General features: G+C 44.3%; 1 protein-coding gene and 1 long non-coding RNA gene across 3 annotated transcripts; one reads left to right on the top strand and one right to left on the bottom strand.

Annotated features, from left to right (window-relative positions):
- Positions 1 to 31,893: 31,893 nt before the first annotated feature.
- On the bottom strand, positions 31,894 to 87,702 carry NGF (nerve growth factor). Of its 2 annotated transcripts, none has more exons than XM_061119934.1 (3): positions 87,509 to 87,702; positions 40,635 to 40,758; positions 31,894 to 32,787 (listed from the first exon to the last, which is right to left on the bottom strand). In XM_061119934.1, exon 3 carries the CDS (start codon positions 32,773 to 32,775, stop codon positions 32,050 to 32,052), a length of 726 nt encoding a protein of 241 aa, XP_060975917.1. In that variant the 5' UTR covers positions 32,776 to 32,787; positions 40,635 to 40,758; positions 87,509 to 87,702; the 3' UTR covers positions 31,894 to 32,049. The 2 variants fall into 2 exon arrangements, with proteins under 2 accessions (XP_060975917.1, XP_060975916.1); XM_061119933.1 differs by lacking the exon at positions 87,509 to 87,702 and adding an exon at positions 87,356 to 87,421.
- Positions 87,703 to 88,970: 1,268 nt separating this feature from the next.
- LOC133040182 (uncharacterized) lies at positions 88,971 to 101,874 on the top strand. The gene is made up of 3 exons (XR_009688916.1): positions 88,971 to 89,071; positions 100,104 to 100,282; positions 101,658 to 101,874. It is a non-coding gene; the product is annotated as an uncharacterized LOC133040182 (long non-coding RNA).
- Positions 101,875 to 144,179: the final 42,305 nt, after the last annotated feature.

Below are 144,179 nucleotides of genomic sequence, written 5' to 3'. Positions count from 1 at the left end.
GCACCGTTCAGCTTCAGCTTCTTCAGCATTACTGGTTGGGGCATAGGCTTGGATTACCGTGATGTTGAATGGTTTGCCTTGGAAACGAACAGAGATCATTCTGTTGTTTTTGAGATTGCATCCAAGTACTGCATTTTGGACTCTCTTGTTGACTATGATGGCTACTCCTTTTCTTCTAAGGGATTCCTGCCCACAATAGTAGATATAATGGTCATCTGAGTTAGATTCACCCATTCCAGTCCATTTTAGTTCGCTGATTCCTAGAATGTCAACGTTCACTCTTGCCATCTCCTGTTTGACCACTTCCAATTTGCCTTGATTCATGGAACTGACATTTCAGGTTCCTATGCAATATTGCTCTTTACAGCATCAGACCTTGCTTCTCTCACCAGTCCCATCCACAACTGTTTGTTTTTGCTTTGGCTCCATCCCTTCATTCTTTCTGGAGTTATTTCTCCACTGATCTCCAGTAGCATATTGGGCACCTACCGACCTGGGAAGTTCTTCTTTCAATATCCTATCATTTTGCCTTTTCATACTGTTCATGGGGTTCTCAAGGCAAGAATACTGAAGTTGTTTGCCATTCCCTTCTCCAGTGGACCACATTCTGTCAGACCTCTCCACCATGACCCGACCGTCTTGGCTGGCCCCACACGGCATGGCTTAGTTTCACTGAGTTAGACAAGGCTGTGGTCCTGTGATCAGATTGGCTGGTTTTCTGTGATTATGGTTTTAGTGTGTCTGCCCTCTGATGCCCTCTCGCAACACCTACTGTCTTACTTGGGTTTCTCTTACCTCGGACGTGGGGTGTCTCTTCACGGCTGCTCCAGCAAGGCGCAGCCGCTGCTCCTTACCTTGGACGAGGGGTATCTTCTCACGGCCGCCCCTCCTGACCTTGAACGTGGAGTAGCTCCTCTCCGCCCTCCTGCGCCCGCGCAGCAGCCGCTCTTGGAGGTGGGGTAGCTCCTCTCGGGCGGGGCTCCTGACCTCCAGGGTGGGGTACTTCCTCTCCACCGCCGCCGTGACCTCTGGTGTGTGGTAGCTCTTCTCGGCCGCCGCCCCTGACCTCGGGCGTGGGGAAGCTCCTCTCAGCCGCCGCCCCTGACATCGGACATGGGGAAGCTCCTCTCGGCCGCTGCTCCTGCGCTGTCGCAGCCTGGCGCTCTCGGTCGCTACCCCTGACCTTGGGTGAAGGGTAGCTCCTCACCGCCACGCTTCTGCGTGGTCCGTCGCAGCCGGCGCGCTTCTAAACACCTGTGAATTAATAAAAAAAGGTAAATATCACGTTAGAAAAAATGGATGGAGGACATGAACAAGCATTTCATGTTACAAAAATAACACTAGTCAACTAGCTCAACTTCATAAGAAATGTCACAATTAGGAAGCACTATCACCCAGATTGATAAAATTAATAAATATTCCAGTACTAAGTACTATCAAGGATATGGAAGATTGGAAATATTCAGACACTGCTAGTTCTAGTATAAATTGATGCAACTTCCTTGGAAAACTCTTTGGCATTCCTTGGTATGAAGACATGAATATGTTGTGATGTAAGAATTTCACATCAGTATATATTTCCTCTAGAACTTGCACAAGTGCACCAGAAACCATGAGAAAGATTATAGCCTTATTTGTAACAGTAAAGTAACAATGCAGAGTCCATCAACACTAGAATGGATGAATAAATTGTTATACATTCGTGTACTGAAATACTATACCAAAGTAAAAATGAGTGAACCAAAACTATATGCACTACATAAATTTCATGTTGAGTTAAAATTAAAAGTCATCAGTTCAGTTCAGTTCAATCACTCAGTTGTGTCTGCCTCTTTGCGACCCCATGGCCTGCAGCATGCTAGGCTTCTCTGTCCATTACCAATGCCCTGATCTTGTTCAAACTCCTGTCCACTGAGTCAAGGATGCCATCCAAACGTCTCATCCTCTGTCATCCCGATCTCCTGCCTTCAATATTTCCTAGCATCAGGGTCTTTTCCAGTGAGTCAGTTCTTCTCATCAGGTGGCCAAAGTATTGGAGTTTCAGCTTCAGTGTCAGTCCTTCCAATGAATATTCAGGACCGAAACCAGGATTGACTGGTTTGATCTCCTTGCAGTCCAAGGGACTCTGAAGAGTCATTTTCAACACCAAAGTTCAAAGTATCAATTCTTCAGCACTCACCTGTCTTTATATTCCAACTCTCATATCCATATATGACTACTGGAAAAGTCATAAAAGTCATGAAATAGTACAAATACTTTGATTTAGTCTTCATAAAGATAAAAAGACCCAAGACTCTAGGTTGCCTTTAGTCCTGGTAAAAAAATGCCATGTACCAATTGGATAAGCTGGGGTTCCACATTGGGGTTTGAGGCCAAAGCTTCAGAGAAGAAATGCATATTCCTTCCTTCATTTATTACTGAGTTCCTACTCTGGGTCAGGCACTGGGGGGAAAAGTGACAAAGTAGATTAGATGTTTGTCCTATGGATCAATAGGAAAGACAAAATTAAATGATTATACAAACACATATATAATGACAAAATGTGCTAAGTGCTGTGAAAGGAAAGGAAAACAAGAAATGGGAGTGTAATGAGAGCCCTTCACGGACGTTTCATATAAACTACTTCAGTTGAATGTTACTAACACAGTGCCTGCCACATGGAAAGCACCTAATGTAAGTTTTTCTACTACTTCTGCCTTCTCTGTTCATTCAACAATATGTATCAGGGATATTCTCTGTGCTAGGTATTATTACAGGTCCTGGAGACACAGCAGCATCTCCTGGTAGAGATATGGCCATAAAACAAAGCAAGTAAGTAACTTACATACTACATTGAAAGGCACTGAGGTCTACTGAGAATGGTAATGCAGGAAAGGAGGAGTAGAGAGTATTGGAAGGTGTTGGAATTTAGAACAAGGAATTCAACAAAAGTTTTGTCTCCTTAAGAATGTGACATTTGAGTGAGGTTCAAAGGTGGTATGAAAGTGAAAAGTGAAGTGAAAGTGCAAGTTGCCCAGTCATATCTGACTCTTTGTGACCCCATGAACTGTACAGCCCATGGAATTCTCTAGGCCAGAATACTGGAGTCAGTAGCCTTTCCCTTCTTCGGGGGATCTTCCCAACCCAGGGATCAAACCCAGGTCTCCCACATTTCAGGCAGATTCTTTACAGCTGAGCCATGAGGGAAGCCCAAGAATACTGGAGGGGGTAACCTATCTCTTCTCCAGCAGATCTTCCTGACCCAGGAATTGAACCAGGGTCCCCTGCATTGAGGTGGATTCTTTACCAACTGAGCTATCAGGGAAGCTCAAAGGTGGTATAGGAGCCATTAAAAAAAAAAAAAAAAAAAAGATGTATCAGTCTACAAAGGAAAGTGCAGATACAGTTAAGGGGAAATTGAGCCCAATTTAGTTAAGGAGAAGTAGTTACTTTCAGTTCAAATTTCCAAGCCTAGAGAACATTCATCCTAGAATGTATATAGAATCACTCACACTGAAACAGAAACATATAAATATCTGTCTCTTAAAAAATAGGAAATAGATTCTGGCTTTGACCAACTGTTGAAATTTCTCTGTGTCCTTGGTGGAATTTTAGAATGCATAACAAACAGGTCAATGAGGTGGAAGTATATGTTTTTCTGGAATTCTGTTGCTTTTTCTATGATCCAACAGATATTGGCAATTTGATCTCTGGTTCCTCTGTCTTTTCTAAATCCAGTTTGAACATCTAGAAGTTCTCAGTTCACATACTTTTGAAACCTTGCTTGGAGAAGTTTTAGCATTACTTTGCTAGCGTGTAGGATGAGTGCAAGTGTGCGGTAGTTTGAACATTATTTGCATTAGGCAATTTCTTTGCGATTAGAATGAAAACTGACCTTTTCCAGTCCTGTGGCCACTGCTGAGTTTTCCAAATTTGCTGGCATATTGAGTGTAGCACTTTAATAGCATCATCTTTTAGGATTTGAAATTGCTCAGCTGGAATTCCATCACCTCCATGAGCTTTGTTCATAGTGATGCTTCCTAAGGCCCACTTGACTTCTCATTTCAGTATGTCTGGTTCCAGGTGAGTGATCACACCATCATGGTTATCTGGGTCATGAAGATCCTTTTTGTACAGTTCTTCTGTGTATTCTTGCCACCTCTTCTTAATATCTTCTGCTTCTGTTAGGTCCATACCATTTCTGTCCTTTATTGTGCCCATCTTTGCATGAAATGTTCCCTTGGTATCTCTAATTTTCTTGAAGAGATCTCTAATCTTTCCCATTCTATTGTTCTCCTCTATTTCTTTGCATTGATCACTTAGGAAAAGGTCAGTTTTCATTCCAATCCCAAAGAAAGGCAATGCCATAGAAAGTTCAAACTACCACATAATTGCACTTATTTCACACCCTGCCAAATTAGTGCTCAAAATTCTCCAAGCCAGGCTTCAACAGTACAAGAACTGAGAACTTCCAAATGTTCAAGCTTGATTTAGAAAAGGCAAAGGAACCAGAGATTAAATGACCAATATCCATTGGATCATAGAAAAAGTAACAGAATTGCAGAAAAACATCTGCTTCATTGACTATGCTAAAGCCTTTGACTGTGTGGATCCCAACAAACTGGAAAATTCTTAAAGAGATGGGAGTATCAGACCACCTTACCTGTCTCCTGAGAAATCTGTATGCAGGTCAAGAAGCAACAGTTAAAACCGGACATGGAACAATGAACTGGTTCAAAACTGGGGAAGGAGTTCATCAAGGCTGTATATTGTCACCCTGCTTATTTAACTTATATGCAGAGTACATCATGTGAACTGCCAGGCTAGATGAAGCACAAGCTGGAATCCAGATAGATGGGAAGAATATCAATAATCTCAGATATGCTGATGATGCCATCCTTATGGCAGAAAGCGAAGAGGACCCAAAGAGCCTTTTGATGAAGTGGAAAGAGGAGAGTGAAAAAGCTGGCTTAAAGCTCAACATTTGAAAAATGAAAATCATCACCTCACACCAGTCAGAATGGCCATCATCAAAAAGTCTACAAACTATAAATGCTGGAGAGTTGCTTGTATATTTTTGAGATTAATCCTTTGTCTGTTTCTTCATTTGCTATTATTTTCTCCCAATCTGAGGGCTGTCTTTTCACCTTACTTATAGTTTCCTTTGTAGTGCAAAAGCTTTTAAGTTTCATTAGGTCCCATTTGTTTAGTTTTGCTTTTATTTCCAATATTCTGGGAGGTGGGTCATAGAGGATCTTGCTGTGGTTTATGTCGGAGAGTGTTTTGCCTATGTTCTCCTCTAGGAGTTTTATAGTTTCTGGTCTTACATTTAGATCTTTAATCCATTTTGAGTTTATTTTTGTGTATGGTGTTAGAAAGTGTTCTAGTTTCATTCTTTTACAAGTGGTTGACCAGTAAGCCAGAAAGATAAAGAACATTACAGCATACTATCACATATATATGGAATTTAGAAAGATGGTAACGATAACCCTATATGCAAAACAGAAAAAGAGACACAGAAATACAGAACAGACTTTTGAACTCTGTGGGAGAATGTGAGGGTGGGATATTTCAAAAGAACAGCATGTATACTATCTATGGTGAAACAGATCACCAGCCCAGGTGGGATGCATGAGACAAGTGCTCCAGCCTGGTGCACTGGGAGGACTCGGGGGAATCGGGTGGAGAGGGAGGTGGGAGGGGGGATCGGGATGGGGAATGCGTGTAAATCCATGGCTGATTCATATCAATGTATGACAAAACCCACTGAAATGTTGTGAAGTGATTGGCCTCCAACTAATTAAAAAAAGAAAAAAAAAAAAAAAAAGATAATGCATGTAAAAAAAAAAAAAAATGCTGGAGAGGGTGTGGAGCAAAGGGAACCCTCTTGCACTGTTGATGGGACTGTAAATTGATACAGTTACTATGGAATACAGTATGGAGATTTCTTTAAAAACTAGCAATAAAATCACCATATGAAAAAAAAAAAAATCACCATATGACCCAGCAATCCCACTCCTAGGCATATACCCTGAGGGAACAAAAACTGAAAAAACACACACACACATGAACCCCAATGTTCATTGCAGTACTATTTACAATAGCTAGAACATGGAAGCAACCTAGATGACAGATGAATGGATAAAGAAGTTGCGGTGTATACACACAATGGAATATTACTCAGCCATGGAAAGGAATGCATCTGAGTCAGTTCTAATGAGGTGCATGAACCTAGAGCCATTATACAGAGTGAAGTAAGTCAGAAAGAGAAAGATAAATATCATATACTAATGGATATATATGGAATCTAGAAAGATGGTACTGAAGAATTTATTTGCAGGGCAGCAGTGGAGAAACCGGCATAGAGAAGAGACTCATGGACCTGGGAAGAGGGGAGGAGAGGGTGAGATGTATGGAGATAGTAATGTGGAAATTTACATTACCATATGTAAAATAGATAGCCAATGGGAATTTGCTATCTGCCTCAGGGAACTCAAACAGGGACTCTATATCAACCTAGAAGTGTGGGATGGGGAGGGTTATGGGAGGGAGGCTCAAGAGGGAGGGGACATAATGTATACCTATGGCTGATTCATGTTGAGGTTTGACAGAAAACAACAAAATTCTGTAATGCAATTATTCTTCAATTAAAAAATAAATAAATAAAAAGAAAACAAAGATCGTGGCATCCCTCACTTCATGGCAAATAGTTGGGGAAACAATGGAAGCAGTGGAAACAGAGACAGACTTTATTTTCTTGGGCTCCAAAATCACTACATATGATGACTGCAGCCATGAAACGCTTGCTCCTTGGACGAAAAGCTATGATAAATCTTGACAGAATATTAAAAAGCAGAGACATTACTATGCCAACAAAGGTCCATCTAGTCAAAACTATGGTTTTTCCAGTAATCATGTGTGGATGTGAGAGTTGGACTATAAAGAAAGCTGAGCACCGAAGAATTGATGCTTTTGAATTATGGTGTTGGAGAAGACTCTTGAGAGTCCATTGGACTGCAAGGAGACCAAACCAGTCAATCCTAAAGGAAATCAATCCTGAATATTCATTGGAAGAACTGATGCTGAAGCTGAAACTCCGATACTCTCGCCATCTGATGCAATGAGTCGAATCATTGGAAAAGACCCTGATGCTGGCAAAGATTGAAGACAAAAGAAGGGGGTCAGAGGATGAGTTGGCTGGATAGCACCACCGAACTGAGTGAGTGACTGCTCACTCAGCTGTGTCTGACTCTGTGTGAGCCCATGGACTGTAGTCCACCAGGTTTCTCTGTCTATGGGATTCTTCAGGCAAGCATACTGGAGTGGGTTTCAATGCCCTCCTCCAGGGAATCTTCCTGACCCAGGGATTGAACCTGCTACCTGTCCTCTGCCATTTGTTACCTGAGTGACCTTGGGCAAGTTACTTAACCTCTCTATGCCTCAGTTTTCTCATCAATAAAGTGGGAATGCTAATCCTGCTTATATATTAGATAGATGTGAAGCTTATATATATTAACTCATGGAAAGTGTTTTGAACAGAGCCTGGCACATGCTAAACACTCAATAAACATTGTTAACTGTTGTATATTCTATCCTGGACTGTATGTATATATACATTTTAATCTGGGGCTCTGATTAATATGCAGAAGTCACTTTCCTCATAAAGCCTGGAGAAACAGATGATATGTTAAAGGACAAAGTCAAGATTCAAAAAGATTTCAGTAGGTTAAATGAAGTCTTGAAACTGTGAAGATAAAAATTTCAGAGGTAAATGTCTAGATCAGGTCTATGCTTCAAAGAATCATTAAAGTCCAGGATGAGGTAAAGTGACTTAGAAGCCAATTAGTGTACACACACACACACACACACACACACACACACACACACAGATTATACCATAAAATTCTATGATTGTCTCATTTTTTAAGGAACAAAGGATACAAGAGGTAATGATTCCAGTGTCCTCTGTACTCCACAGATCACATCCAGAGGATTTTATTCCTATCTGAGAACTCCCTGCCTGCCTGCAAGACATATTCAAGCAGAAGCATGTCCACTGGGGCTGCTTGAATGGGGAAGAGCTTCCCAATTCCACTGGGTATGGGCCAGGTTCAGGAAACTGGGACTATTTAGCCCAAAGAAAGGCTTGACAACTGTCTGAACATATTTCATTGTCTGTCGTGGAAAAGAGAGATTTGATTTATCCTTTAAGGCTTCACAGGTCTGATGGTTTAAGTTACAGGGAAGCAGTTTGGGGGTAGTATGTGAGAGAGAATTAATAAGTAAGAGGTGGCAAGTGCTTGTCATTGAAAGACCCCCCACCCCCCCACCCCACCCTCCCACACGCACACATAAAGGAGAGAGAGTTCCTCCCCCTCAACCCCGACCTAGAGGGCCTGGTGATGGAGGAAATTCCTACGCGAGGAGGAATATCTTGCTAGGTGGCCTCTAAGGTCCCTGCTGACTCTGAGAGTTGCCATTCTGGAAATAGGGTCTGGTGGGTTTGGGAGAATTTTCTATGATGAAAAACATCTTATAAGTTTCTGTCTGGAGGGAAAAGCATGGGGACATGGGAAAAGCTTGTCTGTTGGTTCCTGGAAAGATGGCCATAAAAGAGGCCACTGCCTGCCTTTACATCCCAGCCTGCTCACTGGGAGTCCATCTCTTTTCACATAGGGGGGAATGCCTTGGAGACAAAGCCATTTTTGGAAATAATAAAATAAAAAAGAAGTGAGGCTAGTGTGTGTGCTGTAGAAAGGGATCGCTTGTTGGAAAGTTTGTTTTATTCTTCTCCTGTGGTTGTTTTCTGAATAGCCTGCCAGCAGACCTACTGGAGACGGCTTCTATGCTCTCAATTGAAAGTTTCCTAGCGCTATAGGCACAGATGTTTTGGAAATCTAAACAGGCTGTCTGAAGCTGCTTTTTAAAGTGAAGAACTGTTTTTAAGTAATGTGGCAATCCATTTGAATGGAATATTTTAAAACAGTCCATGTTTGTATAAAGAACAGTTTTAGCTCTGTGGCCTGAACATGATGTCTTTGTGAAGATGATCAGAGCTTCTGCACCATTGAAATTTGGGGCCACAGAGAACTGATTTTACAACAAAGCAGGACTGGCTCACAGCAACCCTTTGTTTCCACTCTGGAGGATTTTTCTCCTGCCTTCTCTTGTTTCTGGGTGGATTTAATTAGGCGTCTACATTCCTGATCCTGAGTGATAATATAGTTAAACCAAAAAAAAAATGGGGCCTAGGTCTTCACCAAGCTTAAAATTCAAATTGGGAAATAGTTTTAACCCACCTGAAGTGGCTTGAGAATAATTGTAAAGCAATTAACAGATGAGCAGGGACTTCCCTGGTGGTTCAGTGGTTAAGAATCTCCCTTGCAATGCAGGAGAAACTGGTTTGATCCCTGGTTGGGGAACTAAAATCCCACATGCCACGGGGCAACTAAGCCTGTGTGCAACAAATTAGTGCGGTATGGAAAGATCTGCATGATGCAGCTGAGACCTGAGGCAGTCAAATAAATAAATTTAAAAAAACCAGACAGATGAGCAGTTCTTACTATGGCCAGGATAGAGGCAAGCCATCTGCACATTCCAGTGCAATGCAATTTTTTTTGGTAAGGCAACTAATATTATGGCAGCTTCTTAGGAAACACAGTTACAGAGAGGGGTGGTTCCAAAGTCTGTTACTTAAATCTCGAAATGCCATAGCTAACACAACTGCTCTACTTGGCCTCTGTCCTTCAAGAGGCAAATTAGAAGGGAATATCAAGGAGGAACTTGGTATGAACTTGCTGGCAGGAGATTGTGTGTATCTTCTACTTGGCTTTGAGCAGAGATGGAAAGTAAGAATAATTCAGACAACTACATTCAATAATCCTGGTTTATTCATGCTCTTCAGATGAGTTGATACACAGTCATTCAAGATTTAATTTTTTGAATCTCTATCATTTATAGACCTACCATCTGCTAAGTGTGTTCTACCTGATTGCAAAAGGGATCTTATTCCTGTGGAGGAGACAGATTTTTGAACCAAAATTCCAATATGCTAGATGTACGGAATTAACCAAGGCATCCTATTTTCCAAAGGACAAAAGGAATTCTCCAGGACTGCTTTGCTTGTCAGGTGTTCCAAATGGAATCTTAAAAATGCCTTTATTTTTTCTGGTACATGGTGATTTTTTTTTAAAGGACAAAAAGAGGGAAAAAATGATAGGAAGTGATGGACACTTTTTAGAAAGAAAATATCTCTTCTTTTTCCAGTAATAATTACCCATATGAAGGGACTATGTCATTATTTGCCCAATCGTTAGAAACCTTGCTACTGACAATGCTTTCAACACAGTGAAAATTATGTAATGGTGTGTGTATTGGGGGAAAATTGGATATTAAGACTCACCCCCTTAACTCTATAAAGGCTTCCCTGCTGTGTCCACTGCTTAAAAGACAGGGTTTGCAGAAAGGAGGTTGGGTTTGCATGTGTAACCATTTTATTTTGTTATTAAAGATCGCAACATTGTGCTGCTTGCTGCTATTGTTCCTTCTCTGTCAGGATTTTACCCCCATGACTTTCATTCTTCAGAAGGTGTTGGGACCATAGTCCCTGGTTTCAGGCTGGCCCCACATCCTTCTCTCAGAGCCTGCTGATTTCGAGGCGGCTGAGCTTGCATAATATCAACAACATCCAACATTTACAGATCTTTCATTCTCTGGGTTTGACTCTTGGCTGTGATGTTTACCAACTGGGTGATCTTGGAGAACATGCATAGTTTTTAACCCTCAGGTTTCTCGTCCAGTGTTGTAAGGAATACAGGCAATAACATGCCTGACTGATCCATTTTGTTGGTCTTCTGTAAATGTTGGATGTTGTTGTTATTATGCCAGCTCAGCCACCTCCTGAAATTCCTTCATTATAAACAGCTAATGCAGGAAAAGAGCCAGTGACTCCATCTGTGGCAGACAGGAGGACTGTGTCTGAGAAAGAAGGTGGACTACCCACTGGTGATGTCATGACATAACTGAGAAGAATCTGGTGGGCAATACCAGTTCATTCCTGCATTGGGTCCTATTGTGGCTGGTATGGCTGGGGAAGCACAAATATACTTCAGGGTATGGCCATTCTCTGAATCACCTGAGGATATCGGGCCACCTGTCTCCTTTTCTTCCCTTGCCACCTCCACCTACACTTACAGTGTATTTCCCACCTTTACATTTTGTCCTTCTGTTTCTGCTGTGAAACAGCAGATTCTGCCTGTATTACAGTATAACTTTTACTTTCTAAAATTTTGTTAGGTCCTAGAAGACAGGGAATGTTTAACTAGTATTTATGCCTCCTGCAATATTACAGGAGTAAGTGATCCAAAAGTCTGTCATATATACTTAAACTGAAAGTCAGTGAGTCCCCGTTGATTGTCTTTTCAAATTTAATTCCAAACTCAGCTCATAGTCAAATCCTCCATGAAGATCATCTTTCACTATTCTCCAGGGCTACTTTAGACAATTTTTCTTCCCTTCCCATTTTTCTTTGTTCTTCTCATCTCTTCTGAAGATGCTGTTTTCCTCTCTTTACTGCATACTTACTCACTTACTTCACTTTTAATGCTGTGTTCATGTCCTACTTGTGACACCAAATCTTTTCTTATTATCCAACTCACTTAGATTTTTCATTCATTTGCTCATTAATAGGTCATTTAGCACTTTGCTCATTTAGTCTTTATTGTGATACATACTGTCTTATATTGTTGTCTGGTTGTTGCATGCATTTGTGACATGATGGACATTAGTCCTGCTCAGCAATATTTCTGGTTCTCTTCCTCCTGGGCCCTACAGTAGGACTGCACTTCCCTACCTCTTGTTAGTCACACCATGTGACTTGCTTTAGCCAATCCGGTCAAGCAGAAACGGCATGTGTCATGTACAGACAGAAGCTAAAGAGTCAGTGCATGACTCCCTCTCTTTCCCTTCCTGCTGTTGTAGTGACCCTGACACTCCACACAGTCGACCTTCTGTCAGCCTGGATCCTTGAGGATGATATGGAGCAGAGTCCCACCTCCATGACTTATGAAAGACATGTACCATATAGGAGAAGGTAAGCATTGATCGCTTCAAGTTTCTGGAATTAGTGTAACTAGGTGATCCTAACTGACACCAGCGTCTTGTCTCCTGAGCACAAGGCTAGGCACAAGGACTGGGTTTTCACTTGTTTCTGTATGTCTCATGAGACCTTAAAGAGCATGCCTACCGGCCTCTAAGTGTTAACAGTGAACATGTTTTAATCCCACCACAACACCTTTCACTGGAAAGGGATGATTAATGTCTTCTAATACATTCATTTGTTTGAATCTCTTCTATAACTTTTCTGCCTGGTGTTTAGTCTGTTTAAACAATTCCAGGGACAGTAGACTTACTCCATCCAAGGCCATTTAATTTTTTTGGAAAATTATGCCAGAAAGCTCAGCCTTATAATGATTCAAAATTGATCTCAGCGTAGCATCCTGACCTGGTCTGAACTACCTCTGAAGATGTAAGGAAAACATTGGCCTGAGTCCTGCTCCTCACTGTGTTGGTGCAGATCTTACCTGGGAGAATTCACAGCAGTGAATTCTGTTTCCCAGACTGAATTTTCCTCCCTATTCAAGAAAAGCCTCAAAAGCCCCCAGGTCACTTGCAGAACAGCTTTTAAACATATTCCATCACATGAAGGAAGATCTTTTCTTTGGCTACCCTCAAGTTGCACAACACGTTGGCGGGGGTTGGAGGAAAATTAGGAGCGCTCTGTGATCATGAATTGTGAGGACAAGTAGTCACTATGTGGGATTCCACTGATATTTCCCTCAGACATGATAAAGCAACCCCAACTGTTGACCACAAAACCATTCAGAGACGTTCATCTCACCGACCCTGACCTCAGCTGCGTTGTGTCTGGCCACAGACCCTATGCTTTCTTTCGGGAAAGTTCCATGATTAAAGAGTCATAGAGGGGTCCACTTGCAAGGATGCCGCTGGAAGGATCTGAATATAAACCTGGGGGATAGTGGTTTATTTACCTGAGATGCACATCCAGGCTCTGCAGCCATTGGTGGGCTATGCAGAGGAGCGAGGGGTTACCGGTCCCCTTAGCCCCCAACAAGAGCACTCCCAGCCCTGGAGCTATTCCAGCCTCAGAGGGGTTTAGAAAGTTGAAAGCTCAGCAGAGGAAATAATATCACAAATGAAATGGTTTTGAACCATAACAAAATGAGTTTTCCTTGGAAACGGTTCTGTTTCTTTAAATAAAAAACAAAACCTCTCAGACTGCAGAAAAACATCACCCAGAGACTGAGGCAATTTGGAGAGCTTACGCACGCCTTCCCACCCGGCCCTGGGCCGTTCTCTCTGTGTGTGGACATTTGTGAGAAGCAACTTACTTGACAACCAGACCATTCCCAGAAGAGCCTGTGAATTTCTAAGGCCAAGAGATTGAGTTTTCTTCAAGAGGATAGAAAGAAAGGACTAGAAACATGTGATAAATGCATTCAGTTCTTCCCCCAAACAACTTTTCAGCCAGTCTGCTTTCCAGGCACTGGAGTTGTGAGGAGGAATAAAACTCAGTCCCTATCTTCCAGGTGGGGGAAATACCCATTCAATAAATAATTGTAAAATTTGAAATTGTATATTGCACTGCCCATTCAATAAATATAAAATGTGAGATTGCATATTACACACACATAAAAAATATAAACAACCTAATATGTATAAAACAGCTTTCTAAGGAATAATTAACATTTGTTGAGTGCTGCTGTAAGTGAAGATTTCAGTATTTTTTCACTAAAATCCGATGGAGGTAGAGGTGCCATCACTGTTCTCTCCTTATAGATAGAGGAATCGAGGCATATAGTGTATAAGTAACACGTTCAAGGTCACACAACAAGTAAGAGGTGACGCCATGGTCGGTACCAGATATGTTTCTATCACCTGTGGCTTTATCCTTAGAGTTATGTACACACGCTTTATGTCATTTACCCCTCTCCACAGACCTGGTAGGTATGAATAAACATCCTTGCTTTACTAAATGAAGACATGGAGACAGAGAGATTAAGTAATATCTTGCCTGTGGTTTCACCCTGTGTAATCACAGACATTCTTGTGAGTGGCACAGCCAGGGCTTGACCCTGGGTTTCTTTCCAGCTGTGAGCTCTGGAGGACAGTCTTAGGGAGCTGGTTAAGACAGACTCAGAGCAAGTTGTAGAAAAGGCTTTCCATATCAACTAACACCCAGCATGGTGGATGGCACTTACTGTCTGTAGGGGTGTGTTGAATAAAATTTAACTTAAGCTCTACACCAACACTCTCATAAATGAAGAAACTGAGGCTCAGAGGGGTAAGTGATTTGGTTGAATTTGCATAGTGAGTAAATGCAATGAACAAACCTGGAATATAAGAAGGCTTTTCCAAGAAGACAAGAGCCTGGTTTTATAACTGAAGCATGGCAGTATATCGTATCTATCAAGACAGGCTAAGTTATATTGTGTGTGTGTTTCTATGTATCACCAAATCTCAGTGGCTGAAAGTTTTCATAAAACAAAGGTTTATTTCTTGTTTATCCTTCAACCCTGAAGGTTGATGGGGGACTCACTGAAGCAACTTAGCATGCATGCATGCAACTCTACCTGGCCACTCAGGATCTAGGCAGAGAAGGGTTTTGTCCTCTTACGATTTCACCATCTCAACAGAAAGCTTTGAAGTTCACTGTTGCATGGGAGGAGAGCACGGATAATTGCACACTGGTGCTTAAATGTTTCCACCAGAACATGAGCCCCATCACTTCCACTCACTCTGAAGCAAGTTAGGTGACCTCTCTTAACTTTAAAAGGGGTGAGCAGAAAATTGGGGGGAGCAAAGGACTGGGAATTTTTGTGAGTATTAATGATGTCTTCTTCAGTGGCAAATGGTTAGGTGCTTAGGCTCTGGAGTAGGATGGTTAGATCTTTGAATTCCATCTAAGACACTTACTGGCTATGTGATCTTGACTTAGCCTCCCTCGACTGCGGATATCTCTTCTGTTAAGTGGGGATGGTAATAGTAACGTGGTAAGCACCTAGCCTAGGGTCTGGCACCATGTAAGCCCTCAGTAAGTCTCAGCTACATCTCTGCGGTCACAACCACTTGGGGCGTATTAGAGCAATGTTTGTTTTAAATAGTAGAGGCTGAACCTATTTACAGGGCAACAATGGAGACGCAGACATAGAGAACAGGCTTGTGGACACAGTCGGGAAAGGAGTTCAGTTCAGTTCAGTCAGGGTGGGGCAAATTGAGAGAGTAGCATTGGAACATGTACATTACCATATGTAAAATAGATAGCTGGTGGGATTTGGATATATGATGAGGGGAGCTCAACCTGGTACTCTGTGACAACCTAGAGGGGTGAGGTGGGGTGGGAGGGGGTTTCAAGAGGGCAGGGATATATGTATACCTATGGTTGATTCATGTTGATGTATGGCAGAGACCAATGCAATATGGAAGGCAATTATCCTCCAATTAAAAATAAATTTATTCTAAAAATTAAAAATGAATTCTACAAGAAAAAAATAGTATAGGCTGGGAGGGAGAGGAAAGCAGGTATGAGGGCCACGAGACTGGACACAGATACATGAGTGAGGAATTGACTGCAGTATTCCAGGCAAGAAATGATTATGGTCTACAACAGGGCTGTGGTTTCAGGGAGAAAGAGGACAGATCTGAGAAAACCAGGAGCTAAAACTGGCAGAATGAACAGTGACTCTGAGCTGTATCTTAAGGCTGCTTATATTCTTCCCATGGTCATGAGAAGGAGCAAGCATCATGGCCAAGGCCTAAATGGGGAGAGACTCATAGGAGATGAGCAATGATGGGAGCCTGAGGCCACTCCCTGTCCATTCCCACCTTCACCTGGGATACAGGGGGAATGGGAGAAGGAGAAACCTGGAGAAGGTTGGGGGTGGAGATGGTGCCTCAGGAAGTGTCAGACTTCAGCTTAGGCCAGCAGGGAAGAGTACAAAGGAACGAGTTTTCTGAGGAGGCAAAGGGATAAGAGAAAGGCACCGTGCTGGTAGGAACCCAGGATGAATAAGACAATGGCACTAATATTTGCCAGTGGATTGGCTTGGAGCCTGTGCCCTCTAGGAGAGGCTCTAGACTCCTCCTAGGAGAGCCAGAGCCTGCAGGCCTGAGGGCTGAGTGCTGGCAGTGCTGTGACCACAGGATCTTACCTGATTTCTCCTAGTGCTCCCAGAATCTTACACACACACACACACACACAGAGTCCCTGGTTAGTGTTTGTTAAGTTGGAAGGGAGACCACCTTTAAAGAAGAGAGGGCCTGAAGAGCCCTCTTCCTAGCCAGGCCAGAGATTGTCCTGTCACTAATGTTAGACCAAGGAGTACTTGCAAGTCTATTCTTGCGAAATCCTCTTCAGACATTAAGTACCATTACTTCCGTCACTATCTTTGAGCAGGACAAGGAGTGTCCCTGAGCTGAGGATTCTTTGCACAGTCTCCCTGACACGGAACTGATAGAGTTTCTGTGGATAAAACCTTGCATGTGAGCATATGGAAGGCTCTGCCTGTCACTGGGCTCCAGGACACCTCTATTCAGACCTTGCCCACATGCATGGGTCAGGGGAGGAGAGAGCCAGCAAAAATGAGTGTCAGTCAGCCTTGGAGGCAGTGCAAAGACAGCCCAGGCTTTCCACCCAGTGGTGGCCTGATTCCGGTCCATTGGCTCTGCAGATCACGTGTGGCCAGTGGTTACCCATAGTCCTCTCTGAGTTCTGAGTACTGAGTACTGAGTGCTGAGTACACCCTGTAGCACTCCTTCTCTTGTGTTGAATGGATAAGGTAAACATAAGGTAAACCACAAAACCGTGCATCTCATAAGATGCTCTGAGCTACCCATCTCCGTGCATGGAGAAAGGCCTAGAGCTTTCTGTTTCATTCATTTCTTGATCCCAACTTTCTACACTGTCTCCGTATTTTCTTGGGACCTCATCTCTTCTTGGATCTTCTCTTCAGGCCTAGGCTTGATGTCAGATTCAGATTCTTTATCTTGATACTCAAGCGTTCTTCTGTGGTCATTGTTTCATACTCATATCCTAGATCTCTGCTCATTTTTGACTCTGGTCATGCCTTTTTATGATTTAGGCTGGCTCCTTGAACCTCCTCCTTATCTTGATCAGCCTGGCTGGTACCACTTACCTCACCTGACTCCTTTTCCAGGGGAAGGTTACATAGCATCACAGTCAAGTTCTTGAATTACAAATTAATTTCTCCCTGCTGCCTGGCTGAAACTGCATTCATCCTCCTACTAGCAGCTGAGTGCTCAGAGAGTACCACTGTCAGCCCATTTTAGCACAAGTCCAAAGGAAACATCACAAAAAGAGAAGCAAGTGATTATGTCTGTGTCTGTACCTACCTGTTATTTATTTTCTTTGATGTTTCTTGAAGAAACGCAGAAGCACTTTCTTTGCTTTATCTCATTTGGGTTACCTATAAGGTAACTCTACTCCCTACGAGTAGTATCCTAAATATAATTGGCAGATATTTTCCCCTCTACTTAACACCTACTAACACCCCATTGGACTAGTGTTCTATAGAAAACATTTTGGGAGAAACAGCTCACTCCAGCTGTCTTTCCAGAGATCTTGTGATTGTCAGTAAGGTTTAGATTTTTCTGCCAAAGAAATCAAGATAACATCATCTGTAAATCACCAAATGTATATGGACCAACTAGTCATTGATGTCAGATGTGTTAAAATTTTCTTGGACTCTTCATGATTCCAAATTATCCTTCATGTGACTGTCCCAGTGATCTTTCTGAAAGTGAAAATTGGAGCTTTACAGGCTTACCATTGCCTGTGCAACAACATCTAAATTCTGGAGAACAACGTTCAAAGCTCATCATGAATGACTCCTACCTGCTTTTCCAGTCTTCTCTCTCTCCTGACTCCTATGGACATCATGGACTCTGTCCAAACCACTTTCTTATGGTTACACACTATTCCATTCTTTCCTTTACCACTGTGCCTTTGCAAATGCTGTTTTTCTCTGCTTGGAATTTCCATTTGTCCTTGAATGGTTCTCCAAGCCTCAGCTCAATGCTCCTCCTGCAAAAGTGCTGCCCACCCTGCCTGCAACTTGCCTCTGTAGGTAGAGCTAAGAGCTTTGTCTCACCTCACATTATCATTTATCATATTCATATCTATTCCATTACTTACTCAATAATTGGATCATGCCTGGTTTTTCCACTTGACTGTGAGCAAATACCCTTGTCTTATTCATATTTTTTTGTCTTCAGTGTCTAGCACATAGTAAAAAGTTAGTATGTGTCTATTGAAAGAATGATGATTAGATGAAAGAACAATAAAAGTAAAGGATGTTACCACTTGGTTACAGATTTGTAGCCACTGTTAAATAGTACTGGAATGAAAGGGAAATGGGCTTAAAATTGCATGGTCACCAGTTGATTTCTTACCAGTAAGGAAAAACATTGAACAAATGAAAAGCATTGCTGAATGATGTGATCCTTAGGGAATGGTGAAACTCATGTAGAGAAAGATGTCAGGGAGGTACCTAGTGTTTTCTCACAAAGGACTTTTGTTTTTCATCCACATCGAATCTTCTCTAGCACCCACAGTTTCTTCTTCTTGCTTCCTTATGCTTTTCAGTAGGTTCAAAACCTCCATGTTAAACAAGAAAATCAAACAAAAACCATCTATTAGGCTTGAAGTTCTATCTCGAAGATCCATGATAGACCCAATCAGAGTCATTGCACATGATGCATTTTGATTTCCTCAAGACATTGACAGTGTAGCTCATGAAAGCCTTGCAGACAGGATGGGGAAAGGTGGATTAAGAGTTATCTGACAAGCAAGTTTAAAGAAAACTGGCTGTAGACTGGACTTAATCTGGAGGCAGGTCTTGGTGACAGGCCAAGAGACTCTATCCCATTGCCTCACCTTCCTCCCAGCTCCCTCTCCTGGGTTCTATTCTAGCCACACTGGCCTCTTGTTAACTACCAGGACCTTCTGTGCTCTCCTCCACCAGACCTTTCTCATAAGGCCATTGTCTCTGCCTGGAAGTTTCCTCACTTTTACCCTCACCTGGTTGATCCCACTCATCCCTCACCTCACAGGTGACTTTCTTCTCCCCAGCTAGATCAAATCCCTCTGTGGGGGTGCTCATGGTCCCACAAACTTCTATTTGTAACTGTCATCATGAATGCAGTTTCATTTATATGTGGGCTATCTTGCTTCTTCACTAGACCATAATGTAGTTTTTCTTTTTCCATATCTGATGTTTTTCCCCACTGTATTCACAGCTTCTGTGCAGCTGTTGGCTTAGGTGAACAACTTTATGAATAACAAAGTTAAGGTCCAAGTTAAGCAAATGCAGGTATTTGCATTTGCTTAACTTGCAAATCTGTGGAAGTCTGCCTGGGGTCCAAAGCTAACAGGAGCCAGCAAATAAACCAGGTGAGGGAATCAGTGCTCAGACCAAGAGAGTTTGCAATTACTTCTTTGGACTAAGGTCTCATTTGTTGGTGTTTCTTTAAAAGTTCCAGATTGGCCTTATCTTTCCTCATAGATAAGAGGATCAGTATGTTGCATTATGAAATTAAGATTCATAAAGAACACAAATGATCAGTGATCAGCCGAGTTATTGAGTGTCTCTTATTAGTCTTATGCTCTAACCTCTAGGGGGAGCTCAAGGCTTCCCCCTCCTCTCACAAAATGGAAGGGGTGGGGCTCTTAGTGAGAGGAATAATGCAATTATAAGTGGAACTAGACTGACCAATTGCTGTTTTATTCACCCCTTTCCAGTTTGCGCTCATGTTCTTTTCTTTTTTGTCCCTGCTGTGCTTGTCATCATATGTGCTTGTTTCAATGAGTTCATAAAAGTTCTACAAAGATCACAGGTGCTCCTATTCAGGTTGCTGGAGTGGGAGACATTATACGGATTTGGGAGCCAATGTATAATTGGAAGTAGAGATCAGGCTTATGCCTGGTGCATTCTTGGTGCCTTTATTCCTTGGGCTGTCATCATAGTGGGAAGCAGCTGGCAGAAGGTATAGCTAACACATCCCTGAGCCAGGCACTGTGATAGGCTCTGAAATTCCATCATGAGTTAAGACACAGCTCCTGCCCACAAAGACTTTAAGTCTCACCATTCAGTGAACCACATGTCTGTGTTTAAGCTAAATAATCACTGGCAAAAATGGGAGATGGAGAAGTCCTGGTTTAATAATAGTAAGAAAACAACAAAACAAAACAAAAAAACCCCCAAGCAGTTGTAATTTACCATAAACTCAAAAGGAAAATTTAGAGTGATGTGGCAACTGAAAAAGGTTATGTAATTTTAGACGCCATTAATAGACATATGCCATGTGGATCAAAGGAGTTAATAGTCCCATTGTAATTAGTGCTGGTCAGTCCACATCTGGAGTATTGTGTTTCCTTCTGGACACCACATTTGAAGAGGAACATGGATAAATTAGAGTGTGTCCAGAGAGGGCTGGCCAGGATGGTAAAGGGGCTGAAAACCCTTTCATACAGAGTTTATTGAAGGACCTGGGAATGTTTAGCCTGGGAAATAAAAGACTTAGGTGGGGGACATAATAGCTATTTTCAAAGATTTGTCGTATGGAAAAGAGCATGTGCCAATCCTATGTGTTGTTCCAGAGAACACTTCCTAGGGACAATACTTGGGTGAATGGGTATAAATGTTGGGGAAATATTTTTAGTTCAATATGAGGAGAAACTTTCTAACATCTAGGCTGTCCAACAGTGGAATGAGAATCCTCTTTTCTTAGCACTTGACTTTCTTGTCTCCTTTTCTGCCTCTCCTTCTCAAGGTCAGAACTGATTTACAGGTTCCTGTTTCTTCTCTAAGAGTCTCAAATCTCTGATCCTTTTTGGTCACTCTAATGGAATGAAGTCCTAGAATTCGCTTCTATGTGAGTGAAACTAGCTCTTGACAACTGACAGTATGCTAAGCGCCCTACAGAGGTGATAATGCTTACTGAAAAGGCACGAGGTAGATAAAATTATCAATTATATATAATTGTCTATTTTAAAAGCAGAGAAATAGTTTAAACAACTTGCTCAAAGTCAAATACCTAATGCTACGGATGAATGGTGTGCCCACAGGGCTACCCTGGGGGTTCAATCAGTAAAGAATCTGCCTGCGATGCAGGAAGCCTGGGTTTAATCCCTGGTTGGGAAGATCCCCTGGAGAAGGAAATGGCAACCCACTCCAGTATTCTTGCCTGGGGAATCCCGTGGACAGAAAAGCCTGGTGGGCTACAGTCCATGGGGTCAAAAGAGTAGGACATGACTTAGCAACCAAACCACTGCCAACAACAATCAAAATTTAGATGTTCAAGCCCTAATCCACAATGTGACTGTATTCAGAAATGGGGTCCTCAAGGAAGCAATTAAAATTAAATGAGGTCATAAGGGTGGGGCCCTTACCCAACAGGATTAGTGTCCTTATGAGAGCTCTTCCTCACTGTCTTTCTCTTTCCCACCATGTGAGGACACAGTGAGAAGGCAGTCATATATAAGCCAGTAAGAGAGCCTTTGGCTGGAACTCTGATCTTGGACTTCCTGGCCTACAGAACTGTGAGAAAATACCTTTCTGTTGTTAAAGCGAATCTATGGTTATTTCGTTTAGCAGTCTGAATTGGCTAATACAGCCAGTCAGTGGGAAAGTCAGTATTTGAGCCCTGTAATTCTACTTCCATAGCCTACTCTAACTACCCTGCTATACTTGCCTCTTCCCTACCAAAAAATAAATTCTTAAAAAATACAAATAAAAGAATTTTGGTGGATTGGGAGTTTGGACCAATGTGGACTATTGGAACAGGGTTGTTGTTTTTGTGTGGTTTTTTATGGTGGATAAGGGGCAAAGATAAGCATGTGACTTGAATGGTTGCGACAAGAGCAGAGAAGTTGTGTGTTCCCCTGGACTTATCATTATTTGCTGCTTGAGCTATGCACAGTGTCTTTGTTAAAAGGAAGTAGTGCTTAGATCCACTCCATCACCCAGGTGGTCTGCACATGTCACCAGGCTAAGAGCCCTCTTCATTCAGGATTCTGATTTAAACGTTGCTGTTCTTTTTTTTGACACTCTCCCCTCATTCCACTGAGATCTGGGTATTCCATTTTCATTGCATATTTATTGCTTCACATAAGACAAAGCCTTTTGTAATGAATAAGAAAATTGAAATGCCTTTTTTCCTCCTAAAAGCCTCTGTGACTCACCCAATACACACAAACCACAACCCAATAAAGCCATGATTAAAGTCTGCGTAGAATAAATCTCTGAATGAGTAGAGTTTCGAGTTGTTACCACAAGTCATCCAAACCCTTTGATGTATGTTGGGCCCTCTTGCTCATAGACCTCTGTCCCTATCATCACTTTCCCCAGCCGTGAATCTTAAGCCTGTGTGATTTCTCAGTGGATAAGAGTCTTGTTTAACAGGAGGCACATAGGGAGGGCTTCCTGGAACACATGGCGAAAAGTCAGGAAAATGCCCCAAGTGAAAGGTAAATCCAGAAGAAAAGCATCAGCAGCAAACAGATAGCTTTCCCAGCTGTAATCCTTGCCTGTACTGAATCCAGAGGCTGCCAGAGTAAGTGAGCAAGACTGATTTAGAGGAAATATTGCCCACATTTTCATCTTCTGGCTCTTGTTCTGTGTAGAAAATTTTTGTTTAAAAAAAAACACAACAACACAGCTCAAACAATCTCCGAAACAAAATATTTTCCAGATAAATTTATATTTATCACCTAGAGCTACAAATCTCTGGCACTGAATGATGCCAACCAAAGAACTTCCTTGAGTTATATAAACATATGATTTCTGATATATGAACACAACATTCATTTGGTTTTATTGCTTCCATCAAATATTAATTCAGAGACAACTAGGTGGCCATCTGTTCTGATAAACTTTAAGTAGTTTAAATTCTTCACAATTGCTTCCAGCAAAGAATCTCTTAGGGCAACTGAAAGCCACACTCTTTTGTGTGTGTCCATGATATTTTGCTCAAAATAGCGATATTTTTACTTAATGGATAAAAGAGAGATTATAATGGCAGCAGCAACTGTTGTAGATACAGAAGTGAGCTGACTAAATAGAGAAGAAATTGAACTGGTTGTTATTTTTAAATGACATTCTTCAAATATAATAAACCATAAATAAACTATATATCACCCTTTAAGGATGAGAGCCAGACGTGGAAACTCTACATATGGCCACCAAGGGATCTAGTTTGAGATTTTCAAGTGCTTCAATGACTCCTGATGTGGTTTGGCTATGCAATTCATCTACTTGAAGCTGATGGGTGACAAACTCTGAGATGGAAAAGGGCTACTTGTTTTACACATTTAATTGTGACATTTTTCATTTTTACAGCCATTGCCAATAGTTATATCAAGTGTTATGTAAACTGTCCTGGGTGCAGTAAGAAACAACCCCTCTGGGAAGTTTTAGGACAGTTCACAGTGTCTAAGGCTGATGAAAATGATTTTTCATCCCTCTGTTATCAAGACAAGGAAACTACAGGTCAGAGAGGAAAGGGAGCTATGGTGTTTGCTTGTCACTAACTTTTTTACAACTAGGATGAGCCTGGTGTTGTGTGACTGGTGCCTTTCTTTCTTTCTGTCTCAACAGCAAATATACCTTTGAGGCCTGACACTTGCAACCCTGCCTCTGCCCCGGGTTTCTCTTTGCAATAAGTTTCTGCCTCCTTGAGACTTGGTTGTAGCGCCCATTGCATTCTTCCCAGCATGATGTAAATTGGGTCTGCCCTTTCTGACTTCTCCCTTCTCAAGGGAGGATAGCAGCACTGACCTTGTGGGACAGCAACTCAGGAGCGTAAGACAGAGGTTGAAATCCCAGTGACTGGAGCAGGACCAGCACTGTTGTACCCAAAGCCAATTTGGACTCTGAGAACTAGAGATGAGTCTGGTTAGAGTTCCCAAGGGAGAACTGAGGTCTAGACCAAGGGGAGGCCATATGTAGTCTATGACCTTGCTACTCAAGTGTGTGGTCCCCAGAGTAGCCTCATGGACAACATCTAGGCACTTGTTAGAAATTCAGGATCTCAGCCTCCTACCCACTACATGTTGAATCAGATCCCCAGGTGACTCAGGTGAACATTAAAGTTTGAGAAACACTTCCCTGAAAAACTCAGGTCAGGATCAGGGTCAAGGGCATGAGGTCAAGGGTTTAGAACTCAGTGAGGATGAGATAGGAGTGAGAGGAAGTCAGGAACAAGCAAGTGGAGGCCAAGGTGAGGGGGCGGGGTGATTGCTGCCAATACCAGGGGGTATTTGCTGTGCTATGGGTGTGTGGCTGTAGATATATTTGGACTAAAAGTTGAAAGAAAGATCAAACTTCTGTGTCTAGCCTCCAATTAAGACATAGAGTCCTGGAGGACAGGGAACCCCACTTATCCTCTGTCGGCTTAGGGCCCAGCATGGCTCCTCATGTCCTTGTGCAGTTGGTCTCTGCTCATCCGATTAAGTCCCCTCAGCCTCTCCTGGCAGTTATACAGCTTGGGTGATTAAATGGAGAGTTGCCACAGAGGTTGGAGATACAGAGATTCTGTATCTGGCAGGAGTTTTCTGACAAGATTAAGACATTTTGGTATATTTTGTAGCAAAAATCACCCTGATAAATCAGAAAGGAAGCAGCATCATATCCCTTGAGAATCCAGGCAGTGCCCCCCAGAAGACCCAGGCTCCCACTGGGGTGTTGGCCCATCAATGTGCCATTTCTGCAAAGAGGAGAATGGGGCTGCTGGTTCTTGCTGTTATTGTTGAAAAGTTCCTGCCTAGATGCCAAATCTGGAGCCTCGTTGCATACCTGGGAATTGTTATTGCCAGCCTCTGCAGAGCCTTTGGAATGAGCTCGGCTTGCAGCAGCCTTCTCCTGGCAAGAGTTAACGCTAAGGTGCAGCTGAAAGAATGTGAAGTCTGGAAAGCCAGCTTGGGGGATTGCTATTGCAATCAGAAGACGGCCCAAGTCCGAGTTCCAAAGTCCTTTGAAGGGATGCCAGCTCGGACACATGTTTCCAATTATCATATGCAATCTCGAGACAGTGTGCAAGTTGCACTTTCATTATGTCAAAGTGAAAGGAATGGTGAGGGCGAGATAAAGGGGGAGAGGCCGCCAGGCTGGAGACTGCACTTAGCCGTGGCACCGAGTGTCAGCCAGGGCGTCGAAGCTGGCCTCCCACCCAAGTCCACCCCTGGAGCCAGGGGACCAGGTGCCCATTCTGAGGGCCGCTCTTCTTCCTATTTACTTTGAGCTTCAAGGAAACCAGCTGATAAGGCTGGAGGAAGTCCCATATTCAGAAGCTATTTGACTAGACCTTCGGCATTTGATTGACTACAAAGACTGGGTGGACCACATACAGGGACCTTGCGTTCACCAGTAGGATTTCACACTCTTATTATCTGAGTTTGCTCATGGTCTGTGTTTACAGGTGAAGCTGGTTCCTTTGCCAGTTTGTACCAGGTTGGCCAATAAGTTCGAGTTTTTCCGTAAGATGAGATGGAAAACCCAAATGAATTTATTGGCTGATCCAGTCATTCAGACTGAGGTGAGAGAACAGGGGCATCTGTTCTCTCTCTGTCATCCAGAGCTGGGCAACCTCGTATTTGGGTTTTACCTTGTTTCTGAATCTGGAAGAAGTCCCAGCACAGGCGATAATTTTACTCAACTTTTTCTTTTTTTTGACTTTTTTTTTTTTTTATTATTATTTTTTTTTCCCAGTGTGTTTTGTCATACATTGATATGAATCAGCCATGGATTTACATGTATTCCCAATCCCGATCCCCCCTCCCACCTCCCTCTCCACCCGATTCCTCTGGGTCTTCCCAGTGCACCAGGCCGGAGCACTTGTCTCGTGCATCCCACCTGGGCTGGTGATCTGTTTTACCATAGATAGTATACATGCTGTTCTTTTGAAATATCCCACCCTCACATTCTCCCACAAAGTTCAAAAGTCTGTTCTGTATTTCTGTGTCTCTTTTTCTGTTCTGCATATAGGGTTATCGTTATCACCTTTCTAAATTCCATATACATGTGTCAGTATGCTGTAATGTTCTTTATCTTTCTGGCTTACTTCACTCTGTATAAGGGGCTCCAGCTTCATCCATCTCATTAGGACTGGTTCAAATGAATTCTTTTTAATGGCTGAGTAATATTCCATGGTGTATATGTACCACAGCTTCCTTATCCATTCATCTGCTGATGGGCATCTAGGTTGCTTCCATGTCCTGGCTATTATAAACAGTGCTGCGATGAACATTGGGGTGCACGTGTCTCTTTCAGATCTGGTTTCCTCAGTGTGTATGCCCAGAAGTGGGATTGCTGGGTCATATGTACTCAACTTTTTCTAAACACAGTTCATAAACTGTTTCCTTCAGGAAGCCTTCCTGGGTTTACTATTTCCATCTGATTGCTTCTTATCACTGTGGCCATCATTCAGAATCACTGTGGCATCATTGCAATGATTTGTCTGTTGTTCTGTGATTTTAAGTCAGTGTGTGGGTGTGTATAAGCGTGGAATGTACACTTCCTGGCTGCTTCATAGCTCGCAGGGACTCTCTTTGTGAGTGTATCTGTGTGTGCTCCTTCACGTCTGATGCTTTGCAGCCTCATGGACTGTAGCCCACCAGGCTCCTCTGTCCATGGAATTTTCCAGGCAAGAATATTGGAGCAGGTTGCCATTTCCTACTCTTGGGGATCTTCCCAACCCCGGGATCAAACCTTGGACTCTTACATCTCCTGCACTGGCAGGTGGATTCTTTACCACTAGCACCATCCGGGATGCCCCCAGTGTATCTGTATATTGTGTCTTTAAGTGGGCATCTAGGAATATATAGATGTGTGTATCTTTACCTATGGTTTATACATAATAATTTACTATGTGCCAAGCACTGGACTAAGTGCCTTTCAACTCAACAAAGTAGGTGCTATTGTCATCATCCTTATTTTCCATATAAGAAAACTGATGTGCAGAGAATAAAGGTAACTTGTCTGATATCACTCGGCCCAGCTAGTGGTGAGGCCAGGGTTTAACTGTGGTGGTCTGATGGTGCTCTTCATTAGATACCAACCTCAGAAAGCTGCTTGGATGATTCCCAGGCAGTGGCTTCTGGAATGACCTTCAGTTCAGACCATTAACCCATTTCCTGCTGATACAGTGCAGACACAGAGGGGGTGGAGATGGTGGTGGTGGTGATGGTGTTGGAGAAAAAGATGGGCATTAACGTCTGTCTTAATTACCTTAAGACACTGGTGGAGTGCCTGCCACATGCGAGGTTGGGCCAGGTGCTGAGGGGACACAGATGGAGCACTTCCTTCATTTTAAGAAACAGCCCTGCGTTGGAGGGATTCTCCTCAGGCAGCTGCGGCAGGAGGACCTTCCCAACTTCATCTTGGACCCAAGGTCCCTGAATTATTTCCACAAACCCAGGTGAACTTTGAGAAGGTCAGAGCTTTCCAGTTGCAGACCCAAGTGAATTGGAACAAAACAGAGCCCACGTGCTTGACACGTGGAAACTCTCAAAGCCAGTGGTTTATAAACTTGCCAAGGGATGGGGAAGTAAACACATCCCAGATAGCCAAGGAGCAGTTCTCTGGCAGGGATGCATAAAACAGAAAGCACAGCCTTCTGGTGTTCTCCTTAAGGTGGTCTTGGTTTTACAGCCCATAGACTTGCTCGGAGCTGACTGGAATGAACTACTAAATGCTGTGCACATGTAGAACGAGCTCTTAGTAAATGCTGATGGTCACTATCAGCATTGCTTGTCACAAAAGGGACCTGTGATACATCCTGCAGAGCTGTCTGTTCATGAACCTCCTTTGCCTTCTTGAAAGCGGTCCACTCCATTCTGACAAACTTTTAGAGTTTCTCTACCAATTCTACTTTTCAACACTAAAATTTATTATACACTTCTTAGGCACACACACACACACACACACACACACACACACACACACATACACACACATGCTCAGTTGTGTCCAATTCTTTGCAACCATATGGACAGTAGCCCGACAGGCTCCTCTGTCCATGGGATTTTTCCAGCAAGAATACTGGAGTGGTTTGCCATTTCCTCCTCCATGGGATCTTCCCGACCCAGGGATCTAACCCATGTGTCCTTCATTGCAGGTAGATTCTTTACCACTGAGCCACCAGAGAAGTATTGTTATCCCCATTTCACAGCTGAAAAGTTGAAACTCAGAGAAGTGAAACAACCTGCTTAGGGTCACATAGCCTATGCAAAAGTAACTTGCTTGTCTGATTCCAAAGCCCATGCTCTTAACTGTGACACTAGAATCTCCAGAATCTAGGTGGCCTCTCTGAGCCCAGATTCAAGAAGAATCTGAGCTGAAGAACTGCTGCTTTTGTCTTACCCTCTGGAGCCTGGCTGTGCCGCAGCTGTATTCCACGATGTCCACTAGCCAGACCCCCTTCACCCAATCTGTGTATCTGACAACACACAGATATCTACTGAGTGCCAGCGTTATTGTCACTCTCCTACAATTAACACAGAAGTTATTACGTTCAGAACAAATTACTTTGCCTTGCACTTGTATAGAACATGACTGTTTCCTTTCAAATACTTGGTTTGGCTTCATGCTCACAACTCTGGGATATAGGAATGATTATTTTCATTTCACAGCTGCAGGAACTGAGGTCAAAGAGGAGCTTGCCAAAGTTGCACAGATAGGAATGGGGGAGCTTGGCCTAGAAGCTAGCTCTGCCGACACCAAGCCCAGTGTTCTGACCGTCACACTGGCTGCTTCCTCAGCACCAGGGCACCGGGGCGCCCACAGCTCCAGTCAGGCCTGTGAAAGAAAGACCGAGCTTACCACTGAGGGGGACCCTGTGGTCTCGATTGCCCACACTTCTACTCTGGTCTGCTGAACATCTGCGTCCCTGTTGTAGGTTTTCTGTTAGGAGGGAACGCAGATCCAGGGGAGGCTGGTGCTGTGCTTGAGGGAGGGGGAAGTCACGGGGACAGACTTGAAATATAAACTAGAATCGGGTACCACGTGGCTGTTGTCTCCCAGAACTGGGAATTTTGCCTCAAGCTGAGGAGAGCACGAGCCTCACCAGCAGGGCTGGGCCGTGTCAGCCTGTGGGCAAGCCAGGCTCTGCACTCATTTTGGGGGCAGGTGTGCTGGAGGGGAGAGGGATCTGGGCTTTTGTGGACCCCACTTAATAAGCCCTCAGTGAGGCAAGTGAAGGGGAAGTTTGCAGGATTTGCAGATACTGCACTTGGGCAGAATGTAATGGACAGTTTTGAGCTGTTTTTTCAACATATTCAAGTGTCTGGGGCTCTGGTGACCCAGCAAGCCCCTGGGGGTCAGCCTGGGTGGGTCTGGAAGCCAGAGCTCCCCGCTGTGTAGTTGTTGGGGGTGGGGGGCGGGTACAAACTATAGAAGCCACCAGGCTCTGGGTTGTTTTTGGACCTTTCTGAGTCTTTTCAGCCAAACTCATATCCCCTCTTATTGTGTGAAAACTTTGGCTCCCACGCTGGGACTCCAGAACTCAGCCTAGAGCAAATGTTGCCTTTGGGGGAGGCCGTAGTGTTAGTGGAGAGGGGCCACCTTCTCTTACCCGGCTGTCAGCCTCCGTCTTTCCTCAGGGTTGGAGGCTGCCTTCCCTCCAGGCAGGCAGTGGGGTCCCAGTCACCCCCAGGGTCCTGCAGGGCTGGTGGTGGCTCTCCAGACTCTCCACAAGGTGCGGCTGCTCACAAACATAGCCTTGCTTCCCTGTGGAAGCTTCCTGAATGCCTCCCTCTCTCCCCACATTCAGGACCCAGGAAGCCTGTCTGGCCCTCAGAGGAAGGGTGCCCCCCACCGAACTGTTTGTAGGAGGGGCCAGGAAGGCCAAGGCCACTGGCTTTTGAGCCCAGGAAAAAGCCACAGTCATAGGTCAGCGGGAGGGCTGCCTCCCTGCAGCCTTTATCTGAGCAAGTATCTCAGCACAGAATGTTCTGGTTGGTGTTTCTTGTACATAAATCTTTATCCCAATTGCAGTAGCTTTGATAAGAAAAATAGGGCCCATTTCATTATGCTTTCACCCTAATCAAATGTCTCTCATGCCAAAGCTCCCTATGTTTCTAATTTGCCCTGTTTGGATTGGGTTGAGGATGGTGGGCGGGCAGGGAACAGGGAGAGTTACAGATAAATGGATACCACCATTTACTTTCTTTTTTTTTTTTTTCAATCAGAGGGGCAGTTTGGGCCTGTTACAAAAACTAGATTGGCATTTTACCCTGGGGGAAAGGGGAAGGGTAGAAAAGCAAAATTTTCAACCCTATGTAAGTGCTCTGTCTCAGCGGAAAAAATTTTGTGCCTTTGGGGAAAAAACAAAACACAAAACAGACAAAAATGTTGCAGGGGAAAGTGGCACCTTGAGGATGGACAGAGCCCTGCTGTGGACTGTACCTGGAGTCCCTGTCATCTCCAACTATCTCTAAGACTCTCCTGATACAGCCAGTGTGGATGAGCACACCCCCAGCTTAAACACACACACACACACATACAAAAAACCAAAACAACCCAGGAAACTACCCAGGATGTTGGATTTCTTAGAGGCCCAGGGATCCTGATGCTGGTAAAGGTGACACACCTTCCTCCTTTGCTTGTGCTCCCCATCATCAGACCCCTTGATCCCCTGTCTTTCTCTTGTCTAGTGTCCTCTGTCAGGGAGGAGCAGAGTCCTTGCTCCTTCTGGCTTGGCCCAGCCCGCCTCTGCCCCTTACCCCGTGGTTTGTATTGGTTTTCACTCATCTTTGTCATCTTCTATGTAGGTCCCATGACCCCATCCACCTTTGGTCACTTGTGGAAGTCACCCAGGTAGGAATTAAAAAGTTCTTTTTGGTCTGGTCTCTGGCTCCTGTGATTCTGGACTGATGCTGGGGCCACTGGAACTTGCTGTGGGGCCGTGAATGGGTGGCAGGAGTGTTAGAGTTTATCATATTTTCTGGGGGAATGGAGTCTTTCTGCAGGAAGCCACCGGGGGATAAATTGAGGGCCAGCCATTAGAACTAAAGCAATCTTAACATGTAATCAGATCTACCGTGACAGGCCTCTGAGATTATTTTGTTACAACTCTTCGAGAGAGTTTTTCAACAACAACAACCAAAAAAAAAGATCTTCCTCTCAAAAAAAGGAGCCTGCCTCATTAGTCTTTGGTGCAAATCTCCTCCTATCCATCTAGTGAGTCCTTCCAGGACCCAGCCTGGGCCCCTCTGAGGTGGGAGGTAGCTCTGTGCCCGGCAGAGATCTGCCTTCTGATGAGGCTCCATGAATTTCCCCAAATGAAGCAATCAAGGCTCAAGAATCTGGGCTGTGGGGCAGGTAATCCAAGGATTAGGTATCTCTGGCTCTGGAATGCAGAACAAAGTTGCAATCCAACAGACGTCCCTTCCTAATCATGCTCGCTTAGGCTAATATCTGAACCCAGTTAGCTTTCACTGAAGTGGCATGGCTGGCTGGGAGTGACGGGTGGGTGAGGGTTACAGATGTGTCTGAGAGAAAGAGGATGGTGTCCCAGGTGGTGCAGTGGTAAAGATCTGCCTGCGATGGAGGCAATACAGGAGACGGGGTTTCAATTCCTGGGTGGGGAAGTTCCCCTCGAGGAGGGCATAGCAACTCACTCCAGTATTCCAGCCTGGGAAATCCCATGGACAGAGGATCCTGGTGGGCTACAGTCCATGGGGTCACAAAGAGTCAGACACGACTGAGCACACACACTGAGAGAAAGCCAGGGGGTACTGTGGACCCTCTTTCCTGCAGCCTCTGAACCACGACTCGTGGGTGATCACCCTGGGCAGAATGACTGGAGGGCCAGCACACAAGCTGCTTCCAAAAATTTAATAAATAATGATTTTTTAAAACTGTATAAACTATAAATTACCATGCAGTCCTTATAATTTAAAATAATTTACAGGTTGAGGTAGGGAGGGGCGCAGGAGAGTGTAGAGGGGAGCAGGGAAGGGTTGGGGGCTGCTGCAGATCAGGCTCTCCGCCCAGTCTTCCTGCTGAGCACGCACACGCAGGCCGTGTCGATCCGGATGAACCGCCAGGCGGCCTGCTTGTCGTCCATGGTCAGCGCCTTGACGAAGGTGTGGGTCGTGGTACAATACGAGTTCCAGTGCTTCGCGTCGATGCCTCGGCACCCGCCGTCCACGGGGTTGGGGTCCCGGCACTTGGTCTCAAAAAAGTACTGTTTGAACACACTGTTGTTGATGTTCACCTCTCCCAGCACCATCACCTCCTTGCCCTTGATGTCCGTGGCGGTTGTCTTGTCCCCCACCCACACGCTGACGCTGTCGCACACCGAGAACTCCCCCCGGTGAAAGACGGGGTGGGATGACGACCGCTTGCTCCTGTGAGTCCTGTTGAAGGAGGCGGCCTCGCCCGCTTCCAAGTCCAGATCCTGAGTGTCTGCGGCCACAGGTGGGGGTTGCGCGCTGAACAGTACGCGAGGTGAACGCAGTCGCCGCTTCTTAAAAAGCTTGGGGTCCACAGTGATGTTGTGGGTCTGCCCTGCCACCCTGGCGGCTATCGGCCCAGCCGGGGCGCTGTGGGCTCTGCGGAGGACTGTGTCAAGGGAATGCTGAAGTTTAATCCAGTGGGCTTGAGGGATGGCGTGTCCAGCTGGGACATTGCTCTCCGTGTGCGGTGCTGCCTCTATGCCGATCAAAAGAGCTGTGATCAGAGTGTAGAACAACATGGACATTACGCTACGCACCTGGAATGAAACAGAAACGAGGATTATTCCATGGGGTGCTGAGTGTTGGATGAGGGTGGTTTCTGGGTCCTTCAGGGTTGACCTCCCAAGAGGATGACAAGGAGGCTTCCCCTGGTAGCAAAGCGCAAGGTGACCCTGGCATTTTAAACTGGGACCCTTCTGAGAGTGAAAGGTGATGCTGTAACTAGGATCCTGTTCCACTACGATGACAGGCTTAGACAGGGCTGCCTCAGACAACCTGGGTGTCTGGGTACCTCATCTAAAAGGGGTGGGGTTTTCCAGGAAGGGATGGACAGAGTCCCAGAAATTCTGCCTAGTGGTGTGGTATGAATTGGTAGCGCTGCTTAAAGAATCGTTTGAGTTCTCCATCTGCCAGTGAGGCAGTCACCATGGGCAGGTGGTGTGTGTGCAGCAGAATGGCTTGGGGAGGGTGAGTCTGACACCTCTCCCAGCGCTGTGCCCTGCCCAATGGTTTGAATCCCCTGGGAAGGCAGTGGGAAGGGCTGCTGGGGATTTGTCTTGAAGCCTTAGCCTTGAACCCACCCTCTGCAGGCAGGAGCACCAGGTCAGCTCTGAGATTTGATGATTGAAAATCCACAAACATGCCAATCCATGTCTGGCAAAAAAAAAAAAAAAAAAGTATACAGCTCTGGGATGTCGGAGCCAGTCTGGCTATTCAGCCACTGGTGCATGCCTGTAGACATGATATTGATAATGTTTTCTCTTTTCGTGAGTGATGTTTTTCAGCTTTTCAAATGCATTCACTTCACGTTTCTTGTTAGCCTGTGACTTAGGTTAGGATTTATCATCTCCCTTTCATATGCAAGGAAAGTGATCCACAGAAATGAACTAACAGGCGGACAGTCACAAAAACTGGACCAGAAATAGAATCCAAACCTGACCTCTTACTAAGCCAGTCTACCCTTCCATCCTTCCTTCCTCCTCTACTTTCTCTTTCATTCTTAAGTGTGTCTTTTCAAAAATTATTTAATTAAGTGAGAATAGACCAAATAGTGTAAATCATCTGTCCCCACTAGCGGTACAGGCCCCTCTTGAGCTCATGCCAGATGGGACCCTGCACTTAACTGTACAGACTTGCCTACCACTAACCACCCTCAGGGCAACCTGCTGTGAAACTAGCTCCGTTCTTGAGCTCACATTTGATGAGCTCCTACACACACTTGCAGATGTGTATCAGATGTCACCTCCTCTGGGAAGCTTCCCCAGATCTTCCTGGTAGGGTTAGAGGCACCCCCTAGACAGGGTATTAAACTTCCAATGCAGTCCCTCCCCATCTCTCTCCCCCAGGTCATTCTGCTCTCTGCCCACTCTTCTAGCCTGGTATGAGTACCATCTCTTCCTTGAGACCTTCTCAGATCACCCAACCAATAGCCATCTCTCCCCATTCTCAACTTCAGAAGTGTGTGTCTTCTTTTCTACTAAATCAGTGTAATGAAAAGAACTCTGCACTGGATCTAGGGTTAGGAAAACTCATTTGGATTCCTAGTCCTGCTACTTGTTAGCAGAAGAAAGCCACTTAATCTTTTCTGAGCTCTGATTTCTTCAGTGATAAAAAGCAGGCAATAAACACTATTTCAGGGCTTTTCTAGTGGCTCAGCGGTAAAGAATCCACCCGCAGTGCAGGAGACATGGGTCCACGGGTTTGATCTCTGGGTCAAGAAGATCCCCAGGAGGAGGAAATGGCAACCCACTCCAGTATTCTTGCCTGGAAAAATTCCACGGACAGAGGAGCCTGACGGGCTACAGTCCATGGGGTCGCAAAGAGTTGGACACGATTTACCAACTAAACCACTACAAACACTATTTCACAGGGCTGTTGTTAGGATTAAATAGGTGCTCATAAACCTATTTAATTCTGAGTCAGTCATTCCAATGTTCTGTGATCAAGACTTTGTTTTCCTCAGTTATATTGCTGCTAATTAATTCTTGGAGCACACTTCATCCACATCTTTTCATAGCACATAGTTTTACTTCTGTCAGGCTTCTTTTCAAGCCTAATGATTTGAGACTATCTCCCCACTAGCTGTGTGCAAGGTCCTGGAGGGCAGAGCCTGTCTCATCCACCTGCATGGCTAGTGGATGAGATTTAATAGATATACTTTTTTGATGTCATGAAAGGCATTGAAAATGAGAAAAATACAATCACAGGGTGTTTCTGCTGGGGAGCTCCCCATCTGTTCTCTGTAATTGATTATTGTTAAACTAATTTTCAACTGTGTAAGTCTTAGAAAAATGATATGAATATATGTGATTTTCTGCGGTGGGGGTGGGGGTGGTTATTGTCTGTTCATGATCGTCTCTGGCTGCTGACCAATTTTGTAGCGTTTCAGCAAATTCATTTCAATGTTCTTAAGTGTTTACATTTACATGTCTGTTCTTTGAATTCTCCTTGGAATTGGTCATAACATCTTACTGGTTCTCTCACCAGTTAATTTAATTGAATAAAAGTTGATACTTGTTCATGAAAAAATAAACAAAAATGTTTTTTCTACCCCTTTTTGCTCTAGTGGTTTATGCTTAACCCTATTACCTCTCCTTATGTTGTGAATCATGGTTTACTTGTCTGTTTCCCTCAGAGCACTTTGGAAGTGGTGCCATCTGAGTTTACTGGGGCCATGCGCAGTGCCTGGCATGTAGAAGGTCCTCAAACTCTACAAGGAGACAGAGTGAGAGAGTGAATGGGGATGTCCGCAGCAGCTCACCATCTGCCTTCTTTCCACCATGATGCCTGTTTTCTTTTGGGTGCTGTGCATATGACCACATGTTGCATTCCTAATCTGTTTTAAAGCAATGCATTCTTCTTCTCGGTAATGTGCTTCTCTTCAGCTGCTAGACAGCTCTTTGGTGAGATACCAAGAATAAAACCACCAAATTCTTTTCTCTTTGGTTACTTCAAAAAATGTTTGTGTTTTCTCCAGTTCTCCAGCCAGCCATGCAGAGGAGGTAGTGACACATCTGGCTTTTTGACCGTCACTGGTTCTGCAGGCTAATGGTCTTACAGATAAATATCCAGCTGATTAGTCAGTTAGCTGCTAATTCAAGGCTTTGGCTTTTGCTCCCTTTCTTGTTTCATTTCTTTCTGCTTCTCAGAAACATTATCTCTCATCAAGTAGATGATGGGAGAAGAAATGAAATGGAAATTTATCCCTTTATATCCATATTAGTAACACTTAAGAGATAGGGAAATGAAAAGACTACAATGTAGTCATCAAATGTATTTGATGATAATAAGGGACATACCGCTCCCTATTTCCCATTACCAGAGGCTCCCACCTCATTCTACAGTCTCCCCTTTGCTGAGCTCATCCTCTTCTACAGTCAACTGAGATATCTGTGCAGTTGATGCCCATGCCAGGATCTCTGGTCTAATTCCTCCCTTGAAAGCCAGTTCTGAACTTTCATTTTCATGATAGGCAACTCCCCACAGGTGTCAACATTTTAAAACCAAGCTGTCCAAAACAAGAACCTTCATTCTCATAGTCCCCACTAGGACCACCGTCCTCTCCTTTCTCCTCTTTATTCAGAAGCAGCTGCCCCATTTTGGGCCACTTGATGATTTATGAAAGTAGTTTCACAGCTACTATCTCTTGTGAGCCTCTCTTCCCATCCTCCTAAACACGTTTCTCTGCATCTCTATTTTCTATTCCTGGAACCACCATTTGCTTTGTTTGCCAGCTCCAAGCCTCAGCTCCTCACTGGACTCTGCTTTTTCCTCTCTGCCTTTCATCCAGCCCTTTTTGTCTGTTTTAGCGTCACCTTTTGAAACTGTGCTTTTTGTCCTCACCTCTATGTTTCTGGTTCAGGTCATGCAACAGTCTCCCAACTTATGTCCTGGTTGCCTACCATCCCTGGTTGCTCCATTTAACTTCCTAAAGCACTACTCTGATCACATCACCATGCTCAGAAGATCCAGAGGTGAGCAGTTGTCTAGGGAGCCACTAGGACTGCTCAGCCTGGCAGATAGACCCTGCCTTCCATCTACTCCCTCCACATAGTTTGCATTCCTGGCAAACAGATCTCCTCACAGGATGTGCTGGCTCGGTGCTTCCCCACCACTGCCCTCAGTTCAGACTCTTCTGTGCCAGGTATGCTCCCCTTTACCCCTCCCCCCCACCAACCAGTGACTTTTCTTCTCCCCACCTCTGCTGGCCAGAGTCCTTCCTGCTGGCTATAATGGTCAACTTAAATGCCACGTCCATTGGGGAGATTTTCCTGTTTTCAGAGGGATCAACTTTCTTCCTTCTCCATAAAGGAGAAGCATTTCCTTAAAATTCTCTTACAGCATTGTATTCTACTCTTATCCTCCCTCCCAAAGGGCAAAATCCCTGGAGGCAGAAATGCGTCCTGTTCGTGTTTTCCTGTGCAGGTGACCTAACTCTCACAGGGAGCTCCACCTCTTAAGAGTCTGAGTGTGAACAAGTCTCTTCCTTCTGTGTCCCTTCATTTCTCCATCTGTTTATGGTATCTTTCAACTCTGACCCTCTGAGTGTAAGCAATTATAAAGTTTTCTGCTCTGCCTAGAACGCTGCTGGTTCTACTCAACTGACTACACAGTTCTTAAAGTCTAACGCTGCTCCTCAATACACTGTCAAGGTAACCCGTGGCTGTGGTGATTTGTATCTGGTAAGTCATGTCCGACTCTTCTGCGACCCCATGGACTGTATCCTGCCGGGCTCCCGTGTCCATAAGATTTCCCAGGCAAGAATACTGGAGTGGGCTGGCCATTTCCTTCTATAGGGGATCTTCCCCACCCAGGGATCGAATTGCACCTTCTGCATTGGAAGGCGGATTCTTGACCATTCGGCCACCTGGGAAGCCCCTAACCTGTCCTCACTGAGGGTATTTGAACACAATGAAGATTTGCATCTTGAAGAGACTGTGTCATTGTTTCATTACGATTTTAAAATGTCGCAAATATATCTCTCATTTGGGCCTTAGAGCAAAAGGATTTTTTTTTTCCAAATTGACTTACTCCTAATAGTATGCCCCTATAATCTTCTTTAAAAAAAATGTTTTGTTTAAAAAATAATGAGTAGATAAGAAAGAAAAGAAAAAATCAGTACGTATTTTGTTCTAGTGTTTTGAAGTACAAGGCGCAGTTCACAAAAGAATATTCTCTCCTTGGTTGATGTGAACCAGGGAGGAGTTTTATTTATTTACTTTTAAAAACAACCTTTGAAGCCTTACTTCTGAAGCAGTGACAGTCCTCACTGGGGTTTCACTAAGCAGAGACCTGTGAGTAGAATGATTACCTGGGGAAGATGCAATTAGGGGCTTGCAGGATGGAACATGTTCTGTTTAATGTGTGAATTTCTGTGTTTGTCCTGGAAGATAAATGACTAAGAGTGCGGGGACCCGCCAGGGGCCTTCTTCCATCTATTCAAGGGCCACCCAGCTTCCTTGCCCTCTCCTGGACTGGAGGTACATTCTGTGGTTTTCCAGTCATTCACATACTCCAGTAATAAGAGAAATTTCCTGCACCAGGTGAATGATTTCACATAGGTGTTCTCACCTGAATAGTTGGTGAAGCGGCTGGGCAGAGCTAAGTAACTGGTCCATCTCTGTGGCCGGGACGGCCAATGGCGCTGGAAAGCCTGGTGAGCGTGCCTTTGGACATGCCTTGTAAGGGAGTGAGGGAATCCCTGTCTTGGCTGGAGGAGTGCTGAGAGGGAGCTGTTAGTGATTCTCAGACTAGCGATTATATTGGTGAACCAGGGTCACGGAATGCTAGCTGGAGAGGAAATCCCTGTGGCTGAGAAAATCCAGCCTCCTTCTCCATCTCATTCGCCACATTAGAGTGTGGGTCAGGAGTCATTTTGTGTTTTACACTTGGCCTCCACTCCAAATGTAAACTGACTGCTGTCTTCAGCTCTAAAGACTGGGATACAGTCGGTTGTTGGGGCCTGCGTCGAGTGAGAGAGGAATTCTAGGGCCCCTCAGCTTCCCAGGGAGAAATCCCTGAGGCTGCCGCAGAGAAAGGCACTGACAGTATAAAATCCAGCTCCTTTGCTAGCGTCTCCCAGGCTGAATTTATTATGGGGAAGCATGAACTGGAAGGCACGTCAGAGCTGATCAAGTCCAGAGGTTCAGTGCATTAGAATCTGCATTGATTTTAGCCCCTGGAAGGCTTATTAAACTACAGACTGGAGGGCCCATCCCCAGAGTCTCTGATTCAGTAGGTTTGGTGTGGGGTCCCAAAACTTGCATTTCCCACAGCTTTTCTTGGAAGAAAAGCTATGACAAACCTAAACAGAATATTAAAAAGCAGAGGTATCACTTTGCTGACAGAGGTCCATATAGTCAAAGCTATGGTTTTTCCAGTATTCATGCATGGAGGTGAGAACTGGACCATAAAGAAGGCTGAGTACTGAATAATTGATGCTTATGAATTGTGGTGCTGGAGAAGAATCTTGAGAGTCCCTTGGACACAAAGAGATCAAACCAGTCAATTCTAAAGGAAATCGACCCTGAATATTTATTGGAAGGACTGTTGCTAAAGCTAAAACTCCAATACTCTGGCCACCTGATGCAAAGAGCTGACTCATTGGAAAAGACTCTGATGCTGGGGAAGATTGAGGGGAAGAGGAGAAGGGGTGGCAGAGGATGAGATGGTTGAATGGTATCAATGATTCAGCAGACATGAGTTTGAGCAAACTCCTGGAGATAGTGAAGGACAAGGAAGCCTGGCATGCTACAGTTCATGGGGTTGCAAAGAGTTGGACACGACTTAGTGACTTAACAACAACATCCTGTCCAATCCTTGAATCTTAGGGAGGAGAGAAATGGACCTCGGAGAGGCACGGTGACCTGGGGTTATGCAGCTAGTGAGTGGCAGGCTCTGCATGTGGGCACTTGGCACTGCTCTGCCTCAGCTGTTCTGGAGGTGAGAGGGCTGAGGCTGCACACACACCAGAACTGATGGGTCCTGGGCTGCATTTATTCAGCCTCCAACATCAAAATGAAAATTCCCTTCAGCAGGTTGCAAGTTTTACCTTCCTGAAGCCATAAATCCAGATACCAGGGAGGAATTAGATGCTTAATTATTTTATCTGGTTTATCAGGTTTTCTCAACATCATGCAGGCTTCATCCAAAAGCACTTAAAATGCCCGTAACAGAAGTATGCAGTCAGAAACCACTAGCAGGTACGGGCACCTGTGGATTTGTCGTCTACTTCAGGGCAGAATGGATACAGAATCTACTTGTCTGAATGCTTAAAGACATCTTAAAATGAATGAAGACAGATCATAATTACATCTTATCAGGTTATTGGGCATAATTGTCTCATTACCCAGCACGACATATCTGGCAGGTGGGTCTTATTCTTCCCATTTTATAGAGAAGGAAACTGAGACACAGTAAGAGTAAATAACTTGACCACAGGCAGAAGCCTGGTGGAAGTGGACCTTACTCTTGTTTCCAGACTTGGAGCTCTCCCTACCCTCCACTCCACAGGCAAGGGCATGAAGAGTGATCAGGGACCTTCAGTCTCCTAAGATCACTTGTTCAGACAGATCAAGAGCTGTGTGGAGGGTCTGACTGGTGCTGTCTGTCTACTGGAGGTCCTCTGTTCTGATTCTTTAGACAGGGGTGGCTCAGTCTCTAATCATGTCCCTAAAAACTGTGGGACCAGCCTGAAAGCAAGAGTGACATCCTCTCCAGACAAGCTAGGAGGGCCACATGTGGGGCATCACTAGGAGCCACCCGGGCCCCTTCTGATTGACAGCTGGCACCAAAGTCCCATCCTCAGCCACAGGCCTTTTTCCAGCTAGCCCGGCATTTCTAGAACTAGCAACCTTGATGAGGCAGATGCCCTGTGGGTACTTACCTTAGTGTGGCCAGGACAGAAAGCTGCTCCCTTGGAAAAGCCGTTATTGGGCCCAGACGCTGAGCTGAGCTTGGGTCCAGCATGCCATCCAGCCCCTTGGACTGCACAACCCCGGGCCAGGACTCTGTGGGAAGAGAGAGCTGGCATTAGATGGGTGCTTCAGTACATTGTCTAGCAGATGGGTAGCTGTGCCCCAAGCAAGAGGAGAAACCTCATTTTCCTGAGTGCTGGGACTCTGTCAGCATCAGAGCCAAAGAAGCCAGAGCTCAGCTACCGAAATTACCAGGGGCCTGACCTTGCCCAGACTTGGAGTGGTACCCGCCTCTCGGTCTGGTGCCAGAGCTCTCGGTATCTCCCTGGACACAGTCTATGGTTGATCTTGTGCCCCGTGTAGGTGTTTCTAGTCCCACGTCAGAGTCCTGCTCTAACAGGTCCCTAACCCAGCATCAAAATGGAATCCTTCTGTACATTATACACACAGATATAGCATAGCCAACTCTGGACCAGTATACCTAAGATAAATTAGTCAGAAGATAAAGGCCTGACAATGAAGAACAAGCTGGTGCCTTGATGAAACTCCAGACCAAGTCATGGTGGAAAGTAAGACAACTTGACCACTTGACAGATAACAGAGAGCTCTTACAGAACAAGGAGGATAATCTCAGAGATCAAAGTTTAGCAAAGACACATTTTAGGAATCAGGAGCTAGGGAGTTGCTACAATGAGAGAAAAAGTTCTATTCAGTTTTAGGTTGTAGTTCCTAGAAGCAATGGTAGGTTTCTATTCCCCCTTTACCTTTATAAACCTTGTATAAGTATGCACTTCATTCATTCATTCAACACTATTTATTTCCTGAGCACATATTTCTGCTATGTACCACATACTGTCCTAGGTGCTAGGGACCCAGCAGTGAATAAGATCAACAAGGTCTATACTCCATGGAATTTACAGTCTTATATAAATAAACATAACATCTTATATTCTCTACATGCCCTGCAGGTAAGCAGGATACGATGATAGAGGGTGATGGCGGGGTGTAGTGAGGGGCCACTGAAGACAGGATGCTCAGTGGAAGTGGTCTTCCATCTCTGAAGAAATGATCTTCAAGTTGACATCTGAAAGATGAGAAGGAATGGAAGAGACAGCATTTCAGGCAGAAGGAACAGTAAGTGCAAAGGTCCTGGGGGGTAGAAACAAGTCAAAGATGCTAAGCATGTAGAAAGAGACCTAAGAAATGAATGGAGAGAGAGAAGAATGTAGTGAGCAACTGTGTGTGCAGGCGTGTAGTGAACAACTACAGTTTGACCCTATAGGCAATGGGAAGGGAGCAGAAGGCCTTGAGCTGGAGGGTGACATGAGAGTTTTTACAAATGACTGAGTCTACTGTTAATATCTACTGTAGAATTTTATTGTAGGTGGGGATACCTCCCCCCCAAAGAAGGTCTGAAATGACACCTTTATCTTTACTATCTAGATTATCTTTTCAAGTCCTCAACCCCCCTTTCCCAGCATGCCTTTTCCCAGTGTGGATCCCCTCCTCAGTCTTCCTGCAACACCCACTCTCAGCTTGTACTACCGAAGCAAAGGTCAGTGAAACCACCATGGCCCCCAAATCCCTGATCATGCAGAGGAGCTGGATGACAAGGTGGTAGAAAGGGCCTGGAGTGATTTTCCTGCTGCTGGAAATTGTGAAATTAAGGACTGGGATGTTATCTTTTCTCTTTCTTACCCACTCTACTTAAAATATCCTTTTTCTTCAGAAGTACCAGAAATAGCTTCCAAACCTCAATTGGGGTTCAGGCCTAGAGATGAGCACTTACTCAAACACTAAAAAAAAGTTAGATTTTGTAGTAAAGACTTTGTTTACCCTGAATCAGGTTGAACTGAGCACAGGACGGGGAGGACGGCAGGTCCTCCAGGAAGGAGGTGTGCATTCCGGGATCTGGTTCCATCGCTCATGGGAACAGGATCTGATGGATCAGGTCCACAAACCCTTCAACTGGGTGTTTGGCCAAATCTCACTCATTGCCAGACTGGAAACTGCAGAACTTTGTCCTGGCCCAAGTCGCCAAGTATCTCTAGGCATCTCTGATCTTTCTCCACAGATGAGGAACCAGTAGGGATGCTAGCTAAGGTCCCTTCCAGCTCTGATCGCCCATGATGCTATGGGCACTAATATTTCCAGCCTGCATCCATACTGAGCATCTAAGGAATGCTTTCCTTCCTGTCCATACACTGGGACTCATTTATTTCATTGATTAGACACTAAACTTGCAGGCACTGCACCAGCGACTGTGCTAGGTACTAGGGACACAAAGAAGAATGAGACATAAGCACAACGTCCAAGAGCAAAGAAGCTAGAGGTGAGGAAAGCAAATACCTGAACAGCATTTAAAGCACACTGTGCTAAGTATGACAGATAATTCTGACATGATGTGGGAAACATAGCAGAAGGAAGAATTAGTTTTATCTGGCCAGGTCATAGGGGAAGTAACATCTGAGCAGGGTTCTTAAGGATAAATAGGGGTGCAAAGGGAAGAAGGGAAGGAAAGCTATCGCAGAGCCCCAGAAGTTCCACATGGCTTAGGAGGGGGTGTTGGGGAGGGTGGGAAGAGTATGTGGTGGTCTTATGCAGCAATAGCAGGAACTTATGAGCTTGCAGAACTCACTGCTGTGGCCTATCTGCTGACTGTACCTTCCAATGTGACACAGCCCCTACTTTTATCTAGGGAACAATCTGGGAAGTAACAGTGACTCTCTCTGAAAACATTCTGTATATTCCACTATATGCCAGGGTGGCCTCCAATCAGGCTGATTTGAAGGGGAGGGATGGTCGATCTAAATCAAACATTCCACGACTCCTAGGCAGAACCGTCTTCTTGGGGCATGGGCTGTAGATCAACCACAGTAGCCCCCTTTGCATGCCAGGGTCCCCTGCCAACCACATCTAGATGTCTGATTGCTATATTTGAGACCCTGTCTTGTATCTCCTTTGGTCTTGTCTTGTTCAGTGTAGGTACAGGTAGCTTGCTACTGGAGACAACAATTTCCTGCCCAGAATACTGAAATACTAAGTGATTGTCATAGATATTATTGTCATTGTTCTTAGTCTCATGCTAGTGAAGGTTGGGGCTCTAAAATTAAATCTGATTTAAATATTACCAATTTCTAATGCAATGATATTAGGAACAAACAGCCCCAAATGCGTATCTATTTTTAAAACCTTGTCTTTTCTCTTGCAGTAATCACTTAATCAGAGAGATTTTTCACTTTTATAAATGCATGGAGATAAATCCCAGCTCATCTGAGGACCATGTTCTATTCCTTCTTCAGGGCATGAAGGAATACTACTGTAATCTGGTATTCCTTCTAGACCAGGACAATGCTGGGTCTCAGGTATTTCTTCTAGACCAGGATAAGGCTGGGTCTCAGGCTTTAAAGCAGTGTTTCTCAAAGTGAGGTCTACCATAATACTAGCAATATCTCAGAATTTCTTAGAAATGTATATGCTTAGGCTCTACTATAGGCCTAGCCATGCTTAGTGAAACCCAGCAAATCTGAATTTTAACCCCTACTGCTGATACTGATGCATACCTAAGTTTGAGAAGCACTGTTTTGGAGGGTTCCACTCTGGACCCCCTCCAACTGCAACCTCCCCCTGGGGTGAGGGAGCCAGGGCTGAGAGAGAGTGACAACTCAGAATCAGAGTACTTCTGCAGGCTGCCTGCTTGACTATAACTTTCCACATCACAGTTCACATTATGTCTACATCATGCCTCAGAACCCAAGATCAACCAGCCTTGAGTCAGCTGGAGCTAAAGGTTCTTCTGAGACCCCCTGAAGTTGAGCATGTTTGTATGGCCCTCTCTGTTGACACTTGTCTCAGCCTCCCTTTCACTCTCATTAGGTCTCAATGATATTTTGGTCAGTTTTGAAATACAAGCCAAATTTTGTAAAGCTTCCATGGTGACCCCAAGGAAAAGTCAGGGCTGAGAATCATGGCTGCACAGGATGAATGGGAGACTTGACACTGGCTTTGATGAGCTAGCAATGAAGGAAAAAGATCAAGAAAAGAATATGTCTCAGAAAATATGAAGTGCGGGTATGGTCACATAGGCAACAAGAATGTGTGAGCATATAGCTCGCAGACTCTTGAGGGGATGTTGTCCCTGTCTCCCCTTCCCACACTCCATCCCCAGAATTATCTAGGTATAATTGACATTTGTGAATTTTGAAAGTTTTTTTTTTTTTAACTCCTTGCACACCACTTAAAATGTTCTTTGGCTTTGGAGCTATGATTAGCTTATTATCAAGTCCAAGGACTATTTGCTGACATTTTTAATTCCAAAAATTGGGGGATGCTTGACCGAAAAAAGGTCTTAGACCATTCATCCCTCACAGGTGCTGGGACCCAATGGCTAGTCCTAAAACCAGCTTACGTCACATCAAAATGCTAGAGTAGCTGGCGCGAGCTGCAGTCCCCCTCCCTCCTGGATTCCACCTGCTGGAGTTCTGTGAGCTGGGAAAACTCACTAGGGAGGCTGAGCAGCAAGAACATGTTGCTGTAACTGTTCCCCTTAATGCTTCCCTCTCTCTATTAGTTTTCACTCTGAGTCTATACACAAAGAAAATCTGAAATCTTTTACATTGAAAGTCTCTTTTCCTAATTTTTAGCCTAATCAGACATTTTTTAGTATGGAATATGACTGTGAGGTTTGCTGACTGGGAGCTCTTTCTTCGGGGAAAAAAATTCAGTTTTGGCCGTTTTGAAATGATTTGACGTGTTTTAACTATTTAGTGGTTTTGGCACAACCAATAGGAAAATAGTGCATCTGGCAACAGGACTTAGGAAGATATTCAGGTTCAGCAAAACCGCTATTCTTTTTTTTGACTGAAAGTTTCAATGCTGACAATTCTGAAGTGTCTTGCCACATTTCTCTAAAAGAGAAATAGTCCTATGGCTCTTTTGGAGATTCTCAGATAAATTATGAACTCTTCCTAGCAATTCCCCAGAGAGGCAGCTCAAGGAAGAAATCATCATGGTGCTGACCTTGGCGTTCAGAATCAATTAGCATTTGCTACAAATGTGTGTGGCCTTCTGGGGTGAGTGGTGGGACACAGTCATTGAATTTGGCCGACTGGATCTGTGAGCTGTGGATTCACAAACTATGCAATGTCAGTGCCATAGAGAGGTTTTCATAACGTGGGTAATCACAATGACATGAATGTGGTAGAAGGTAAGACATCTAAACACACAGCAGCCTTCCATAACAGGGCTGAAGCCAATACATTTTTGCAAGAATGTGCTACTAAATAACAGTCCTTGTAGTGGAGCCCATCAGCTTAGTAATACTAATGATATATCTATGATCTACATTTGAGTGCCAAAAACAATCCAATAGTTTTTCAGACTTTTCTGCAACCCTAAGAAAATATCTCCTCAATCCCAACTGGCTGATTCTTAAACCACACGAAAAAGATCCATTTCAGTTCTGTGCTGGGCTTTTCCTGGCTATTGTTTGCATACTTGGGACTAACAGCAGACAGAAGTATTGGGGGAAAGGGGGAGCTCTAGGGTTGGTTGGAAACAAGGTTTACATCCAATAATATCAGTGCCTACCAAGGCCTCCAGCCTACTGTAGATCGAGATGACCTCCTGGGATGGAATACATGAATGAAAACAAAATGCTGCCAATGAGAGCTAACTGGGATCCAAGCACTTTATTCCATTTGCTTTATCAGATCCTCAGCTCTTCTTGAGCTGGCCTTTTCCTCTCAGTGTGTGGTACGTTTTCCAAGCAACAGGTCAAGCAATGGTACAATACGTAAGTCTATAATGCAGTTCAGATGTTAACTTCAGAAATTAAGACCAGCTAAGCATCCACAGCCCTGAAAAAGACCTGGGAAAAATCCTGACTAAACAGACACACAGTGTTCCAGGGCTTTAAAAAAGGCAGACAATTCATCCTTCCCTGAACGAGGGATAAGGGACAAGCTGTGGGACTTGAATGTAAAAAATCCCTGTAGAAGGCCACCCTTACTCGTTAGAGTCCATGAGATGTTGCTGTTGTTTAGTTGCTGACTCTTTTGTGACTCTATGGACTGTAGCCTGCCAGGCTCCTCTGTTCATGGGATTTCCCAGGCAAGAATACTGGAGTGGGTTTCCATTTCTTTATCCAGGGGATCTTTCCGACCCAGAAATTGAACCTGCATCTCCAGCATCTCCTGCATTGGCAGAAGGGTTCTTTGCCATTGAGCCATCTGGCTATTTCTATTTGAGCAGCTGGACTTCAATTTCACTGCAAAAACTGTTGTGCCCCAAACACCCTGCTTCCAGGAAAACATGGATCACAGGCAGCCAGCACATTCTGGGGATACCGAGTCCCAGGGGCACATCAGATGCCATCCCACTCCATGCCCCCTCGAGGGAGTGAGTGACAGCTCTCTCGCTCTTCTGTGCTGACATTTCCTGGCTTGTCTGCTGACTTCACACTCAGAAAATCTGACTCAAGGCATGAAAGAGATAACGCAGCCCAGCTTTGCCCAGGCATGCAGTACATGCGAATCCTAGGTAACCCGAGGCTAAGATAAGAGCTGGAAATGAAAAATTTATTTCCATGTATGTGTTTGCCAGGAGGCTCTGGGCTGTTTTAGCTACTTCCTGTGTATGTCTTTAACAATCCCAGCCCCAACTGGGCACTTATTATACAGATCATATATGCTTGATGGGGACTGTCGGAATGTCAATGGGCTGGTTAACTATTGCTTGGTGGCTCAGCAGTGTTCAACTCTTTGCAACCCCGTGGGCTGTAGCCTGTGAGGCTCCTCTGTCCTTGAAGTTTTCCAGGCAAGAATACTGGAGTGGGTTGCCATTTCTTTCTCCAAGGGATTTTCCCAACCCATGGATCAAACCTGTGTCTCCTGCACTGGTAAGATTCTTTACCATTAAGCCACCAGCGAACTCCTGGCTAACTGTAATAAGGGGCTGACAGGTATTAAAGCTCCCTTTAAGGAGTTTCATCTAGCTCCTTCATTTCCTCAGGAGGAAAGATCGGGGGAGATGAAAACTGCTGTCCCCATAAAGTCACTTGATTCTCATACAATTATATTTCACAACACTCTCAGTCTTCTAGTGTTTTTTCTTTTAGGCCTTATTTGACCATGACATCATGAACAAAAGCAAAACCCTGCACTGAGGAAATTTACTCCAGAGCTAACAAGGGACCCACAGAGCGCGTCGTCTCCAGGGCCCGGGGCACTGTGGGTAATTAGGAATTCCAAAGATGAAGGCAGATGGTTTTCCCTGTTCTATCACTGCACACACACACACACACACACACACACACACACAAAGAGAGAGAGAGAGACCAGGCACTCAGTCACTCAAGAGGCAAGTTTAGATGTTTAAGGTTCAGAGAAATAGAAACTATTTACTTTAGAATCTCAATTGTTATTTTACAGAATTATAAGCTGTTAGAGCTATAAAGGGGCTTCCCTGGTGGCTCAGAGGGTAAAGTGGCTGCCTGCAATGCAGGAGACCTGGGTTCAATCCCCGGGTCAGGAAGATCCTCTGGAGAAGGACATGGCAACCCACTCCAGTACTCTTGCGTGGAAAATCCCATGGATGGAGAAACCTGGTACATTCCATGGGGTCACAAAGAGTCGGACACGATTGAGTGACTTCACTTCAGAGCTGTAAAGAGAGTGACTCTGCACGCCCCTTGATGGCCAAATTAACCAAGGCCCTGAGTCCTCATCGCTTATCAGCTGTATGACCTTTAGCAAGTGACCTAACCTCTCTTTGCCTCAGTGTCTCCTCTCAAAGGTCAGAATTGAGTTATTGAGAGGCTTAAAAGAAATAAGCATTTAGCCCAGGGCCTGGCATCTAGCTGGTGCTGCATAAATGCTAGCTCTTCTTATTAATACCATTAAAGACTTTCAGCTGTAATCTGGCAGGCTGGGTGCAGAATAGAAAGTGATGCCCCTCGTCCATCCCATGCCCTTGTCTGGCTGTCTCCAGCAGGAAGAAACCCTGTTTATGTTATAGTCGTTGTTTATATCCCAATCTTTTTGGAATGGCTGGCCAGGCACATGCTCAGTGGCCCCGTCTGAGCAAGTGCGGGAACACTGTCTGCAGCTGCAGGATGATTATCTGCAATCATTTGCTGACAAAGATGCTGAGTAACGAACTAAGACATTTGTTTTCGAAATGATCCATCTCCTTCAGCCTTGTCAAGTCAGAGGAAGGAAGCTACTCCAGCTATGACTAAAACTTGCCAGGCCCTGTAGAGTTCAGAGCGTCTTTGCCTATGGTGATTGCTGCCTTACAGGAAAAGTAGATCACAAGAAGAATATCAATGCAAAGGTATCTTCACGGTCAAATTTATGCTCACTTATCTAGGGACTGGGGATAGATTTTGGCATCGGCTGGATCATTAACTTCTTGAGGTCTTAGGTGTTTTTCTCTCCATGGGGCTGACTCAGAGTAGGCCCTTGTATGTGTGTTAGTTGCTTAGTCGTGTCTGACCCCATGGACTGTAGCCTGCCAGGCTCCTCTGTCCATGCGATTTTCCAGGCAAGAATAGTAGGGTGAGTAGCCATTCCCTTCTCCAGGGGATATTCCCGATCCAGGGATCGAACCCAATGTCTCCTGCATTGCAGGCAAATTCTTTACCATCTGAGCCACCAGGGAAGCCCCAGGCCCTGAAAGAATGTTTATGGAACAGAATTGAAAATTCTTCCCACAGCTACACCAGACTATTCAAAGTAAATCTTTTTAAAAATATTATATTGATTAATAACAAGAGGTCCCAATTTATATTCCTGGATTACTGGGTGAGCCCCCTTTCATGTTGACAATGTGATGTTTTATTTAGGAAGGAGAATGCCCCATGGCTGGGCTGACAGGTGCACTGCTAAGGAACCAACTGTCTTAGCTCTGAGCAAAGCCTCATTCCACCTTCATTACCAGCACTAAAAAGCACACAGGTGTCGGGCAAAACAAACTCGGCTTGCTTATTTTTCTTGTCCAGAATTTCTTTGGAGAAAGCTATGCTCCAGTCCAGCCATTGGTCCTCTTGTGCAATCCACTGGGATGGCAATCACCTCATTGTTTAGTTACAACCCTTGAAAAGATGAAAAAAAGAAGAAAGAAAAAAGCAGAGCACCCACATACAGAATGAGGGTGGAGGCCGCATGATGATAATGAAAACCATTTGTTAGCATTTCACTCCTTTCTTTGTGAATCAGCTGAGTTCCTGGCACCACGCCTTTGTCTGTGAAAGGCAGCTGCACCTCCAAGGCCTTCCAGGGACTCCTGCCACCACGTCTGGCCTAGAGTGTCACCCTTTGTCCCCAGACAGGTGCTTGACTGGCGGCCCCAGCTCCCTCTGGGCCACAGCCATCAAGCCTGGCGCTGGTCCTCACCTTCTATCCTGGGGCACCTCCCCATCCAGCGTGACTGTGCATGGCCTTGGAGACCTCTAAGCTCTGCCTGAACCAGATGTGGTCCACTTTGCGTACGAAGGGCTCTCCTCTTTACTTGCAGTATCCACCCATCTGTGTCCAGGATTGCAGCCTCTACTTTCTTTTTAATCATTTCTACTTTTCTTTCTCTCCACAGACCTGATTTCCCTATTCCCAAAATAAAGATTGAAACATTTTTAAGGATAAAAACCAAAAATAAATAAAAATGAAAAAAAAAAAAATAAAACAAACAGAAAGCTTTCAATAAGCAAAACTTCCCAAAATTTATAGCCAGTAGAACAGAATATGTGCTTCCCTGGTGGCTCAGTGGTAAAGAATCCACCTGCCAATGCAGGAGACAGGAGTTCCATCCCTGGGCCAGGAAGAGTCCCTGAAGAAGGAAACAGCAAGCCACTCCAGTACTCTTGCCTGGGAAATCCTGTGGACAGAGGAGACTAGCGGGCTACAGTCCGTGGGGTACAAAGAGTCAGACATGACTTATTGACTAAACAACAACAACAGAACAGTAGTCTGCTTAAGCATCTTTGTTTTCCTTGCATTGTCCCCAAGAAAGGAAGCATCTTGAACTACATACCTTGTAGTTACAGGCAGAACCCAGTACCAAATTCTCTGTGCATTTGTGCTCATGAAGGCCTAGTACCTAAGTGTCCCATGGCTCTCTGCCCACCTTTCAAATAGATCACAGCGTTTATACAAGTCAGGTCTCTTATTCAGATCCACAGAGCACAGCAGCATCATTTCCAACCATTACCACCACCTCCACCGCCATGACTGTCACTTCCACCACCATCGCCACCTGCATCACCATCACCACCAGGATCTTCTTCATCTCCATGACCACCACCATCCAGCCATCACTACCATCATTCCCTTAATGCTTCCTCACCACCACCAGCCTATCATTCACCCATCACCACCAGCAGCATCACCACTGCCATCGTTTTACCATCACCATTATCACCCCCACGATCAATACCACCGTCACCATTACCACCACCATCACTAAAGGATTAAATAACTTTCTGGAGTCAGGCAGGGAAGTCTGACCAATGTTTCTCAAGGCTTCCTCTTGCTGAGCCAGAAGAGGGCCAAGCTGGGGGTCATTTAGTCCCTTGCAAGCAGTTAAGTGAGCTATTTATGTTCCATATAACTCCCAACTAAGTGAGCAGAGCTGGGTCTAGAAATCAATATTCCTGCTTTCCATCTATGTATTCCATGAGACTATTTCCCAGCACCCATTCTGGAAGTTGTTTTTTTTCTCTCCTGAGTTTTGTTATTGTTGTTAACTTTGTACTTCTAATAATGTTGATGACATTAGTTTAGACCTTGATAAAATTCTCTCAAAATAGGAGTATCTACAACTATCAAGGACGTTGTAAATAAACACATGTACACTTCCAAAGGTAAAGAAGGAATTATGTGCCTTGTCTTCCAAAATGAGGCCGGTTCTTCCGTTTGCCTGTGCAGTATTTGAGGATCAGTGCACTACTGTTAGGAGAAGGAAATGGTAACCCACTCCAGTGTTCTTGCTTGGAGAATCCCAGGGATGGAGGAGCCTGGTGGGCTGCCGTCTATGGGGTCGCACAGAGTTGGACACGACCGAAGTGACTTAGCAGCAGCAGCAGCAGCAGTCTGAAAGCGAGTGGGCTTTGTGGTTAGGTCCCTGCAGGAGGGAGAGCTCGCCCTGACCCCTCCCCTCAGCCTCCAGGAGGTACTCCTCAGGCTAGTGTGACTCTACGCAGTGACTGGCTCCCACTTAAAAGATGGGGGGAGTTCCCTAGGGGTTAAAGGCCGGCCTGAGGTGGCTCTCTCGTGGCCCCTCTGCACCAGCCGGAGAAGGGCCACCAGTGTTCCAGAAGAGGATGGCTCCCTGGCACTCTTTTCCCTCCAGACATTTGTTTAGACTCCAGAAGTTTGAGTTTAGGCTTATGGGGAAAAGGGTGTCTGGTAGGATAGAACCCCTACCCCCCGCCAAAATCCCTAGGCATCTCCCTTAGGCTGCCTGAGAGGCACCAAAAATGGTGGAATTACCAATATTTTAGGTGCAAGATTAAATGTAATGTAATATGATGCATTAAAATATAAGTCCTTCAGACTTCCCTGATGATCCAGTGGCTAAGACTCTACACTCCCAATGCAGGAGGCCTGGGTTCGATCCCTATTCAGGGAACTAGATCCTCCATGCCACAACTAAGAGTTTTCATGCTGCAACTGAAGATGCTGCAGGCCACAGCTAAAACCCAGCAAAACCATAGATATATGTACGTTCCTAGCATAAACCTTGGGCTAAAAGTGAATACAACTACTACCACTAATAATAAGTAACATTTATTGTGCGTTATGTGCCAGACATTCTACTAACGGCTTTCTAGAGACTACCTTTTAAAGTACTTATTAACAATCTTCTGAGATCAATATTATCCCCGGTTTGCAGATAACGAAACTTCCACTTGAAGTAGGGACGTGCAGGTGCTTAGCGGGCGGCAGGAAGGATGAGAGCACAGGGCTCCCACTCTGTGGTCACTGCTCATCACCCTTCTCCAGATGCTCACAAACCGGATGCTTCAGAGGAGCAACAGCTTCGCCCTCTGGGCTTTGTACTGAGAGCTGGTTTCTGTTTCTGTGATATGGATAATGTATAGGTGGGATCCTGCATATTCTCTGTTCTTGAATTTACCTAATCACTTTTAAAAATCGAATGGGGTGCACGTGTCTCTTTCAGATCTGGTTTCCTCAGTGTGTATGCCCAGAAGTGGTATTGCTGGGTCATATGGCAGTTCTGACACGTGCACCCCAATGTTCATCGCAGCACTGTTTATAATAGCCAGGACATGGAAGCAACCTAGATGCCCATCAGCAGATGAATGGATAAGGAAGCTGTGGTACATATACACCATGGAATATTACTCAGCCGTTAAAAAGAATTCATTTGAATCAGTTCTAATGAGATGGATGAAACTGGAGCCCATTATACAGAGTGAAGTAAGCCAGAAAGATAAAGAACATTACAGCATACTAACACATATATATGGAATTTAGAAAGATGGTAACGACAACCCTATATGAAAAACAGAAAAAGAGACACAGAAGTACAGAACAGACTTTTGGACTCTGTGGGAGAAGGTGAGGGTGGGATGTTTCAAAAGAACAGCATGTATATTATCTATGGTGAAACAGATCACCAGCCCAGGTGGGATGCATGAGACAAGTGCTCGGGCCTGGTGCACTGGGAAGACCCAGAGGAATCGGGTGGAGAGGGAGGTGGGAGGGGGGATCGGGATGGGGAACACATGTAACTCCATGGCTGATTCATGTCAATGTATGACAAAACCCACTGAAATGTTGTGAAGTAATTAGCCTCCAACTAATAAAAAAAAAAAATTTTTTTAATAAATAAATAAATAAATAAATAAAAATCGAATGGGGACCTCCTGATTTATGGAGTGCCTTGACTTTGCCACTTCTCTGTCATGAGGCTCTCCTTGTTTACTACCTTGAGGGAGACCAGAGACACTGAAACACCCTCCTCACTTAAATACTACCACCAAGAAATAGAGTCTGGATGGACCCATTATTCTGACAGGAATGTAAGCATAGAAGACAGATGCTTAGTATGCTCAGATGTTACTTACTGAGCAATTTATAGACAAGGGAATGTGTCTATTCCATGTACTCTCATATTTTGTGAATAAGACTTACTCTTAATTGTGAAACTGTGAAAAAAGCTGAAAAACCACAGCAAGACAGAAACTACTCACTCTGGGCTGGGATGTGATTCTCTGTTGGTTGGCTTTTTGGGTGTGAAGACCAAGCCAGAGCCTGATGGAGCCAAGTGGAGTCTGTTAATATTTCCATTCATGGACATGCAATAGAAAACCATCTCATACATTTACAGGAAAACATCACATATAATATCTTTGTTGTGCTTAATCAGAACCAGAGTAAAATTCCAGTCACCAAGAATAGAAACTTACACTAATGATTTCATTTTTACTCCAAGATATACAGTGTTTTCTCTGCCTGTTCTCTTTGTCACTTTCTAAAACAAGAAATTACCAAGCTATGACTTTGGTTTGAGGGATGGGTGAAAGCGGTTAACACTGAACAGAAAGTCAGAGAGATCGAATGTCAAGGGTCCTTGGTGAATGAGCATCCAGAAGTGGATTCAGTTTGTGTATTGTTGACTTTATTTCCCAGAACCGTGTAAATTACTCAATCAGGGTTCAATTGTCCAGGATTCATGCTCTCAGCAGGGAGTACTTCATGTATATAATAGGAGGGAAGCAAAGGCAAAGAAGAGGGTGAGTCACCATCAGTGATTTTTTTTTTTTTTTAAAGAAGACTTGGTTGTTTTCATTATTAGCAAATTAAATGGTCTTTTCCAAGAAGAATGAGCATCTCATGCTATGAAAAACAGACAGGACACCTAGACAGAAGAGAAGCATTTCCTTCTGATTTGCCACATTGAATTATACTGAGTTGAGTAAATGGCTTGCCATTAGGGGTCAGGCTGCTATGTTGCAGCAGATTAATGGTTTTAATTTTAAGTTCTGGAGTGAAAATCTGGCAATTTCTTTGGCCCAGCAGTCTACAGCCTTCAGAAACTCCCATTGAAGGAGACAGGCTTGCTGTCTTCTAACTTCTCAAGAATAGTGTGAGCAGGAAGAGTGCAAATCACAAGAAGGCTTTTCACTGGTGAGCAATAGCTGTCACCTACAGGCTGACAGTGACATTTTGGCAGACACAGCAGAAGCACACACACTGGCCATGAATTATGTGGCTTGGCCCCATCCCTACTGGGCACCATGGGGCATCTGAGTAATGCTGGCACTGACGATGGCTCTGGTGCTCAATCTGCTGCTTCCAATTAGGGGCCAGCCTGGGGCCGGGGCCAGGTCAGGGACAGAGGGAGAAATGCCTCTCTCGTTTCCCATCAGCTTGGAGCTAGAAGAGTGTTTGTGGCACGAATGAATGAGTTCTGAACAGATGGAATCAGACCAGCCCAACACCTGCAGGCACTGGGACAAACTCAGTGAGCTGGGGTTCGCCCTGCCCTTAGGAAATCTGATGTCATCATAGAGGGAAACTGAAGACACGGAATGAGAACGACGGGACTATTATAAGAAGCACTTGAGAGAGGAGGAGAGTGGGAGGAAGTGCAAGAGCAGAAAAAGAGAGCAGAGAGAGAGGGCAGGAGAATGACCTGGGTGGGGGTTGGGGGGCAGTGGCCAAAGTGGAAAGAGGGGAAGGGGGACCCAGAGGGCAAAGAAGCAGTGGCAAGCAGAGGGGAGCCGGAGGGAGAAAGAAATGAGAGAAAGACACGCAGACTGAGAGGACTTTGAAGATGGCCTTGGCCGCAGCGCCAGTGAGGCGAAAGAAGCACTTGCACAAATCATAAACAGACATGCTCTTCATCCTGTGCTGACGAGATGTGATTCCTGGATTTCCCTGGAGAAACAGTCCAAGCAAAGGTAGTCAGAGCCACTTATAATTAGCAGCTCCTTCCATCAAGTACCCAGATTTCACTGAATTGGCTTCTGGTGACCGTACAAAATAATCCTGATGATGTTTCAATTAACAGTCTATGAGAATACAATTTCTGCTGGAAAAATTCCAAATCTGAGCCCAAACCCAATGATAGCATTGCCTTGGCAGCCTGACACAATGATTTCATTTCACAGGTTAGGGTAAGGCCATATCCCAGGGTACACCTTGCCTTGAACACAAAAGTTCCTCATCACAGAGCCACCGTGCTGGGTGTGCCAGACTGACCCCTTAAAATAAATATGATCATGACCTCACCATTATCAGATGCAGAGAAAATGCCTTGGAAGAGAAATTGTGAGTAGAAAGGACAAGAGGACAACAGCAGGGGATTTGGGGCTTCCCCTTGATGGGTAGATCCAGCTGGAGTCAGTTAGAGTATAAACTTTGTTTAATCAAATCCTCATTAATCAACCCCCTAACCAAATCCAAACACAGATAAATGATGATGCACTTGGAATTCACATTGAGCTTGCATCACTGCTTCAGCAGGTGCCATGCATAAATCTGGGGTGCAGGCTTCTGGGGCTGGAGCTGCAGAGAGGTTGTCTTGGGGGTGCGCTCCCACTAGACTTGTGCCACTGCCATTTTCTGGTTACTGCGGCCCAGCCAGCCAGTGAAGGGGCTGAGGGCAACCACAGGCTCTGTGCAAGACCCACCATGCTTCTGTTCCCAGGGAGGCAAATGATAAAGGCAAACCAGGAAGGCGGGGCATCTGGAAACCATCCCATAATAAAAATGACTGGATGAATTAGAGGTGTCACAAATTTAAGAACACTTTCACAGGAAGGGGAGAAGAGCTGCTCTCCATTGTTCCAGGAAACACAACTAGGGGAAATGCACAGAACTGGAAGAGAAGTGGGCCCTACCTCGACACGAGGTTGCCAATGATACCAAGCAAAGGGGAACTACTACCTGCTGCAGTAGAATTCCCTGTCATGAGCCATATTCAATTCAGGCTGAATAAAGATAACAGCCTCTCAGTACTTTCCTGGTGGTCCATGGCTGGGAGTCCACCTTCCAATATAGGGGACACAGGTTTGATCCCTGGTCTGGGAACAAAGATCCCATATGTCTCAGAGCAACTTTGGAGCCCAAGTACCACAACGAGAGAAGCCTGCACCCCGCAGCAAAGAGCCCACATCCTGCAACTAAGACCTGATGCAGCCAAAGAGAAAATAAAATTAAAAATATTTTAAAATATAATAGTCTCTCATTCTGGGGCTTCCTTGGTAGCTCAGACAGTAAAGAATCTATCTGCAATTCAATAGACCTAGGTTCAGTCCCTGGGCCAGAAGATCCCCTGGAGAAGTTTCTCATTCTAAGAGTATTAATCTTGTGTAAATTATCAACAATTAGAACAAATAAAAGGAGGGAGAGAGAGAGAAAAGGAAGGAGAGTAGGAAGGAGGGCATGATAGAAGGAAAGGGGAGTAAATAGTGAGGGTGATTCTTTTTGTAGTCCTACCAAGCTAGCACAGGAGGTGGAGATACAATTCTTCCATCAGTGTCCCTTTCCATCGACCTCTCCTTCTGTGAGCCGGTGTGGATTTAGTATGTTTTAAACAATATGGCCCCTTTGAAGCCAACAACACCCAGTGCTCCACCCAAGAAAGAGCAATCTGTTCCCACATTGAAGGAAAATCCAGCTGGTTAAACTTATTGGGAGGCATTGTTATTCTTCAGCATGGGGCCTTCCTAAGGGGCTTTTGAAGGTAAAGTTGGCTTCACTTCACTGCTGTCTTGTACACTGACTGTAGAACACAGACCTGCTGAAGGGCAGATAGATGGTCTTAAACAGAAGGTGGATGATGTGGAGGTAGCTGCAGGTGTCCTATTGAGCTCATGGTAGCCGCTTCTTTGCACGTTCACAAGACCCCTTGCTATGCCGACTAGAATTACTCATCTGTCTTAGTTGAGGCTAACAAAGCATGACCTAGGGACTGAATTTGCGTTTCCTGCATTGGCAGGCAGATTCTTTACCAATGAGCCATCAGGGAAGCCCTTTATTCTTTATACTTTTTGGGTGGGTTTCCCTGGTGGCTCAGTTGTAAAGAATCCACTTGCAATGCAGGAGATGCAGTTTGGTTCCTGAGTCAGAAAGATCCCTCAAGTAGGAAATGGCAACCCGCTCCAGTATTCTTGCTTGGGAAATCCCATGGACAGAGGAGCTACAGCCCATGGGGTTGCAAGAGTCAGACATGACTTAGCGACTAAATCACCACCATTTTCTAAATAGTTTTCAGTGAGACATGAAGAATTTTTTATAATCAGAATAATGTATTTTAAAACAATTTGACAGCTGTATACTTAAAACTGTGGAAATGTGCATAGGGTTCACCCACGAATCCCACTTTTGAGACTTTATCCTACAAAAATAATTCTGAGGAAAAATCTATACTTATGACTTTTTCCCCTAAATTATTTATAATTGTACAATCAAAAGCCAAGTGTCCTCAATAATGGGATAGGTCATATCTCATATCTCATATCATCATCCCATATCTCAATAATGGGATAGGTCATTAGTTACATGGTGGAAATCTTTTTCTAGAACTTCTGTGAGTCATTAAATATGAAAATGGTAGAGACAGTAAGAACCTGGAGGAATGCCTATACTGTAGTGTGGGATGAGGGGTGGGGTGAGGTGGTGGCAGAAACAAATTAGGAAGACTATGTATGACATCTTTGCAGCCAAGGGAACTCACATGTGCACGGGGGCCAGGCCAGGAAGTAAATATCTAAAATAAAAACAGTTGTATTCAGTGTTAGAACTTAGGGTGATCTCTTTCCCTTCTCGCCCATTTTCCAAATGAATCGTCATGTCACTGTAATGCCTTTATAATAAAAATAAGGTCCATAAACCTTCCCATGTGTTCTTTCTGGTATCTTGTCAGGTTTCAGGTGATACCAGTTTTGTTCCAGGTTTCATGCGATACTAGTTTTTGTCTCTTTTAGTGTTCCCGTCAAGGAGCCTGGCCTGGGCTTCTGCACTCTGCAATGGAGCAGCTGATGTTACTAAGCCACCAGGTTTACGCTATGGCTTTGGGTGGCTGCAGATAGGGGACATGCTTAGTCTGTGAGCAGCCTCGCTGTTTGCTCAAGTTACAGTTTTATTGCTTTGAACAGAGAATGAGAAACTGATGAATGGTTCCAGGGCCTATGGACACACTTTCTATACTTGGAAGTTCTTGGGCATGTAATGAGACTTGGATTCTCCTTCATCTATTGTTGACTTAGGCGATTCTGTTCCCCCAAAGCTCACATAAGGTTTGGATATAATGGCAGCTCTTGATTATCTGTTCTATGGAAGGAAAATATTGGAAACAAACCACCAAGCTATTTGTAGCACATATCTTTTGTTTGTGTTCACCCCAGGCTTTGGGGAAGGGTGGGGAGAGAAAGAGGGATAGGAGGAGTGGGAGGAGGAGAAGGAGGAGGGAACCACTGACATTTGAAACATGCCTGACCCTCTCCAGGAATAATTCTAGGGGCTTGCTAGTGTGTGGTTCACTTACACCTCCCAGACAGACAAGGGAATGGAGACTCAGAAGTTAGGTAACTTGTCCCAGACCACACAGGCTAGAAAAAAGGAATTATTTAGTTCCGAAGCACAGTAGGCCTTGATTTCTATGCTCTGTACACACAGATAATCCACAAAATGGAAAAAAAAAAAAGGCTAGAACTGACTTTAATCACCATGGGTTCTATTATAGTAAATGGCTCTCAAGCAAGGGTGATTTTGACCCCCAGCCCCACACCAAGGGATATTAGGCAACATCTGGAGACATTTTTGGTGTCATTATGGGGTGGGGAGTGGCTACTTGCATCTCAAAGGTAAAGGCCATGAATGCTGCTAAATATCCTATGGTGTGTAGGTCCACCTACCACAATTAAGAATCATCTGGGCCAAAATATTAATAGTGTTGAGGCTGAGAAAACTTGCCATATCATAATAGAACCCAAAGTAACTTAACCCCCCTACATTCACTTCCTTGTTCACTTTTGAAATGAAGTTTCTCTGCTTCTGAATACTTCTCAAATATATAAAGCATCTTGAGATGCTGTCTGCTTACTGATCATAAGATTAGGAACCACTCAGCATACATAAATCAAATAAACGTGCATAAAATCTAGATGACAATGCCAAGTTCAAACCTGAAATTTATTAAGGGAGTTTACAGTGAAATTGCTAGCAAGAAATTAACAGCTCCCCAAGTGTTACCAATTGTGGCTAACCTAATCTGTATTAAATTCTATAATGAACAGCTAAACGTTCTCTTGGGTCTCAGGATTCCCATACGGAAAATCAGAGACTTGGCTGTTCTCTGATAACAAGGTTAAATCACTAAGTTTTAACACTAAAGCTGTATCTATAAGCAGAGAAAATTACTTTGGTTTGCTATGGCTTGCCCATTTGGAGGGGCAGCATACATTAATTTTGTTACTTCAATAGCATTAATATAGCCCCTGGATAACTAGAGCTAATGAATTATTTAATGCTTTTGTGGTTCACCATAATTTTGCAGGTATTTGAGAAAAACTCTTAGAAAATCTGCAAAACTAAAAAGGACTCAGAGATCATCTAGTTTAGTCTTGAACTGATCAACTAGTTTTCTCTGGATGACCTACTATTTGTCCAATTCCATGCTCAGTATCAGAGAGAATACTAGACAAGCATAAAGCACAAGCTTAGCACCAAGTAATAAACAGTATCGGGGAGGAGATGAGACCAGTTTGCAGGAAATATTTAGTGAATAACAGGTTCTAAATTGTGTCATGCAGACTGTTAGCAATGAACAGGGTTCACATGAAATTGTTGATATTTGTCCACATGTTTACCTCTCCTTTTACACTGACAGTTACTAAGAGTACAGGGACCTTGACACTTTCTTTTTGAGTCTATCTTGATGTCTAGACAGAGCCTGGTCTATAGAAGCCAACAAATTAATGTCGATTTAATAAATGAATGAATGATCTCAATAGGAAGTGGACCTTGAAATCACAGAAATGTCTAAATCAGTGTTTCCTACCCCTTGGGGTATCAAAAGAGAAATGGTAAAACAAGGGTTCCATGGTAAGATGCATTTGGGAATTGTTCGCTTAAGAACAGTTTTCTTTAATCAGAGCTTTCTATATGCCTGTATGCATTGGGAATCTCTAGAAGGACTCACTTTTTCGAGGTCAAAGTTATTTGACCATGGAAACATTTTTTTTACTGAAGATTTGGTAACATAAATTTGAATCAATACACTTAGAAATTTGAGAATAAATTATCCAAAGAAAATGGTTTCTTGAATTGATCAATGCTTCAAAAACTATATAATGGAGCCATAAAATTATGATTTGGGGAATCTTGAGAGAGAGGAGAAAAGAAGTCCTGTCCTTCTACCATGCTGTGTGAAGGGAAGACCAGAATAATTTTTATGCTGCCCTTGAGGAACTCTCATAAGTGGCCTCTCTGCATCTCCGGTTTACAGAGTTCAGTTTTGGCCTACTATGATGGCTTAAGCCTTGGATGGACATTCTTTAAAAATTTGGATGAGTCTTTTCTTAATATTCCCAGTGGGCTTGTACTTTTATTTTTTTAAATGTCTTTTGCCCTGAACTGCTCAACTGGGCTTGATAAATTCTCAGCAGACTGCTGGCCCCAGAGCCCTAGAAGATCTGGGACAGCTGCTGTTTGTTTTCCTATAAATCTGTACTTGCTTTGATTTTGGTGGGTTTCCTTACATAGTTTCCAATTATAAGGATCACTTATGGGCACCAGTCTACAAAAAGGTAAAAGCAAAAATACCTATTAAATTTATTTACCTTATTAAAAGCTTCTTTTATCTAACTTTAATATAGCTTTCAAATGTAGAATTGTTTTCCCTTTTCTAATTAACTTTTGAAACAAGTCTTCCAGATCCCAAAGGGTTTTTTATTAAAAGACAGAGCAGTTTCAAAATAATTGATGGTGAACTGGGGAGTTGAGTAGCATTCTATTGCCATTGGGAGAAAACACAAGCAGACAAGTGACACATTCTGTGAATTATTTCTATTTAAATATTTGAGCCTGAGGATACAGTTGAAGGCAGTGCTAAATCCATTTCTGCAAGTAGCTTTGCATTTAAGATAAATTTGTAAAATGATTCCTAGTGCATTGTGTCATGTGCTAGCCCAACATACAGCCCGGAATTTTGTACTTGGACTTTCTAAAGGAGTGAGTTATTGGGAATGGGCCTTGTTATAGCTCACCCTCATCTATACCAGGGCCTGGGGGCACAGGTCCTGCGGATGACACTGCAGAAAGACCCCCAAGCCATGTGTGGTTTCCAGGTGGCACAGTGGTAAAGAATCTGCCTGCCAATGCAGGAGGTGCAGGAGACTCGGGTTCAATCCCTGGGTTGGGAAGATCCCCTGGTGGAGGAAATGGCAGCCCACTCCAGTATTCTTGCTTGGTGAATCCCATGGACAGAGGAGCCTGGCAGTCTACAGTCCTTGGGGCTGCAGAATTGGACATGACTTAGTGACTGAGCATACTGCAAACAAATGGATGCAGCTCCTAAGTTGAGGAACAAAGTTGTCAGGTTCTATAGCAGTGTAGCAGAATGGGACAGGAGCAAAAATCCTGGCGTGTCCAACTCACCAAGGCTTGTCTGCATGGTGCTGTGGAGGACGTATGGTACACCCTTCCCCCCAAGACAAACCCTTGACCCTGGTGGCCCACGGCCAGTCAGCCCTCTGGTCACACTTGCTTCTGCTGCTTCCCTCAGAGCTTGGCTCGGGATACTGGCTCTGCTGTGACTGCACCTCTGTTTTCTCCAGCACACAAAGCTCCGTTTGTGCTACTCCTTCTCCCCAGAGTGGCTGCCTAAGTGCTAATAAAATACTGGGACCGTCTCTCAGAAACATGAACAAACCGTCTGGGCACAGTGCCCCTTATAGATGATATGAACTGGATTTGAGTCACATAATTTGTGGCTAGCACTGAGCAACTGTTCAATTTAATTCAACACCCACATGATGAGCACCTGTTCCGTGCAGGTGCACCATGCTAGGAATTGTAGGAATTACAAAGAGGAACAGGACTGGTCTAGTTGGGGTAATAAGTACACAAACAGCTAATCTGAAACGCAGAATGAAAGCATATTGTTCATTCAGTCATTTAGCAAATATACGTTGAGTACCTACTACCTACCAAGGCATGATTCACGATATAGGGAATCAGTAGTGGACAGGGTGCAAAAGTTCGCTGCATTAAAGGATCTTAAACTGAAGGGATATGGACAGAAAATAAAGGACAAATAGGGACTTCCCTGGCGGTCCAGTGTTTATAAGAATCCACCTTCCAATGCAGGGGACATGGCTTAGATCCCTGGTTGGTAACTAAGATCCCGCATGTTGTGGGGCAACTAAGCCTGCAAACCCCAACTACAGAAGCCCATGCACCGTGGCAAAGAGCCCCTGTGCCACAGTGAGACCCAGGGCAGCCAAATTAAAAAATTTTAATAAAAAAATAAAAAGTTAGAAGTTTAAAGAAAGAAAAAGAAAGGACAAATAACCAACAAAATGTCAATTGATGATGACTGCTGGATAAAACAAATATGGGAAGGATTTGGGAATCACAAATTGGGGAAGTGCTACTTTGTAACAGGAAAGTCCCATGAGGTGATGTTTACAGAGATCTGATGAAGTGTGGCAGAGAGTTATGCAGAAATGTGGGAGAAACATTCTAGGCAGAGAGGATGGCCAGTGTGAAGGTCCTGAGGCAGGAATGCGTTTGGCTGAAAAGAGTAAACATTCCCCTGCAGCTGGGGCAGATAGATCCCTGCGGAGGGCAGCAGAAGAGGAGATGTCAGAGGCAATGGAGACAGTCCTTGCAGGACATTCTGAACCATAGTGAGGGCTTCGGACTTTATTTTTAAGGACAGGGGGAGCCATGACAAAGCTTTGAACGGGAAAGTGACCTGATGTGATATATTCTGAAAGGAGCACTCTGACTGAACCTGCACAAGGCGGACCAAGAATAGAAGCAGGAAGATCGGTGAGGGCAGCTCCTGTGATGACCTGGCAAGGGGCAGTGATGATCAAGACTAGCATGGCAGTGGGAGGACACTGTGAGAGGGAGGTGCTGAAAGAACAGGGTGAACAGGATTCTCTCATGGACTCTGATGTGGAAGAAGTGAGGAAGAGGAGAATCAAGAATGATTCCGAGGTCTTAGCATCCAGCAGGTGCTGCTGCTAAGTCACGTCAGTTGTGTCCAACTCTGTGCAACCCCGTAGACAGCAGCCCACCAGGCTCCTCTGTCCCTAGGATTCTCCAGGCAAGAACACTGGAGTGGGTTGCCATTTCCTTCTCCAATGCAGGAAAGTGAAAAGTGAAAGTGAAGTCGCTCAGTCATGTCCGACTCGTAGCAACCCCATGGACTATAGCCTACTAGGCTCCTCTGTCCAAGGGATTCTCCAGGCAAGAGTACTGGAGTGGGGGCTATTGCCTTCTCCAGCATCCAGCACGAGGGAGCTATAACTCACTGAGGTGGGAGGACACCAGGGAAGGAGCAGGTTTCAAGGGCAGAATCAAGAGTTTAGGTATGGACATGGTAAATTGCGATCCCTATCGGATGAGAGTTGGAGTAGGCAGTTGATTCCAAAATTTGGAGTTAAGGGGCGAGGTCAAGAACTGTAAGTATGAATTTTGGAAATATTGGGATTTGAAAATGTCTAAGATAAGGAGCCTGGTGAGCTAACTCACTGAGGTTTATTATGTGATTCAATTTCTGACCTTCATTCTTCTGTAGATGAAATTAAGTCTTCCTGCTCTGAGACTCCTTTGTCCCCTTTCTGTGCCTTCCCTGGTCAATCTCTGGAAGCTTCTTGAAATCAGAGACTGCCTTGTTTAGCTTCCTATTCTTTATACTGCCCAGCATGCGCCTGGCATGTCAGAGGCTGCAAACCCTTGTTGAGTTGGGCTGAGCAAACCATTTATCAAATACCTGCTATACACCCAGGGCTGTGCTGTGTGATATTGTGAGTAGTATAGGACACCAGTTGGGAGTCAGTATCATTATATATCAACCAGGAAAGAAATCAAGAGGCCATCTGTAAGACTGAAAGGAGATGCACAAACAGTTGGAAAGTGGTCAGGAACCTAAAGTCTGGTTTGGTCTTTGTTACTCTCTGACATTGGCTAAGTCATCACACACCAAATATCACATTTATAAAATGATCTGGACCGATTACCTCTAAGAGTCCTTCTAGTCCTAAATTTCTGCCTCACCAAATTATGCACTATTTATAGGAGTAACTAGGAAGAGATCTAAGACCTGATGGTTGTTGCTTAGTTGCTAAGTTATGTCCGACTCTTTGGACAGTAGCCTGCCAGGTTCCTCTGTCCATGGGATTTCCCAGGCAAGAATATTGAAGTGGGTTATCATTTCCTTCTCCAGAGGATCTTCCTGACCCAGGGATCTCCTTCATTGGCAGATCAGTCTTTACCACTCAGCCACCAGGGGAGCCCTCCAAGACATGATAAAGGTTAGAAAATTCAAGTTGGGCTCTAGATGTTTTTTCATACTCATGTATCTCAGGTAAGTTCAAAAAAGAAGACACTTGATATATTCTCATTGCCTACATATTGTTTTTGCAGAGCTTGGGTGTCATCTTTAAAAGAAAATGAAATATATGTATATAATGATAGCTATGTTTTATCAAATATCTCATATGTGCCAGGTATTATTGAAAATACTTTATTTATTTATTTGGCTGCACCAGGTCTTAATTGTAGCACATGAGTCTTTAGTTGTGGCGTGTGGGATCTAGGGATCATTTCCCCTACATTGGGAGAATAGAGTGTTAGCCAGTGGATCACCAGGGAAGACCTTGCTGGAAATACTTTACATGGATTATCTCACTTAATGCTCAGAATAGGTCTATGAGTAGAGTTGTTTTGTACAGAGGAGGAAACCGAAGCCACACACACACACACACACACACACACACAGATAAATCTCAAAAACCAATCAACCATCTCACTCTAACCACGTTTTATTCAGATTATAGAATTTTAACCTAAAAACCTCAAAGAGAGTCAATATAAGTTTGATTTAACGTGTAAATCTTAGAGCAATTGAAAGAGTTTATTAACTAACTAGCCTTTTAAAACATATTTTCCCCAAATGATACTGCATATTAAAAACAAAGATTTCCCCATAACCTCAAGAATTGTTTACAAGTGGAATATTATGTGTAGATTGAGTCTAATTTTCTTGAACAGGCATACACAATTCCAGATAGGCCTCCGTGCTTTCTATTGCAATCCCACTACTCAGAGATAACTAATGTCAACATTATGGGTACACCATGTTGACATCATGTGGACAAGGAATTGTCTTTGGTATTCAAATTTTCATACCAATTTCATTTCTAGAAGTACTGAATTGTGACACAGGCCTGGCCCCTTGGAGTGTGTGGGTTTCGTCCTGCCCGGTTGGTAAAAATGGAGCCTTGCACAGGGGTGAGGCAAAGGAGTCATGGATTCTGTAATTTTCCAACGTGATGGCACTTGCATGGAGCCACCATCTGTTTGCAGGGCAGCTCTGATGACTGGGCATCTGATTTCAATAAGCCCAGAGAGTGGCTCCATCCCACAGCGCATTAGCAGGCACATCTGCTCTGTCTCCACACTCCACAAGCCAGTGGAAAGTTGGTCTTGTGGAGCCTGTGGTCCTGCTTGACAACAGAAGACAGTAGTTGCTGTTGGAGCCTGTCCAGTCGTTATGGTGGTCAAGTTTTGACCCAGAGCCTTTCAGGGCTTAGAAGCCCGGCTGGTATTGTTCTTTATCATTAGTTGTGTTGTCTCAATTAGAAAAAAAAAAAAAAATTTATGAAGTCTGGATGCAGAAATCTCAAGTCTGGAATTCCTCCCACATATGGAAAGTAAGACTCACTCAAGGAAACAATGCCACTGTGTTTGTCACCCACATACTTTGGGATCTGACCACAGAGAATAATTTGCACTTTATCCAAGCTCTCTTCACCTGGGGCTGATAAAGAGCTTCCACCAAGCAGAGCCACAGTCTGGGGACTGCAGTCAGGGGACCCCCGTCAAATGACTCATGTGGCAGCAAAGTAAGTACTGGGTGCTCGCTCTTACTGGTAAGCCACCCCTGCACGGGCAAGAGTCCTGTGTCACTGAAATGTTTGGGTCATTGTTGGCATTAAGCCATTTTATTTAACAATATTTAGACAATGCACGTAATAACATAAACTAGTTAATTGTTTCGATGTTAATAAGGAAAACACCCCTTGATCTTCAGATCATGTGGGTTTCAGTAGAGCAGATAGTCTGAGCTTCTCCAGGAGATGCTAAGTGGGAAACATGAGTCTTCACCCTCTCAAAGGCTGCCTCTCCCCTGGCCCCTGACATACAACTTTCCCCTTCTCTGGGCTTCCCATCCTCTCTCTGGCCTCTCTTCTAGGACCCAAGGGGGCTTCCCAGGAGCAGGTTGCACCCTGGTCATGTGGAGCCTTTGTGTGAATTAGTGACTACAAGGAGATCCAACCAGTCCACCCTAAAGGAGATCAGTCCTGGGTGTTCATTGGAAGGACTGATGTGGAAGCTGAGACTCTAATACTTTGGCCACCTGATGGGAAGAGCTGACTCATTGGAAAAGACCCTGATGCTGGGAAAGATTGAGGGCAGGAGGAGAAGGGAACAACAGAGGATGAGATGGCTGGGTGGCATCACCGACTCAGTGGACGTGGGTTTGGGTAAACTCCGGGAGTTGGTGATGGACAGGGAGGCCTGGCATGCTGCGGTTCATGAGGTCGCAAAGAGTCAGACACGACTGAGTGACTGAACTGAACTGAACTGAACTGAGCCCCCACTCATCACCTCAGCTGGATGCCCGATACAGCAGGGGTCCCCAACCTCCAGGATCTAATGCCTGATGATCTGAGGTGGAGCTGATGTAATAATAATAGAAATACAGTACACAATAAATTCAATGCACTTGAATCATCCCAAAACCATCCACTCTCACTAAGTCCATGGGAAAACTGTCTTCCACGAAACCACTTCCTGGTGCCCCAAAGGTTGGGGACCGCTGTGATACAGGACGCAACCTGCATGCCTGCAGCCCCTCTACTGATGGGTGCACAGGACTTCCCTCTGGACCTCCTCACTGACTCACAAGATCTGGGCCAGGACCCTGGAATTACTGCACATTGCCAGAAGGGTCAGTAGGCACCCTTGGCCTCCAGGGCAGTGGCAGGAGAGGGACGGGGAGGGGATGTAGCTCCTCTGCATGGCAGCCAAGAGCTGTCTTCACATCTACCTGCCTCTTGTCTGCATCACTGTGGGCAGCTCACCCTGTGCCAACCTCCTTTGGCACATCTTCTTTGACCTCTAGCCACCCTCTCTCCTTCATCCTCTCCTCCCTGCTCTAAATACAGAGCACCTATAGACAGGCGCCGCTCCAACATCACCGTGTCTCTGCCACCCTGGTGGTTCACCTGCTGGTCTGCCAGCCTCATCCCGTTAGGGGAGCCTCCATCCCTCAGCACAGCCCCTGCCATCCTGCGTGTGCAGTTTGCTAATCAGATAATCCAATTCAAGACTGGGTGTCAGTAATGCTGCCCTGATCACTTTGGGTTTTGCTTTTAAGGGAAGCCTGCTGGAGACTCACAGTCCACTAAGTGCTGAAACCCACAATGGGCTATGGGAAGTTAATGTTGAATGGCTTCATAGGACCCCATAAGTTGGTCCTTGCACATTCATGCCTGGCTCTGGGTAGAATCCTAGCCAGACTCGCTGGTTGGTATCACCCAGCTTTTACATCTGACTAGAGATTAAGCTAGTAAAATGTTTGAGTTTCCACAACACAGAGGGTGCCTTCTCCAGCATAAGCCAAGCGTGATCATCACGGGCTCCCATCCAGGAGCTGGGAGATGATCAGAGGGACTCAAGTAGAGTGTCCAGCTTCTTTTCCCAACCAGACCCTATGGCCAGTATTTTCCTTCAAGATTCTCCATCTCACAGCCCTGCTCAGCCTCCTCCTTTGCACCTGCACCACCATCCACAGCCACTGTTTGTTCCCCTGTATTCTGTATGCACAGCAGACACCACACACACACACACGCACACACACACACGCATACACATGCACACACACAGGTGCACACATGCCTTGGGAACAAAGGTACTTCCACTGCAAAACTTCCCCTCTGTGATGTCCCACCTGCCTTGCTTCCTGCCAGTCTTTGTTAAGAACTCAAAGCTCTCTTTTTCTTTTGGCAAATCCCTTTAGAAAACTGGGAGGACATTGGAGGGTACAAGGATGGGAGAATAGATTGACTCTTTAAAACTTCACCAAATCATACATACTGTGAACTCTGACCTGCACTCACTTGGTGTTTCCTGCACCTACAAGCAGACTGGGGAAAACAGTAGTGGTGCCATCTCGTAACCTTGTGCCCTCAGCTGGGCTTTCAGCCCCGGGTTCTTGTGCCCCCAGCAGCCCAAGTTATATTAAGGAAGAACAATGTCAGCCTAGCAGCCTTAGCCAGGCTCCGAATTCCTGAGGGGTCACAGCCTGATAGAGATCTGCCTGCCAAGTGTCTCATACAGCACTGGGCAGGCGTGGGTGGTTGATAAATATCATTAGATGGCAAGGGGGTGACGAAGACCACAAGAACGGGCTCTTTCTTAGAAGCCAGATGGCCCAGGGTCTGATATAAACAGCCCCAAGGCCTAAGTCACTTGTTGACAGTGCCTTTCTGGGAACAGGCTCTTGGTAGAGACTCTGCAGGCAGGGGACAGGCATTTGGCTTAAAGGGCAGGGTTTGTGCTGCCCACAGCAGGAGGCAGGTGGAACGTAGAACCATCTTGGTAAAGACGGTTCTCCAAAGGAAAGGGACCTTGATTTGTAGCATCTCCTGCTTTCTGGGATGTAAATCCTCCCACCACAGCCAATAGCAAGATACTAGCGTGACTTCACGGAGCGTGAGGTTGGGAAGAGAAGTTTGCGGTGGAGCAGGTACGAGCCTGCTTGAGCCCAACTCCAGCATACCACTTTCAAAAATATGCTTCCCGGATGAGGTAGGAAGACTTCCCTTCATCTTGGGAACATCTCTCCTTCTCTTTCTCCTGCCTGCCTTTCAGATCTCAAATGAATCATGTCTTTCTCCAGGAACCTCCCCTGCCTTCCTAGGACCCCCCTCTATGATGGCACATGGATCTTTCACATGAGAACTCAGAGTGGACACTGCTCATTCCTTTCTGCTTCTTGCCGCTGTCTTCCTGTCTGGTCTGTAGCCCTTAGGAGGGAGGAACTTCGTACAGTTTTCGTCCACCTTGTATCACAGGTGTCTCGCACAAAGTTGGTGCTTATGAAATAGCTGATGAAAGAGTGAGAAAAAGAAATGAGCTAAGACCTGAGCTGGACTTGCCTACTAACCTTGATTTTAGACAAGGCAATTCACCTGCTAGCTTTCTGGCTTTTTTTCCCCCTCCTTAAAAAAATTTGTATCTATATATAAAGACTACATGATTTTGCATGATTCTTCAATGCTAGGAGTTTATGGATATTTGAGTCAGAAACAGTGCAGTTTTTGAATGTTTGCGGCTGCTTCAGCAATGTCTCCACTTTTGTGTGTGTGTGTTGGGGGGGGGGGTGGTTACAAGTGCCTGTGCATGTGTGTCTATGTGTGTGTATGTGTGGTGTGGAGGGTAGACAGGGGCAGGGGCAGACAACGGAAGCCTGAGAAAAGGGAGAAGAAAATCTCATAATAAAATGTTTCCATTTCCTTTTCATGTCCAAGGCCACTGGGTCATAGAAGAATCCATATGATAGCCAGCCTTGTGGTATTAGACTTATCCCAGTGATTCTTTCTCCCAAAGGCTGAAGGCTTCCTTGGAATTAAAATGAAGTAAGAACTTCCAATCAGTTCCTAAGTCCCTTGTAGGCAGGTCCAAGTCTTAAACATGCTAATATCCCGCTAAAGCCCTGAACAGTGCAGAGAGAACCCAGTGACACCTGCTGAATAGTTAGCTTTAAGCAGACCTCACCTTGGCAGTTAAGAGTTAGTCCTAATCACCAAGTTTGTTGGGACCAAAATGTTCCTCCATTTTTATAGGTTTGCTCAGGAACACACGGGCAGAAACATCCTCAGGACATTTTATAAATTTTGGTAGCTTTGATCATGAATGAGGCAGTTTAAAATTTACTTCCCCTCGAGTCCAAGAAAGCTAAAGGACCCTCGTCTCTGGGATTTCTGTTCTGTCCCAGTCTAGCACTTTCTGGCAAGAAGAAAGGCAAAAGCTAAATTCTGGGCCCTGGTGGTTCCCTGGTGGTTCAGCAATAAAGAATCCTCCTGCCCACGCTGGAGACACAGATTAGATCCCTCATCCGGGAAGATCCCACATGCTGTGAAGCAGCTAAGCTCGTGTGCCACAACTACTGAGTCTATGCTCTAGAGCCTGGGAGCTGCAACTCCTGAGCCCACATGCCACAACGACTGCAGCCCCCACACCTAAAGCCCGTGCTCCACAACAAGAGAAGCCACCTCAGTGAGAAACCTGCATACCACAACTAGAGAGGCGCCCCCACTTGCCGAAAGTAGAGAAAAGCCTGTGCAGCAGCAAAGACCCAGCACGGTCATAAATAAATAAATAGATGAATAAATTAAAATTATTTTTTAAAAAACTCTGGGCCCTTTTCCTGATTGTTGCAGAAATTCATTTCAAGGGCCACGGGCCCCTTGCTTTTGTGACCATCCCAGAGATGAACGGTGAGAGCCAGGTGGCACCACCTCCAAAGTCCTGTAAGAAAGGAAAGGAGCTGCCCCCTGCCTATGCAGAGCATGGCATCACCTTTCCTAATGATGAAGCCAGATGGTGGCAGGGAGGAGAAGATCCCAGAAATCTGTGGAAGTGACTTTCAGCTGGCTGTAAATGCCCTGTGACAGGGACAGATCCTTGCACATGGGGGAAAGCTGCTCCAGCCTAAATCCTGGGATAGTGCTTCGGTTGCACGTGTCTATATATAAGCTTGACCTGAGTAAAGAGTTGAGAGAGGACCGGGCATGTAAAAGACAGGTTGTGATAACAAAAACCGTGACAACAAGAAGGGTAAACCTTTTGAGCCTCAAGTGCATGGTGCTATGTTAACCATCTATAAGCATTATTGCATTTAATCATCACCACAACTTTATTACTCCCATTTGACAGATGGCTTAACTGAGGCTTACCTCCACAACTGAACAGTAGCCACAGTGACACCACGATGTTGAACTGCCTTATTTTCTCCCAGTGTTTTAAACTCCATTCCTTCTCCCCTCACTTCACAAAGACCTTAAGCTTCAAAATATTTCCATGAGTCATTGACTGAAGTCTGAAATTTTACTTTCCAAGATTTTAATAACATAATGTGAGTAGTTGCCATTTGTCGAACAGCTTTTAGGTGCCAAGTACTGTGCTGTTACCTATAACACTCTCATTTAGCTACTGCTTTATAAAGGAGATATTGTTATTATTCCAATTTTACAGTTCTGCCAGGCTCCTCTGTCCATGGAATTCTCCAGGCAAGAATACTGGAGTGGGTTGCCATTCCCTTCTCCAGGGGATCTTCCTGACCCAGATATTGAAGCCGGGGCTCCAGATTCCCTACCGCGTGAACCACCAGGGAAGACCTTACAAAGGAAGTATTATCATTATTCCAATTTTACAGTTCAGGAAGCCGAGAATCAAAGAGTTTCTGTAATGTATGTGAAGTCACACAATCAGCAGGAAAGAAGGGCCAGGGCTCTCCTTTTGCTTGCTCTGCTGACTGTGAGTGGTTCACTGCCTTCTGACCAAGGGAATTTGATGGCCGCTGAGAGCATCTGCCCCTGGGATAAGCATCCGTCTGAGTCTTTGTCAGCTATGTATCTCTAGTGTGAGTGAAGGGTCAGAGACCACCTTTTGATGGAGTAGAAGTTTGAGAGCATCAAACTTCTGTATACCAAGGAGACCTAATGATGGAAGGGAGCTCCAGTGACAAGTTGACAGAAAGATTGTGTGACCAAAAAGTCAAAGTTGAGTGTCAGCGGCTCTCTGAAGAAGCAGGGGAGAGACGGTCAGCTCAGGGGTGTTTTATGACTTCTGAGGCTGTGTGACAGACAAGCTCATCACCTTAGCTCCACGAGGCACATGGGACCCAGGAGGCTATGAGACTACGTCTGCGGGAAATCCGTATTTCTATGGACTGAGTCAGGGCTAAATTCAACATTAGGGCAATGCAACACATCTGAATTTCATCACCATTAAATCACTCTTTAGACCTTGTAAATGTTCCTAATGATATTTTTGGTAGGTTGGAGTAAGCTGTCTACATCTGAGGTGTGTTACTTTAAACCTACATTAACAGACTCATAAAATAAGGTGTTGGCTGGCTAATCCCCTGTAGTCATACCCTCAGAAGTATCCAGGCAGCAGAATGAACCAGAGTTATGAGTAAGTGTCCTGAGGTAGCCCCGAGGGCACAGACCCTGACCATACAGGTCACTTGGATTCTCCTCCTCAAAGGCTCTATAATCTACAAACCCTGGAATCCTGAGACCCTGGAAAACCAATCCACGATCTGAACCCACCCCTCTCAAGAACTGGACATGAACATCCTTATTGTGAGGCATCATGGGGAGGCCAACCTGGGGCAAGGGGCACCCACTGATCACCTGGATGTGCTGCACACAGATTGTACATCATCGAGTGTGGCCTTGTGGGATTTGCTGTTTTTAATTGAAGCACAAGAACAATGTTTGGCAATGGGTCAGAATGTTGGAAACTAAGACTGTCCTGGAGCCACAATTTTCATAATTATCTCATGTAGTATCAGCTGGATACTACATGGGGCAGTACAATGTTTATTCAGGGCACAGTCTCTGCCTGCGAAATCTGATTCTACCCTTTACTGGCCTTTCTAGCTTCTCAGGCCCAACTCAACAGTTGCCTCACTTGGCTCCTGGAAAACTGATAGCAGAAGAACTTCCAGTTTCTTCTCCAGAAACTATTAATACAATCAGCCCTTCGGGATGAGTTACTTAGAGACTTTCCCCTGAAGATGACCTTTCCCCCACCCCCACCCCCTCCCTCCCTCCCTCTATACTGACCTCTGTTCCTGATCTGAACCAATTTGAGCCTAGATTTCTCCTTCCTGCTCCTGCCTTTCTCCCATTTGCCTCTCTTTTCTAGCTCCTCTCTTCAATCATTCATCTAAGACCCCTGAGCTCTCCAACTTTGCTCTCTATCCTATTGAATATTAAAGTCCATGGCTGGCTCTAATCTATAAGAGGTGCTCCCAGGTATATTCATGCTTCAGAGGAGGCCAAGCTTCCAATGCCCTGCTCCATTTTGGGCCAGCTTAGCTGAACAGGTGGGGACTCCACAAACTTGCAAAACAGCCCTTCAGGAAGCCTTCCCCCACAAGCCGGATCCCACTGATGATCTCCTTTCCTAACCTTCTGCAGTAATTGCTGTCTGTGCCATACGCATCAACCATTCATTCATTCATTCAATGAATACTTCTTGAGCTTCTATATGTGATGAAGCCCTTGATGAACACAATAAAGTCCCTGTCCCCATTCTGACATTCCTGTGGAGGAGTCGAATAATAAACAAACAAACAAAAAACAAATAATAAAACTAAGTAGTATGACATAAATAGGGTGGGGCAAGGGGGGAGAGTCTACCCATGGCAGGGTTTGGTTGAGTGGGGATAGATGTATTAAGTTATAGTGCTTAAGAGGTGTAACACCCAAGCAGACCTAAATGATGATCAAAAGCTAACTATGCGAAGAAGATCTGGGCTAAGAACCACTGAAATAAGGCCATGACAAGAGTATGGATTTTATTCTATGTGTAATTGGAGGGTTAAGAGCTAGGACATAATGTGACATGATTTACAGCTTTAAAAGGGCACTCTGCTGTTAGGTTAAAAGGTTGTAGGGGAACACGCGTGGAGTCAGGGCATCCGGGAGGAAGTCTCTGCAGTAATCTGGCTGAGAGATGGTAATTTGGACTGAGAGGCAGTAGTGGGATGCGAGAAGTGCCCAGGTTGGGTATTTAGTTTGAAACCAAGAAGACTTGCTGGTGGATTGAATAGAAAAGGTGATGAGCTACTACATGTAAAATAGATAATTAAGGAGAACCTACTATACGGCACAGGGAACTCTACTTGGTGCTCTGTGGTGATCTAAATGGGAAGGAAATCCAAAAAAGAGGGATAAATGTGTCCGTGTGGATGATTCACTTTGCTGTGCAGAGGAAACTGACACGGCAGTGTAAAGCAACTAAACTCCAATTTAAAAAAGCACTAGGTTGTTTGGATGGGCTTCCTGGTGGCTCAGGCAGTAAAGAATCTGCCTGCAACGTGGGAGACCTGAGTTTGATCCCTGGATTGGGAAGATCCCCTGGAGAAGGGAACAGCTACCCACTACAGTATCCCGGCCTGGAGAATTTCACGGACAGAAGAACTTGGCAGGCTACAGTCCATAGGGTTACGAAGAGTCAGACAAAACTGAGACTTTCACTTTCAGGTTGTTTGGCTAAATAGGCCAAGAACTATAGAGAATATAATATTAGTAGGCTTAAGAGTAAGCTTATCCAAGGGAGGAACCATACACTGTTTCTAGTTGTGTCCCTACAAACTAGCAGAAAGAACATTGGAGAATGTTTGTTGAATTAATAAACATGAATAAGTGAATGAGAAAAATTAAAGGTGATGAGGAAGGTCTAATCAAGGATAATTTCCTGATTTGGGGTCTGAGCAACTGGGAATAATGACATCATTGTCTAAAATAGGGAAGACTAAAATTAGACTTGGAGAAGAGTAGTTCAGGGGTCAACAACTCTAAATCTGAGATGTCCATTAGATGTCCAAGTAGACATGACAGTAGAACCTGAGAGCCTGGAGCCCGGGGGAGAGGACCAGCTTGGAAATAGACATCCAGAAGTGGTAGAACCTATTTAATGCCTGGAGAGGCTGAGATAGACCATCTAGGAAGAGAGGAATACAAAGAAGAAAGGACCCTGGGCTGAACTCCAGGCACTCCTATATTTAGAGGTCAGGAGAAGGAAAAGCTGGCAGAGGAGACAGAGGGGACATTAGGAGGGCTTCACGTCCTGGAAGCATCCTGCAACCACATCTGCCTTGGACTGTCCTCAGCCAGGTCACCAGCTAAGCAGAGAGCCCCTCAGGTACTCACCCATGATTAGTGCCAAGGACCACTACAAAGCCAAGTTTTGGACAAGCCAAGGACTTGGCAGGAGTCACGTTGTCTAATCTTTACACTAAGAAGTAAGTGCTACTAGCCCCATTTCACAGCTGAGGAAACTAGAAATTGGAAAGCTGCTGGAACTTGCCCTGGTCACATGAGTTTTCAGCCCCACTCCTAGGCCTGCAGCTTTGGAGAGTCTGATTCTACATTCACGCTTTTTCCACGGTGCCCTTGGCCTCCGCCTCGCAGGGGCCCGCTCAGTGCCTGGCACAGGCCTCTGTTCCCACCACGGCAGGAGCAGCTCGTTTCTTCCCAGGATCATGTGAAGTGCTTTCACATCTGCTCCTGCGTTTGAGACGGGCAGGCGGGAGCTGGGATGGCACACACTGAGCAAGTGATGGTCAAGGTCCCTCACCTAACTCAGGGCAGAGACAACACTGGTGCCTGGACTCTCCAAGTTCTTTTCCAGGGTTCTCACATCTCACCTCTTATACCTACAGTCAAGGTGTCTCCCCAGCTGGCAACCGTATTCAAGGCAGAAGGTCGTTCCAGTATCCAGGGGCAAACTTATTATTCTCATTTTACAGATTAAGAAGCAGAGGCTCAGAGAGGTTCTGTGATTTGTCCAAGTCACACAGCTAAGAAGAAGCTGACCCAGAAATAAATCCCCATTCTCCTAGCTCTCAGTATGACAGAGCTGAAATAAATTATCTATATCTGATAACCATTTTTCTTTCTTACATAACAACTTTCCCAATCCATAAAAGAAATAAGCTTCAGACAGGTTTCTGGAATTTTCATGAGTGTGAGTGTTGCCAGTCATAATTCTGGTTCATAATCATTAAAGAAGTGAAAATGAGTAGAATTTGGATATTCTGTGTACTGTGCCAACTTAAAGTTACTTTTGTTATGCTTAATCATAAAGGTGATTTAAAAATAGCCTACAACAAATAATATTTGTTGCTTTATTAAGCCCTCTAGTTTTTGACACATCCCACTCTTTTTTAAGAAAAATTCAAAACAATACTTAAAAGTTCCACTCCCAGAATATTTTCTTTCATTTCCAAGATACAGAGGTGCTGACACATGGGTGTGAAATCTGGAGTCAGGTTTTGGTGTCTGATCTCCTCGAAAAAGAAAATGAAAACATTTCTAAATGTTCACACTTTCCTCGCAAAAGGACAGATGCAATACCCTTGAACCCAGATGAAAAGAAAGGTAATTCATTTCATGCATAGAAACATTCTTGGTGGTGTGTCATGTTCTGGGACAATTGATTCCATTTGTCATTGCAAGTTTCAGAAAGGGTGGAAATATGCTTTTTTTCCTCCCCTTTTGGGCACAGAAAATGTAAGTCAGCATCTGCTTTTTCCTAAAACAACAACAAAAAAAAAACAAAACAACAACTCAGGTGCAACAGTGATGGATTTGAACAGCCTCTTAGCTGCTTTGTTTATGATCCAGTCAAGATCCCGATGCTTCGCTCAATATAACCCACCTGCTTAAGGAGGAAGGGGCTGTATATGATGTGACAAATGTCTCTCTTCTGCTATAAATGTTATTATTTTTTTAAAGATTTTTTGATGTGGACCATTTTTAAAGTCTTTATTGAATTTGCTACCATATTGTTTCTGTTTTCTCTTTTGGTTCTTTGGCCACGAGGCATGTGGAATCTCAGCTTCCCAACCATTTTCCCATGGAAAATGCAGCCCCTGCATTAGAAGGCGAAGTCTTAACCACTGGACCGCCAGGGAAATCCCTATAAATGTTCTTTAACATGTGCAACTGGCTTGATGGCATGAATTTTACAGGGAATGGTGGGATGAGTTGTGGTAAAGAAGACTCTTACAGAGATGAAAATTATAACATGCCCACTTTCTCCCCATAAGCCCCCCTGCCCTGCAACCTCAAATAGAGATGTCTTAACTGCCTAGAAACAACTGCCTTGGAAGGAGCATTAAATCTTTGGTCTGGACAGGAATTCAGCATTTGAGATGTCACTAATAATCCTCTTTGAATCTGAGTGGTGAAAATGGGGCCCTGGTGGGGGTGGGGAGTTGCATTTTACAGAGAGAGCACTGGAATGAGCCCCAGGGGAGCACGGGGAACACAAGAGGGAGAAGGTGAAGCTTCCGCCTGAACAAAGAGGCAGCAGTTTGTCATCGCTGATCTGTCCTCAGGGGACTGCATTAGCCAGGCTCTCAAGAAAATTGGGACATGTCACCTTTGTGGCCCCTGATATGGGTCATTCTTCCATGTACCCTCAGCTGGAGAGGGGAGGTCTAGGGTCAGTGACAGACAGTGGGCCAGGCTGAGGGCTGGAGTCAGGATTAGGGTTTGGCTTACCTGAAGCCGTCAGCTCCAAGGCCGACACTAGGAGCCTGTAAGCTGTTTATAGCAGGAGAGAAATTGAAATCCTCCGCACTGGGGCAGCCTGGAGCCTCACTCACAAGAAAATGTTAGGCTCCCTGCTCTGGGCAGGGACTTCTTAAGAATTTGACAATGTCAACATTTTAATAGTATCTTAGCCCTGTTGTCCTTATAAAAATATACTGAGAAGGAAAGGATGTGATTTGTGGGAACAGAAGCTCTTTCCAGAGTCACTGTACCACCACATTAAGACCAAAGAATTTGTCCCGGTCACAAGGCTGGGGAAGGCTGTGATGCTGTGATACCCCGCTGATGCTTCTCAGTGACAGGGAGGGGGATGTCTTGGGCCCTTGGGACAATTACTGTCATGATGATGTCCAGCGAACAATATCACAGAAAGATGCCTCTGCCAACATGAAATAGAAGAAAGAGGGTAGAAAGGTAGGGATACAGACAACATACCATGCTATTGTTTCTTTGCTAGGCTGGCCAGAGATCTCAGGGACAAAAACATTTAGGGAGGTCGTCATTCTAACGAGGTTGAGTACGAAGAAGATAAAGAAGGAGTAGGCAGAAGGGGAAAGGAGAAGACCACTGATGACAGTGGCTCTTGCTTACTGAGATCTCCTTAACGGCAGACCCAGTACCAAGCACTTCATACATCTTTGTCATTTAATCTACACAATAGCCCTAAGAGGAGGCAATTAGCCTGACCTTGCAAATGAGGAAACCGATGCTTAGAGAACTTAAATCCCCTAAGATCACACAGCTAGGAATCACAGAGCTGGGACTTAACCCCAAGCTTGTCTGGCTTCAGAGCAATGCCCTTTTCTAAACCATGCTGTTGTCTGTGCCAAGAGCTTTTCAACTTTTTTAACCATGACTCATAGTGAAAAAATACATTTTCCTTCATGATCCAGTTTGCACACATATTGTGTAAACTTATATACAATTAAAACAAAGTTTTCACACATATTTCCCCTGTTCCATGCAACACATGTTGATTTTTTAAAAATTCACTCTACTTCTTTCTTTAAAAAAAAAGTTGTACCACTTAATTGATTTCTCATCTCTCTAATAGGTCCCAACCTGTAGTTAAAAAACCATTTTCCCTTACTTTATTCTATGACAGTGGGTTTGAAATTTTTTCAACTTCTTGCTTGATCCCTTTGGATGCTAGGCTGTATCTCTGCTTCTGAAGCAAGCTGCTAATCATGTACCCTGGACCATCCCTCTGGTGAGGGGACATCATTAATCAAATATTTCAGAAATTACAAATATCCGACAAAGCCGTTTGCTTGGAAAAGAGTCAGTCCAGGAAACCATCCAGAAAACATAATCGCTGATCTCAGGCACCAACTAGTAATATTTTAAGCAATTGATGCATGCTTTTGCAAAAGAAACTATTTTCTCTGCTTTCAGAACTTACAAGACACATTTGCTCTGATGGGGCCATCTAACAATAAGTGCCCAAGGAAAAGAACAACGCAAGGGTCTGTGGAGACTGTCAGTCCATCATCAAGAGTAGTGTTGTCTTTCTCAGTTTTGGGTGAGTACACCCAGGATCTGAAATTTGATTGCTTTGCAGTGGAGTGCATATGTCTCCACCCTGGTTTAGAATTTAGGGTGATTTTATTTCAGCAGCTAGGGGCAGGGACAGGGTTGATCAAATCAGATTTCGATCATGGAAAGCAAGGTCCTGATCAGGTGGCTTCAGCACAAGTCAGCCCTGAGGAGCCACAGACTCAGTGACTTCACTCCAAACAATGTGCATGCTAATTGAGAAAACATGTTCCTGTGATGGCCTCGTGCAAAAATCCAGATTTACAAATTTTCTTTTTTTTTATTCCTAAGAATTCCTTGAATATTTGCCATGCGTGTCTATACAGCCTCCAGGAGTACTTTTCCTTCTTATGGAGTAGAGTTCTGTTTTTCTGCTGTTGGCCCAGGTCAGGTTTTCAAAGTGTGGGATTCTGATAGACCAAGTGGGAACGCAGTCTCAGGCCTTGGGGAGAAGCAGGAAGAGGGCAGGAGGGGAGAAAAACAGCCTACAAATGCTGTTCTTTTCTGGGGACAGGAAAAGCAATTGAATCTCAATCCTCAGAAAGCCACTGTTCACAAAGCTCAGTGAACGGCCCTTCTTCGTGTTTCTGGTCCTTCATGCCCTCTGGACTGGCTAAACCCCACCTGCCCAGCATTAGGACAGAACTCAGGCTCACTGGGCACTGACAATGCTCCAGGCTCTGGGCTAAGTAAGGGCTTTCCAGCCCTCCTTTCTTTCACCCTCACAACTGTCCCCGGAGATTCGCATTATAAGTCCTTTTTACAGATAAGGAAACTGAGGCTTCGGGTCATTATGTGGTTATAGAGCCAATAAGAGACACAGACTGGGTCTGAAGCTGGTTCTGTTTTATGCCAGGGCTGTTTTTATACAATCCTACCTGCCTGCAAGGCATTCCCTTCCTCTAGGAAGCCTTCCTAGAGGACACTGATCATCCAGGCCTCTCTGAGAGTTGATGGGAACTTCTTCAATTAGTTTCCATTTCGATACTGCTCTCAATTTCTCCAAGTGCGTCTATCTGGATAATAAGATGAAACTGCAGGCAGGTTTTGTTGATCTGCATGGATGTTTTGAAGAGTGAAGGATCCATACACTCAAGCACAAAGTTTGGATTCTTGGAAAAGTTGGAAGATCTGGCCACATTGGGTCTACAAACCTGCAAAGCAACATGATTGCCTGTCTTCTTCCGATGGGGCATACCCTCTCTAGTTCTCTGCAGCCCCCACCAGCCTAAGTCTTATCTCATTTACATTATCTGATGAGCCTCTGAAGCCATTTAAATTTTGACTTGAGAGCAAGCTCCTTGGGCAGGATTTATATTTATTATGACTCTCCACAGGGCCCAGGCCCCTGGTTAGCATATTAATCAAGATGCTCACTGGGAGAAGGCAGATCCATCCATGGCCTGATGTTGCCTTCCCAGGGTGGGGACTGTTCCCTCTTTAACCACAGATTATGTGCTATTTAGCAACAGCTGCCCAGCCACTGACCCTTGGGGTGGGAGAGCAGGAATGCCCGGCTGACATAAAAAATTTCACTTCCTCTTCTTCCTTCTCTTGTGAACTTGATAAGACACATAAAATCCTAAGGAAACGAGTTGTTGGAGGGAGGAGAAGTTGTTATGTGGGGTAAGGAACTGAAACATTCTTAAAGCTGCCAGTACAAATGGCCATCCTCAAGAAATGCCTTATTTAGAGAGCATTACATAACATCTCTGAGATACAAGTCTGAGAAGTTTGCCTCTGAAAGAAAATCACAGAAGAATATCTCTGAGTTTCCTTTCCCTCTGATATTATGAGGCCAAGGTAGTTCAGAAGATGAAATGTTTGGTTACAATTCTATCCCAATGAGAATGTTAATTACAGAAAGTCAAAATGAAGGTGGGTAAATTCCTAGGGAAGATTCGATGCTTCCAGAAAGATTTCTTCTCCCAGGGCAGCAAAGCTTTACACATACAGAGGCATAAGAAAATGCAAAGATGATGTTGCTCAATCTGAAGCGAAAAGCGTACCCCAGATCAGTACCAAGGAAAGAGAGGATGGCAGAAAAGAACTCGTGTCTGTTGAGTGCCTGCTCAGCTGTGTGCCAGGCCTGTGCTGGTGGCCCACCAATATCACCCTGCTTGAGGTGCCCGGCCCAGCAGAGCAGGTCCTACTGTTACCTCTGTTTCACAGAAGAGGAGCACCAGGTACAAGAGACGCCCTCTTGCATTTCTGCTTTCCTGGTGCTCATCTCCCTCCTCCCTGCTTACTTAGTCCAGCAGCCTTCAGGAGCATGACTGCTCTTCCCTTTGAAATCACAGTCCAAAGGGAGTCTGCCTCTTTCAGCATCTCCCACTCAGCACGGGGGCTCAGAACCTGGTTGTTGACAAGGATGAGACGGCACCTCCAAGCCACGCCTGTGCTGTGCTGTGCTTAGTCGCTCAGTCATGTCTGACTCTTTGAGACCCCAAGGACTGTAGCCTGCCAGGCTCCTCTGCCCATGGGGATTCTCCAGGCAAGAATACTAGAATGGGTTGCCCTGCGCTTCTTCAGGGGATCTTCCCAAGTCAGGTCTGCTCGGGTCCAAACACGGGATGGCGTTTGGACAAGTGAGAAATGCAAGTCACTTTAGACTCAGATCCACAGTGACTAGGGGCTTGGACAGTACCTCCTTCTCTGGACCCGGGCTGAGCCCTCATGGTTTCCAGCAGGCAGCCCTCCCTGGGCTCACTTGGGAATGTGTGTGGTGTTCAGACAGATGATATATTCCACCAACCTGGCTACTGAGCGGACAGCCAAAGGAAATGGGAAAATCAGCCCATCTGTGTACCAAGTAGCACATACTTTGTGGTTACTGGGAGCCTGTTCTGCGGCAGTGGATTTAAACTGCCCTGAGTGTGGGACAGCTTCTGGGGGAAGCGTGGGCCGCTCATCCTCACCGACTTCAGAGCCAGATCATTCCACTTGCAGAGCTCTCCACCTGCAGAGGCCACCGCAGGCAGTGCCAAAACCTCTCCATCTGCTTACCCCAGTGGGGAATTTTCAGGGAAACCCTGACTGTCTGACTGACTAATACTACTACTAATAAAAAGATTTTCCGCATGTGAAAGAGGTTGGCCAAACTTGGGCAATTCAAAAAGCATTGTTGCTAGTCCTACTTGACAGATTGCATCACCAGACCCATCTCAGTCTCATCTGGGAATCTCCTTCCATCTCTGATGTCCTTTTTTTTTTTTGGCCTCATTAGGAATCAACTACAAACCCTGCCAGTTCTACTACTTTGATAGTTTTCTCTCTTCTGCAACTTGGGGGTGTTGTTGTTCTTTAGTCACAAAGTTGTGTCCAATTCTTTTGCAACCCTATGGACCATAGCCTACCAGGTTCCTCTGTCCATGGGATTTCCCAGGACAAGAATACTGGAATGGGTTGCCATTCCCTACTCCAGGGGTTTGGAAGTGGGTAGCAAGCAATAAACTCCTCCAAAGAAATTATTCATTTTAGCCCTTTACACTAAATATAACCCAAATGGCTCTATTTCTGGTCATCCAGTGAGACCTTGTGGCAGAGGTAAGGATAAGTGAGAATAAACCCAGTGCTATATGCACCATCCCTTCAGTGTACATTGCTAGCCTATTTTTTCAATTAAATGTCACATTATTGATTCCCATTTACTCTCACAGCTTGGGCACGGCTGTATTAATTTGATGTCAACATGTGCCCATGTTGTATTAAGTGTTGTCAGTGCTGGGGAGGGCTCTGCTTCCTCGTTCTCTCATTCAGAGAAGGGACCTCCTGGTGCTACAATGTGATCCATTTAGTAAAGGAGAGCAGGATTTCCTCCCAGTGCTGTGGACACCTGGGGCAGGCAGTCTGCCGGTATTTTTAATAGCATATGGCAGAGAAGGAAGCCGCCATGCTCTGATACCGCTGGTCCCTTCCCCCCAACTCTTTCTGGTTTTCTTTTCATGTGGGCCATTTGTAGTCACACTCCACTGACAAAAGCAAAGGATGATGCCCGGCAGGACCACAGCACTGAGTTTCCTGAAGCCTAATACACTGGCTTTTGGAGGATGAAGCCCGGGGCTGGATCTCTGAAGCCCCAATTCAGTGATTAAGTAGAAGATGGCCCGACCATAAGGCCTGAAAGAAAGGTCCTTATTGGAAATTGCCAAGGGAATTCTCAACTGGGAGCCGTATTACCCTTTAAATAAGCATTTGGCCTTCCATGGGGGGGGGGGGGGTGGGGGGAGGGGATTTCGGGTTGTCACCATTTCTGTCATTTTGGTAGATAAGGCAGGAATACTCAACTTCCAGCATTACAGAAATAAGGCACCCTTAACCAAGAATCTTCCACAAATGCCACGAGCCCCATTGAGAAACACTATTAATACACTACCCTTCTCCCATAGATTGGGAAAGTGAAGGCTGCGAAGTTTAGTGACTCGCTCAAGATCACAAAGCTATTTTCCCTTCTGTCTTACAACTCAAAAACTACCACAAGAAGTTTACTCAAAATACAGGAGAGAAATATTAAGAGATCATTTCAGTATAATTCCTCTTGAGGCAAACAACCTCTAGGAATTCCTGCAAAACATGTAAGACATTAACCCATAGAAGAGTAATAAAAAAATCATGAAGCATAAGATCTTTTTTTATTATGTGATTTCACTGTTCTGGTCTTGGTTAAATTTTGTGGCTCAAGGTCTATCATCTCTGCTTAAATAGGACAATTCCATCCCTATGCATAACCAGCTTAAAGGTCAATGACCACAAAGCCTCAGCTTCTCCAGCTGTGTTTCTGCCTCAGGGCCATCTCGATTTTGCTACTATTTGGAGACTGGATAGTGGGTCTCCCCACTATCAGAAAGCAAGGTCCCTGGCAATGGGTTGGGCAAGGGTCTTTTCCTCTTCCTTTATTTGCTAGAGGCCACCGAATGCTGTTCTGTGAAACTGGCCCATCACAGAGTTGATTTCTCAGGGCTGGCTAAGCCTAGGAGCTGACAGTTTAGTTGATGGTTTGCAAGTTCAGAGGTGCCAGTCAAAGAAAGAAACCCTCTGGGAACATGGGTTGTTTGCTCAGAGATATCCAGACTTTATATGAGTCCTCAGCAAGCCTTCCACCGCCTGTTGAGGGCAGAGTGTCATTTTTCTGTGGCTCCAGTGCAACTGCCACTGAAATAAGGCACTCCATGAATGTGCAGCCGAAGTGCTCAGCACTCATTTAAAAGGAAAGTTGTGTGATTTTCTCATCAGTTTAATCTCAGCAATGATGAGAAACTTCCCTCGGGCTCCAGCCCTGCCCTACCATGCCCTACCCTCCCTGCTGATGTCGGCAGCTGGGGCCCCCTTCCTGGCCACTGCACAGATTTTTCTCTGGAAGAGGAGAGTGTGAAGCCTCATTCTCTGTGCCTTCTGCCCCTCCAGGTTGAGGAGATCTGCGGTGGGAGGTAGGAGAAGGTGAGAATCCCACCCGTGGACAAAGGTTAAGGATATGGAAAGTCCCTAGTACTAGGATGGCTGCCCCAAGTGGAGACAATTTTCCAATTCTCTAGTGGGCCTGGGGAGGTTGAGGGTGAGATGGTTGTCCAGGGATGGCGTGGCACCAGCGGCTGCCAGAAAATCCTCTGAGATACTCCTACAGTCCTATCAATACATGTGTCCCCAGTCCCGGAGACCTTGGTCCCCCATTTCCCTTGGTACCTCCTAACATTTTTCCCTTCAAAGTTGCCCTTTTCCCCATCTGCACAAAAACGTTGGCAAAAGCCTGGGGGAGGATTTTGGTGGCATGTGATGTTAATCCCAACCCCCTTCAAGGACCAGAGTCTGAGAAACATTCATTTCCTCTCTGAGTCAACACCAGCAGGGCCAGCCTGAGACCCCAGACCACTGTCACTCACCCCCCAACCCCAGTCCTCTGTTACCTCAATGTCCGGGAACACTGACCATGGTGGATTGACAGTCGGGTTGCCCAGGCTGACCTATGACTTCTCCACAAAAGAGACCCTTCCAGATCTAATGGAGTCTTTCTTCAGTGGGTCTTCAGAAGGGGAAAGTTTCAGACATTGGATAGGAAATTGTAAACACCACGCAAGAAGAGCTGGCAGGGCCCAACGGCTGTTGTCCTTCTGCATCACGTTGAGAAGGAGAGACAGTCCCCTTCAGAAGACTTAAGTGACAGCTTCAAGAGTCTGAAGACCCTGGAGAGAAGATGCTAGTGGGCCTGCCACTGCCCTTTCTGAATTTAAGAATGCAGCTGGCCATGCATGTGTGGGGAAGGAGGGGGTTGGCACTGCAGTGGGTGTACCCAGAGGATGGAGCCAGGACAATTAATCAAGTGCCTTTTCTCCAGGATTTCCATTGGCCTCAGATGACAGAGGGGGCAGAGATACCCAGGAGAGTCCTATTTTGGTTTCCAGCTGGGAACGTGCACTAAGTTTTCCTTAATACCCATAGCACCCAAAGGCTTTGCAGTAATACACTTTAATGCATGAAACACCCATAAATTATCCGACAAACTGTTACAACTTCCAACCTGGAACAACTTGGAAAAACCAGCCTAGCAAGCACGCTCTTTTTTAATCTCTCAAGTCACTAGAGAAGAGAAAGTTCAAGCAGAAAACACCTTCCATGAGAATCTCAGATTTTTTTTTTTTTTTTTGGTAAAGCAAAAGGAGAGTTGTGATCAGAGTGAAGCCGCTTGTTTATGACTGCTCAAAGATGCCGCTCCTTGACCCCAAGTCCTGTCTCTCCCTCCTCTGGGTCTCTGCCGCTCGGACCTAAGGCGCTGTCCGCCCCACCCCTTCATGCCAGCTTCTCCTACACCTGGAAGCAGACAGCTGGAGGTGAGGCGTGTGACCCATGTAGCAGGACCTTCCATGGAGTCCCTTGACCAGCAGGCTTCCTCTATCAACCCCTGGGGCCATCACTCTGGACTCCCAGCCCTCCAGCGACCCGCCGAGGAGCCCAGAGACCCTGGCTTCACTCGCTGCACCAGGTCCAGACCCCTCTGCCCGGCTCGTCCCCAAACCTGGGAGCAGCGTCCCGGGGGCAGCGTAGCACACTCGAGACTGGGCGCAAACCGAGCATTCGCCCTCCGCGGTGCAGACCACCACTCTTGCTGCCCCGCGCGCTCACAGCCCGCGCATCCCTCTCGCCCGGCTCCTGTACTCTCCCTCACTTGCGCGCTGTCCCCCTTCTAACCCTCGAGCTAGTCTCTGGCACCGCGGTGCCGCGACTGCAGGCGCCAGGGTTGCCTCCCGGACTTCCGACCATCCGTCGGGAGATCGGGAACTCCACGACCTGATAGAGCGCTGCTCCCCACGACTCGCCCGCCAGCAGAGGCTCCCGCGCTCCCGCATCCACTCGGGACGCTCCTCTCACCGCCGCACTTCAGCCCGCGGGACCTCGGGGACCGTGGTGCCCGGAGATCTCTCCAGACCGCGATCCCTGCATACTCTCCCCCCGGGAGCCTTAGCCACGCCGGCCCGCGCCCGTGTCCGCGCTGCACCCCTCTCGGGCTGAGCTCGGGGCAGCCTGACTCACCGCTGCGCTCCCCTCCGGCTCCCAGCGCTCTCTGCTGTGCCCGAGCGCCGAGCTGCTCAACACAGGCTTCTTGAATTCTTAGCCCCTCCTCCCTGACTCACCCACTCCAAATCCTTTCCCCCACTCCAACCCTCCCCGGCCCCGGCCCCGCACCTGCTCTGGCCAGGCGGAGGTGCCCGCCAGCGGGGGCTCCTGGGGACGGGAGAGGTTGGTCGATCTTGCCCCGGGAAGGCTGACTGGACCCGGCCTGGGAGGGGTTCAACCCTCCAGAGGTCAAAAGGAAGCGCACGCGGTTGGAGGGGCCGCGCGCAGAACCCGGTTGGCTCGGGATTTTCTGAGACACCAGGCCGGGATACTGGTTGCCGACGCCCACGGGCCGACAGGCTCGGGGTGGGCGGATTTGCTCGGCTGACCACGCACCCCCCACTTCCTCCACGCTTTCCTCCAGCATTGCCTGCAGCCAGCGCCTGGAGCCCGGCGGGAGTGTCCGCCGGACGTCACCTTCCCTGCCCTAGACTTCTGCTCCTCCTGCTTCTGGCAGCCAAAAGACACAAGTCCAGAGACCCCTTTCTCCTGGGACGCCTCCTGTCACCCTGGGAAAAAAAGAGCAGCCAGGGGAGCTCTGCAAGATGAAGGGGCAGAGGCTTCTCTGACACAAGGCCCTGAGAACCGTGGCCCTGAGAACCGTATCCCCCTAGAAAACCCTAGGGGCAAGGGCAAGTCCTCTGTAGAGAAAAGGCGCGGAGCACTTCGGCATGAGGACCTAGAATCAGAGCCTTCACTTAAGGCCCCGACTCAGGAAGCTTCCTTCCTGGAGTCCCTGATCCTTCTGGAGTTGTAGGCATGTTTGTCTGTGTGTGATGCCTCGTTTTTCTGGATAGAGGGTGTGCAGCTTTCATCAATGTTGCAAGAGTTCTGTGACTCTAAACAGACCTAGGAAGACCGCTTTCCACCCCAGCCCAAGCCTTACCCAAATTCTTCTTTTCCTCCACCATCTGTGCTTTTTGTTGGATGGGATCTCCTGGATTACCCTCCAAGATTTATTGGGTTCTGTGGAGTCAGAGCTTGACGGGGGAAGCGTGTCTGACCCATGGCCCATACTAGCAAGGCAGAAATACCCCCAAAGTCAGATTTCCACTAAATGTGCATCATTAATTTTAATAGTGTTCTGGGGGACTCATATGTCTTTGGAAATTCATTCCACCAACCCCTCTGGTGTTGAGCTTGTAGACGTGTTTCTTCAGTTCTTGCTTGAGCAAATTGAATGCTGAATCCCTACTCTGTGCCTGATACCACAAGGGAGGAAGGCATGTGAGGAGAGAGACAGAGAGAGGGAGAGACAGAGTCTCCCTTTATGGCTGAAGCCATGCCACCGCAATCAATGTGAAGGTCACCCACAGGTGCCAGACTTAGTGAGGCATGGGGATTCCTGCTCTCAGACCAGAGGTGGCCCTTGTTCCCCAGTGGAGGGCACTTGAACAAGGTGAGGCTCTGCTTTGGCCCTTGACATAGACTGATGCTGAGGTTACCACGTCTCTCTGTTTTTGTCTTTGCCAAATACCTAGGTTTACCCATTTACCTGAGAAGCATGATGTAGGAAGAAAGCCTCAGACTTGGAAGGGAGCTTCAGCTTTGATATGACCTCGTTATTTCCCAGCAAAGGCTTATCTGCTTGAGTTGTTCAGATACAAACTGCTGGAGGAACACACCGAGGAGGTGAGTGTAAATGACCAGAGCCACCGTGAATGGCCCTTTATATAGACGTGGCATCGGAGTAGGGCGATCCATTAGGTAATGTATCAGTCAGTCACACAAAGGAATTTCCAGACAATAGGACAAATTCATTCATCAATCATGTCAGGTATAAACTTGTTTGAAAGCGCCAGCCCTAAGCCTTACATAATCGCTGCCCAAGAATTCAGGGATGAAGTTGAAATTTTTAGAATAACAGAGTATTTGGTTGTTGAATGCAGACCTTTTGTATGTGTCCTTGTGTTATCACCCAGAAGGATAAAAGGTTTTGGGGCACTTGTGGTTCTTTTTTATGTAGAATGTAAGAGGGAGATTTAAAAGTGATGTAAACAGGATACAAGCCTGGATACCCCATTCCCCAAATTGTTGATCTTATTCTGATGGCACATGTTGGTTTAATAAGCACTCCTTTCCATTCCTGAATGTCCATGAGTTTTAAGGGTCTTGAGTAAATTATAACATGTAAATAACAAACACACATTCCAGAGATTGATTATTGAGCACCTACCATGTGCCAGGGGCTTCCCAGGTAGCTCAGTAGTAAAAAATTTGCCTGCCAAGTAGGAGATTCAGGTTCGATCTCTGAGTCAGGAAGATCCCCTGGAGGAGGAAATGGCAACCCACTCTGGTATTCTTGCCTGGGAAGTCCCATGGACAGAGGAGACTGGCAGACTACAGGCCATGGGGGTCACAAAAGAGTCACACAATTTAGCGGCTGAACAACAACTATGTGTGAGTCTGTGAGATGACAATGGTACCTGATCAAAGTGCTTGTGTGTCGGGAGCCTCCAGGACGTGCCTGGGCCGTGACAAGGTCACGGGACGAGAAAGAAACCTGCAAGGCAGCTCTTCCCCTCGAGGTTGTCTCGGGGGCCCAGTATGTCCCTCTCCTCCTTTTGTCTTACTCTTGTTGGGCTTTCTATTAATTTTTGGAAATATATAGTAATAAGGCCTCCCTGGAAAAGTCTAAGCCTTTTTGGAGATGCTCATGATTGCTCTGGCTCAGGACACGACCATAAACATCAAGTCAAAAAAGAAAAGGCCACAGGTATAGTTTGGCTGCTTGCTTAAAAGATTATAATGTTCTAGAAAAGAGTAGAGGCATTTAGATTTAGAAGTAGATGTACTGCTTCAGATTACTAACTCCTTGGTTGAGAGGATTTTCATTATTGCTATTTCCTTGCTGCTATTTGTTCATTGTTTCTCTTTCTTTAAACAACATGAGATTATGGGTATTTTTGTAGAGTTAGGAAATGGGGTACATAGGATTTCATTAGAAGATTTATATTAACCAGCTTCACTGCCAATATCTCACTATTAATAGAGGTGTTTTGCTGCTTTAGAGGTGTTTTTGCTGTTTAATAGTTAATCATTGTAAATTGAGATTTTGTGGTTTCAGGTAAAGAAAAATATCAGGGTTTTCTCATGGTACTATTCTCAGAAACGTCAAACATGTTACTGTGACCCTTCCCATGTATTGTTTTATTACCCAAAGAATTCATACTATATCTGGAATCTATGGAACATTGTTTTTATTCGAGTGAAAATGTTAGGCCATTGAGGCAAGAAGACTATGTACATTTAAGAAAAAGCTCTGTTATCGGGAACGTTCTAGATGAATGCATAGGGGAAAAACATGGGGAAAGAAATATTGACAGAAGCACAAACCAATATCTGATGTAATATGTGGTGACTTAAGTGGGGGGGGGGGTAACGTTCATTCTATAAAATCTGAGCTATCCTTAAAAAAAAAAAAAAAGCTACCTCTTCTACACAACCTTCTGTGTGTGTGTGTGTGTGTCTGTCTTCTTCCTCGCCGACGCCACTCATCTCTTGGGTATTCCTGGTCTCGCTGGGGCTGGACCGCGACACTCGTGTTCTTGTCGGGGCTGGTTATTAGATCCTGGCTGTGTTCATCACCATCTCTCCTGGTCCTGGCACCAGGCCTGGCACACAGTAGGTGTTCAGTGAATGCTTTTTGAAGCCTGCAATGCTCATAGCCATTTGCGGCTGTCAGTGCATCCACACTGCATTGGTTCCCAGCAGATTCCAGGTCAGACTGGCCTTGGCACCCAGACACATAACCAGATGTCTCTTCTCTTGCTTCTTCCACTTTCATGAGGATCCAAACAGAAACAACTTCCTCCTGGCCACTGAGACAAGGACCTTGAAGCCTGGACCAGCTACATTTATAGGAATGCAAACAGCTGAGAGGGCAGCAGGCAGAAGGAATGGTGCAGACAAGCAGAGGATAAGAATGTTTTCTGTACTAGATTTTCTCGAAAGCTTTTTATCCAGGGTATCAAAATAACCAGCAGCTGATGCATTTGCTGCCTCGGAGGACAGATTGTGGCGTGTGCAGTAATTGTTGTTATTTCTGAGGATGCAGAAGCCTGCAGCCATTGAGTGCCTTGTCAACAGCAACACTCAGCCTAGCACAAAGCTCCTGTCTCTCCCTTGCTTCATTCCAGAAGGCCAGGACCAAGTGCCTATGCTATTTAAAACACCAGGAGGCTCAGAAGTGATCTATAACACTGATGGAATCACTGGATCTGCTCACAATACGTGTGAAACAGAAATATTATCCCAACTGCTGGAGGAAGTGATAGCTTCAGTTCAAATATTTTTTTTCCCCCTTCCTGCTGATCAGAGTGGAGAAACACTTCAGAAGAGGAAACATCTTATAATGCTGAGAGAGATGACACAGTTACAGAATAACGGAGATGATCGCTCCAGCCACCTCGTTTATGCAGGAGGAGGACACGTTTCAGAAGAACAAGCGTGTAGACCAAGTACAGACAACCAGGGGCAGGATCAGAACTCAGGTCTTTTGACTTCTAGGCAAGTCTTCTTGATTTCACACTTTCTGGCTGAGGAAAAGACCTCCTGACCCTGCGTGGAGTGGGGAGGCTGATAAAGGAGCAGAGAACACTGCAGCTTGGGGGGGGGGGGGGGCTCCCTTATCTCCTCTGGAGGACTATGTCTACCTCTTCTTTGATATCTCCTTTCTTCCTCTCTGATCTCTTCACTTTCTCCATCTCCAAGGTCTCTTCACTTTTGCTTGTGAGCACTCACTTGCCTTTTCTCTTTTAAAGAAACAACTGGCCCTTCTGCAGCAGAATCACTGGATTTCTCAACTTTCTTTTACTACCAAATTCCTCAGTGAAGTCATCGACACTCACCATTTACTTGGCTCCCCTTAACTGCCTGCAGTCTGGTTCCCATCTTCTTCCCTTTCCCTTCCCCCTACTGAACTGATATTGTCTTCTTCAAGGTCACAGTTGCAATAACCACCCCACCACCAATATCATGATGGCAGCATTGATTGAGCGCATCTGTGTTTCAGGCCTGAACTCAGGCGGGATCAGTAACCATCTTCCATTTGTAGATAAGGAAGCTGAAGACCTAGGAGGTACTTCTTTTGCTTGGCCTAAGTCAATGGCTGAGCAGAGATGTGACCCAAGCCTGTGGTGCTCTTGCTGGTAAACACCATGCCTCTTCTACCTTTTGGCCAGGTTCAGCAGACTATGCCAGTCCTTAGCTTCTTCTCCAATGACCTCTGGCATCTAACATTTTCTTTTCCAGGCTCTTGTGACTACATCCTGGCTTGCCATCTAGCTCTCTGATTTCTCTGTCTGCCCGCAAAATGCAACTTGCCTCCCAAGGCTTAGTCCATGACTTTACTTTCTTTCCCACACTCATTCTTGCAGGTGTCCCCTCCTCGTTTTATGATTCCACCCCCTTCTTCAACTCTGACCTCTCACGCATGCCCTTCAGTCACTGACATTGAGTGTCCCTATGTGCCAGGTGCTCCCCGGGTTCTTGTTTTAGACCATATATACTGACACTGGCAAGGGCTCTGCTGCCATCCCCCCGTCCCCCTCAGCACGTCCATCCAAAGTCTTTGTTCTTAACTCAAGCTGCAGCAACCCCACGGATCTCATCCTTGGAACCAGTCAGAGAGCCTAGCTGGGCTCAGAGCAGTTCAGCTCTTCTCCATTGGGGGCACCGCAGCCCAGGAAAGCCACCAGCTTGCAACAAGGAAGGTTTCATTTCTCTAAGGTGGTGTGACCTTGGGAGAAAGATCTATCCTCTTTGAGCCATAAGTATAATAACTTGTAGTTATAGAGTTAAATATATTAAATAAGTAATTTCTGAACACCTACAATGGGCCAGTCTTGTTTTAGGGGCCAGAGATTAAGCAAGTAAACAAAATAGCCTCTAATTGTGTGGAACTTAAATGCTAATAAGTTGCTTCACCCACTTTTGTTGTTGTTGTTTAGTCATGTCTAAGTCCTGTCTGACTCTTTGAGACACCACGGACTGCAGCCCCGCCCCCAGGCTCCTCTGTCCATGAAATTTCCCAGGCAAGAATGCTTGAGTGGGTTGCCATTTCCTTCTCTAGGGATCTTTTCAATCCAGGGATCAAACCCACATCTCCTACATTGGCAGGCGGATTCTTTACCCCTTAGCCACTAGGGAAGCCCTTATTAAATAGTTATTTAATATATATTATATTCCAGGCTCATAAAAATAAAATTGTGACTTGGTTGAGCCTGATTTGGAAAGGAGCGTGAGACAGACACAGAAATCAGCCACGATGAAACAGGCAGTGACCTCTTTAGGTGCAGGTCGAGTGAGTCTCCTAGGGGACTGGAGTCTCCCTTCTGCTCTTCTGATGCAAACAGCTGTGAGATTCCAACTTCCCAGAATGGTCCAGCTCTGTCCCCAGAAGGGCTTTCAATGACCTGATGGCCGCCACACAGACCACCCAGATCTCATCCTCGTGGGTGTTGTGTTCAGAGCCCTCTGAGGCTCTCCTGCTCCCCACCCACTGGGGTGAGTCCTCAGTGCCCCTCAGGAGCCCCCACACGTCTACTGCTGCACCGGAGCCTACACCCGGGTCTTGACTCTTCAGCCCCCACCAGCCTGGGTGTCGGACATTTCTGTTGGGGTCACTGCAGAGATACTCTGGGGTGGCGCCCTCCAAAGTCTGTCTGTAGAGTGTTCCTGCTGCTCTTTCCTGCCATGTGGTGCCGTGTTGACAGTTAGGATCCGTGATGCTAAGGCACAGGCCGGGGCCTCACGCCTTCTTTGTGATGCTCCCGTGGAGGAGCCTGGGCTGGGTGGTTCTCTGTCACCTCAGTGGCCCAACTCAGTGAGCTTATTACAGTCCTGTTCTGGGGCAGGATCTGTGTGAGGGACAAGAAAACAGAGGTCATGGAGAAGTGTTTCCTGCCGCATAGGAACTTGCTATCCTGTGGGAAAGCAGATGTGTCAACTGAAAAGATACAGCCCAGGGAAGATATGGAAGCTCTGGGAATGAAGCATTTGACCAGCTAGGAGCTTCAGAGTCTCTTCATTATTATCCATTGCAGTAACATAAATTCTCTGTTCCTTAAAGCCCTGTGTCATCTGGCCTCTCATGCCTCTTCATCTCCCCCTCCTGCAGCTTCCTTTTCTTTCCTACAGCTCCAGCCTTGGTTAACTTTTTTTCAGTTCATTTAACAAGCTGTGCTGGCATCTCTGGGCCCCATATTCCTTTTTCAGTGCTTCAAAAACCTATCACTCCCCCATTTCCATCTTGCCCCTTTCTGTTCCTTTGAGACTGACCTCTTGGAATCTTAGATGATACTTCTAATGGGGTGCTTTCCTTGACCCCCTAAGCAAAGACTGAGTGCCCTTCCTAGGTACTTCTGAGGCACTCTGTATTGCACATGACAGATGCTTAAATATATGTAAATGAGCTTAGCTGAGGTATGAGTAAGAGCTAGGGAAGAAGATTGGGAAACATCCCATTGCAGAGAGAGGGAAAACTTGAACTAAGGTGTGCAGGAACAGTGTGGTACATTCAGGACACTGCAGCCAGTTCAGAATTAATGGGGCACAAAGTGGCAGGAGATGAAGCCGGAGGAGTCACAGGTGAGGTCAAGGAGGGTATGGATCACCTGGGGGGTACAGTCACTCTCAAGCAACATGGTCATCCCTCAATGTCATCTCTCATGAGGAGGGAAGGAGCTAGGGTATTTATCCTCCAACCCCCATTGGAAGTTGTTTGAAGGCTATTTGGGGAGAGGAGAGAACAGTCCCCCACCACTAGTAGTCTGCCTCTTGTTCTCATCTGATCATGCTTCTGCGGCCAGAGAAAGCCCCCAGGTGCTTGTAGAAGAAAGGCCATCAGCATGCACCTGGATAGTGAGATCTGAGGCACTGGGGGTACCTTGGGGGGTACCCAGTGTGTATGCAGCACCAGTACCTTGTGCTGCATACACAGTGTTAACCTGATGCTCCAGTGTCTTCCACCCTCTCCTCCCAGTTTGCTCTACTTGGAGTGAAACTAAAGTCATGTGCAAGTGAACAGTGACAATGATGGCCTAGCTGTTACTAGGAGCTAAGTGCAGAGAGGAGACACGTTCAAAATAAATGCAAAAATAAGGTTGCCAGAATGTGGGAGTGGTTGGATGAGGGGAAAAGGGAGAGAAAGGGGTCTCCTGGATGTCCCCTGGCTTCCCGATTTGCCTGACCAAATAAATGTTTGTGCCAACTATAGAGATGGTGTTAATTTTGGAGCTTGTGGGTAGGCTAGGAAGCTGAGATCTTCAGTTTAGGATTTTGGGGGGGGGGGACCTGTGGAACATTTAGGGGCGTATGTACAGCACAGAAGTCTGGAGGTCAGGAAAGATGTCAGGAAAGTGGCCATCTCTGCACACTGGACGCAGGCTGAAGGGAGCCAGAGGCATTATCTCAAAGTCTCTACTGAGGACTCCCCACCCCCAATACCATACTCTCATTTCTCTGCTGTTTTGGCGCCAAAACAAACCTGGGGCATCTCCCAGAGGCCTGAACCCAGGGAAGTAGGCCACGTGCTCTAGTATTCTCTGGTTCTCTCCCACCCCTTTCTGTAATGCTCATCCTACCCTTTGGGGTAGGCCCAAGAAGAAGGGAAAATGAGGACCCTGGCCAGTGGTCACCTGCCTGGCTTGTCTTTCCCCTGCCCACTCTCCTCTGCGGGGCTGAAGGCAAAAGCTGTGTCCTCCTCCTTCCCTCAGCCAGTCTCCTCTCAGGTCACACCCTGGGCTCTCCCCACCTTAGGCCTACAGTGAAACGCTAGGATCAGGAGCTCCAAGTCTGGCTTTTGATATTTTAATGGAGCTTAAGGAATTCAGAAAGCTTCCTCACCCTTCCTTTTTGATTCTGAGAATGCTTGGCTTTCAAAACCATTGTTTTGCTGTGGACTCAAACATCCTATTCTGGATGGAAAGCTGAATATTGGCTTTTTCTTTCTCTTTGCATCCTGTCTGCAACAATCCCAAAAGTCTCCTATGAAAACCACATGCCTCTGGAAGAACAGGGGGAAGTCGAATACTGGGAGTGGAGAAGAAAGTATATGTGCCCATCCTTGTTACATTCACATAATAGGCAGTAGTCTACCATCCCCACTAAACTATAAAATCTTAGGAACTGTCAGAGCCTAGTACTCCTCATAACACCTAGAATATAGTAGATCCTCAACAAATGCATATTATTGAATGAATCAGTTGAAATTCAGAGAGTTTAAATAACCAGATTGAGGTCACACACCTAGTTTGTGGGTTCCAAAATCCATGCCCTCATCCTTGCACCTTTTTGTTGTTCAGTCACTAAGTCACGTCTGACTCTGTGACCCCGTGGACTACTGCACACCAGGCCTCCCTGTCCCTCACCATCTCCTGGAGTTTGCCCAAGTTCATGTCCATTGAATCAGTAATGCTATCCAACCATCTCATCCTCAGCCACCCTCTTCTTTTGCTTTCAGTTTTTCCCTGCATCAGGGTCTTTTCCAATGAGTTGGCTGTTTGCTTCAGGTGGACCAAGTATTGGAGTAATCCATTGCACCTTACTGACTAGTATTTTGGAAAATCCTTAAAGAAAACAAAACTTAAGTATTTAAAGTCATTTTTGTCGGTCTGGTAGAAGCTAAGAAAACTGTAGACCACTCAGGTGTGCTGGCCCATTTAACAGTTTAATTTCACCATAACCCTGGTCTCGCTCCCTTAGACCACTCAGTCCTGGGCTGTATTCCTGCTAAGTGAGTGGCAGTGTTGGAGTGACAGGGAGTTCCTGTTGTGATGCTGAGATGCAGCAGGTGGGGACGCACATCACCCTTGCTGGTAGCACCTTTATGACAAGAGTTTTGGCGGCAACAGGACTTCATGTTTGCCAGACTGTGAGCCTGGCAAAACCTGCCTCCCTTTGGGGGACCAGCAGTCATACTTAGGTGTCCATTTCTACTCTCAGGAAATGGCCTGGGTCAGTCACCAGCCCTGAGCTGAAATGGACTAAAATCCATTGGTTCTCTCAGGGGTATCTGCATTCTAGTGGGCAACAGAGCTGGCTCAGAACATGGCAGAGCTAACTTGTAAATTTGGTGAAGGGGATACTTGAGGGGACCCAGGATCTGGGGTGGGGGGAGCTGAAATAATTTCATATTTGTTCATGGAGATATTGTATAGGCATCCATGGATCATGCTTCTCTGGGCCTTTGCACGTGCTCTTTCCTCTTCCTGGGACATTTTCCTGCTCTGTGTCACTTTCACTAAGCTGACCCTGCCTTGTCTCTGAGGCCTCAGCGCAGACGTGACTTGGAGACAGCCTGACTCCCCAAGTCTTGCGTAGGTTCCTTCTCTGTGGTCCCCTCATCCCCTCTGACTGGGGCTCTGCAGCATCTGCACTGGATTATAAAGGCCTGTTTGCCTGTCAGTCTCCCTTCTTTCTCTCCCAGCAAGCTTCTCTCAAGAGTAGCAAGGGCCATGCCATCCTCAGCACCTAACACTCTGCCTGCACACAGTAGGCACTCCAGTTTTCATTGTTGTTTAACTGCTTGCTTACTGCATGCTCCTCAGTTCTTCATTTGCCATTCCATGGATGTAAGTGGAACATGCATCATCACAGTTTCTTTATTAGCTTATACTTTTCCCAAAGAGAAGCACACACACAAAAAATCTCCCGGGCTTCAGAACCTGAAGGATCTGAGTTCACAATTCCAGTTCCTTCACTTGTAACTTAAGACTCACGTGTATGCTAAGCCATTTCACTGGTGTCAGACTCTTTGCGACCCTGTGGACCATAGCCCTCTGGGCTTCTCTGTCCATGGGATTCTCTAGGCAAGGATGCTGGAGGGGTTGCCATGCCTTCCTCCAGGGGATCTTCTCGATCCAGGGATCACCCCGTGTCTCTTAGGTCTCCAGCATTGGCAGGCGTGTTCTTTACCATTAGTGCCACCTGGGAGGCCCTGTAGGACTTATGCTAAGGCACAGGAGGAGCTCTGTTAGGTGGGTGCTCAACGCAGACTTGGGTGCATCCCCCCTCCTCCACACCTGCGTGCACACACACTCCATGCAGACATGCCCCACGCTCCTCCTACATGCCCTGGCTGAGCTGGATGGATTGTAACAGTACATGGGAGGCCTGGGGGAGGTTTGAGTGACCATCACAAAGTTAGAGAAAGAGGGGCTGCCAGATACTAGAGGACAAGAGGCCGGGCTGCAGACCGGAACTTTTCTTCTCCAGGGTTCCTGCTTCTCCGGGCAGTCTTTCCTCCCTCATTCTGCCAGCCTGCAGAGCTCTTTTTCTTTTTTTTCCAGGATGGAGATTCATTTATTGGCATTCTAATTTTAAAAGTTCTCCATGTGCAGAGCTGACTTTGATCTTCAGCAGGAGTTTATTTCTTCCTATTAGCATCACATTATACCATCTCTGACAGATTAATCACAGCTATTGTTGTGCTGTTTATGCTACACACTGGTTAATTTTACTTTCAAAATGTTGCTTTAAATAAGAAGGAAGTGCAGGAGGGGAAGGCGTTTTCCTGACAGACAGGCTTCTGCAGCCCTACTGAGCAGGTACACATCCTGCTGCCAGCTAGGCCGAGTTTCAAGGATTTCAAGTCCCAGCCCGCGGGAAAAAGTCAGTCCTGGGCTTACAGGATGTCATGGGAGGGCTGGGAAGACCTTAGCTGAAGCTGAGTTAGATAGTTCTCTAAGAAATTTTCTTCTTTGTCTTTTTGGGAAAGTAGCTTGTGTTTGTGTTATATAGCATAAAGCATGTGATAGATGTTTGATAGAAGACTGTATTGGCATGAGAGTGGGGCCTGTGACCTTCAAAATTCCTTTATCTTGGGATGAGGTCCAGAGCTACCTCAATCACTTACGACCGTTGTGACTTTGGGCAGGTTACTTAACCTCTCTGAGCATCAGACTTCTCAGAGGAAGGAGATGCCCTCTGGGGGAGGAAGATCTGGTGGGCGCAGGGGAACACTGAGAGGTTTAAACAAGACAATGGAGGGAAAGCACTTGGGGGTATTCGTTGGCACAAGATGAGTGCTCAGTGAAGGGAATCATTGCTTCTGCAGACACATTTCCTTCTACTCAGATGAGGCTGGGGTGACAAAGCAGGGAGACGCGGAGTGTGCCAGCTTGACCGTTGTTCAGAGAGCCCACCCTGGTTTGGAAAGAGTAACTCTGAAACCACAGAATCCAGAAACACACTGCAACCTCACCATTTAGCCTCAAGTTCTGGACCCAGAGCCAGATACCAAGCCGGTTTGGAGCAGCAAGTTCACTTTTTTTAAAAAAAAAAAAAAAAAAGAAAGAAAAGCATTTTGTGGTGAGGGGAAAAATGCTTGCCCAAGAGGCCTGGGAAGAAAAGATCTTATGTGTGATGTCGTCCCTCTGGATTGAGATGAAATAATGAGCTACTTTGCTACCAAGTTCTTAGGATGAGCAAAGAGCTGGTTTAAACTCTGCCTCTGATGTGTACTTTGGTCCAGGTAAATCTTCCTTAAGCCACCTAGTGTCAATACCAGTATCACACTGTCAGGCCTGATTGTGCGGTAAGGTGATTGTGTGGGTAAGGTGATTGTGTGGTTAAGAAGTCCTCCTGAACCCCCTTGGAAAAGACTCTGTTGTCACAGGAATGGCAGTTGCTGAAGTTCTCTTATCCTTGTGATGGAACCTAGGATCCACCAAGGCCTGGAGCAAAAAGTGGCAGGAGTGGAAACAAAAACAACCCATTAAAATCTCTATAGGACCAAGCCATCATTCCCATTTGGAATTCTATATGCGGTCCCATCAGAATTGAGTTCAAGAGGTTATGTTGGAATCTTGTCACTTCAAACAGCAAGCCTTCTGAGATCAGGTATTCAGCTTTTTTTTTTTTTTTTTCTGCATCCTTGGCAGATCTGAGTATACACTGTGCCAAATTGAATTTGGTAAAATTATTCCAAGAAACGGGCCACTGTTTGGGATCATTTCTTATTGAGAAATCTTTATTGTGATGGGACTTAAATACTGTTCTTTAATAACAGCTGGGGTCTGCTGAGGGGGAATAAAGGTATAAATGGGCGTCAAAACTGAAGACCGCACATATGGCATTGTCATTAGTGGAGTTTAGAAAGCAGTTAATATATGAAACAGGCCCTGTGTCCAGGAGCAGCACACAATGTCACATTGTTCCAAGTGTGGCTTTAGTGATCTTTCCAAACTTCTTACATGTGTGCAGGGAAAGACAAAATTGGTTTGCTTGGAAGAAAGGGAAGTTTATCCAGGATGTCAAGTGCAGAGTTTGTAGATCGCTCAACAGGAGAATGAGGCACAAGTTATGCCTTTTTATGGGGACATTTCTTTTCCAATGAAAGCAAAATCATTGGAAACACTGTCTTAGTTAGCCTTATTTTTATAGGCTTTGATATACTTTTCGGCACTTTTGTATAACATAGATATTCATTTAAACTTCAGAAGGAAAAGTTAACATGATTTCAGTTTATTCTACACATTTTTTCAATACTGGGACCTGATAAACATTACAAGCTGTCCCTTGACTGCCAGTGGCTCTGAGAGTTGCTGTTTGGCCTCTAAAGCTGTGAATCTCTTTTGCCATGTTTTTCTTTTTGGGTTATTCTTTTTGTGTGTGTGTTATTCTTTACTTTCTTCTTAGAAGCAGAGATTCTGGTCCAATTCTGCCTGTTGACTCTCACCACTCTGCCACACGTGGGAAATGGCTGATTTTACTAACTACCTAAAAAGGTGGTTTGGCTTCCTTAGACCCTGGACTGGGTCTAAGACAGAAGTCACCAAAAATGGCCATGGTCCAAGATTTGCCAAAGTCAGAGAAGAGTTTCGGTGGTAACAGTTTCAAATAGCTGTTTTAAAAGGTACAACTAATAATAAAAATCTAATAAAAATTATAGTCAGGCACTTTGCAGATTTAAAGCCTGACATAAAAATGCAGCATCAAATGATTCTAGTTAGCATGCCAGGATGCAATGTGCCAGGATACCAAGAGGAGAGTTGGCGCTGTCTGTTTTTAGCTGTGCCCAACCCAGGGGGAGCCGCGCAAAGAATGCTTTGTAAGAAGAGTGGCACAAAGCTGGCAGGGCAGGAAAACACCAAACAAGACAGAGGGAAGAAGGGACTTGAAAGTGCTCCATGCTTGCTAATTGTCAGACACACTCACAGGCAGAGTTGAATAGGATGTATTCTTTTCAGTTCCTTTTAATACTTTTTCTTCTCAGGTATGGGCTTTGCCTCAGGACCAGTAAAGTCAAGGTTAATGTGACGGAAAGATTCTCAACCTTGAAGGAGGATGCTCTTGAGTCCTGCTCAGGACTGGTCCACAGAGAATAGTGAAGGAGTCACTGGCTCTCCTCCCTGCATCCCTCCAAAGTGCATACATAGCCAGAAGCCCCATACGCAGCCTGGACAAGTAGCAGAGGAGAAAGCAATGAACTATGAATCAGGAGTCCTTCTCTTCAGGTCTCGGCTGGATTCTAATTTTCTACATGACCTTGGGCAAGATCATTTACTTCTTTGGACCTCTGTTTTTTTCAAATGAAATAAGAGGCTTGGACTAGATGATTTCAAGGGTGTCTCTGAGTTGCTAAAATAAACCCATCCACATTAAAGAACCTCTCTAGTGGATATTTTCATTTTGAAATAAACTGCCTGGAAAGGGAAAAGCTTATCCAAGAAGAATGACTCTTTAATAGTGAAATTTCAGGCATCTGCCTGCTGAAAGAAAAATAGAGTTCTTTTTTGAAACGTGTGTGTGTGTTGCACAAAGGGGTTGGTTTGGAGGGTTGAGGGGTTTTTTTTTGTCCTTCTAGTTGACCATACCATAAACCCTGGGGTCATCTTCAACTTTCTTTCTCTCCACTAGTATCGAATTCATTAGCAAATTCTGATGGTTCAATTGCATGTATCTGGAATCTGATCACTTTTCATTATTTCCAATATTACTGATGATTGATTGACCATCATCTGCATCTCTCATCTGGTGATACAATGCTCCCTTAACTGCTTTCTCTGCTTCCAACCTGTCTCTGAATATCAGCTGCGGCCAGACTGATCCTGCCAGAATAGGTCTTCCCTCTTGGAATCTGTGCTCATCAGTTTGGGCTAGATTATGCTGAGGTAACACCACCAAAATCTGACTGGCTTAACCCAAGAAAGCTTACTTCTTATTCAAAGTTTCTATCTGAAAGTGACCACGTCACTTCTGCTCCCATTCTGTTAACTGAGAAAGGCACATGGCCACACACAGCTTCAGAGGGACAAGGAAGAGTAATCCTGAGGCCAGAGGGGACAGACGAGAAATATATGTCAGAAAGCAGTCTGGCTCCCGGCCTTCTCAGGTGGCACTAGTGGTAAAGAATCCACCTGCCAATACAGGGGATGCAAGAGACAAAGATTTGATGCCTGGGTTTGGAAAATCCCCTGGCAACCCAGTCCAGTATTCTTGCCTGGAAAATTCCATGGACAGGAGCCTGGCGGGCTACAGTCCATGGGATCTCAGAGTTGGACATGACTGACTGACTGACTGATAATGGCTTTCACAACTCCCACCGCTCAGAAAGTATCCCAGGTCCCTGTCATGCCTTCATCAGCCCTGTGTGGTATGATTTCCCAACCCCTTACCTCTGTCTCAACTCCTTCAGTTTCCTTCTCCCTCCGCTGCAGCTGCTGCACACTCCAGGCAGGCTCCCTGTGACGTCGTGACTTATAATAGGAAATATATATTTGGTCCTTGACCCATTTCTGGCACAGAATCCCTAAAACTCTTGGAATTGCCTGTGGTGGGAGCCATAAAGGTGTCTCTTGTTTTGTTAATGAGATGACTTTTGTATCCCACCTACGGATGGAAGCTGGTTACCAGGAGAGTCAATCTCATGATTGGAGGGTTGGGACCTGCAATCCCACCCCTGACTTCTGCAGAGGGGAGAGAAGCTGGCAGTTGAATCAATTGCCAATGGCCAGGGATTTAATCAGTCATGTCTGTAGAATGAAGCCTCCATGAAAACCCACAAGGATGGGCTCAGAGAGCTTCTGGTTGTGAATACATGGAGTTCAGGGGAATGGTACCCTAGGAGAAGGCATGGAAGCTTGGCAACCTTTCTTTACACCTTGCTGTGTGCATCTCTTCCAACTGGCTGTTTCTGAGTTACAGGCTTTTATAATAAACCAATAATCCAGGAACTAAAAATGTTTCCCAGAGTTTTGTGAGTTGCTTTAGCAAATTAATCAAACCCAGTGAAGGAGTCGTTGGAATCTCCTGTCTATAGGTCAGAAGAAGCATAGGAGACAAGCTGGTTTTATGAATGGGGTCTGAGGTTGTGGGGGAAGAGGAGTCTTGTAGAACTGAACCTTTAGCCTATGGATTCTGTGGCGCTCTCTGCAGAGATAGTGTCAGGTTTGAGTTGAATTTTACGAGACTGAGCTGGTGTCAGGGAATTGCTGGGTGGTGTGGAAAGCCCTCACTCTCCCATGCTGAAATGGGGTGCAGAATCTTTACTCCCTGTCATGGGCTTTGCACTCGCTATCTGCTCCTCAGAATGTTCTCCCCACCACCAGATGTCTGTATAACTCACTTCCTCACTTCCTTCAAGTCTTTGCTAGTGTGCCCTTCATGATGAGGATGTTCCTGACCCCTATCATTAAAACCACAAACCACTCTCTCCCACACATACCCCCTAGCACTTCCTATTCTGCTTCCCTGTATTTTCTTTCCTACTGAACTTATCACCTCCTACGGTGACGTATAACTGACATTTATTTTGTGGAGTGTGATCACCGAAAGCCTGGGCTCTGTTCAAATCCAGGACTCCTCCACTTCCTGGCTGCTGATCTTGGGGAGGTGATGTGACCTGTCTGTGCCTCACTTTTCTTGTATGTAAATTGTACTTAACAATAGTGCCTACTTCATAGGTGGGCAGGCTGCCCTGTTGGCTGTTTACCTGATGAAGGAGATGTGCGTTCAATTCCTGGGTTGGGAAGATCCCCTGGAGAAGGAAATGGCAATCCACTCCATTTTTCTTGCCTGGGAAATTCCATGGAGAGAGGAGACTGGTGGGCTACAGTCCATGGGGTCGCAAAGAGCCGGACACGACTTGGTGACTAAAACAGCAAACAACACAGGGTGGTGAAAATGAAATATGAAAGCACTGAGATCAGTGACTGGCACACAGCAAGAGGGTTTGTTATTCTTACTTCTTGTCTCACTTGCTGCCTTAGGCTGTTGGCTCCACTGGGCAGTGATTTTTGTCCTTTTTCAGCCCTGGCCCCAGAGCAGCATTGGGTAACAAGAGGCACAGCACAAATACTGGTTGCATGAGTGAGTGAGTGACTAGTCAAACAAGTGGAGCATTGGGCAGGCTGGCCAGCATTCTGGCCCCTAAGTCCCCAGGCCTTGGCATGAGGAGGTCTGCAGAGGGTCCAGCACCCCTCACCAGGCCAGACTGCACAGGCTCGGGGTCCTTGAAACACTTGCCTCTACCCCTGATCAGGACTTCTCTGAGTGTAACAGTGTGTGATGGATGGCTGCATTCATTTTATTGGAATTATCCTGATGCTCTATGGTGGGGTTAATGGCAACCTTCTCCAAGAGGGCTTATGCCATACCCAAGTCTGCTGCACCCAGAGCCCCTGCCCCTGCGGCAGTCCACTGCTGACCTGTACCTCCACAGGAGAGACTCAAACACAGTTCTGTCTCAGTCTCTGTGGGGTCTCTGGGTCCTGGTGCGCACAAGGTTTGTTTGAGCCCCCTGAGCGTCTCTGGCGGGAATGGGGTTTGATTTTAAACTCAAATTTGCCCCTTCTACCATCTTGCTGGGGCGTCTCTTTTGCCTTTGGACGTGGTGTATCTCCTCAAAGTCGCTCCAGCACTGCGCAGCTGCTGCTCCAGCGCCTACCGTCTTGCCAGGGCTTCTCCTTTGGATGTGGGGTATCTTCTCACAGCTACTTCAGTGCCACGCAGCCAGAGCCAGACATCCTGGAATGTGAAGTCAAGTGGGCCTTAGGAAGCGTCAGTATGAACAAAGCTAGTGGAGGTGATGGAATTCCAGTTGAGCTATTTCAAATCCTAAAAGATGATGCTGCTAAAATGCTGCACTCAATATGCCAGCAAATTTGGAAAACTCAGCAGTGGCAACAGGACTGGAAAAGGTCAGTTTTCATTCCAATCCCAAAGAAAGGCAATGCCAAAGAATGCTCAAACTACTGCACAAATGCATTCATCTCACACGCTAGGAAAGTAATGCTCAAAATTCTCCAAGCCAGGCTTCAACAGTACATGAACCATGAACTTCCAGATGTTCAAGCTGGATTGAGAAAAGGCAGAGGAACCAAAGATCAATTGCCAACATCCGCTGGATCATCAAAAAAGCAAAAGAGTTCCAGAAAAACATCTATTTCTGCTTTATTGACTATGCCAAAGCCTTCGACTGTGTGGATCACAACAAACTGTGGAAAATTCTTCAAGAGATGGGAATACCAGAGCACCTGACCTGCCTCTTGAGAAATCTGTATGCAGGTCAGGAAGCAACAGTTAGAACTGGACATGGAAAAACAGAATGGTTCCAAATCTGGAAGGGAGTACATTAAGGCTGTATATTGTCACCCTGCTTATTTAACTTATATGCAGAGTACATCATGAGAAATGCTGGGCTGGATGAAGCATAAGCTGGAATCAAGTTTGCTGGGAGAAATATCAATAACCTCAGATATGCAGATGACACCACCCTTATGGCAGAAAATGAAGAACTAAAAAGCCTGTTGATGAAAGTGAAAGAGGAGAGTGAAAAAGTTGGCTTAAAACTCAACATTCAGAAAAGTAAGATCATGGCATCCAGTCCCATCACTTTATGGCAAATAGATGGGGAAACAGTGGAAACAGTGACAGACTTTGCTTTTTGGGGCTCCAAAATCACTGCAGATGGTGACTGCAGCCACGAAATTAAAAGATGCTTACTTCTTGGAAGAAGTTATGACCAACCTAGGTAACATATTAAAAAGCAGAGACATTACTTTGCCAGCAAAGGTCCATCTAGTCAAAGCTATGGTTTTTCCAGTAGTCATGTATGAATGTAAGAGTTGGGCTATAAAGAAAGCAGAGCACCAAAGAATTGATGCTTTTGAACTGTGGTGTTGGAGAAGACTCTTCAGAGTCCCTTGGACTGCAAGAAGATCCAACCAGTTCATCCTAAAGGAAATCAGTCCTGAATATTCATTGGAAGGACTGATGCTAAAGCTGAAACTCCAATACTTTGGCCACCTGATGCGAAGAGCTGACTCATTGGAAAAGACCCTGATACTGGGAAAGATTGAAGGCAGGAGGAGAAGGGGATGACAGAGGATGAGATGGTTGGATGGCATCACCGACTCAATGGACGTGAGTTTGGGTAAACTGTGGGAGTTGGTGATGGACAGGGAGGCCTGGCGTTCTGTAGTCCATGGGGTCGCAAAGTGTTGGATGTGACTGAACAACTGAACTGAACTGAACCTGTTGCTCTTTGAATCTGAGTCTAAAAATGGACCCCAGAGTGCAGAAGAAGACCAAGCTGCCCTATAAAGGCAAACACTTCTCTGGCCATCAGCCGCAACTGTGGCCTTGAACCCTGCATTCTGCTCCCATGGTGTGGGTCATGCCTGCCCCTCGGCAAACTGGCCACTTGCCATCATGTTGGTTTGTCTCTGGTGTGTTGCTATGGGGACCTCTGAAGAAAGCCCAGCAGCCATCACTAGTCCAGAAACACAAGTAGAAGTTTAATATAAGGTTGTTCAATGAATGACCCACCAGATTCGGAAATGCATTGAGTAGAAGTCAAACTTTTCAGCTCCTCTCCAGTATGTGGCAAGGAATTTTGATCCCCCAAAGTGTGGGAAATTAAAGAGAGAGCTATCAGAACCTCCTTCTTCCCTTATAATTGGACAAATTAACTTAACAACACAAACGGAAAATAGCTTAATAAGGAGCATCTGGATTCCTGGGACGTGGTAATGCTTTGCAGTCCAGCATATCAGATCTTCCCAGGTGGATCAGCTGCCTTCGGGGTACTCAGGGCACAGTCAGCAATTTCCTGATCTGTCCCGTCTTGGATGCACCGGAGCTTGCTGTGGAGGGACTGGCTTAGAATTACAAAGCAAAGTGTAGATACTGAGGGAAAATTCTTGGCTGTGAGGCTATGTGAGGGTGGTTTATGTTCTTAAATATGTTACATATGGCAGTCTTTGAGGAGTGTAGTGGTGCGGGGAGGCCCAGGGGGAGTATCAGGTACCACCATCATTCTTCATGCTGGGCTCCGTTCTGTTTGCCAGTATCTGTTTCCGAGTGAGGTCGATGAGGGGTGGGGGGGGTGGGGGGGTGGGAGGGAATCTCCTTGTTTGCTGCTACTACTACTCACTGCTTGCAACCTCCAGGCCCCGAGGGCAAAGTCAGTGGGATGGAGTGTGTCCATGGTGGATGGAAGATAAGAAGGGAGACTCACACAGTGCCTTCCTTTTTCACCTTGGAATCTACCACGGGGAAATGATGGTGAATGTGTTTGCTCAGATGGTACATGTGCTGAGGTCCAGCCCCAACAGGACCAGGAATACCCAAGGGATGAGTGGCGTCGGCGAGGAAGAAGACAGACAGACACACACACACAGAAGGTTGCGTAGAAGAGGTAGCCTTTTTTTTTTTTTTAAGGATAGCTCAGTTTTTGTAGAATGAACGTTACCTCCCCCCCCCCCTTAAGTCACCACATATTACATCAGATATTGGTTTGTGCTTCCGTCAGTATTTTTTTCCCCATGTTTTTCCCCTATGCATTCATCTAGAACGTTCCCGATAACAGAGCTTTTTCTTAAATGTCCCGTACATAGTCTTCTTGCCTCAATGGCCTAACATTTTCACTCGAACAAAAACAATGTTCCATAGATTTCAGATATAGTATGAATTCTTTGGGTAATAATACATGGGAAGGGTCACAGTAACATGTTTGACATTTCTGAGAATAGTACCATGAGAAAACCCTGATATTTTTCTTTACCTGAAACCACAAAATCTCAATTTACAATGATTAACTATTAAACAGCAAAAACACCTCTAAAGCAGCAAAACACCTCTATTAATAGTAAGATATTGGCAGTGAAGCTGGTTAATATAAATCTTCTAATGAAGTCCTATGTACCCCATTTCCTAACTCTACAAAAATACCCATAATCTCATGTTGTTTAAAGAAAGAGAAACAATGAACAAATAGCATCAAGGAAATAGCAATAGTGAAAACCCTCTCAACCAAGGAGCTAGTAATCTGAAGCAGTACATCTACTTCTAAATCTAAATGCCTCTACTCTTTTCTATTCTAGAACATTATAATCTTTTAAGCAAGCAGCCAAACTATACCTGTGGCCTTTTCTTTTTTGACTTGATGTTTATGGTCATGTCCTGAGCCAGAGCAATCATGAGCATCTCCAAAAAGGCTTAGACTTTTCCAGGGAGGCCTTATTACTATATATTATATTTCCAAAAATTAATAGAAAGCCCAACAAGAGTAAGACAGAAGGAGGAGAGGGACAACCTCGAGGGGAAGAGCTGCCTTGAAGGTTTCTTTCTCGTCCCGTGACCTTGTCACGGCCCAGGAACATCCTGGCGGCTCCCGACATCTCCCCCTTTCTTATTTTTTAGAAGGGCAGAATGGTGTTCCAGAGAGACCTCTTTGATGCTCTTGGTCAGGATCCTGACACGAAATTAGAGCCAAGATGGAAAGAAAGTGGTTTTCAGCAGTAACTGGAATCTTTCGGGATTTTACCATGTCTGTGGCGAGATGACAGAGACACTTGACTTGGCTCCACGTTGGTCTATTGGCGCATTGTGTGGCTTGAGAAGGTCGTTGATGTAGCTGTGGTCTTTTATGATGATGCTGAGATGACATTCCCAAGAGTGATAGGCAGGCCAACTGATCAATGGGAGGATCTTCAGGAGGTGGTGTAGATGTTGAGCTGGATGGAGGGGATGTCTCCTCAAGGGGATTCCTTGGTGGCGGTTGAGGGCATGGTGGTGGTGGCAATTTCTTTTTGTTCATCCGAGGCATCGGGGGCCGGTAATTTTTTAATGGGTTGTTGGACATGACAAATTAATCTATCTGGAATCCATAAGGGAGAATTTGCATTATGTGGGAAAACACAAGCATAGCCTCAGCCGCTGGTTAATAATACATCAGGTCCCTTCCATTGTCTGGAAAGAAGGTCCTTCCAGCGAACCAGAGGTTTTGGGTTATTGTGTTCCGGATTCCAATGAGGTAACATGGCGGTATTACCTTGTAGATCAGTATTGAGATTATTGAGTATGAACAGAGCATGCTGTAAAACATGATGAGGGGAGCTGTATTTAAATTCTCCCTCTTGTAATTTAGTAATTTGAGTTTTTAAGGTTTGGTGAGCTCTTTCTACTATAGCTTGTCCTTGAGGGTTATAGGGAATTCCTGTAGAGTGGGCAATGTTAAATCTAGCACAGAAATCTTTAAATGGTTTGGAAGTATAAACAAGAGCATTATTGGTTTTTAAAGCTTTAGGAATCCCTAAGTAAGAGAAGCAGGTAAACAAATGCTGTACCACATCTTTGAAGGCCTCCCCCATCCGGGCAGCAGCCACTATGACATGAGAACATGTGTCTACAGTGACATATACAAAGGACAATTTACCAAAAGACTGAATGTGAGTAACATCTATCTGCCACAATACATTAGGGAGTAGGCCTCTCGGGTTAACTCCAAAGGTCAGAGAAGGCAAGGCTGTAGGGCAATGGGCGCAGGCCCGCACGATTTCTCGTGCAGCCTCTCTAGGAATTTGGAATTGGCATCTTAATGCTGAGGCATTCTGATGATGCAATGCATGAGAATCTTTAGCTTTTTCTAAAGCTGTAGCAATGTAAGGTTTGGTAAGAGCATCAGCAAGTTCATTATATGCATGTAAGGGACCAGGTAATTTAGAGTGCGCTTGAATGTGCCCTACAAAAAATGACCTACTTTGGCTCCAAATCTGCTGCTGCAGTTCAGAGAGCAGCTGAAAAGTAGTGGTTTTGTTTTCTGGCAGTACTGCAGTCTCGATATGGGGAAATAGTCTTACTATATATTGTGAATCAGAAAAGAGGTTAAACTCATGATCTGCAAACATTGCAAAGGCAGCAATAATGGCCCTTAACTCTGCCTTTTGAGCAGAAGTTTCTCCTGTTAATATAACCTTATTAATATTTTTAGTAAGAATAGCTGCTTTTCCATTAGATGACCCATCTGTGAATATATTACAAGTTGCTTGCAAAGGTTTATTTATACAAAGTACTGGAAAGATAACTGGGTGCTTGGACATGATTTGTAATATGGGACTGAAAGGCATATGGTGCAATACCTGACCTGAATAGCTGCCTAAAGCTATCTGCCAATCTGTATTGAGGCCTATCAAAGAATCCAATTTCTCTTTTGAATATGGTACAATAACCTCTTGTGGCTCCTGACCAAACAGTTCTATGCTTCGTTTGCGTCCCTTGACAATCAAACTAGCCACAAGCCCAGGATATGGGGCCATGACTTTCTTAGCAGTTGCAGGCAAATGAATCCACTCTAGGGGTCCGTTTTGCCAAAGCACTCCTGTGGGAGCCACTGCTGTGGGAAGCAATATCAACTGCCAACCTTTTCCATAATCTAATCTGATAACCTGAGACTGTCGCAAAGCCTGTTCGATCCGGGCCAAGGCTCCTTTTGCCTCAGGAGTTAGAGCTCTAGGTGAAGAAGGATCAGCATCTCCTTGCAATATATTGAACAGAGGCTTCAATTCTGCAGTAGTTAATCTTAAAAAAGGCCTGATCCAATTAATATCTCCCAATAATTTTTGGAAATCATTTAAAGTATTCAAGTGGTCAGTCCTCAGCTGTAAAGGCTGATGAGTGACTGTTTCTGAGTTTAAGAGTCTGCCTAAATAGGTTATTGGAGGATTAACTTGGATCTTTTCTGGAGCAACTGTAAGTCCCTCACTTTGTTTTTTTTTTTTTTTTTTTCTCTTTTTTTTTTTTTTTATTTTTTTTTCTTTTTTTTTTTTTCTTTTTCTTTTTTTTTTTCTTTTCTTTTTGTTTTAGTCCCTCACTTTGTAAAGCTTCCTCTAGTTTTTGCAGAGCTTCTTGCAAAATGACTCTATCTGCATATGCCAAAAGTATGTCATCCATATAACGTATCAAATAAACTCCAGGATATTGGCTTCTAACACTTTGAAGTGCTTTATCCACAAACTTTTGACAAAGTGAGGGACTATTTTTCATTCCTTGAGGAAGTACTTTCCATTGATATCTCTGATAAGGCTGTTTAAAATTAGTTGAAGGTAGGTTAAATGCAAACCTCTTCCTATCCTGTACAGTCAAAGGGATGGTGAAAACAATCCTGCAAATCTATAACTATCACATTGTACCCTTTTGGGACAGCAACTGGGGAAGGCATTCCCAGTTGCAGAGCCCCCATATCTTCCATGGTAGTGTTTATTGCTCTAAGGTCCTGTAACAATCTCCATTCCCCAGATTTCTTTTTTATGGGGTATTCCAAGGGCTATTAGAGGGTTCTATATGTCCTGCTTCAAGTTGTTCTTGTACTAAGGCTGTGACTGCTGACAGTTTTTCTGATGTTAATGGCCATTGTTCAACCCATACTGGGGTTTCTGATTTCCAGGTAATGGGGTCAGCAGTACGAACAAGGGCCTCCATTATAAATTTGGATACCCTAAGCCCAATTGTTGATTATTAATTTGTAGTTCTACAGGGTATAACCTTCCCTGCTGTTTTTTTCCTAACCCTTTCTGAGGATCATATTTCATTTGCAGCATTTGAGCTGATGCTTTTTCATCTGGGCTATACAACAAAATTCCCATTTGGGCTAAAATGTCTCGTCCCTATAATGTGAAGGAAGAGAAGATATTACATAAGGCTAGAAGGTGCCCTACGTCCCTGTTCGGGCGCCACCTGCTGAGGTCCAGCCCTGGCAGGACCAGGAATACCCAAGGGATGAGTGGCATTGGCGAGGAAGAAGACAGACAGACACACACAGAAGGTTGTGTAGAAGAGGTAGCTTTTTTTTTAGGATAGCTCAGTTTTTATAGAATGAACGTTACCACCCCCCCCCCTTAAGTCACCACATATTACATCAGATATTGGTTTGTGCTTCCATCAATATTTTTTTCCCCATGTTTTTCCCCTATGCATTCATCTAGAACGTTCCCGATAACAGAGTTTTTTCTTAAATGTCCCGTACATAGTCTTCTTGCCTCAATGGCCTAACATTTTCACTCGAATAAAAACAATGTTCCATAGATTTCAGATATAGTATGAATTCTTTGGGTAATAAAACAATACATGGGAAGGGTCACAGTAACATGTTTGACATTTCTGAGAATAGTACCATGAGAAAACCCTGATATTTTCTTTACCTGAAACCACAAAATCTCAATTTACAATGATTAACTATTAAACAGCAAAAACACCTCTAAAGCAGCAAAACACCTCTATTAATAGTGAGATATTGGCAGTGAAGCTGGTTAATATAAATCTTCTAATGAAATCCTATGTACCCCATTTCCTAACTCTACAAAAATACCCATAATCTCATGTTGTTTAAAGAAAGAGAAACAATGAACAAATAGCAGCAAGGAAATAGCAATGGTGAAAACCCTCTCAACCAAGGAGCTAGTAATCTGAAGCAGTACATCTACTTCTAAATCTAAATGCCTCTAATCTTTTCTGTTCTAGAACATTGTAATCTTTTAAGCAAGCAGCCAAACTATACCTGTGGCCTTTTCTTTTTTTTTTTTTAATATATTTATTTATTTTTGGCTTCAACAGATCTTAGCTGTAGCTTGGCATTGGGGCTCTAGTTGCAGCTTATAGGCCCAGATGCCCCGAAGCATGTGCGACCTTAGTTCCCTGGCGAGGGATTGAACCTGAGTCCCCTACACCAAAGGGCAGATTCTCAACCACTGGACCACCGGGGAAGTCCCCCTTTTCTTTTTTGACTTGATGTTTATGGTCATGTCCTGAGCCAGAGCAATCATGAGCATCTCCAAAAAGGCTTAAACTTTTCCAAGGAGGCCTTATTACTATATATTATATTTCCAAAAATTAATAGAAAGCCCAATAAGAGTAAGACAGAAGGAGGAGAGGGACATACTGGGACCCCGGGACAACCTCGAGGGGAAGAGCTGCCTTGCAGATTCTTTTCTTATCTCGTGACCTTGTCCCCAGGACAACCTCGAGGGGAAGAGCTGCCTTGCAGACTCCTTTCTTGTCTCGTGACCTTGTCATGGCCCGGGCACGTCCTGGTGGCTCCCAACATACATGGTTGTGTTTTACTTGCTGGGTAACCGCCTTACCCTATACCGTGCCTGTTTTGACTCCTCCTATTGGGAAAACAGAGAGAGCTATGCTGTGAATTGTTTGGGGGCTTAGCCCTGGCAACAACTGTGAAGCTTACCTGTCCTCGTACTTTTCTATTCCCTTCCCAACCCTTTTGTTTCTCAAAAGATTGCAGGACCTAAACAAGTTCCTTATTTTGTTTTGGGGGATTTTTTTTTTTTCATTTTTATGTATTTATCTGGCTGTGTTGTGTCTTAGTTATGGCATGTGGGCTTGATTACCCCACATCATGTGTGGTCTTAGTTCTTAGGACTCGGGATCAAACCTGCATCCCCTCCAATGGAAGGTGGATTTTTAACCACTGGACCACCAGGGAAGTCCGCCTTATTTTGTTTTTAAAGGTCAGTTTCCTCCTCTGTAAAAGGGTGTTAGTAATAGTACACCTGTCCATACAGTTGCTGGGAGGATTCAGTGACATAATTCCCATAATGGATGTCTGACGTCACCAATACCACCTCTCTGGAGGCTCTGGCATTTCTAAGGTGCATGTTCATAGATTTAAGCTAGCATCTCTCAGATGTTTGCCTTTGAACTTGAAGAACTGAGCAGTGTGACTTGTGAAAAGAGCTTTGGCACCCTGAGAGCACTTCGGGAAGATGCTTCTGGGAACGAGGTTCAAGTGCCCCCAGAAACACACAAGGGAGAGGATTACCTATTATTTCCAGAAAAGATGCTCTGTGCTTCCTTCCTGAGAGGCTGAAATAGGACCAACAAGCACTTGTAAGTCCTTTGCTATCTGCCCCTCTCCCACCTTTTATGATGGAAAAGAGCCTCTTATTATTTAAAGGCAGAAATTATGTCCTCCTTGCCCTAGTTGCCCTACTTTGAGATGTTTATGTCATGATTGTATTCATACATCCTAATGTTTTCAGCTGGAAGAGAATGTTCTAAAAGATTACCATGAGTGCCCCTGGCTGAAGGAAACCTCTGAGTTCCCAGCCTGTTGAAGAGAAAATTCCTAATAAGCACAACTTTAGTCCTAGTACTAATTGAATATGAGCTTTTATCAACAACTCAAATAAAATCTCCAAATCAACACATCAGAACAATTCACGCACAATATATGCCTACTTTGGCATCAGTCCTGATGGCTTCTCCCCATGGGGTGGAAGCTACCAATGAGAACCCTTTAACTTAGCTGGAACATCATGCTAATTGGTAGCATGGAGATGCACAGAGGCCTGACCTTTGATCTGATGGCAACCATATTGAAACAGAGTTTTGTTTGTTGGCTCCAGGACCATTGGCTCCTGGAGTCTTTCTGCTGTCAAATCTCTGCAAGGCTATTTGTTTTATGGAATTTGTTGTTCAGGGAGGAACATAGTCTGGGGAAATGAATTTAAAGAGATTTAGTCTTATAAGGATAGACTCACATGGAAAAACATTGTTGGGGAAAGTTTTGTTGTTGTTGTTTTGTTTTTTAGGATTCTTCTCCAGTTACTGCTATAGATTTTCACGTCAGGGCTGTGTGTATGGTCACGCTCACACACATTTAATGATGCTACTGAGGCCTTACTTTACAAAAGGCCAATGGACCACAACCCTAACTTATAGAGAAATTAAGGGAGTGTTTTTATTTTTATTTTTTCATAGACGCATTTCACAATCCTCCTTTAAGTGTCTCCACATTTGAAAATACAATCCACTGGTCTCAAATTCAGCTTAATACACACTAAAAGGAATAAGCACATGGTCAAAAGTGAGGCACATCTGTAATGATTTAATTAGACAAATTTTGATAAACCAACCCTATTACCAAACCCCATGAACTGAGTTTCAGAACCTAAGACACATATGGTATGAATTTTCATCATAACAAACTCTACCGTTTAACTTATTATTTGGGATAAAACATTTCACAGCTTACTAGTAAACTCAGTGTGCAAGGTTATTGAGACACATCACAGTGGTTTACTTGTAGGCATTCATCTGCTCCCTTGCTGAATCACTCTTTTCTTGGTCCTGGGGGGTTTGATTTTTGAGGTCTAACCTGGCTTCCATCCAGGCTCCACTAACCTGCGGTGCTCTTTGTGTCATTAGCCCCCACACTCCCACCTCATTTTGTGTTCTTTGGGTGGGGCTAGGCCCACAGAATCAGAGTGAAGCACATGGCCAAGGCCAAAGGCAATCAGCATGTCACATTCTCTGGCCACAGAGATTGGTTCAGGAATTGGCATGTTTCCCTATCAGAGCCAATGAGATGTAATGGGGTCTTGCTGGGATTTCTGGAATAGAAGAAGATGCTTCCATCTAGGCTGCCCTTCCAACTTGAATCTGGCAGGCAGTGTAGCTTCACTGGGGCATAAGCTTTTTTGAGAATGGAGCCTTGAGAGAGTAAGGAGAGCTCAGATACTGGGTGAGAGAAACAAGATTCTAATGACCAGCTCTGAACTCCGGTAGCCAGCCACACTGAAGTCATACCTGTGTCTTCACCAGCTCAGGCTGCAATAACAAAATACTGTAAACCAGGTGGCTTAAACAAGAGAATTTTGTTTCTCACAGTTCTGAAGACTTAGAAGTCCAAGGTCAGGGTGCCAGTTTGATCAGGTTCTGGTGAAAGCTCTCTTCCGGGCTTGCATATGGCTGCCTTCTTGCTGAATCCTCACTTGGAAGGGGGAGGGGGAGAGGGGGAGAGGGAGAGAGGGGGAGAGGGGGAGAGGGGGAGAGGGGGAGAGGGGGGGAGGGGGGGAGGGGGGGAGGGAGAGAGCTCTCTGATCTCTTATAAAGGCACTGTTCTCATCCCTAGGACCCCACCCTCATGACCTCATCTAAACCTAATCAGCCCCAAAGACCCTACCTCCAAATACCATTACAATGAGGGCTAGGGTTTCAACGTGTGAATTTGGGGGAGAACACAAACATTAAGTCTGTAACAGCCAGCCTCTAGACTTGTAAGTTGTGTGGACCTATAAATTAACATTTTGCTTTAGACTAACTTAGGCTAGGCTCTTAGTCACTTGCAGCTGAGCCTTCACTGATAAAGAAATATATCTTGGAGACAGACATATTCACACCTCACCCATTAGGAGTTTCCATTTGCTCCAGGATTAAAGCTACTTCTTTCTCCTCGGCCCCACTTTCCTTCCCCTCCTCCCAAGCCCAGGTGTGCCCCACATTGGAACATCCTGTATCAGAGTTTTGGGTCCTAAGTTGCTTTGTATACCTGCTTCCTGGTCAAAAGTTAACGCAACTAATTACTCTGATAGAAAGGCTATGAAAATATTTAGGCTAAGCTCTTTTCATTTTCCGCCAGGTTTTCCTCCTCTGTGACTTCCATGATAAATCTTCATATACTTTGTTTTGAGCCATAAATGGTTCCATAGATCTAGTCTCGTAAAGATTACATTACCTGCTATTTTTCAGTGTCTAAAATAAAAAAAATTGGGCAACCGGAGAGCTATTTGATGATCTAAAATGTAGTAGTGGACTTCCGTGTTTCTGGCCAAAACATTCCAACTTGCAGGGTTGTTTATATACACTGGTCAACAGTTAAAACGGGGGCAAATGCACAAGTGGCTGCTTCCACTGCAGTACTGGAGTCTTTGGCAGTCATTGTCAATCTTGTTTCCAGGATGGATGGGGAACCTGAGAGATCTCTAATGATTTTCTAAAAATAAAATATGGCAGGTGGTGTAAAAATTGGCTTTTGAAGTCAGGTAGACCTGGGTTTGAATCCTAACTCCACTGTGGAACCTCAACAAGTCACTTCACTTCTCTGAGTCTTAGTTTCTTCATCTGTAAATTGGGAATAATCATAATACTTCTCCCATGGAGCTGCTATGGGGATTTTAAAGTTCCTAAAACACAGCCCAACAGATAAACACACAATAATTTCCTCCTTCCTTCCCTCTATCGTAATGGAACAAACAACGAACCAAAAATCAGGAAATCCTAGTTCAAGCCCTGGCTATATTCCCAATCTCTATGACACTGTGGTAGCAGAAATGATATCATTATTGCTATTTTACAGGTTAGGAAAATAAAGTTTAGAGACTTAGACAAAGCTAAAAGGTAGTAAATGGAATTGGGAATTGAACCCAGCTTGAAAATCAAGGCAGATTCCATCCATCCATCCATCCATCTGTCCACCCCCACCTTCTCTTCCATCCATCCATCCATCTATCCATCCAACCATCCATCCATTCATCCATTTATTAAACAAATATTTAGTTAAGTATCTACCCTGCACCAGGCAACATATCATGCTTAAGTTAAAACAGAGAACAAAATAGTCCCTGCCTTCAAGAAATCTAATGATGTGTGGAATCCAGTCATTTCCTTTCTGCCTCATAGGGTAGTTTTGAAACTCACACAAGAGAAGAGATGTGAAAGTGATTTGTTAAGTATAAAGCACAGTAAAATGTAAAATGTTATTACTCTGTGTTCAAACATATTGCCTATACAATAAGGTTTCCCCTACTGATGATTTTAAGCTGAGAAAATACCTAACAGGCGAAAGTGAAAGTCTCTCACTTGTGTCCAACTCTTTGTGGCCCCAGGGAGTATATAGTCCATGGAATTCTCCAGGTCAGAATACTGGAGTGGGTAGCCTTTCCCTTCTCCAGAGGATCTTCCCAACCCAGGGATTGAACACAGGCCTCCCACATTGAAGGCAGATTTTTTTTACCAGCTGAGCCACAAGGGAAGCCCAACAGTTGGGTGAAGGGGGTTAGGAAAGTTGAAAGATCTTACTTCAAGTTCTCAAGCTCTGAAAAAAGACCTCAGGGCTGAACCCAGACGTGGTCCTAGGCAAACTATGTAGAGGTCCCTGCATCTGAGTCTCGGCGTCTGAGGAGATATTCTGGGGTGTGCTTCTCCTACAGCATCTGCCTTAAATCTGGCGGCAGCAATGTCTGGGATCTGACTCTCTCCTTGCCACCTGACCTTCACACGGATGCTTTCTTTAGACTATCTGCTGTTTCTTGCTTCTGGCATCTGCCTGGGCCCTGCATCTGACATCCCTTTGGCTCTCCTCTCTTGCCCGTCCCTGGCACCCGGATCCAAGGACGGACTCACTGGCACTCTGGTTGTCCTGTAAGGCAATTTCAACATTAGGAACATTAGGAAGGAAACCCAATTGTAGAAAATCATATTTTTTAAAAAGTACCTTCCATTTGGCCACTATCCATTCATCAGCATCTGACTGCCTGCCACTGGAGGACGTCCTGGACTTTAGGACACTAGCCTTGTGTGGTGGCTTAAGAACCCTGAGCTCTCTGTGAGCCTCTTAGGAATGACTGGGAATAATTTGGGGGATGAGAGAACAGGGCATGGCCTCTATCTGGTCAGGGTGGGGCCCTGGGGTGACTTGGTTTTGTTGTCAAGCTCATGCCCTGTAGGCCCTGAGATGGGGGGCCATTCCATCTGTTAGGTTTCCTGTTGCTGACAGGTGGTCTCCTCAAGGTCCCCATGCCAGCGTGTGCACTAAATCCCTTGTCATGTCCAACTCTGTGCCACTCTATGGACTATAGCCCGCCAGACTCCTCTGTCCATGGGATATCCCAGGCAAGAATACTAGAGTGAGTTGCCATTTCCTTTTCCAGGGGATCTTCCCAACCCAGGGGTTGAACCTGTGTCTCCTGCGGCTCCTGCATTGCAGGCAGATTCTTTACTGCCAAGTCACCAGGGAAGCCCCAAGGCTCTCATGCTCTCCTCAAAGAGGACTGGGTACCCTCTCTTGAGCATCTCCTTGAAGGGGAGGAGACTGGGCTGGTATGAAACCTTGCTGGTCTCTGAGGCGGGGGACCCAGATCCCAGGGTCTGTGTGCTGCCTTTCTCCTTTCCCGCAAGCTCCTCGAAAGTAGAGTCTGGTGAGGGCCATGTGGCCCTTCCTCTTGTCCAGCACACAATATCGCCACGTGCAGAGCACACCAGCCCATCCTACAGGCTTACCTCCAAGGGGCTCTTCCAAGTTGGTGAAAAATCCTATCATCCTAGGGCCCCAGGTAAAGGGCGACTCCTTGTGTTCCCAAAAAGTCCTCAACTAGAACATGTACTGCCTCTTAATATATGGCTGGGAAAAAGAAAAATGAACGTTCCCAGTATTTTCCCATCCCCATTCCCTCTTCTACCAAGAAGACCTTAAATGAAGAGGGGGGGGGAGCTTCATACCAGAGGCAAGTTTGCAGTGAGAATCTCTGAGTCTATTTTCGTCCAGAACCATCTGGACACAAATCAAGAATCTAATTTTTCCCACTACTTTCTCTTTTTTCCCCCTTTTGTACTTTAGCTGACTCTGAGAGCACAGAGTCTGAAACCAAGTCTGGACCACAGAATTCCACTAAAACTTAAAGAATAAACAGAAAGAAAATGTCACAAAGTTCCACGGATGATTGCCCCACCTACAGTGCCCGTGGCAGCCGGGGCCCCTCCAAGGACATTCTAGTACCGTGGCAAGGAGCGGGTGAGAAGGGCAATGGTTGGCCCCTGCTGGTGGTGCCTTGCACCTGAGGCTGTGGCTGAAGGGTGCTGTGAGCACATGTTGCTTAAAGGGGGAATCTCAGTCCAGCCACGTGATCGCCATCAGCCAGCCCTCACCAAGTGCTCGCTCCTGCCAGCAGGGTGAGTCCAGCCTGCTCACTCGCTGCGGAAGCCTAGCTGAGCTGCAGTGCAGAGTGACAGAGACCTTGATGGAGGCCTCACATAGCACCCAGTTCCTTCCCTGGCCTGGAGTATTTCCCCTTCTCCCCCTGGTTGAAGCCCAGGCCAGTCACACACCTTGAGGTATCAGTGAAGTAGATTTCCTTAACATTCAATTGGGTTGGCCAAAAAGTTCGATTGCTTTTTTCCCATAAGATGTTATGGAAAATCCCAAACGAACTTTTTGGCCAACCCAGTAGGAGGGGAGGGTTTCATACCAGCGAGGTTTGGGTGGAGCGGCAGATTTTAAAAAGGAAGTACCTGAAGTTCTAGGCTGGACCTCTTGTATAATAATAACCGTTGACTCTGGGGTCTGAATATCAGGAAATTAGCTTTATGTTCTGTTGGTTCATCTAGCAGAACCAGATAGATGAGAGCGGGGGCTTTATCTTTTGTGTTTGGGGGAGGCAGTTTTTGGGAAAACAGCAAGGACGGACATAGTCTAGTCCACCAGTCTTACTCTCCTTGCTGGATGCCTACATCTTCCTTGTGCCCCTGCCTGGGGTGGGACACTGCTTCTGCTACCCTGGGGCTCCTGGTACGCCCAGCCCACTGGGCTGTCTTGGGCAGGACACTTGCTTCCGCCAGAGTGAAACATATTAGGGAGCTCCTCATTGGATTAAGCCTCTGGGAAGAGGCGAGGAGCCAGCTGGCTGCTTGATGGGCCTCTGGTTGCCAGCAGGACAGATGTATCAAGTCAGGTTTATAGGAGAAGTTTTCCCAGACTGCTATGTCCAAACTTCTGTCCATCCTGCTGTAACCTCTGTGGTCAGATGGATGAAAACCAGACCAGTCCGACCTTGGACCAGAGCTATACAGATAAGAACTCAAAGAAGAAACTAAAGGAGTGTACTTTTTCCACTTGAGCAGAAAAGCCAGGGACTGTAGGAACTGGGAGTGGCTACTGCATGAGATTTGAGGTGACAAGATAACAAGTGGATACGGGGACCCTTGCTCAGAGGAGTGTCACCAGAATGTTCCATGCCATCCTAGACCTGGGACCTTCTGGATATAGAAATGACCATAAAAAGAAACCAGGCGGATTCCCATGCAGAAAAAGTGACCTCTCCTCTGAATTCCATGCTTGGAAAAACACTTATTTAGAGGAAGGCAAAAAAAGTCTACACACAGCAAATCCTGGCTCTTTAGATGGTTCAGCCTAAGAACATGGCAGAAGCTGAGCCTGGAGAATAAACCTGCAGAATGCACACTGCTGGGTGGGTCGTTCTGTCTTCTGAGTTCCTTGGCCTTGAAAGTGTGACACTGAGACCATGGATGTGAAGAAATCTATCTTATTCCAACCAGTTGTATTAAAAAGTGTGTTGAGTCATGGTGCGTCACTCCTCTATGCATGAGGCAGCCTGGATGGGTTCTTTGGAACCAAAGTGGCCTTGGGGTCTCCACCCAGCTATGGTCTCCACCACGAATGGCAAGTGAGGGGAGCAGGAAATGGCTTGCTCTCAGAACAATCATCAGTGAAGAAAATTGCTCTAAAAAACAAAGATTATTAGATCAGGCAAATGTAACAGAGTGGACTGTAGAGTTTCGTGTAATAGAAAAGTAGTATTGATATGATATTTAAACTCTAGGATTTTATATTATATTAACGGCCGCTATAAATGGTCTTAAACTTGAAGAAACCTATCGGTAAGAATATTAAGAAATTACATGTGTGTTTTGTTTTCCCTTTATTATTTTCTTTCCTCTAGTTTACTAGCTTTCCAATTTATGTTTAAAAGGCAGTTAGATTTCTGATTAGGATAAAAGAAACTTCTTTACAAAACTTTTAAACTTTTTTTAAAATTTTGAAATTATTTTAAACTTAGAGAAAAAGTTGCAAAAATAGTGGAGCATTTTCTTCATCTAACATCCCCTACTCTTATACCTTATATAATAATCATACATTGATATAAGCTAAGAAATGAACATCGGCACAGTACGATGAACCAAACTATAGACTTCATCCCACACTAGTACTTTTTCTGGTTCAGCATCAAATCCAGGCTCCCATATTGCTTTGAATTATTATGACTCCTTAGGTTCCTCTAATCTGGGAAATCCAATAAGTCTTTCCTTGACTTTTACAACCTTAATATTCTTTTAATATTTCAATATTAACAATACAGCAAGATCCCTGTACACTTGACCTGATTTCCCTCAGCAGTAGCACTTTGCATAATTAGAGCACAAAAACATGACCAGGAAATTGACATTGTACAATCCATGGACTTTATTCAGGTTTCATCAGTTTTATATGGACTTCAAGAAAATTAGAGATATCAAGGGAACATTTCAGGCAAAGATGTGTTCGATAAAAGACAGAAATGATATGGACCTAACAGAAGCAGAAGATATTAAGAAGAGGTGGCAAGAATACACAGAAGAACTGTACAAAAAAGATCTTCACGACCCAGATAATCACAATTGTGTGATCACTCATCTAGAGCCAGACATCCTGGAATGTGAAGTCAAGTGGGCCTTAGAAAGCGTCACTACGAACAAAGCTAGTGGATGTGATGGAATTCCAGTTGAGCTATTTCAAATCCTGAAAGATGATGCTGTGAAAGTGCTGCGCTCAATATGCCAGCAAATTTGGAAAACTCAGCAGTGGCCACAGGACTGGAAAAGGTCAGTTTTCATTCTAATCCCTAAGAAAGGCAATCCCAAAGAATGCTCAACCTACCGCACAATTGCACTCATGTCACACTCTAGTAAAGTAATGCTAAAAATTCTCCAAGCCAGGCTTCAGCAATATGTGAACCGTGAACTTCCAGATGTTCAAGCTGGTTTTAGAAAAGGCAGAGGAACCAGAGATCAAATTGCCAATATCCGTTGGGTCATCGAAAAAGCAAGAGAGTTCCAGAAAAACATCTATTTCTGCTTTATTGACTATGCCAAAGCCTTCGACTGTGTGGATCACAATAAACTGTGGAAAATTCTTCAAGAGATGGGAATACCAGAGCACCTGACCTGCCTCTTGAAATCTGTATGCAGGTCAGGAAGCAACAGTTAGAACTGGACATGGAACAACAGACTGATTCCAAATAGGAAAAGGAGTACATTAAGGCTGTATATTGTCACCCTGCTTATTTAACTTATATGCAGAGTACATCATGAGAAACGCTGGGCTAGAAGAAGCACAAGCTGGAATCAAGATTGCCGGGAGAAATATCAATAACCTCAGATATGCAGATGACACGACCCTTATGGCAGAAAGTGAAGAGGAACTAAAAAGCCTGTTGATGAAAGTGAAAGAGGAGAGTGAAAAAGTTGGCTTAAAGCTCAACATTCAGAAAACTAAGATCATGGCATCTGGTCCCATCACTTCATGGCAAATAGATGGGGAAACAGTTGAAACAGTGTCAGACTTTATTTTTGGGGGCTCCAGAATCACTGCAAATGGTGATTGCAGCCATGAAATTAAAAGACGCTTACTCCTTGGAAGGAAGCAGAGATATTACTTTGTCAACAAAGGTCTGTCTAGTCAAGGCTATGGTTTTTCCAGTGGTCATGTATGGATGTGAGAGATGAACTGTGAAGAAAGCTGAGCGCTGAAGAATTGATGCTTTTGAACTGTGGTATTGGAGAAGACTCTTCAGAGTCCCTTGGACTGCAAGGAGATCCAACCAGTCCATCCTAAGGGAGATCAGTCCTGGGTGTTCATTGGTGGGACTAATGTTGAAGCTGAAACTCCAGTACTTTGGCCACCTCATGCGAAGAGTTGACTCATTGGAAAAGACCCGGATGCTGGGAGGGATTGGGGGCAGGAGGAGAAGGGGATGACAGAGGATGAGATGGCTGGATGGCACCACCGACTCGATGGGCATGTGTTTGAGTAAACCCCGGAGTTGGTGATGGACAGGGAGGCCTGGCGTGCTGCGATTCATGGGGTCGCAAAGAATTGGACACGACTGAGCGACTGAACTGAATTGAACTGAACTGTGTATATCTGTGTGTATATATATGCATGTATGTTTAATTCTATTCAATTTTATCGTGGATGATTTTGTGTGGCCGCCGTCAAAAACAGTTCCATCATAAGGATCCTTTATGGTACCCAAGGAGGGAGCTGCCTTTACTCCCTTCCTTTCCCACCCCCTTACCCCTAGCAAACATGAATCTGTTCTCTATATCTATAGTTCTGTCATTTCAAGAATGCCGTATAAATAGACTCTTATAGTATGTGACCTCTCAAAATTGCTTTTTTTTTCACTCAGCAAAATTCCCTTGAGGTCCATCCAAGTTGTTTCATTTGTCAATTGTTCATTTTCCTTACTGTGTGCTCCATTGTACAATGTCCCCTGGTTTACATAAGCGTTCATCCACTGAAGGACATTTGAACAACCTCAACTCTTTTGAAGTCTACTGGCCAGGTTTATGCAGAATGTCTCTTCATTTGAGTTGGTCTGATGTCTTCTCATGATTAGACTCTGATAGGCATTTTTGGCATGAAAATCTTAAGAATGCTGTACCCTTGAGAGTTCATCATATCAGGAAGTACATGAAGTCACTATATCTCATTACTGGTGATTGTTAACCTTGGTCAATGGGTTAAGATGTGTCCACCACATTTTTCTACCTCAAAATTTTTGTATTTTTTGTATTTTATGTATTTACATATCTTGGGAGAGATAGCTTTCCTTAAAAGAACTTTGGTAAGTGTGGAGAGTGCATTCCCAGCTTTCTTTGTTTATCTTATCCTGCAAGTCTGTACCTAAGCCCCTTAAACACACGGCTCAAAGCAGAGCCAGAGCTTGTCATGAGGTGGCAGTGATGGAGAAGGCATTATCTGAAGAGGAAACCAAACATGCTTCTTAAGCATGTTTTACCATGGCAAATCCAGATAGGAAAAGCCCAACTAGGAATGCTGACACTCTGGGTAAGGACACAATTTTTGGTAGTTTTTTAACGCAGGGCTTGGCAGCAGCCTGGAGAGCAAAGAATTGTGTCTGTGGAAGTGAATGAAGCTGAAAGTGTGCAATGGCGGCCCCATTCAGATTGCAGACGGAAAGAGTGGTGAGTTACCTGCCTAACCAGGGACCCATCTGCTTCTCCTTGTCTTGTTATACTGGAGGAGGGGTGCCCGTTACCTAAGGCCAGCCTGTCCTCCGTGGGGTTGCAAAGAGTCGGACACAACTGAAGCGACTTAGCACACACTCACACATGAAGGGCGGATGAAGGAGTAAAATATTTTTACTTGCACAGAAGGAGACTCCATCAAGATGGCAAAAACACCTTTTCACTGTGAGGAATTTCTTATGAAACATTGTGATTATGTTCCATGGAGAAAAGGTGGAGTGAGCATTATTTTGAATATGTTAGGTTTAGTATTTGAGTATGTGCTAGTTTAGGATGCCAAGAATTGCAGACAGCTTTATAATACTCTGCACAACTTGACTATACACATGCTTTAATGGTGAATCTTGAATATAAATATCTCATATTAGATAAGGCAATCAAGCCAGCACTGATGAAACCTCAGATTCTGATGTAATAGCCACGGTGGACACAGCCTCATGAAAAGTAAGCCTGTTTCTCATCAAAGGAGCTGATGAGGAGCCCTAGAAGATGCCAGAATCTGGTCTCAGCCCAGGTTATTGCAGTTGATGCTACATTCGTTCTGTTTAAATGATGCACCAAGACCCAATCCTGTTTCTTTGGTTCTCCCTGGACAAGAGCTTTGGCAAAGACCCACATGCATCTGAATTTCAGTCCAAAGGATCCATTAGCACCTCATTTGTCACCCATCCCTAAGGACCATGATAACATCCTGTCTTGGGATCAGGGCTGGAAGAGTAAGGAAATAGGCAGTTGGAGCTATTTCCTTCTTTGTCTACTGACCCAAGAAAGAGATTGCTTTTCCTTTTTATTAATGTTCTGACTTTAAGAATTGCCTACTTTGGTCGGGTTGTGCTGATGGGTCAGAGACACTAAGAAGATACTATCTTTATTTTCTTTGAATAAATTAGGAGCCATATTCAAATTTAGTGTCTTCCACTATGAAGGATGAAATTGACAAAAGCTAGCCATGTGGTTTTTGCCACAGTTTTAGGAATGCCCCAGCAATCAGATTCTGGCAGTTAGAGCAGGACGCTCTCCACAAGTTCGGGAGTCCCTGTCATAGTTCTTCATATCATATAGGGCTTTATGCTGTTTTAACAATCTGTATGGTCTGAAAACTATGAGTACTTTTGTATCCTTCCTGTTTCACCCTCTTTTTCCCACTCAACTTGGCTGGGTACTCAGCAATTTCTGTCTTTAAAACTTTTAATAATTGCTCTACTTATCAATTTTATCATCTTTGCATCCCAAAGAGGCTTAGATTGGCTTCCCAGAGGTTCCAGTGAAGGGTGTATCATTGAAACTGCTTGCTGGGTAAAGGATTTTAATGAACATGAATTAATTTAGATGTTTCCTGTTTTCAAACTTTGCTTCACCAATTCTCTTTGTTTCACAAACTTAACATGACTTTTCCTGATCATCTCATGATGTTGAAAACACACATTTTACCATAACTGGTGAGGTTATTCTCTTTTGCTTACTTGTTTCCCAACATGTGCAGATCTGGAGAAATGCCATACAACTTCAAAATGACACTATCATCACCATATTCAAGGTGAAACAAGAAAGCTGATGACAGTAACTGTTATGGTAGTTTCACTCTCTATTACTCACAAAATCTTTGCCTAACTCTTCTTAGATAAACTATTGAACATGGGCTTCATACAGATCTGAGCTCAAATCCTGGCCGCTCTACTTACAAGCTCTGAAATCTTGGGGAGTTTTTTAAGCCCTCTGCCTTAGTCAGGATTGGCCAAGCTATGCTGTGGTAACAATTTCAGCATTTCAATGGCTTCAAACAAGAAAGTTTTAATTCTTGCTCAAGCAAAGACTGACACAGGTCTGGCAACTCCCCAGCACAGCTGTTCTGCTCAGGATGGCTCAACATTAACTCTCCACATCCACGCTGGTTTCCATGGTGACCGTGACAGAGGAAAGAATGGTGGTGAGTTAAGCACCAGGAATGAAGTGTTCCTGTCCAGCAGTACTCACATCACTGCTGTCAGTGCTTCACTGACCAAAGCAGATATGGCCACAACTAATATCAGCATGGCAGAGAAATGCAACTCACATGTGTCCGGAAAGAGAGTAGAATTGGATACTGGTGAACAATAGTAACGCCATGTTCTCTGACTCTCATTTTCCTCCTCAGTAAAATGGGGGTAATACTTACCACAATGTGTTATAAGTCAGTAGGATAATGCATACAAAATGCTTAGCATTCAAACTGCAAAGACTCAATAACTGGTAGCTTTTAATATATACATTTTGGGAAACAGAATGAAAGAATTCCACTCTATTTTGCATGAAGGGGAAAAAAAGTTTAGTTGATTAATTAATTTTATAAATTTAATAAAAGAGCTCTACACAATACTTCCAATACAAGCACCATCATGTGTAATGGCTCTTTGAGCCACTTGAGTTCAGGATATAATCTTTGCACCATGCAAAGAGAAGAGTATGAAGGCATATATCAAGATACTTGCATTAGTTACCTCTACTTGTGAAGTCATGTGTAATTTAGTTCACTTTTTAATAAATTCTGATTTTTCTGAACTTTCCACCATGAAAATGTATCACATTTTTATAGTCTACTATGATATAGATACTGTTATTATCCCATTTTACAGTTAAAGAAATCAGGGCCCAGAGAGATTAAGTAATTTGGCCAAATAATAAATGGCAAGGATTTGTACATGAATTGGAAAATCATAAATATTCTTTTTAAGAGTATAACATATTAATGACCTTGATATTAAGGGCACAGTATGTGCTAGGCATTGTATTAGGCCCTGTGGAGGACACCAAGTTGAGAAAAATACAGCCTCAAGGACCATACCATCTTGTAGGGGAGGTAAGCCACATATACAGACACAAGAAATTGTAGAAAATGCAAGCCAGTAAATTAGAGACAATTGTTCAAGGACAGGAACATGGTCTTTTCTTATTTAGGATCTGGCATAGAATCACTGCTTGATACATATTTGCTGAATGAGTAAATGAATAAGTAGAATTTCAGAGCATCTAATTTTACTGATGAGAACATGAGGGTCTAGAGAGGTTACTTGGCTTATTGGAATCATGCAGCTATTTAGGTGATACTGAGACTGATTGTCAGCTTCTTGCTTTCTTCTCCAGACAGCTGTACCAACTTGTCCAGAGGAGTGACTAACTCTGGGATGGGGCAGACTGAGCCAAATTCTGCTTTGCCGTGTAAGAGTTAGTGGTGTTGCCCTGATGCATTCTGCATCATCTGACCCTGAAATATCTCTCATCAAGGCCACCCAGGACCTCCATGTTGCTTCATCCTGTGGGTACTTCTCTGTCTTCATGTTACATGAACTTTCAGCAGACTTCAACACAGTTGACTACTTCCTCCTTGAAATACTTTCTCCTCCAGACTTCTCTGACAGCACAATGACCTATTTCTCTCTTGATCACTTTGTCTGATCTCTTTTGCTGAATTCTCTTTCTCTAGCTGGTCACTAGTTGGTTAAGTTTCTCAGAGGTTGATCTTTTCTCTGTTAATATACTCTGTCTGTGTAATCCCCACCAGTCACACGGTTCAACTGCCCTCTGATGCAGGTGACAGGCAAATTTATATCTCCATCCCCAGTCTTTCTCCTTAGTTCCAGATCTCTATGTCCAAATGCTTACTTGACATTTTCACCTGGATACCTATTCTGTATCTCAAACTAATTTCCTGAACTCAAATCCATTTTTCCCTCCATTCTTCCACACCTCAATAAGTGGCAATAGAAACCTCCCAGTTGGTCAAGATTACCTAGGAATTATTTTGAATGTTCCCTTCTCTGAACTGTCAAATCTAATCTACCAGTAAGTTCTACTACCTTCTCTTTCCAAAATATGTCCCAAATATATCTGCTTCTTTTATTTCCACCGCCCTCATCCTAATTCTTGCTTAGACAACTTCAATAACTCTTAACTGGCTACCTGCTTCTATTTTTGTTCCTATTCTAACTCATTCTCCACATAACAATGCGAATGATTCTTTTAAAATGTAAATCAGATCTTGTTCCGTTTCATTTAGAATAAGATCCAACTCCTTACATGGAAAATCTGGCATTTGCCAACCTCTCTGGCTTTCCACACTCCTCCCTCCCCAGTTCCTGTCCCAAGTCACCCTGAACTCCTTCCTGCTGAAGTTCCTTTTTCAAATGCTCTTCTTTCATTAGAACATTCTTCTAGTGGTGTGCTGGAAAGGGCTTCTACAGGCTTGCCAGAGTCAAAAGTGTACCTTTTTTCCAAGCTCTGCATTTAGTGATGTCATGTTGGTATCTGGAAACTGGCGGTGGTGTATTTACACTATGAAAAACAGCAAAACTACAAATGGGAGTTTCTTTCTTTCTTTTTTAAAATAGCCCTTTCTTTCCTTTTTCTCTTCTTTTTTTGAGAGCCAATTAATCAGAGCACCACTGCCCTTCCCCAGTTCCAGGATTTAACTCGAATGTTATTTTTTAAAAACTTTTTATTTTGTATTGGGGTATAGCCAATTAACAATGTTGTGATCACGTGAAGAGCAAAGGGACTCAGCTATACGTATACAGGTATCCATTCACCCCCAAACTCCCTTCCCATCCAGGTTGCCACATAACATCAAATGTTACTTAAGATATTGTTTCCTGACCACTCTTATCCAGATAGTCTTCTCTTCTGTCTCCTAGTCTGTATATAGTATTATCACCCTGCTAACTTCATTCATAACACTTAACCTATCAACATGGCACATATTGGTTGACTTAATTGTCTCTCCCACTAAAATGTTAGCTTTGGTAAAGCGGGAAAATGTCTGTTGTGTTTTTTGCTCTATCCTCGAATGGTAGTACCTGGCAAATAGGCACTTGATGAATACATGTTGAATCCTGAATAATAAGCTCCTGTCTTGCATCCACCAATCATCTTCACACTGATCCTGCTATGCTTCCTATGGATATCCCCTCAGCTGCTCCACTCAAGCTCCTTATTTAACCCTCTCAGAAGCTGTCATCATTGCCTGTGTCACAGAAAATGTGGAGCTCATCATTGGTGGCTCCTCACCTACCAGTTGCTATTCACACCATCTTCTTCCTTTCTTCCCACACTAGGAAATGGTCTCCACATTTACTAGTCAGCTACTGGGCAAAGGTAGGTTCCATACTTTCCTTGTCATCAAGAATAGGTCAAACTGGTGAGGAACAGAGGGCTTCCCAGGTGGCACTAGTGGTAAAGAACCTGCCTGCCTATGCAGGAGACATGAGAGACTCAGGTTTGACCCCGTGAGTTGGGAAGATGCCCTGGAGGAGGGCATGGCAACCCACTCCAGTATTCTTGCCTGGAGAGTCCCACGGACAGAGGAGCCTGGCAGGCTGCAGTCTATAGGGGTGCAAAGAGTACGACACGACTAAAGCGACTACGTGCACACACACACACACACACACATGAGGACACTGATTCTTTTGTTGTGTTCCATTATGCCACTCTTCATTTATTCACCAGTTTAACCAGTATCTATTTTATACCCCATTACAGTATGAACCTTCAAGCTGTGAACTTTCAAAGATGTGAATGTGTGTTTGCATGTCCAGTCACGTAAGTTGTTCATGTATCTGGCTTACATTGTCACTTGCGGGCATCCCTTACCAGTGGTTACACTTTTGTTTACTTTATTGTACAGTACTACATAGAGAACAGTAGTAAAGTGTCTTTATCTCAAGCCGAGGATGTCCGGAAGTGAGCATAAAAGCAGCGATGATGTAGCTGATACTACCATACTTTTCAAGGTACTGTACTGTAAGATTAAAAATGTTTCCTCTATTTTTTTGTGTTTTTTAATGTATTGTTTGTGTGAAAAGTATTATAAACCTATTGTGGTACAGTACTATATAATCACTTGTGTTAGTTGGGTACCTAATCTAACTTTGTTGGGCTTAAGAACAAACTGGATTTACAAATTGGATTCCAGGCTTGGAATGGAACTTGCTCATAAGTAGGGGACTTACTGTACCTTCCAGGCTCCACTAGTAAGTACAGTTTGCTGTTGAAGCCATAGAAGGGCATCTAATCCACTCTTGATTGGGTTATTAAATTGTATGTCAAGAAAGTGCTGTTTAGACATAGTTTGAGTAAGGCATTTAACAAGTTTCTCATATCTTTTGAACAAAGCAGAAATTAGACCAGTGATAGCTAGTTGAAGGATAAGGGTGTTAATTAATGAACTGATACAAACTTGGGAAGGGGAAAGAGTTTTTAGTGGCTTGTCAAGGTGTTCCATATTGAGACCTATACTAGTCAAAGTTTTCATCAAAAGCTTAAATAAGGATATAGATTATACATTTGGTAGGTTTTCAACTGAAAATAAGCTTGAAGAGAAAACTAAGTTTGTTGACAGAATTAGCAAAAACAAAACAAAACAAAAAACTCTCCAGTATAATGAAAAGAAAAAAAAAAAAAAACAAGATGAGATTTAAATGCAAAGTCCTACATTTTAGTTCCAAAAGTCAAATGGACAAATACTAAATCTATAAATAGATATGACTTAACTTTTACAGAAAAAAAAAGACCTTTGAAGTATAAGGCAAGAATTGGCAAGTCAATAGTAAGGCCATATTACAGGAAGGAAGAAGAAAAGGGGACATGTAGATTCCTCTATATCTCTCCATATCACTCCTCAGGCCACATGAGGAGTTTAACATGTAAGTGATAACAAACAATATTTGTCTTTCTCATCTTACTTATTTCACTCTCTAGACCGCATATCTCTAGGTCCATCTATGTTGTTGCAAATGGCAGAATTTAATTCTTTTTATGGCTGAATAATATTCTATTATGTATATGTGTGTACCACATTTTCTTTATCCGTTTGTCTGTTGGTGAATGCAGGTTGCTTCTGCACCTTGCCTATGATAAATAATGCTGCTATGAACATTGGGGTACTTGTATCTTTTCAAAGTAGTGTTTCCATTTTTTTTTTCCTCTCAGATATATACCCTGGAGTGGAATTGCTGGATCATATGGTAGTTCTCTTTTTAGTTTTTTGAGGCACTTCCATGCTGTTTTCCATAGTGGCGGTACCAATGTACATTCCCACCAACAGTGTACAAGAATTCTCTTTTCTGTATATGCTTGCATTTATTATCTGTATACTTTTAAAAAATAATTTTATGTATTTATTTATTTTTGGCTGTGCTGGGTCTTTGTTGCTGTGTGGACTTTTTCTCTACGTGCAGCGAGTGGGATCTACTCGCTAGCTGTGGTGCTTGGGCTGCTCACTGCAGTGGCTTCTCTTGTGAAGTACAGGCTCTGGGGCATGCTGGCCTCAGTAATGTCACATGTGGGCTCATAGTTCAGGCTTCTGGGCTCAATAGTTGTGGTACATGGCCTTAGTTTCTCCAAGGCATGTGGGATCTTCCTGAATCAGGGATTGAACTTGTGTCTCCTACATTGGCAGGCGGATTCTTTACCACTGAGCCTCCAGGAGAGCCCTATTTGTAAAATTCTATTGATAGCCATTCTGACAGGTGTGAGGTGATGTAATATCTCATTGTAGCTTTGATCTGCATTTATCTAATAATTAGTGATGCTGCATATCTTTTCATGTGCCTGTTGGCCATTTGTCTTCTTTGGGAAAATGTCTATTCAATTCTTCTGTTCATTTTTTTAAATGGGTTGTTTGTTTTATTGATGTTGAGTTGTATGAGCTGTTTATATATGTTGGATATTAACCTCTTATCAGTCATATCATTTGCAAATAATTTTTCCCATTCAGTAGGTTGCCTCTTCATTTTGTTGATGGTTTCCTTTGCTGTGCAAAAGCTTTTAAGTTTAATTAGCTCCTGTTTGATTACATTTGTTTTTGTTTCCTTTGCCTTCAGAGGCAACATGATATATTGCTATGATTTATGTCAAAGTGCATTCTGCCCATGTTCTTTTCTAGGAGTTTTATGGTTTCAGGTCTTACATTTATGTCTTTAGCCCATTTTGAGTTTATTTTTGTATATGATGTGAGGAAATATTCTAAGTTCATGATTTTACATGTAGCTGTCTAATCTTCCTGATGCATAAAATATTGAATCATTAAGATATATATATTCAGGTACTAACATAATAATGTAAATCAACTCTACTTCATTTAAAAAGTGAACTACTCAAAAGAAAAAAGTTGACAAATTGATATGTGTTGAGAGTCAGTTCTCAGGATAGTAGGAAACTGCTGAGGGAAATGAGAAATTTTCATTTGAAGAAGACAAAAGAGGAGATGTAAGAATTGTCTTCTGAAAACTTCCCTGTACATATTTTGCCTGGGCTCAAAGGGCACTAAAGAGCCTCTTGATGAAAGTGAAAGAGGAGAGTGAAAAAGTTGGCTTAAAGCACAACATTCAGAAAGCTAAGATCATGGCATCTGGTCCCATCACTTCGTGGCAAATAGATGGGGAAACAGTGGAAACAGTGGCTGACTTTATTTTGGGGGGCTCCAAAAATCACTGCAGATGGTGATTGCAGCCATGAAATTAAAAGACACTTACTCCTTGGAAGGAAAGTTATGACCAACCTAGATAGCATATTAAAAAGCAGAGACATTACTTTGCCAACAAAGGTCCATCTAGTTAAGGCTATGGTTTTTCCAGTGGTCACGTATGGATGTGAGAGTTGAACTACAAAGAAAGCTGAGCACCACCAAAGAATTGATGCTTTTGAACTGTGATGTTGGAGAAGACTCTTGAGAGTCCCTTGGACTGCAAGGAGATCCAACCAGTTCATCCTAAAGGAGATCAGTCCTGGGTGTTCATTGGAAGGACTGATGTTGAAGCTGAAATTCCAATACTTTGGCCACCTGATGTGAAGAGCTGACTCATTTGAAAAGACCCTGATACTGGGAAAGATTGAAGGCAGGAGGAGAAGGGGACAACAGAGGATGAGATGGTTGGATAGCATCACCGACTCAATGGACATGAGTTTGAGTAAACTGCGGGAGTTGGTGATGGACAGGGAGGTCTGGCGTGCTGCGGTTCATGGGATCGCAAAGAGTCGGACATGACTGAGTGACTGAACTGAACTGAAAGGGCACTATAAATAACAGGAAGTTAGAGGAAAGAAAATTTTGACTTAGAAATAATTTTTTAATACTTAGAAATGAATGACAATGAAATGGGCTACCTTTTTATACAGCTGAATGTCTTATCTCTGGAAGTTATAAGATGAGTTCAGAGCACAGTGGGTACCTGCTTCTTTTGGGTAGTTGGGCTAAATAATATCTAAATATCCTTCTAACTCCATGTATCTTTCACTCTTTGGGGAGGATTTGAGATGAAGAGGGCGAGTCACAAATAACATAGTCTGCAAAACAGCAAAGAACAGACTTTGTGTACATGTACCTTGGAAGATACATGTTCTTTGCCCAATTAGCAGTCACTATCAGCAGTGTTATCTTTAAATGCAAAGCACATGACATGGATAAAATGTGTACAAATACATTTCTATCCAAGCACTCAATCAATAAAATAAATTACAGTGGATTAAAGTACCTAAGTATATATTTATATGTTTAAATAAGAGACCAGTTCAATTTTAGCTCAAGAATACTTTTATAACCCACAGTGAAAGATGGGGTGATTTTTTAAAAAATTGTTTGGTTTTTGTGGAGAGAAAAAGGAAATTAAATATACACAGCACTATTTAAACAGCATTAAGGCTATGATCCAAGAAAACAAAAGGCAGGAAATTCAGAGTAGGGGTGTAATGTGTTATCCTTCATTCCAGCTGCTATGTCCCTTCATAGTGACAACTGAAAAGAAAATTGAAACACCATGGAGACACAGTTTTAAAATATATTTACTTAAGAGAAAACATGGCAAAGATCTTTTGTCCTATTTATGTAAGAAAAGGTTAAACACTGACTCATCAGAATGTCTTTAAAATGTTTACTGGCTCAGAAAACATTTGCTAATTCCTATTTTATATGTAAATCAGCTTTGTGATTCAGAGATGGGTTTTCAAGCAATTAAGTGAATCTCTTACACCTCTCTTTGAATTCTAAGGGATCGTGTAAAAATAAAGTATCTGTATCTAGTCCTATTGAAAGAGGCCACAAAGATGGAACAGAAACTTCAAAAGAAATCAAAGAGGTAAAACACTAAACAACAATGCTTTCCTTTTTTTCTTCTCTTTCAACAGCAGAGGAGGTGCCCGAGGTGTGGCTATGCTCACTTGCTGTCCACAGGCGAATGGTGTTTCCGTTGTGGTACTGACATCAGCTCAGGGTCTTGCTGTTACTAATATGTCCTAATCTCCCCAACTTGCTTGACTAAAGGGATAGGAGAACATGATTTTAGAAGCTATAGTCAGAAATAACAAGGGAGAATAAGAATATAATGAGGTTAAAGGTGAGAGTCGTTCAGTCCATGTCTGACTCTTTGAGACACGACTCTTTGAGACCATGGGGAATACAGTTGGGGAAATACTCCAGGTCAGAATACTGGAGTGGGTAGCCTTTCCCTTCTCCAGGGGAATCTCCCCAAGCCAGGGACTGAACGCACGTTTCCTGCATTGTGGGCAGATTCTTTACCAGCTGAGCCACCAGGGAAGCCCAAAATACTGGAGTGGATAGCCTACCCCTTCTCTGGAGGATCTTCCCAACCCAGGAATTGAACCAGGGTCTCCTATGTTGCAGGTGGGTTTTTTACCAGCTGAGCTATTAGGGAAGCCCACAGTGAGCTTGAAAGCAAATCGAAAATCCTGAAGCCTACGTGGAGACAAGGCTCAAACCAAAGACAAAAAAAGAACCCCCGTGCATCTGGAAGGAAACACACACTGAATTGCCCAGTCATAAGAGTGGACTTGCCTTGGTGGGTCCTGGGCTTTCATATGATTCCTCCAGCCTCCTTGGCATGGTGTTCAGAGAAGCTCACAGTTCATCCCAACCAGCCTTTGAGGCGCCCTTCCCCTCATCCTGCCAATCCTATGCCACACAGTCCTCACTGGACTACTCCCACTTCTGACTTCACTTCTGTTCCCAGTTTCACCAAGGATGTCTTTCCATCCCTGACCATTCAGCTCCAATCGTTCATCTTCAGGGCCCAGCTCAGATATTGAAAACCCTTCTCCACCTTTTCTCCATAAAGCCAGCAGCACACTGTTCTACTGTTACTTGATTCCCTGCTGTCCTCACATGGTAAATTTTAGGCTCCTGAAGGATAAGAAGCTTGTCTTTTCCATTATTTATTTATTCTTACCATAATGTGCATTTTTTCATATCTTCAATAATCAGGAGATTGCCTGGTACATAGGCATGACCATACATTTTACATTTTTACTAGAGTGTAATTGTTTTACAATGTTGTGTTGGCTTTTGCTGTACAGCAAAGTGAATCAGTTATATGTATACATACATCCTCTTCCTCTTGGACCTCCTTCCGTCCTCCCCCATCCCACCCATCTAGGTCATCCCAGAGGACCAAGCTGAGCTCCCCATACTACAGACCAGGCTCCCACTAGCTATTTTACATATGGTAGTGTATATATGTTGCTCCACTTTAAGTGAATAAATGAATGATACTGATAAAAGAAACACTTAATTACAAGCAAAAGATCGATATTATGTTAACCAATTTTTTAAAAGTAATTTATCTTAATTGGAGGCGAATTAGTTTACAATATTGCGGTGGTTTTTGCCATACATTGACATGAATTAGCCACAGGTTTTTTCTTTCTTAAACCATCCAGTCAAGTTTGTTAAGACAATGCTTTCTGGATTTTATTTTTTCAAGTGTTAGTATGTCCACTGAAAAAGAAAAACTCTTGGGAGGGCTTGGGATAACTCAATGACATTGCAGTGCCATGGGGAAGCATTCTGAAAGCAGCACCAGACCATGGACTCAGATGTACATGCCCGGGTGCAAATCCAGGGATGCTCACCAGCTGCAGGATAGAGGCAAACTTGAGCAGTCAGCACCTCAGGACTGCCTCTGCTGTAGAGAGTAGCCTTGCCCAAGGTCACATCCTTCTTGAGAAAACCCTAAATCAGTGACCGAATGAGGCAGGGATACAAAAAGCATGGCCATTCTGGCTCAATGTGGGCCACTCTGCTGAGCAACACTCACCCCAGGGAGCCCCACTGGGTTTGCCAGGATTTTGTTGGGTCGACACTATGGTTTGACTGGTCTCTTTGCCCAATCCTGCTTTCTCACCCTTTCTTTTTTTTTTTTTTAACTGCAATTGATTTTTATTTTTATTATTTTTTTTTCCATTTATTTTTATTAGTTAGAGGCTAATTACTTCACAACATTGCAGTGGGTTTTGTCATACATTGACATGAATCAGCCATGGAGTTACATGTATTCCCCATCCCGATCCCCCCTCCCACCTCCCTCTCCACCTGATTCCTCTGGGTCTTCCCAGTGCACCAGGCCCGAGCACTTGTCTCATGCATCCCACCTGGGCTGGTGATCTGTTTCACTATAGATAATATACATGCTGTTCTCTTGAAACATCCCACCCTCACCTTCTCCCACAGAGTCCAAAAGTCTGTTCTGTACTTCTGTGTCTCTTTTTCTGTTTTGCATATAGGGTTATCATTACCATCTTTCTAAATTCCGTATATATGTGTTAGTATGCTGTAATGGTCTTTATCTTTCTGGCTTACTTCACTCTGTATAATGGGCTCCAGTTTCATCCACCTCATTAGAACTGATTCAAATGAATTCTTTTTAACGGCTGAGTAATATTCCATGGTGTATATGTACCACAGCTTCCTTATCCATTTGTCTGCTGATGGGCATCTAGGTTGCTTCCATGTCCTAGCTATTATAAACATAAACAGTGCTGCGATGAACATTGGGGTGCACGTGTCTCTTTCAGATCTGGTTTCCTCAGTGTGTATGTCCAGAAGTGGGATTGCTGGGTCATATGGCAGTTCTATTTCCAGTTTTTTAAGGAATCTCCACACTGTTCTCCATAGTGGCTGTACTAGTTTGCATTCCCACCAACAGTGTAAGAGGGTTCCCTTTTCTCCACACTCTGTCCAGCATTTATTGCTTGTAGACTTTTGGATAGCAGCCATCCTGACTGGCATGTAATGGTACCTCATTGTGGTTTTGATTTGCATTTCTCTGATAATGAGTGATGTTGAGCATCTTTTCATGTGTTTGTTAGCCATCTGTATGTCTTCTTTGGAGAAATGTCTGTTTAGTTCTTTGGCCCATTTTTTGATTGGGTCATTTATTTTTCTGGAATTGAGCTTCAGGAGTTGCTTGTATATTTTTGAGATTAATCCTTTGTCTGTTGCTTCATTTGCTATTATTTTCTCCCAATCTGAGGGCTGTCTTTTCACCTTACTTATAGTTTCCTTTGTAGTGCAAAAGCTTTTAAGTTTCATTAGGTCCCATTTGTTTATTTTTGCTTTTATTTCCAATATTCTGGGAGGTGGGTCATAGAGGATCCTGCTGTCTCACCCTTTCTTTTATAGATATCACCCCAAATTCTATCTTAGCAACTGCTTGCAGAAAATTCAGCCAGCAACACACAGAAAGACTCCCAAGTGTTTTTTCCTTATTGGTCAAGAAAGGGTTAATTCAGGGACTCTCGATTTAGGCTGAAATGCTTTAATCATGCGTGTGGCATAACCACACAGGCTTATATTGCTAAAGGTCATGTTGGGATGAAAAATATAGGTATTATATCATTGTGCAACACAGTTACATAGAAGTAAGAGTTAAAACAGCATTCAAGTCCATAATTTACAGCTCATATTTGGAGATCAGTCACACCTGCTGACCAGTGGAGTGACTTTGGACGTGTCGCTTAAACTCTCCGGGGCTCAGTTCTCTCGTGTGTAAAAATGGAAAGCTGTGGAATTCACCCCAGATGTTTATTTTGAAGCTTGAATGGGATAATGCATCTAAAGGGTTTATCGCGCTGCCAGGCCTAGTGTAAGCCCTCACTGAAGTCGTCACAGCTGTGGTTGCTCCTGCCACTGTGTAGACTTGCCACCTGTCTGCCCCTCGAAGCACAAGGACCTTCATTCCTGTTGTCATCTTGTGGTGCTGCCTAGTCATCTACAATCACACTATCCTCAGCAGTTCCATCATCCCCCAAAGTTCCCTTTACCCCTCTGCAGTCAACTCCCTCCTCCACTGTTAGCATCTAGAAACATTTACCTGATTTCTGTCACCTTAAAGACAGAAATCTAGAATCCATGTAAGTCTAGAATGCAGATAGAAGACTACACCAGATGGAATCTACTGTGTTAGACTTTTACGTTCAACAAAATGTTTCTGAGATTCGTCTGTGCCAGCGTGCTGCTGCTGCTGCTGCTGCTAAGTCGCTTCAGTTGCATCCGACTCTGTGCGACCCCATAGACGGCAGCCCACCAGGCTCCCCCGTCCCTGGGATTCTCCGGGCAAGAACACTGGAGTGGGCTGCCATTTCCTTCTCCACTGTGCCAGTGTAGGTATCAGCAGTTTGTGTCCTTCTATTGCTGAGTGGTATTTCATTGTATGGATCTACCACAGTCTGTTTATTCACTCACCAGTGGTGGACTTCTAGGCTGCTTCCACCTTTTGGCAATTATGATAATGCTGTCATAAATATTTGCCTATCAGCCATTGTGTGAAAATGTTTTCATTTCTCTTGTGAAGACACCTAGGACTGGAAGTGCTGGGTTATATGGTAAGTGCTATTTGATGTTACAGGAAATTGTCAAATGTTTCCCAAAGAGGCTGTACCATTTTGTATACCTATCAGCATTTTATGAGAGTTCCAGCTGCTCTACAAACCTGTCAACACTTGGTACTGTCAGATATTTTTAGCTTATTTCATCTAAAAAAATGTAGCTGTTTTGATGAGTATCTGTATAGCTATAATTCATTTTGGTTTTAATTTCTCTGATGACTAATGATGTTGAGACTTTTTATGGGCTTTCATTTGGCATTTACATATCTACTTTGGTAAGGTGATTGTTGAAATCTTTTGCTAAATTTCACTGGGTTGTTTTTCTTTTATTGAGTTGTAAACTTTCTTTATAGGCTTCCCTGGTGGTTCAGTGGTAACAAAAACAGCAAAAAGTTTCTTTGTAAATTCCAAAACAAGTTATTTTATACACACACACACACACACACACACACATATGTTTTGCAGGTATTTTCTCTCAGGCCGTGGCTTGTTTTTCATTTTCTTAACAATTTCTTTGAAAAGAAGACCTTTTATTTTGATGATGCTCAATGTATTATTATTTTTAAGTGATCCAAAAAAGCTTTGGCTCATCCAAGGTCACAGAGATTTTCTCTTGTGTTTTCTTACAGATGGTGTCATAATTTTAGCTCTTATGTTTAGGTAGATAATCCATTTAAAGGCAATATTGTACATAGTGAAAGATTCATTTCTTTCTGTAAGGATATGATTGTTGCAGCACACTTTATTCAATAGTGTATTTTTTTCCCATTTAATTACATTGGTACTTCTGTTGCTAATCAGTTGACCCATGTGTATCAGGTCAGTGGTTCTCAAGTGAGGGTCATTTTGCTCATCCAGGGGACATGTAAGAATGACTGGAGATGTCATCGTTTGTCACAAATTTAGGATACTTCTGTCATCTAGTGGGTAGAGACCAGGGGTGCTGCTGATCATTCTGAAAAGGCCAAGTAAGTGTCCCAACAAAGAATTACACAGCTCAAATATGTCTCATTCTTGATGTTATTAATTTGCACCTTCTTTTTCTACTTCCTGATCAATTTGGGTACAGTAAAGTGACCAACTGTGCCAATTCACTCAAGCCTGAATGGATCCTGAAATCTGGAACTTTCAGCATTAACACTGGGGAAGTCCCAGGCAAATAAACTTCAGGCTTATCAATTTTACTGATGTATTCAGGGAACCAGCTATTGGCTTCATAGCTTTTTCTTTATATGTCCATTTTAAACTTCTTGGTGTTTTTAATTTACATCAAGTTTAATTTACTTTTATTTTTCTTGCTTCCTAAGGCAGAAGTTTAGATAATTGATTTAAGAACTTTTTACTCATATAATCATTTAATGTTATAAATTTCCCTCTAAGCATTGTTTTAGCCTCATCCCATGAATTTTATGTTGCATTTTCATTTTTATTTCAGTTCAAAATATTTTCTAATTTCCCTTGTGATTTCTTTTATGACCCATGGTGTATTTTTAACTGTGTGGTTTAATTTCCCAATATTTGGGGATTTCCCAGCTAACTTTCTGTTATTAATTCTGGTTTGTTTCTGCTACAGTAAAAGAATATTCTTTGTATGGCTTCAAGCCTCTTGAATTTATTGAGACCTGTTTTAGGGCCCAGAGTATGATCTAGGTCAATGTTTTATGTTCACTTCAAAATGTTTATTCTACTCTAGTTGGGTGGTGTGTTCTATAAACATCAATTAAGATGGTTTGTCTACTTATTATATGATTACAGAGGAATATTAAAATCTGTAACTATACTCATAATCTATGTCTACTTTCAGTTTTATCTATTTTTATTTAATTATTTAAAAATCTTTGTTATTAGATATGCATATATTTAATATTGTCTGTCTTCTTTTTCTGGATTGACTTTTAATAAAAATTATATGTTTAAGGTGTACAACATGATGATTTGATAAACACAGACAGTTGACCCTTGAACAATTCGCATGTTGGGGGAGCCAACCCCAAGCAGTCAAAAATCCAAGTACTACTTTCATTGCTTCAAAAACAAAGGAACTGGGCTTCACTGGTGGTTCAGTGGTAAAAGAAAAATCTCCCTACCAATACAGGAGACACAGGTTCAATCTCTGCTCTGGAAAGATCCCACATGCCGCAGAGTAACTAAGCTCATGCTTCACAATTACTGAGCCCATGCTCTAGAGCCTGGAAGCCACAACTACTCAGCCCACACCTCTAGATCCTGAGCACTGCAACTAGAGAGTAGCCCCCACTTGCCACAACTCAACACAGCCAAAAATAAATAAACAAATGAAGTTTAAAAAAAGAAAAAACAAAGGAATTGATAAATGATGCAAACAAGGGCAGGAAGATGCAACAGTTTGGATAGAATTAGGACTCAAACCCTTGCTCTTTTGATTCCACAATATTGTGAGCTCTAATTGAACACAAAATTTCCCCCACACTTAGTTAATTTAAAAATCTAGAAAATGAAAATCTAGGTACTATGTTTATTGAAAAAATCTGTGTATAGATGGACTGTACCGTTCAAATCTATATTGTTCAAGAGCCAACTGTATATAGTGAAATGATTGCTATTGTCGGTATGTCTCCTTGATAAATCAAAACCATTATCATTATAAAATGTCCATCTTTATACCTGATATTATTTCTTTTCCTGAATCACATTTCTGATACTATTAAGTCCACTTCAACTTTCTTTTGTCTGATGTTTGCATAACATATTTTTCCTATCAGCATCTTTATACGTTAAGTGAGTGTTTGTAGGTAACATATATCTGGATTCAGTTGTGGCTTTTATTTTGTTTTTTGTTTGGGGTCTTTTTTTTTAAATCAAATCTTATGATGTCTGAATTTTATCTATTTATTATTCTTTTTTAAATATCTATTTATTTGTTTGGTTGGACAATGTCTCCCAGCACATGGGATCTTTAGTTGTGGCATATAGACTCTTAGTTGTGGCATATGGGATCTAGTTTCCTGACCAGATATCGAAACTAGGCCCCCTGTATTGAGAGTGCAGAGTCTTAGCCACTGGACCACCATGGAACTCCCTCTGCATTTTAATTGGAGTGCTTTGACCATAACATTTAATTACTTAAGTTAAATACCGCTTTGATATTTGTTTTCTATTTTGTCTACCAATTTTTTATTCTTTTTTTCTCACTTTAAAAAAAATTAATCAAGTAATTTTACTATTTCAAATGTACTTCCTCTATTGGCTTATTAGCTATACTTCTTAGTTTCATTATTTTAGTGGTTACTCTTGTGTTTACAATAAGCATCTTTGACTTTTTACAGTCCACCTTTAGATAGCACTGCTAAGTCACTTCAGTCGTGTCCGACTCTGTGCGACCCCATAGACGGCAGCCCACCAGGCTCCCCCATCCCTGGGATTCTCCAGGCAAGAATACTGGAGCAGGTTGCCATTTCCTTCTCCATTAGATAGCACTATACCTCCTCATTGACATTATAAAGATCTTACCACCATTAACCTGCCTTTCACCTCTTTTCCTTTATGCTATGTTGTCATCTATTTTATTTCTTCATTATCTTGTAAACACTAAAGTCCTGATGAGAACCAGCTCATTGGAAGAGACCCTGATGCTGTGAAAGATTGAAGGCAAAAGGACAAGGGGGTGGCAGAGAACGAGATGGTTTGATAGCATCACCAATTCAATAAACATGAATCTGAGCAAACGAAGATAGTGAAGGACAGGGTAGCCTGGTGTGCTGCAATCCATGGGTGTGCAAACAGTTGGACACAAGTTAGTGACTGAACAATAGCAACAACATGATTAATTTTACTTTAAGCCATCTAATTATTTTTAAAAGATTTTTTAATCAAAAAATTACTTTTGTATTCTGATGATTGTTAGTCTTAAGTCAAAATTCAAATTCCTATCATTAGTTTTATTTTATCTGAAGAACTTTAAAATTTTTTGATTATAATATGGCATGATAAT

This window comes from Dama dama, chromosome 20 (assembly GCF_033118175.1).
Source record: "Dama dama isolate Ldn47 chromosome 20, ASM3311817v1, whole genome shotgun sequence".
In the NCBI taxonomy this organism is placed as follows: Eukaryota; Metazoa; Chordata; class Mammalia; order Artiodactyla; family Cervidae; genus Dama; species Dama dama.
The sequence above is the reverse complement of the archived record's forward strand: the minus strand, read 5'-3'. Positions and strand labels throughout refer to the sequence as shown.

What these genes read in the sequence shown, in the direction of transcription:
- NGF (XM_061119934.1), bottom strand. Translation starts at nt 32,775, where the DNA reads ATGTCCATGTTGTTCTACACTCTGATCACAGCTCTTTTGATCGGCATA.